This window comes from Cynocephalus volans, chromosome 1 (assembly GCF_027409185.1).
Source record: "Cynocephalus volans isolate mCynVol1 chromosome 1, mCynVol1.pri, whole genome shotgun sequence".
Classification (NCBI taxonomy): Eukaryota; Metazoa; Chordata; class Mammalia; order Dermoptera; family Cynocephalidae; genus Cynocephalus; species Cynocephalus volans.
This window is the reverse complement of record NC_084460.1, coordinates 233,696,704-233,840,882: the sequence shown is the minus strand read 5'-3', so window position 1 is coordinate 233,840,882 and position 144,179 is coordinate 233,696,704. Positions and strand designations below refer to the sequence as shown.

Sequence of the window (144,179 nt, the reverse complement as noted above, 5' to 3'; positions counted from 1 at the left end):
CTTTCTCTCTGCCTGACTTGTCTTTCAGCTGGGACTTTGATCTTCTCCTGCCCTTGGATCAGACTCGAACTGGAACTTCCACTGTTGGCTGTCATGCTTCTCAAGCCTGCAGACTCAGACTGAAACTATCCCAGTGGCTCTCTCAAGTCTCCAGCTTGCTGACTTGGAACTCCTCAGCCTCCGTAATTCTGTGAACCAGTTCCTTATAATAAATCTGTCTATCTATCTGTCTGTCTGTCTGTCTGTCTGTCTATCTATCTATCTATCTATCTGTCTATTTATCTATCTCTATCTCTCTTTCTCTATCTCTCCCATTGTTTCTGTTTCTCTGGAGGCTCTAACAGAAGCTCTTTCCCTGTCCTGAAACAGAGATGTTGATTTCAAATACATATTGAAAATTTCCTTTAATAACTTTTTAAAGCAACAGGACTTGACAGAGTAGCTTAGAAAGATTGAGCAAATTGACATTAATTTGTAAAAATCTGAGGAAAATGTTCAACAGTTAAAAAGCCTGTGTGGGTCTACAATTATTTCAAAATAAAGAGTGTAATTAAAAAAGAAACTCATGGGATTTTGGTAGTTGGACTGCCCAGCAACCATTCTCACTTTTAGTAAAAGCCCCCCCCACCCCCCAGTTTTTAGCAGGTAACTATCTTTCACTTGCTCTCTGTCCACTTGAGTTCAATGACATGACTCTATTCCCTTCTCTAAAGATGAACATGTGACCCAGGTTTGGCCATTGAACTTCACGTTGTCCTGGTCCTGGTGATTAGTTAAGCATCTGACCCAACCAGAGGCCATCAGAGTTTTTCCTGGCATTTTTGCTGGAGTATTTGGCAGCAAAGTGTATTCATTCTCACTATTCTTGAATCTTGTTGGATGTAAGCCAGGACTTGCAGGAGTGTACCTTGTGCAGACAGCTTGTCTAAAAAGGAAGGAAACACTGAAGAAAACAGAGCCAATAATGGAGATAAATGGATTTCAGATGCCATCATTTGAGGACTTAGACCTAGATGTACCCAAAACACCTACAACTCCTACAATGTTTAGTTCCACGAGGTTTTTATTGCCCGTGTGTCTTGAGTCCTTTTGAATTGGGGTTCTGTCACTTACAATCCAGAGCTCTAAAATTCACATGGTGTCAATAAAGCCTTATGGTTTTCTTTGAAATAGTTTTTTAGAAGCACCCATTTAATACACTTCACAAAAATCGTTCTGAGTAAGCTTGTTGACTTCGGGACATTTAAATTTTTTAAAGTCTGCTATCCCATTCTTTCTTTCTTTCAATTCTATATGAAAAGAAGAAATGATTTTGCTCTGAAGAGCAGTCCCAGTCACCTGTCCTGCAGCACCTATGCACACCTACTTCTTCAGACATGCATCCCTGTTGAAACTGCTGTGTTGCCTCAGTTGTCAGTCTCCTTCCCTAAATTGTGAGCTCCTTGAGATCAGGGCCTATATTTCACTCTTACTTGTGTACCACCAACCAGCAGAATGAGTGGATGTTGGGAGAATAGAATAATTTGGTCAGGGCCCTCACCTTGGGTCCATTTGGGTGTGGTTCAGCATCCTTTGTAATCAAATTGTGTGTGTGTGTGTGGTTAGTGTGCATGCACGCCAATGTATTTTTTTTTAAGTTTTGTTGCTATTCTTGCATTCTTCAGAGAGAGATGAAGAGAGAGAGAGAGAGAGAGAGAGAGAGAGAGAGAAGTTTTAGTGAAGCAGGTGGGGGGGCTTTGGCCTTGGGCATCTGCCCCGCACAGCCATGCTTTCCATCCTGTGGCTCCAAGGACCTGTTTGCCGGTTGCCTAGCTCATAGACCTGCGTGAAGGGGTCTGGTGACCCAGCCTGGTGTGTGAAGGGTTTGTGACCCAGTCTGTGAACAGGCTTGAGGGATCTGGGAGCTCCAGACCCAGCCTTAGCTCAACAATCAGCCCAGTCGGTACAGGATTATCGGCAGGTAAAAGAGCCTGACAACTGGCGTGGTCGTGCAGCTCAACAATTGGTGTCATGAACAGGATAAGTAGGTCTGCAATGGGTGATGTCGACAGAATTGCAGACATTAGCCTTAGCCTGACAGTGGAGCACCTTACTCTTTTAAAAAATATTTGTTGAGTAAATGAATAACTCGAGCTTTATTTGTAAAACATCAAAATTACTGTCACAAATTATTCCTTGAAGTTTAAAGGTGAGGTTCTTTGTCTCAATATATCTTTTTACAATGATTTTTATGTTTTCTTTACACAAAACATATTAAGCATGTCTCTTTGATCTGTCATAATAATCAAATAGCACAGATGAGTGACACAATTTTTACCTTGAAACTTTCACCCTAAGAATTAGAGTAAATCAGGCCGTAGACTTTATTTGTGTTTACAGATCTATGCAGATCAAGTGACCCGCAATCTTCCTTTAACAATGGCTGCTACTTCCTCTGCTGTGTTCTTAAAACTGAATAAATAAATAAGGGGCTAGATGTAGTAAATTAGTAGACTCTACCTGAAGGCTGGGAAACTGACACTCTTAAACCAGTGAGAATAAATCAACAACTAATATTTATCCAAGTGCTTACAATTGTCCAGCCAGTGCAGAGCACCTGCTTTGGTGTTAACCAGCATTTAACTACTGTGTAAGTGGCATGCCGGGCCCTACTTAATGCCAGGAATTGTTTTTGAATCTGATATCTGTGTTTGCATTATCTGCCTATCTTTTGGCTCCCTCCAGAGCTACCCATAGCCCATGCCCACCCACCCACTCAGCAAGGCTGCCTGGTGCAGAAGCCAACCCCTGTGTTAACTCCATTTACTTCCTGCACAACAGCCCACCCTCACTCACCTGCTCCACTTGAGGCTGAACAATTGTGTCCAGGTGTGCAGTGACACAGAGCAATGGGGACCAAAGCCAGGGCCACCTTTCTTGCTGGGTGGCAGAATGAAAGATCTTTCCAGAAGACTACACATTGCCAGTTGGGGGTGAATTATGTCTCTAGCTGGAGGAACATTTGGAGGGAAGTAAAGATTTGTTTTCCAGATGGATATTAAAACAAAACAAACAAACAAAGAAAACTTGTGTTGAGATACCCTATTTCAAAAAAATAAATAAATATGCAGTTGTCCTCCAAAAGATTTTAGAAGATACTTAGTATTAGTTATCAGGAGAGAGATAAGAATTGTGTGACTCTATCCATACAATTGAGTAGATCCATGGCACACTGTTTTTCTCCACAGAACCAAACTTTGTATGCTTGATGTTATCTCTAAGACTTTCTGCTCTCCAGGCTTTAAACACCATAACACAATTAATATATTCCTAGAACATTTCTACAGTTGTGCCTGAACAATTGTGCCATTGCTACCCTTTCAGTTGGGTAGATTTTGAGAGTCCTTATCCATAAACTCTGTATTCTCTTTCTTTATTATTATTATTTGTCTCCATACCTAGCAATTAAAATTTTCTGGTATGAGCACTCCTGCTGACAGGAGCTCTTAATTTTACTCCCCCCTACACTTTTTTTCAGTTGCTTAATTAGGCCTCAGGTTAGAAATGCTGTGACATTACAAAATGCATAAATTCTTTTGTTACCGAAGAAATAATTATTTCTCTCAGAGATATTTGATTGTAATTTATTTTATGGTTTGCCCCATTCATTTCCATAATTATTTATCACATAAGCTACTTTGTACAAGAGACCACAATAGAAAATTTAGAGATTACAAGGATAAGTAAGACATTTAAGCTTCCTTAAAATTTACAATGCACTAGGTGATCTAAGACATTTAACAATTATAATACATGGCTACACATAATAAATGCTAAGAGAGCAATAAGAGAATGTGAGTTTAGAGTAGGGGAAACAGCCCTAGGAATATGGAAAACAGGTGTCATATTCAATGGATTATTTATTATCTTTTATTACTTGTTGCATTATGAAAGAATTAAAACATACTCAGAAGCAGAGAGAATAGCATATGAATTTATCAACATATGCAACCATTATCAAAATTTTACCTAACTTGATTCATCCTTCCTTTTTTTATCTGAATTATTTTATAACAAATCCAGATTTTTATGAAATTGTATTCCTGTGTTATTCAGGATGCATTTTTAAAAATATTTATTTATTTATTTATTTATTTATTATTATTTTACATTCTAAGTTGTTGTTGCAGAGCACTGGGGGGAGGGGGAGGGGAGAGTGGAACGGTGGTTGGGGAGGTGGCTGTGGCACCTGGCCCACAGCTGGCTCCTTCACCGGCCTGGTTATGAAGGGTGTGGGGGCATGGCTGAGGCCCCCAGGCCAACCCCCACTCAGGCTCAGGAGCCTGGGGGGTTTCTGCAGAGGCTTGTTGTTGCTGGGCTGGATGCTGATGTAGTGAGGGTGTGGCTGAGGCCCTCAGCCTCTCACCCCTGCTCAGGAGCTGGAGGGACTTCCAGCAGCAGCCTGGTTGTGGCTGGGCTGGATGAGGACATGGGGTGAAGTGTCTGAGTCCCTTGCCCCACCCCCCATCCCAGCTCAAGAGCCTGAGGGCTTCTGGTCCTTCTAGGTTTTATAGGTGTTCTTTGGTGGTGTTAGACCTTTACTGGTTAATATCAGAACTTTATCTCTGACCTGTGGGTTTTTTGTGTTTTCTTTCAATTCTATGTTGGATTATTTGCCGATATTACTTAAACTCTTTGTCCTTTGCTTACCTATAAAATGGGGGAACTTCCTGTGGGGACCAGCACTTGAGTACTGTAGTTGAGCTAAATTGCTGCTTTGCTGCTGATTCTCTGGGGAAGGCTTTCTGTGCAGTTTAGGTTTTAATTGTTGATCTTGTATGTACTTCCAGGTCTCATGAGATCAGGTACACCTGGGTTGTGAGGATACTCCAGTCTGGGCCAGAGTCTTTTCAGCAAACTGCACCCCCTGCAATTCTATATTCTTGGCCAGTCTCCACTGAGTGGTCCTGTGCTGACTGGGGGACAGATCAGCTGTCCATGCTGAGTCCCAGTATTCCCCTGGTGGGCCCATCTCCCCAATCCCCCACACTCCAAATACTTCCCATGGGGTGGGCCATATGCCGGTCCCTTGTGATAACTCATTGGCCTCTGAGTGGCTCCTTTTTTCAGTTGTCTGTGGCCTCTTGTTCCTATGTGGGTCCACGGGAACCCTGTCAGTGGTCTTGCTAGAGTGGGGGCCACCAAGGCCCTCCTCTCCCTTGCCATCTCCAAGCAACTTCACACAAAGGACACAGTTAGGGCTGTTGCCAGCTCTTGCTCCATGTGCTCACCAGGGCCAGCCTGGAAATGGCCTGGGCTTGAAATGGTAGGAGCAGTCCCTTCCCTCTCTCATCATGGCTTCTCTCATCTTATGAACTTCGTAGGTCTCTCCTCCTCTTCTCCTGAGCTCTAGAAGCCCCAGCTTGGCAGTCTTTGCTTTTTAATAGTTGTAAATTGGTCAGTTGTGGGAGAGAATGATGCTGGGGACTGTCTATTCTGCCATCATGATTCTCTGTCTCCAGGATGCATTTTTAAAGTATGCATTCATGTTTCCATATACCCAATGCCATTATTACTCATAGCAAAATAAAAATAATTTCTTGCTTTTATTTAATAACCAGTCCATATTCAAAATTCCCCTTGCCTCAAACATGTCCTTTTGCTGTTGGTTTGTTAGAATTAGGTAGTGAACACTTGGTGGAAGTCATGAATTCTAGGTTCACAGTTTTTGACTTTATTGACTAAAGCAGGAGATTGGAGTTTCTTAAAGGTTTTGTTTAGGAAAATGGAGTATTGAAAATGATGCTCTAGGAAGCATGTTTGGGAACAGCAGGGATCATCTTGGTGATCAGTCAAAAAATGATTGTAGTATCTCTAGTGAGAAGTCATGAGGACTTCATTGTGGTGGTAGGAGTACTGTGCTGCTGATTAGCGAATTAGTGTGATTGCTTATTGATCGGTTATGCCGTGTGAGAAAGGAGGAGGAGATAAAGATGACTCCCAGCCTTTCCACTGCTGTATAATTATACTGTTACAGTTAAAATAAAATATATAACCATAAAAATGTAATGACTAATATTTATTTGGCACAGTGACTGACACTGTGTTAAGTGTTCCATGTGGATTACTTTCATTTAATCCCGACAATTTGATGAGGTAATTGGTGTTGTCTTCATTTTAAGGATGTAGAAATTAAGGTTTCCAAAGGTCAAATAATGTGGCCAAAATCACACAGCTGGCGAATTTAGGATAGAAATGTTAGTGCTTACCAAGGTCTTATTCTTAGAGTAAGGAATTTGGAAAAATTGGCTTGGTGGAAAAATGGTGAGTTCGTCTATTTCACAGTATCAAGCCTCTAGTGAGTATAAAATTCCTGTTAAACCCTGTCAACTTAAAACAGGCAAACAACAGGGTCCTGCTTGATGGGAAAATTCCAGGGCACTTGTTAAGGTAAGACTCAAAACATAAAAGGGTAGATAACAAATCAACAAAGGTGTTTCATGTTAAGTTCATGGTGAAAAAGTTCTGTTGGCCCTCAGAGATGTTATTGATCAGAAATCATTGGTCCTTGAGGGTTAATGAAGGATGTCAAAGTTGATCTTCTCCTTGAACAAAGATAGAGTCCAAGCTGGGCAAAGGCAGTAGTATAAGTACAGGCACAGAGGCAGAAATGGGCAATGGATGATTGTGGTCCAGTGAGTAAACCAATGCAGTGGGTGGAAGTGAATTAAACTATGTTTGAGCAATTGGAATAAATTTAATCTTTATTAGGAATAGACAGGGTTGGGATGTGTTTTCATCGACTGTCAAGCATAATGATCAGTTCAGTTTTAGACATGATAGCCAGATAGATGCTTACTATTTGAAGGCCCATTAGTGATAATCAGAAGATAAAATGCGATTTTGGAAGCTGCAAAAAGATTTTGGAGTCATATATTCAAAGTCATCACTGAAGACACAAGACTAAACAGAGTGCTGCTGGAGCGACTGTTAAGGCTGGAAAAAGCTTTCTTTCCTCTCTCCTGTCCTTTCTTTCCTGCCTCACCCCCTTCCTCTCTTCCTCCCTCCTTCCTTCTTTTTCTTGTTTTCTTTTTTATATTGGGATTTGTTTATAGTCAGAGGCATTTGTGCCATAATTGAATTAGTAAGTGAAGAAATAATGTTGGAAGAAGGTACAATAGTAGAGCAGGTTTTGAGCAGGAACTGAAGGGAACAGAATCCAGAAAGATGGTGGGGAGGCCAGGAACGAATAAGTGATTTCATCTTCTCTGATTCAAGTTCTTCTTTTAGGATCTCCTTTTGCAACTACAAATTAATCTAAATGTCACTGGACTTTTCTATTTGGATACCCCACAAGCCCTTCAAACACATAAAGTCTTAAACTAAATGCCTCATCTTCACACGAACCTGGTCCACCTAATGGTTTATTCATCATCATGAGAGGCATCAAGAGCCGTTATTCTCCCCAAGTCAAAAACCTGAAGCTTGTCTTTATTCCTCCTTCACTCTCATTCTCCATCCACTCTCAAAATCATTTTGTTTATTTTTACCTCAATATTGAGATAGAATTTGAATTTTCACTCTTTTAGTATGAAAATCTACTTAATTTGAAAACAACTATTTTTTTCTAATCTTTGGTGTATTAGCAGAATGGAAGACAAATAATTTCCCCAATCTCTTATGAGGGTTTGAAGGTAAAGCTACCCATGCTCACAATGAAAGGAATGTAATTTTTTCATTGCTGTAGATTTTAATCATGAGTTTAATGAACTCTCAAAGTCTATTTTGAAAAGATGGGTTTGGAGGGAAGAAGCTGTGTGCCCTGGAGAAGTGGTAGAAGGCAGGTGGGGATACCCCAATTCAGAAAATTATTACAAAAAATGGGAAAGGGAATAGGCTTGTGGGTCCCTGAGTAGCTGGAAGGTCTATGTTCCCTGTTCCCTGGAAGATCTATGGAGAGATAATATTATCTCACAAAGGGATGACTTTCTGATGTACATAAGTAGATGGGATCCTAGCCACCAGTTTCTAACTTCATAGGAAATTGTAGTGTATCATACATTGAAGTATCAGAGAGGTAAAAGGACAAGGTAGACAAATCAGTGAAAAATGAGAAGTGTATTGTTTGGATAGAAGACTGATGCCATTAGTAAGACTTCAGAAACTCCAGTTCTGGTGGTGGAGGAGAGGGGGCCATAAGTCCTGAAAATACCATGGTACTTCAAAAAATTTGTGGAAAGATAGAATTAGATGAAGATAATATTAATCTTCCCATGAACTTTTTGAAGATCCCTCGTAATAGTTTAGATTTCCTGCCACTTCACTGGGATGGGCATCAAACTCTAAATAAAGCATGTTTGTAGAGTATAAGGAAATGTGGTATTTCCTGCACACCTAAGTTGTAGACTCTAAATTAGGCTTACTACATGTGGTCAAATTTGATGCCATGGAGAGTTAACTCCCTACGTTTCTGGGTGGCATCGTTTAGCCACTCAGCAGTCATTCTGGAAAGCAGATCCCTATCTTGAATTGTGGTGTTTGTTTCAAGTCTAAAGGAGAGAAGCCTAGTCCAGGTGGGACATCAACCAAGAGAAAGACGATGGGAAAAGGATTCTGAGAAAATGTACAGAGTTTGCAGCAAACATACCCCAAAACTTGTCCCAGCCACTGTGGCTGGAAAACTAGGTAGAGAATAGTACTTTAGAAAAGGATACTGTGACAGAACAGAAAGGAGAGTAGGGTTTGAAGGAATAAAGAGAAACAAAGAGGGAGAGATTTCTGCAGAGACCTCTTGAACTAAAACATAGATTGAGAACATTGGATATTTGAGCAACTGGAATTGGACCCTCTTCTCTGTTAGCAGCCTGCAGAGGGACCAAGAACAAGAAGAATGGCTAAATTTGACATCCAAAAGAGGTGATCCAGGCACCAAAATTCCCAGACTCATAGGAGATACTTAAAGATTTTGACAAAATTTTCCAAAGATGTGAGTCATTACTCAAATGTTATCATATTAATAAGGACTTTCATACGATCAGCCAATTTAAAATTGCAATCCATCACCCCATCAAACATTCTAATCTCTTTAACCATGTTCTAATTTTTACTTCTTTATTTAGCACTAATCACCATCTAACATATTATAATCATTTCCTAATTTATTATTATCATTTATTGTCTAAATTTTCTGCACCCCAAAACATATGCTTCAGGGATCTTTGTTTTGTTTACTGGTATGTTCCAAACACAAAGAACAGTTGCTGGCAACAGTAGTTGTGCAATAATATTTGTTGAATAAATGAATCCTTATAACCCATGCAGACACATGATCAAAGATTGATCCCCTCACCTTCACCTTCACCTTCATGCCTGTGTTTTACACAAGACTGTGGAAATTTGATATGATGGGTGGAAGTGCCCTAGTATTTACTGAAGTTGAAATTACTGTCAATCTGTTATTTTTTACATACATAGATTTAAGTTATATTTCATATCTATAATATCTTTCAAGCCCATATACATTTATCCATCTCCACTTCCATCAACTTATGCATAACATCTTTTTTTCCTAGGTTTACAACAGTAACTGCTGTGGATTGATGGAATTGTGTCCCCCAAAGTCCATAAATTAAAGCTTAATCTCCACTGTAACTCTGTAACTATTGAGGGTGAAAAATCCTATTATGGTAATTGTAAGGTGGAGCCTTGATAGGTGATTAAATTGTTGGATCATGCCATAGTGAATGGATTGATAATGGTGGACATGGGCGCAGTTCTGAGGGTTTTAAAAGGAGAGCATATGAGAATCTCTCTGTGCTCTGCCATTCTCTGCCATGTGAGACTTCTGCATTGCTGTAAAGCCAACACCAAGAAGACCCTCACCAGATGTATTCCCTGGAATTTGGGCTTCCCAGCCTGTGAAACTGTAAGCAATAAATTTTGTTTTTTAATAAATCACCCAGTTGCAGATATTTTGGGATAAGCAACAGAAATGGACTAATACAGTAACATTCCATCTTTCCCCGTGTCTTTCTTCTTGGTCTCTTTCCAGTAAATGGAGTTCCTTAGTAATGCATCTTTTGTTCCTTCCAGCTTTTCTTTATTTTCCCAGTTCCCTTCATCCCCCCATCTTTATGCTTTTCTCAGCAAACCCTCTCTCTGCTCACAGCACACTGAAAAGTTGCACTAACCAATTTACCTTAGTAAACTTAGAGTAGTTATTTTCCGAAATGTGAACACATAATAATTTCAGTTATGAATAATCTAATTAAAAAGAATTAATTTAATTATTTTCTCCACTAATAAAGTGAACTTACAAACTATGAGGGATTTTTTGGTTAAATTTATCCTTCAAAATTGATAAACTAAATAAAAATGCATCTTTCATAAAATAGAGCTTTTCAAAATGTTACTCCCTCTAGATTTAGAAGAAATGTGGTTTAAGCATGGTTTTCCTATTTTACTGTTTTAATGTTAAAAAAGTGCTAAACAAACAGTAAAAATTATAATGCACATTGAAAATATGATGCAAGTAAATATTTTCCAGAAAATAAAAGAGTATATTACATTAAATTTTTATTTTTCTCATATGATCTAATCATGTATACATTTGGATACAGTCAGTTAACTTGCATGCATCAAAATTTAGGAGACGGGTGAGAGACCGTATAAATGAATTGCCTTATGTGCTTGCTTATAATTAGCAATAGATGCTGAGAACTCACGAAAAAACAGCACTGTATTTTTTTCTTTAGCTTAGATGATCTGACAGTCTGACAGTGTCACACTAGCAAAGTTTGTGTAGGAAAAAAAAGGCCTGTTGCTTAGTCACAAAGCCCTGGAGTGGAGAGTATGTGTGCATATGGGTAAACAGATTATCCAGTGACCATTCCTGAGAGAAGCAGAGAAGTTCATCTCCCAGGACCCGCCCTTATCTGCTTTACACCTGTCTTTTCCTAATGAAACCCCATGATAAATAATGGGTATTTACAAGCACCTAAGAATATTTAGTCATTTGAATGGATGGATCATTTTCACCTCCAACAATTTGTACAGCTCTATGAAAGGTGGCACAGTTAAGTTGATACTTTACACTAATGTACAGGTTACCACGGGTCGTTACACTATTGATGAGATGGAATAAATTGCCTACCTTTTAAAAATACAGTAGAATCTTGTTCTAACTCTGCTGTTAGATGACAAGTCTTCCCTGTTACTGGCTTTTTAAATGGGAGAGATAAATAACACAGTAAAATATACATGTTGACACAATACTATTCTACTCATTACAGATATATATTGAGTCATTAGTACATGCTAGACATTGTGTCAAGTAATGAAGAAAAGGAAATGAAAGTATATATTATTTGCTCTCAAGGAACCCATAGTCTTGTGTAGAGGCATGTTGAAGAGGATAGTTGGAAACAAATAAGCCAACATTTACAATGTATTCTGAAAAATTCTACCACTATAATGTTTGGGGAATGCAGAAGAGGGTATCTAAGTCATTTATGGGAAGGGCATGACAGGATATCAAGTTCGTTACCCTCACCAAGTCTTAAAGAATAAATAGCAGTTGTCTGGGTGTTGGAGGAAAATGAAAATGAGAATAGCAATAAGGGAAAGTAATTTCAAACCAAGGGAACAACAACTAAAAACGCATGGTGGCCCAAGATACTGTCACCAAATTGCAATACATAGCTGCATAGCTACAGCACAGAAGGTAATCTATATTGGAAGCCATTTGGAAATTGAGTATGTTTACTGTATTTTTTAATAATAAAGGCTAGAATATATTTTAATATTACTGAATTCAAACACACCTAATAAATAATATTTTGACAGTTATTATTTCTGGGATATTTGAATCCTTGATATAAAACCATATTATCTAGTGAGTAAATTTTAAACTGACAATTATCCTGCTTTTTTTTTTTTTTTTTACCAATTTTTACCACCATGTAATTTTTGCTTTTCTGTACTGATTTTTCCCACTTAAAAAATGTAAAAAGATATCTACAATTCTCAACCTTTAGAGATGTTGTAAAGGAAAGAGATGAATAGATATGAAAGTATTTTATTATCTTTTATCAGAAGAAGGCCATTTATTCCTTTTTTAAATTTATAGCACCTTATACATTAGGCACTGGGAAAAATGGAGAGACTCAGTGTTTACCATCAGGAGATTTCAATTTAAAATGGACGATAGAGGTGTAAAGGTACAGACAGCATAATGTAAATTAATTTATGTTTATTTAACATAAATGCAAGCACAGTGGTAGGTAACTTTGTTATCAAGGTGACTGAAGACAGAGGCAGGAAGACAGAAGCATTCCGTGCTCAAATGAAGCCTTCTATGAGAAGAGGGAATCCAGAATAGACTTAACTTAAAAATGTAACAACTGAGAGATAAGTATAAATGGTATGAAGGTGTAGCTTTAATGTATTTTTAATATTTTAAATATATTTTTTAATTACATTAGTAATGCTCTAATGTGTGTGTACAAGGTTCAAACAGAAATATGCAGAGAACTCTTGAGTATTTTATACATTTCATCCTTCGTTCTCTTTCACTCTCCAGAAGCGACAACAGTCAAACCATTGATGTTTCTTTTTTAAACTTAAAACATGTTCACATACAAAAAAGCGCACTAAACATCAATTTGGCTTGCTGAATCATCATGAAGTAAATTCCTGTGTAATTAATACCCAGGTCAAGAAACAGGATTGCACCAGCTCCCAGAACAGCCCCAATTTCAACCAATCCTTGCCAAAAACTCTCTTATCTCAAGAGAAACCATTCTTCTTACTTCTAATAGTAGAGTTCCTTTTCCCTGTTTCTAAATTTAATAATGAGAATCATAATGCTTTGTTTCTGTGTGTCTACCTCCTTCCTACTCAGCCTTGTGTTTGTGAAACCCATTATGTTTCAGTGGGTAGCAGCAGTTCCTTCATTTTCGTGATATTATAGATCAAGAATATACCATCATTCCCTCAGTCATCCGCCTGTTGATGGATATTTGGGTTCTTTCTCATTTGAGCTGTTTCCAATAATACTGCTATGGACATTCTTGTACACATACACACATTTCTGTCAGATGTATGCCTAAGAGTAACACTCACAGCTCAGAGGGCACACTTGTGTTCAGCTTTAGCTGATAATGCCAAACTGTTTTTCAAAGTGGTTGTACTACATTCTGGTTTCTCTTCAGATCGTATAAATCTTTCGCCTTTTCAAAGTGGTTGTACTAATTTACTTTCTACCAGCAGTTTATGAGAGTTTCTGTAGCTTTCGGATTCTCACATTTAGTATTACCAACCTTTTAAATTTTAGCTATTCTGGTGGGTGTATAGTGGTACCTCATTAGTCCAGCAGGATAGCAGTGTTTCTCCAAACACTGTTTAGAAAATAATAGTCTAGGAAATAGGAAAATGGGGTCTAAGTCTGGAAATTTTTTCATGAGAATCAATAGATGTTATGAATAAGTTTTATTTGGCTATGAATTTATAAAATCAACAAAGTTTCTGAAAACCTTGAGGAACTAAAAGTTGAAGGTATGAAGAGATTGACAGAAAAGTTTTAACTGGAGACTATTAGCACCACTCTGTTCTGAATTTCTGTGATTTTTACAGGATATGTTTACAAACTACCGTCGATACCACTAAGGATCTAAAAGCCTTATGTTTGTAATCAATGGCTATTTCATCTAAATCTCAGGATCCACTTACTGAAGACCTGAAAATCTCCTGTCATTCCATCTACAGAGGAAAAGTGCAAAAGCCACAATCAAGATAGAATCATAGCAAATGATATCACCACTCTGGTCACTCTTCCTTTTTCTATTTTTCTGTTTAGAATGATAAATACTGCCCACATCAAATGAATTTCTTTAGCAACAAAGAATAAAAGTCTCTTTGTTGGCACTGATTTATTTTTATTGTTAGCTATGAGTTATCTTGCTGCAATAATTATCATTTGCTTTTCTTGTTTTATTCAAACCAGTTCTCATTAAAATGTGGCCTAGTATCACCTAAAAAAAAAATTAGCCCCCAAAAAGGCACTACCAGAAAACTATTTTGGGTATCTGGATATCAAAAAGTATGCACTAGAATGAATATTCTACTAAATAGTGAAATTAGTGCAAAGCACTGGGAACTGACAGAGTTAATTAATATTTAATTAAATGGTAGTGAGCAGGGACAATTTGTCTGTGACTAGAGAAGAAAAAGTTAAAAGTCCCTAGAAAATAGAAATCTATCACAACAGAAAACTTATACAATGAAACAATAAAATGTCATGAATTTTCACAAAATGTGTAATGAGCAGTGGTCTAAATGAGTCGAAGTTTATTTCTTTTATTCTCCTCTAGCACCTGGTAAATATTCGTATCATAGGAGTGATATTACTCTACCACAATTGCTTGTGTGTTGGGATGATATGTGGAAGTATTAACTGATACAGTACTAACTGTTTTTGCTTACTTCCATATTTTAATGCTTTTTCATCTATAAAATATATATACTAACACCTCATAAGGGCAAAGGTTAAATGAATATAAGTAAAACACTTAGAACAGCGTCTGGCACATAGTACCAATCAGTGTTAGTTCTGCTATTGCTCTTACCATTATCAAATTTCTTCACTGTTACCTGAGGCTCTTCCCAAGCCCATCCCTCCTCCAAATTCTGGCCCAATACCAAGGCTATTTATTGCCTCAGTGGAATTGTCCTTGGAAACAGAAAAAGAATCGGACTCTTGTGCTTTAAATTTAAAAGGTTTCAATTTAGACGTTGGGGGTTGAATTGTGCTCCTGCCTCCCCCGAAAAATATGTGTTGAAGTCCTAACCCCCAATAACTCAGAATATGTTCTTATTTGGAAATAGGGTCTTTACGGAGTTAATCAAGTTAAAATGAGGTCATTAGGATGGATGGGCCCTAATCCAAAATGACTGGTGTCCTTATAAAAAGGAGAGATTTGGACACAAAGACAGACATGCACAGGAGGGTGATGTGAGACATGCCAGAAGAACACCATGTAAAGATGGAGGCAGAGACTAGAATTATGCTGCCAGCAGCCAGAGAATGTCTGAGGCTACCAGAAGCTGGAAGAGGTAAGGAAGGATTCTTCCCCTACAGATTTCAGAGGGAGCATGATCCTGCTGACAACTTGACTTTGGTCTTCTAGCCCCCAGAACCATGAGAAATAAATTTCTGTTGGTCAAAGCCACTTAGTACGGTACTTTGTAACTCAAACCAAGTTTGCCTGTCCAGGATTAGTTAAAAAGGTGGAAAGATGAGAAGTTGGAATATTCCAGTGTAGCAGAAATTGTGCCTCACTTCCCTAAAGCCCACAGGGTGTTCTTATCCCATGCATTGGAAACAGTAGAACAGAGATGGCTGCATAGAGTTCCCAGGGCAGGGAGGAGGCTTAAGTCAGCCGGTCACAGCCCAGAGTGACCCTGGAAAGTGCTACTTGTTTTTTTTCCCTCCTCCCACACAGACAGGAACAAAAGTCACCTGAGAGGAAGAGCTCACAAAGCTGAGGTAAGTAAGGTCATGAAGAGGGGATCCTGCCATGTGGAGCTGGATGGATGGCACTCCTGGGGCCGATGGGAACAGGGGCACATAATGCCCACGGATCAACAAGATTCTACATCTCAGTAGATGCCCACATAGAAAAATGGAAGCCTGGGACCATACTCTGCTTTCTCCATATATGTAAATATTCCTGAACTCAGAGCTGTCTCTGTGAGAAGGAGAGATGGAAAAGGAAGGTCATGCACGGGTTTAGCATAAACCTGGAATCACTGGGAAAAAGCCTCAAGTGACTCAGTTTACCTGGAACTGACTATATTTATTTTTCCGCCATCAGGCAAAGTGGGGGCTATAATTAAAAATGAAGTAAATAACATTTCTCAAGCTCATGGCTTGAAACTATGGTATCAGTTGTATTTGTCTCTCTTCATTATGTATAAGCTCCTTAATGGCAGGTACCGTCTCCATCTTTGTCTTCAAAGCTAATATAATACTTCACATAGTTGTTGTCCATCCATATAGTTGTTCCATCAATATTAATGTGTTTAAGTAATTCATGATAAATTCTAATAAAATTCTAGTTGTTTGCTCTAAAGTAAATATGAAAAGCCAAATGAAAAAATAGCACTTTGATTAAGTGAGAAGTCTCTTAATAACTGATAAAAGCCATTTTGTTTATTGTGTGCTTCGATACCCTTATAAAATGTTTTCTTAAGTATTTTAAAGACTTACAGATATTACATACAGCCATTAATTTGAATTATCTCCTGTAAGATGAATTGCAGCTGTTCCTGGTGTCATGCACTTACACCCAAATAATCCCAAAATCAAAATTAGCTAGACTTCACTGAAGTATAGGATATTTTTCCACATTGAGATATTCCTTGCAAATGTTTTACCAGAAGACAACATAAAAAGACTATCAGTGAATATGTATGACACTGTTCTCTAAGGAGCCGGGTTAATCCCTTCAAAAATAATTCATCCCATGAAGAAGAAAAGTTTTCAGAAGACAAGAGCAGGCCACAAGAGATTTTACAAAACTCTACATGTAAGGTGTAAGGTAATCTAAAAACCTAATTTTCCAACAGAAGTTTATAGATTTTTTTTAAATTTAGTAGTTTATGGTTGAAACAACTTCTCAAATTTATAAAATTTAGAAAAAAAAATATTAGTGAGGTGCAAATAACTGAGAATGCAAAAGGTCTCTTTGTACGTACTCATATGTAAAAGATAAGTTACATTTTTTGAGTGTCCTGAGAAATTTTATACCGCATCACCTCGCTGTTGACATCCTGGAGCACTTTCATGATTAGTGATGTTTTCACACAGGTTTACCTTTCTCCCTATAATAGAGGATAATGGAAATGTTTTTTCTTTTGTACAGTTTTGTGTGTCTGCCAGTAGATGGCGGTACCACGTTGAGAGCTGTCAGCCTTCCCCCCCCACCCCCCCAAAGCTGTTTTCTGATATATGTTGGGTACCATAGAGTGAATCTCAGAACAGGAAGCGGAGGCATAAGCGGAGAGGATTCTGGAAAGGTCTCTTTGTTTTCTTGTCCACAGAAAAGGCAAGAAAAAATTGTAATTAATATTTAAACCTCTGTGGCCAAAAATCTGAATAACTGCAGGGAAGGCACGTTATACTCTAACCATCTTGGATGCTGGGCTTTGTTATGCTGTGATTCGTAAGGCTCTGTTTTATCAGGTAAGCTGACAAAACATTTCATTATCTGCACCAAAGAATCTAGCCACCAGGTCATTTTTCTCATTTTAAAATGATCTTCATGCTATTTTTAACCTAATGTTGTTTAAATGTAAATTACAGGAACCAAAGGCATCATTTGATGTGTAAACTGCTTACTATTCCTTTATCTTTCAAAGGAAATAGAGTCTCTGTCTAGAAATGGTGACTTATGCTACAGACTAGGCATTAATGATCTTGTGTTTTCGAAACATGTAGATACTTATGATTCATTGTGCTCAGAGAAAATATTTTTTATTACACTTAGAGCCAACCTAATGGATTTCATGGCTAAACATCATCTATTTAAATGTCCAGTGTGTCCAGTATTAAACATAAATGTATAGTGAAATTGGAACACAATAATTTTTGTGCTTTAGTCTTTTATTTAACAGCTTTGGAGAGGCCATGCATATAGAGAGTGATAACAATATAGAGGTGTTTGGGTTTTTGAAACATTTTATTATTTTTCTCTAAAATCTGTTTTCATAAAGGGAAAAAGAACATCAATATTAACCATTAAAAAATCTAATTAACTAATAATAAACTGATCCCTATATGCTCCATAATGTGCTATTTCTTTATCTTTTAATATATTAATTTTATATTAAATATTTATTTTAATTTATTGATTTAAAGAGAATTATATCTTCCTGATGAATTATCCCATAAGCTTGACAGATTTCTGGGGTTTTTTATTAGTTATTGAATGTACAGATTTAATAACTGGCTATTATTTCTATTACTATTATTATTCACTATTATTATTATTAATTACCAGGAAGAGACACTTGAGCCAAAAAAACCAATAATCTACTTCATCTATGATTGTATTTTCTGTAGCTGTCTTTAAAATATTTTATAGCATAGCATAAATGTTTCATTCTCTTAGCAATCACATACTTAGAACAGGACATTATTGACAGAAAATCTATAGGTATTCTTTGAAATACAAGTTTTAAAAATCACAAAGTTTTATATATATATATATATATATATATATAAAACAGGTAGTGTAATGTAGCTTATGAGGACAAAGATAAAGGCAGAAGTGTTTGTAGAAATTTGCATGGAAATGTTTCATCACATTCATTCCAAATAGTGTATACCCTATATGAAATAAAGACTTCTAATTTCAGCCCAGGTTTCCAATCTGTACTGGCTGAAAGGGCTTCACAAACAGAGCTTGAGGCCTTTGGGTTGTAATTTCTAACAATGTTAAAAATCATGATATCTCACTTAATATTTTACATTGAGTAGCAATAATATTCCCCCTAAAAATATTTCAAAATAGTGGTTACTTCAGAGGAAAGCTCTAGGTCTTGTATATCTCAGAAGAACTCCTACAATAGGATATTAAGGAAACAGTTTCTTTTGAAAAGATCCCCAGAAATGGCTGTTAATTGCCTTGAGTGTATTGTACACACCATGCTTCTCTACAGGTGACTGAATGTGAGTAACTTGGTTCTTTGGAAACACCAGAGCTGGTCTTGATTGAACTGGCTTACATTTATGAATGGATGCTTGTATTTTGGCCCCAAATGTTAGCTTTGTGTGTGTGTGTGTGTGTATTTGCAACCATCTCTTAGTTGTTCATCTACACATGTAGTCACAATGTGAAAAGCAAACTGACAGAGTTCTTCAGTTCACAAAACGTGGTCTTTGAAAATTTTTAGAAATCAAACCTGTTTTGATGCAATGATGTATCAAATAAGTTTGAGAATCTCATTCTTTAAAATAATCTAATGGTGATTTCATTTGTAAAGTCAAGAATAATACTGTAATTTACTTGTGTTGTGGAAATAGAGTAGGTTGATCTCTGAGCTGGAAGTCTTGGGGTCTGGTTCAAGTTCTGGTACTAATGAGCTCTGATGCCTCACAGAAGACACCAAGTATCACTAAAGAGCATTTTCCTTGCCTGTGAAAGACGGGAATTAGAATCAAAGATCTAGATGGACACTCTTCATTTTGAAAATTCTATGATTCTAATTTATCTGGATTTTCTCCAGTTGGTTTCTCCACTTAACTATAATCTGATACGTCTTTAACTGACTCTCAATGAGTTGTATATTACAATTAATGGTGTGCTAAACATGAGGATCAATAAATAGAGGAATAGGGATGTTTTAAAGGTCTTTGGCTAGTTCCAGTTGTGTTGGAAACAAGCAGGGAACAATATGGAGAAGTGGTTAAGAGCAGGAGCTTGGCAGGCTGAATCCTAGCTCTGCTGGTACTTGACTGTTTAAACTGCCTGAGCCTCTACTACATCATTCAAAAGATAGGAATAATAATGCCTATGTTACAGGATTGTGGAAACAAAATAATGTCTGTTCAATGCTTAGTACAGATCCTGAACACGACTACGTGCCCCTTTCCTCCCTCCCTGATCCCCCCCAACCCCCCACCTAAAGGTATTATTGTTATTAGCAGTGCTGGTGATACAATATCTCCCACCACAACAGGAAGGATAGAATGAAACTGCCAAGAAATTCTGTAGCTGAAAAGTGAATAATCCTCATCCGGAAGAGGTCTTTTGCTGAAACAACAACAACAAATGTGTCACCTATAACGATATCAATTAGTGCTCATATCCTGGGCATTCCCTGGAGAGTTTATAGAACTCTTGTAATACTTTCTAGAAGATGGTTCTTTCTGCCCAGTGATATGTTATCATTAACTCCACTTCAAAGGCTTTCTTCTTTTTAACAAAATAGAGGCAAGGGGCTTTTTTTCACCTTGCCTGAATAAGATATACCTATTAGAAAAAAGGCCGCTGTGAAGATTAACAAGGGCAATCCAGGTTTCACCAAGAACAACATTTAAATGCCAAATAATTTCTACTACAGCCACCACATTACTTAGCCTAAATCCCAGGAATGTCTTGGCTCTGTGATCGACTCAGAAACTCTTTACTACTTAGATCCTATTGATGGTACAATAAAAGGTGGACAGGCAAATTGTGCCTGATGAAATTGTTGACATACCGCAAAATCCTTTCTTCCCTCCAAAGGTTTTCTCTAAGTGCAGCTTTGTGCTCCTGACAGCTGTGTGCTACTGGGATCTTTGGGAGCTAGAGCTGGGATGACCTTTCAGCACCCCAGGCCTCCTAATCCTTCCCTTCAACCACCTTGGGCCTCTTTAAACTGACTCAAGTAACTGTGCTGTCAGTTTCATCTTCATGGCAGCCAAGATGACTTAATGGACTCGTGATTAGACAGATCTGAGATGGCTAAGAGCTGGGATGCTTAGATATGAGGGTAAGGTGTCACAATTAGACAAGTGTTGTGCTTGGGATTTGTTGTCAGCCTATCTCCCTTGGCTCTAGGTCACTCCCAGCTCTTGTGAGTCCTTATTTTTATGGTTGAAGTTAACTGAAAGTATCTATAAGTATAAACATTAAAAAAAAATTTGTTTTCACTGAAGAATGAACGTGTGACTAGATAGTGACTATGATGGGTGGTTACGCAGATTACTCTTTTCTCATTATCATTCACATGCAGAAACATTATGAACTCACTGAAGGTTGGGAATTAATGTTTAATTTGTCATCTAAAAAATTATTCATTCCCACCTTAATATTGATGGTTGTTATATCAGTTTTCCAAAACTATGAAGATTAATTACCCACCTACCCCGGAAATATAATTGATTATCAGTCCATGTCTGTACTTAAGGTTCTATTTTTTTTAAAATTTTGATTAATTTTAATTCTAAATTATCTTTACTTCCACTTGAATTCTACCCCATAAACAACTTTTGTGGCAAATCATTATAGACCCTGACATCTGAACTACTACTGGTTCTTGAGGTAGATTGTTCTTTGAGGTAATTATAGAATTTGGGAAGGAAAAAAGCCAATCATATTGTTGCTTTGTGTTGCAAGTTCACATATTTATCTTTGGATTAGGAGGCTACTTTTTTAGTTCTGCTTTGCCTTTTTCACTCTGGGGTAAATTTAACACATTCTTCGGTTACATTTTAATGGGATACAACAAGTATAGACACTAATTTCAGAGCAGAATAGTGTTAATTTTCATTTACTTAATAATACAGCAATAGCAAAATATTGCTCTCTTGCTAAGCAAAGACATGCTGTGTTTTATGAAGTGCCTGACAGGCACCAGGTCTTTGAGTATCTAAAATTTGAATCTTTATCCAGATACATAATTAGTCACAGTAGAAAAATTCCTTAAAATTTATGTGAATACCTACTGAACTAGACCACAAGTTTTAATGTACTAAGTATTTATTGATTGATTTTTTAAAAACCCCACCGCCTCTTTCCTCTCAGGATTTAAAGTAATAAAAAAACATTATGAAAAGGATTTTAAAGAAATTTTTGCCCAGGATATATGAATAAAAACAACTGCAAAGTGACTTACAAGCAGGTTTACAATGTTAAAACACAGTACATATGAACCTGTGCTGGGGGTGGTTATATAAAGGAATTTTCAGGGGTTGCTTTAGTTCAGAGAAACCTTTTTCAAGTCTGGAGTTATTTCTGTCATAACTGAATTAGGTTTTCATCCTTTTGAAGACTGTATATAGGGAGCCCTTCATGTGATTGGCTTTGTGCTGAAGCAAAGTGAGAGAAATGACGGTCCCTAAATTATTAAAGAGTAGTTTAATATTGTTTTATTCACTGGGTGAATTCAAAGATGGGAAGTCACTCTTTAAATAACTTTGGCCATTTTCTGCCAAGAAGTTCCCTTTTGGGAATTTTAATCTCCTGATATTCAGATATACTTTATTCTTACTTGGGTTGTACAGAACATTCTGTTCTTTTCCTTTCCCAAGAGATAGTTCACTAAATCTCAATTATTATTGCTAAGAAGTGACATGGTGCTTCTGGACTAGAACCCAATGTATTCTTGCTTATGGTTTAATAGGAAAAATTTAGTGGGTTTAAGCCTCTATTTGAGAACTGGTCACATGTTAGTTTCTCATCCTCCTTGGTGTTTCTGCTAACATTTATTTTTCTTTTTATAAGTTATTTTTGTTCTACCTGACCAAAGAAGTTCCCAAGTATTCTGAGCATTCAGTACTCTTTTAATGGAACTTGTATCATGGTTGGAAATGAGCTTGAAGAGCAAGTTCTAGAGGAAACAAACTCAAATTCCTACATGAGCAAAGCGGGTAGGAAATGAGTGAAACCATTCAGGTTGGGACTGAGGAACTAGAAAGCCCATGTGTGCCTTTTCTAAAAAGAGGAAGCGCCTTCTCAGGTTAGGAGATTATTGAAAGAAATAATTTCTTCGAAGAAGCTGAAAAATCGAGACTTTTAGTAGAAATGTCCCTCTAGTTAAATGTCATTTATTTCAAATTATTTACAAAACTGGATAGATCCAACAAAACACGTCAACAGGCAGAATCTGGCCAAGGAATGGTCACTTTTTCTCTTTTTGCTAATTCAACCAGTATTTCTGCCAGTGAAGGAAAATAAACCTCATGGAGGGGAAATTGCTCGACCATATGTAGAGGAACAGCCACATTGGTACTCAGATTTCTTATCTACTACTCTAGGCTCAACCTACTGCCCACCATTTCTCCATCTCTTTCACTTCAAAGACTTTAATGGTCCGTGCATCACCTCCCCGATTTCAGTTTTTCCTGCTGTTAGTTACACATCACCACGGCACTTGAATTAGCATCATAGATCCTTTTTTTCTTTTTGTTTTTTTCTGTAGCTATTAATGCTTCCCTTGCTATTGACGTTCTGTTCTTTGTGTGCTAATTGGTATGGTAAGTAATATTCCCACTTCTGCTCTGTTCTGAAACTATTGAAATTCATCTTTAAAGCTTAAGATTTAGGGCAAAAATGTGTCCTTTAACTGTAAAATGGAAAAATATTATTGATGGGATATTTACATGTCCTTGAGTCCTCTATGGTCCCAAAGTTCTAAAATTTCTTATTATCTTTAATCATAGCCAATAGTGATTACTGTTAAAGTAAACCCTTTCTTAATATTTTAGTTTTCAACAATTGCGTTAGGTTTTACTATTCATCTTTATATACGTACACCAAAAATTAATGTATACTATTAAATTAGCATTGAACAAACAGGTAAAAGTATAATTCACATGCATAGTGTGTTTTCTTTCATTGACATAAAACCTAGGTAGGACGGGAGAAGAATACAAATCAATGTACCTGCAGTGGGAACTTCTTGGTCAGGAAATGGATAATCACAAACAAAAAGCAAAATAAGAAATGAAACAAAAAATAGATTTGTAAAACCTCAGTAATAAAAAAGGGGAAAAAACAGCTGAAGGGAAAGAGATACGCAAACATGCCAAGAGAAAACAGAAAGAGGTAGAACAGGATGAGCTTGTTTGCAGAGTGGCCCAAGCTCAGGATGCACACTAAAATCATCTGGGAAGTTTAGAGAAGAGCGATGCATGGCTCCACCTTCAACCAATCAATTAGATTCTCTGGGGTTGAGCCTGGGTATCAGTGTTTGTTTAAAAGCTCTGCAAGTATAGTTCAAACATGCAGCCAGGTTTGAGCACCAATTAACAGGAGAAAGGCAGACAAAAATAAGAGAAGCTAAAGAAAACTTGGCCAGAGAAGTGAAAGAAAGCTGACAAATGACTTTCAAAACAATTTCAAAATGCTAATGAGTAGGTATGTGTTAAGTAAAGGCACTATACAAATGCTTAAGAAAATAACAAAAAATTACACTCATGTCCATTTCTTCCTTGGATTAACAAGTTGGCATTTATTCTACATTTAAGCAATTTTACTTTTCAAATTGTTAATTCATGCCCTTAACTCTGTTTGAAATTTGATTCAGCTGCTGGTTATGGCATATTTTGCAAGCTAACCACACAAACAATTGTGCACACTTGGAAGTAAGAATTGTAAACATTCATTTGTATAACCAGTGATTCACCCTGCTTTTATTCTGTACCTTAAAAATTGCTGTGTTGAGAATTAAGTTATAAATAATCAATATGGGTGGGCCTATTGAAAGATACTCTTTGAATGTCCAGGTCATTTGTTTCCAGTTGGGAACAACACAATGATTTTCAATTTTTTGAAATTGTAATTTTGCCAGGTTTAGAGAAAAGGCAGGTTCTGTAAACCAACAAATTTTTAAAAGCCAAATGCATTTAAAAATGTATTCTCTGAAAGTGGTATGTCTGAGAAAGAAGTGTATTAACCTAATAGCTTGATGAAATTAATAATTAATTGCATTTCTTAAAAGGGATTCTATTCCTAAGGTGAGTCAGCCTTTTCAGCTCTTTAGGGAGACATTTCCCAGGTTAACACCCCAGCTGCTTGTCCATGTTGGTTTCCCACAGTTCTTTCCACAGCTGGGGAGGAGACTGTGATAGCATTTAATAAAACAATCCTCTCTGCCCTTCAGAGCAGATTATATCCTAAAGTCTTTCCTCTAGAGGATCATAATTTAATTACTATTTAACTATTCTTTCTTTACAACTTCTACCATTCTGTTAACCTGGTCAGTAAAAATATCACTATATCTGTTAAGTCTTAGGATGAGACTATCCAGATTTTAAAGTTGGTGGCTGGTGCTTCTGTGGTAAACAGAAGAAATACAATATCATGATCAAGGCCAGGCTTATGATGAATGTCTGTGACACCGTTCTTGGGTTCTCATGCTGGGATTAGATCATTTACTTTAAAAAAAATTACATCCTACCTTTATACACAAAGAATTTGGGCAGTCTACAATGAAAGTGTAAATAATAAACCAGTAAGATGTTAATAAGAATGAAAACCTGAACCAAGAAAGGAATGTTTCTTAAAGAAGGACCATCTTAAATTACTCAATCAGTGAACAATTTATTGCTGATATGACAATCCACTTCTACCAACATGGTGACAACTGTAAGAACTAACGTGATTCTTTTGGAGAAAGCATTACAACTTCTTATTCAAAACAGCCCGTGGCTCACTTGGGAGAGCGTGGTGCTGACAACACCAAGTCAAGGGTTAAGATCCCCTTACCGGTTATCTTAAAAAAAAAAAAAAAAAAATTTAGTACATTTTGAAAAGGAAAGAGTAATGCTTAGGAGTAAACAAGAGTGGCAAAGGACATCCAAATCAGGATGCAGGGCAGATTTCTATGCAAATTAACACAAAAGAGTTAAGATACACCACCAAAACAGTAGTGAGTTATGTTGTATGCATTCGTGAGATATGTTTTTCTTCTTGATACCTTAAAATTATCCTGAGTCATTGTAAATATCCCATTAAATGCACTATAGTGTGCCAGGTTTCAGACAACACTCTATGAGATGAATTCAATCAGAATATAATACACATTTTTTCCAACAATCCATATCTTTCAGGAAAGCTAAATTTGGGGAGTTTTATGCATCACAAAATATATTCTATTTATTCTGTCAATTTTTTTCTGAATAAAAATTTTGAGGACAATATTTAAGACAGAAAAATGGGCACACTTGGTGTGGAAACCCTCTATACTTTCCAATCAAGTTTTTGGTGAACCTAACGTTTCTCTAAAAAAATAAAGTCTATTAATTTTTTTTAAAAGGGGGGACACTTGAAGAATGAGTGAATTCAATGTCCAGTTTTGCACAGGCAATTTTATCAGGATCCTGAATCATGCACGTCCTTGAGGAGGCATTTCAGATGGTACGCCTGGCACATGGTAGCACATCTATCCTTCCTGGCATCGTCTCCCTTCAGCTCTCCTCAGGACTGCTGTCCTCTCCAGCCAGTTTCTTACTTACTAGATCCTCTGTCCTCAGAAGGGTAAAGACAGACAGGCCATGCCAGTCTTCTTGGTTCTCGTCTGCAGTTGGCTTGCTGCAATCTCTGTCTAAAATAAAATTTTACAGCACATGTAATTGTCTCTTACCTGTGGCATTCTGGCTCTCCTTTAGGTTCAAAAGAATGGAGCACTGAGCAGCATCCCTACTGCCTTCACAGAGGTACACAGACCTTCCACTCTGTATTCCCTGCTGCAGAGAGTGGCGTCATCCCCACCTAAATCAGGGCAGTGCATGCGGTCCCTTGCTCCATTGTGGTTCTGCTGATGTGCTCAGCAGCTGAAGGAAAAACATAGACTCGATGGGTCCTGAATTCAGATCCTAGGAAAGACATTTTCACTGACACTTTATTTGAAAAGGCTCTATTTGGGGGGCATTTAACCAAGTGACTGGTCATATTTCACTGAAAATCAGACTTAAAGTTGTCATAGTTTTTTTTTTTTTCTTTCTTAAAGTGCAATTTGTATAGAATTTCTCAGATGGGAAGATGTTTGACCATTTCATGAAGAAATCATTATGCAGAATTGATTATCTAGATTTAGAAAGGATTCAAGGGATAGTTGTTTTCATCAACCAACCTTCAAGCTAGGCTCTACTCAAGGAATTCATATTATTTATTCACCAAAAAACAGTTTAAATCTGAGCTGGAGAGGACCTATGTAAGCACGTAGTTTACTAAAGTCATCTAAAAATGAAGATATCTTCTAATAGATATAGCACTCCTACCACAATCGTGTAGTTAGTATAGGATTTAACAAACCTAGTTCAGAGTATAGGGGAGAGTATAAGGGTATTTTTATACCTTCAGAGCATTTTCTCTCAGAAGAGTTGAACATTTGGAGTATACGGAGCACAGAATTCCAAAGTCTGGACACTGAACTAGAGTTTCAGAGATTAAGTAGTCAATTTCCCATCTCTCCCTTTAATTTTGCAGATCTGGACACTAAACCCCTGAGACTTTGAGTGTTCAATATATAACAGCAGGTGATGACAGAGACAAGTCTAGAATACAGGTTGCCTGAATTCTCTCCTGTCTTCCTCTCTCTTTCTTACATATCTTCTCATTAAAGGTTTTTAGAAACCTTTTTTGTTTCTAAAAAAGGTGAGACAGGGGCATGTTTTTCTATTATGTTGCACCATCTTCGGTGGCACCATCTCAGGGTGATCCGACTCTATAACATTATAACCATCTATCCACAGCCACGCTTAGTAGAGAAGGCCTTCCTTATGTGGTTGATTTTTGGCTAATGAAGAATCACACAACAGCTGAACTTCAGACCCACCTAAATCATCCTGTGCTCCAGTGGAGTCTGCCACTTGTACTGACCTGAAGGCAGTGATTAAAAACCCCTCAGCTCCAGGCTACATAAATACCAATTCTCTGTATTTTAAACCTCAGAGGAGTGCAGATGACATGTGGACTAGTCAATACCACCATCTTGAAGTAATGTAAGTTACACCTCAGGATCCCAGTTCTAAATTTCCCTCAGGTTGCCAAGTTAAAAAGGCAATCGACTCTCAATACTCGGTTGTGGAAACAGTGTGCTGTCATTTTGATTACAGTCAGTAAACAGTCTGTGTTTGCCTGGAAAGAAACTGCCTAAAGCACATGGTACCAGCAAGCAGTAGGAGAAATGTGGCTGAGGGCAGCTCACAGGGCTCTCTGTTATGGCTGATGTTAATGTAGGACTGTGAATCAAGGACTGGCTGTTGGTTTGAAATGCTGTTTGCTTTCTATTTGCCGTTTTTGCTCATTTACTTCAAAATAGGAAGCTTCCTGTAAACGATTATATTCAGATTTAAATTTGGTTACTGTTTCACTGCACATACACACAAAATGTTTGCTTAGGGACAAAGTAGCTTTTTCACTATAGTATTTCTTGGTCCAAAATCCTATGACTTAAGGACAAAAGCAACAATCTGACTAAAATAAAGAACTACCTATCCAAAGAGAGCTGTCCCATTTTAGAACATCTCAGAATAGGGGATTACCCCCTTTCTCAACTCACACATTTGGTCTTGGGTTGGATCACTTGGAGGAGGGTGATGGAATAGGGGAAAGGTATACACAAGGGAAACACTATCCAATAGAATATCCAGAGAGCCACATGTGTGCTTTTAAATTTTTTAGATTTTAACATCAGAAAAAGGAAAAAGAAAAAAATGACATTAAGTTTATTAATCATATATTTTATTGAAGCCAATATTTCCAAAATACTACCATTTCAACATTTGACACCTACCCACATTTCAAGTGCTCAGTTCCTACATGTGTTCAATGACTACCACACTGGACAGGAACATTTGTTTTAGGTAATTTTATTCAACAGATATCTGATAATTTTCTGCTTACTGTGGCAGGCAGTCAATAAGTCCTCATCCTCAAGGAATTTAATAGTAAATGTAGAAGCAATAAGGCACATCCTTGATAACAACAGAAAACAGAATATTATAATTATTATACAAATTTAAAGAAAATATGTGCATGCTATGAAAGTTCAGAGGAAGGAAAAATCACTTATGACTCAGAATTGGGGTATGGTGAGCCTTGGAGTATAGGTAGGATTTTAACAAGCAACAATTGGTAGTGAATAATATTTCAGGCAGAGGGAACATTTTTGAATGCCAGAGGCCAGAGGCTGGAGACTTTCAGGGAATAGCAAATAGATCAGTGTGACTAGAGAAGAGGATACATGCAGAGTGTGTAAGATGAAGTGGAGAACTAGATTGGTAAAATATTTTAGAGAGACTGATTACTTTTTCCAAAGAAATGTCATTGGATCTGGAGGCAGCATTTACTAGCTATGTGGCTTTGAACAAGCCACTTATCCTCTTTGAACATTATAGTTTCCTTATCTGCAAAATGAACCCACCAATCGTATTTAACTCATGTGATTGTTGTGAATAATAAACGAACTAATCAGTGCCTGTCACGTAGCAAGTGCTTAATCAGTGTTCTCTATTATCATCATTATTACTTCTCTCAGATATTTTGGAGTGGAAAATACTTTGAGTAAACCATTCATTCCTCAATTTTCTTTGTGTTAAAGAGAGTCTAATAAACTTAGCATAGTTATACAACTATCTTTGAGGTAAACAGGATTTTAATGTATGTATTTTGATCTAGATTAAGTAGGACATAGAGAACTTGGCTTTTGTTGTTCCTACATTGAGTCCTTTTGTGCTTTATCATTCCAAAGGCTGTATAATCCCAAACTAAGTTGCCTCATTTACCTAACCAATCCTCTGTTAGTGGACATTTCAGTTTTTCTAGACATTTGCTACTATAAAACAATGTTGCCAATATTAGAATATATTACTTTCTAAAGAGTGGGACGAATTTCCAAATAGTAAATCTAAGTGAAAATAATTCAATTCCTTGAGAAACCAAATTTAAATAATTCATTGATTCAAAAAAATATTTGTTTAAGGAATGGAAATCATCATATTGAAGAGATACCTGCACTCTTGTTTATTGCAGCTCTATTTACAATAGTCAAGAGCTGGAACCAACCTAAATGTCCATCAACAGATGACTGAATAAGGAAAATGTGGTATATATGCACAATGGAATACTACTCTTCCATAAAAAAGAATGAAATTCTGCCATTAACAGCAACATGGATGAGTTTGGAGAAAATTATGTTAAGTGAAATAAGCCAGGCACAGAAAGAGAAATATTGCTTGTCCTCACTCATAAATAGGAGCTAAAAACAAAGAAAGAAAGAAAGACCATAATAAAATGTTGACCTTTCAGAGGGAGAGAACACACCTATAGTTACTAGAGTTAGTAATTGTGTAAGGGACACAAAAAATAATTTTGATATGTAATGATGAGCATGCTAATAATATTGATTTGATCATCACATATTGTACAAAAATACTGACAGTCAACTTTGTACCCCATAAATATGTGTAAATAAAAATGAAAAAAAAAATTTTGTTGAGTACCCGCTATGTGCCATGCACTGTTCTAGGCACATGAGATTCATTGGTAAGCAATAAACATTTTAAGTTATATAACACATGATAAGGTGATAAATGCTTTGGAAACAATAGAGCAGAGTAAGGGACTGGAGGGGAAGCATGAACAGGTCACTTGGAAAAGGTAAACTTTTGAGCAAGACCTGAAGGAGAGTTTTAGTCATTCAGCTTACTAGAGGAAGAGTGTTCCAGAGAGAGAAGCATGTGTGTGCTTGCAGATACAGAGGACAGCCAGGAGTCAGTTTGGCCAAAGAGGAGTGAGGGAGGAAGGGAGTAGAAGGAGAGTTCCTCTAGGTAGGCTGAGTTCAATGAGGTAACTGCAAGGCCAAATCATAAGGCCTTGCAGGCAATTGCAAGGATTTTGGCCTTTTTTCTGGGTAGCACCTAGGGACTTCTAAGCAGAAAAATGACATGATTTGATTTCTGTTTTCCCAAGATGGCTCTGACTGCTGGACTGAAAATAAGCTATGTGAGAGTCAGGCTGGAAGCAAGGAGACAGCTATTTCAGGCTTCTGTAAAATACTGCCATAAATCATCTCAAGGTTCCCGATTCAGAAGAATTACACCACAGGACATTAAATGAATGAATAAATGAGACTGAAGAAGCTATGATTATCATATTTGAGAAATCATTAAAATGTTTCTGACTCCAAAAAACCATAAAATTCTGGATGTAAAACTGGGCCCTGCTCATATTTACTGAGCCAGCAATTCTGGGGTGGGGCCCAGAAAGCTGTGTGTGAACAAGAAGCTCTCCAGGTGATTCTAATGCTACATTTTAAGGACTACTGCTATAAACTAGATTAGTGAAACTAGATGGCCTAAAAGATCCTTTCCAATTTTAGGATACTGTGCTTCCAGGCTCATTTTTAGTATATATTTTCATTATAAAATTGAGTATAGTTCTTGAGAAAAATGTTTTATTTATAATAATAGAATCATGCTTAAGAATGAGTAAATCTTTCAAATCACATGCTTAGAGGGATTTGATGTTTATTTACTATATCTCACCTTAAAATAGTTATCTAAAGTGGTATACTATTTTTAAAAAATCCTTGTGTAATAGGAAGTTCAGTACAAGGAAAATGGAGAAAGTATGATGCACCTGTTAAAGATTCTGGGCTAATGAAGTTACTCTTTTAGAATGTACGTTTGGGCTCAACAGTTTTAGAGTAAAGGCAGAAATGAATTCTATACAACACAAGGTAACATGGACCACATTGAAGGTGGTCAAATTGGCTACAAGGAGAATCTCTGAAGCAGCCCAAGGAGTGGATATACGGTTTGCTTCCTAGACAACATTCCAGTATTTCACTTCATGATATCTTGGTGATTTGGCCATTTGAAGCTACCTCCTTGATAAGAATTTCAAGTCTTAAAACTAAAAGACTTGAAATAGGTAGGTCTGTTGTTACCCCATTACAGAGGTTGAAGGGCCAACCAGGATTCCCACCCAGACAGAAGGTTGCCCCTTCCTCATGGGGAAACACTGCCAGGGACCTGCTAGCAAAGCCTGAGGTCCTCACTGAGTGGCTTTGGATCTGCTTCAGCCCTCACACAAGTGCTGAGTAGCCAGAGTTTCACAGGAGCCTGATGCATGACAGAAATGGTTTTGACCCGGAAAATTCTGAAGCAGGTGTACCATATTGTCAGATTAAAGGAAGATAAAATGGACTGAAAGAAAAGAAAATAGTATAAATGGCCAAAAATAGTTCAAGGATATACTAAAGAGACAAAATGATGCTAAAAGCAATCGGAAAAAGAAAAAAATTTTTTCTTTGAATTTTTTTTTATTGGTTATGAATATTTATGGCGTACAAAGCAAATTGTCACCACTTGTGCCTAAGATGTGATGGCGAGATCCTTACTGGTAGCATGCGCATTACCACAAATTGTGAATATACCCCATGTCCCCCACCCAATTATTCCCTCAATTATCCCTGACCTCCTTCCCCGTACCCCTTTCCCACTCCACTTTGTTTCCCTAAGTATGCTCTCTTCCTCTGCAAGTCCAACACACCACTGTGGTCTTTCTTTCCTTAGATCTTTCTCTCTTAGCTCCGACTTAGGAGTGAGTACATATGGTATTTATCCCTCTGTGCTTTGCTAATTTCACTCAACATAAGTTTCTCCAAGCTCATCCATGTTGTTGCAAATGGGAGAATTTCATTCTTTTTTATGGCAGAGTAGCAGTCCATGGTGTATATATATCACGTTTTCCTTATCTAATTGTCCGTCGATGGACATTTAGGTTAGTTCCATATCTTGGCTATGTGAACAGAGCTGCAATGAACATGGAAGTGCAGGTATCTCTTTGACATGTTGATTTCCATTCCTTTGGGTATATACCCAAAAGTGAGATTGCTGGATCATATGGAAGATCTATCTGTAATTTAAGAAACCTCCATACTGTTTTCCATAGTGGTCGTACTAATTTACAGTCCCACCAACAGTGTAGGAGCATTCCTTTCTCTTCACATCCTTGCCAGCATTTGTTATTCTCTGTGTTTTTTATTATAGCCAATCTAACTGAGGTGAGATGATATTCAATGTGGTTTTAATTTGCATTTCCCTGATGATTAGCAATGTTGAGCATTTTTTCATGTTCCTGTTGGCCATTTGTATGACTTCCTTTGAAAAATGTCCATTCATTTCCTTTGCCCATTTTTTAATTGGGTTATTTGTTTTTTTACTGTGTAATTTCTTGAGTTCCTTGTATATTATGGATATTAATTCCTTGTCAGATGCACAGTTAGCAAAACTTTTCTCCCACTCTGTAGGTTGTCATTTCACTCTGTTGATTGTTTCTTTTGCTGTGCAGAAGCTTTTTAGTGTGATATAGTCCCATTTGTTTATTTTTTCTTTCATTGCTTGTGCTTTCGGGCTCATGTTCATAAAGTCTGTGCCCAGACCTAGTTCCTAAAGTGTTTCACCTATATTTTCCCTTAGTAATTTTACAGTTTCAGGTATTATGTTTAAGTCTTTAATCCATTTTGAGTTGATTTTAGTATATGGTGAGAGGTGCTTATCTAGTTTTGTTCTTCTGCATATGGATATCCAATTTTCCCAGCACACTTATTGAAGAGGCAGTCTTTTCCCCAATGTATGTTTGTGTTGCCTTTGTCAAATATAAGATGTCTATAAGCCTGAGAGGTGATTTCTAGGTTCTCTATTTTGCTTCTCTTGTCTGAGTGTCTATTTTTATGCCAGTACCATGCTGTTTGGGTTACAATAGCTTTGTAGTATAATTTGAAGACTGGTAGTGTTATGCCTCCTGCTTTATTTATTTACTTATTTATTTGCTCAGGATTGCTTTGGCTATTTGGGGTCTTTTGTTGAGATTGTTTTAGGAAAAAGAAATTAAAACCCACTGGGAACTGGAAGACCTTAAAGGATAAATAAATTGTCAGAATAAACTAAAATAACACAAAAGGGAATATAAAAAATTAATTCTAGAAAATCCAATTGTTGATATTAGTGTTACCATTAATAACATTAATAGTAAAAATAGAATTTAAAATATAAAAATAAATAAATAAAATTAAAGCAACTTTGTCCAAGTTTTAGCTAGTGACACGTACCTTTTTCAGAGTAAAGTGTCTATCATGCTCTTTGAGCTACCACTTTTCCATTTGTGGAATGAAGAATTCCCCCTAATTTGTAAAATACTGAAATCATATTAAGATAATTTCAAAGTCAGACTAACCATTTTGGGGGGAATCATCTGAAAGCAAAGTTTCTGAACCATCTTAACTCATTACCTGCTAAATGGAATTCATTGAGTTTAACTATTTTTTAGCAGTCACTAGAGAGCTTATTTGATTAAGCCCTGTATGGGTCTTTGCAAAATTTTGAGATGTCTGCTGAGCATGTTACCCAGTTTTCCTTATGCTATATCCTAAGCAAACTTTCTTTCCTTTTAGTTCTTGGAGAAAGTTTGTCTTATACACAAATTTTAAAAAGTGTTCTGTTTTGTTTTTTCTCTAAAATAGAATAAAATCCATGTGGTCCAACAAGCTTCCATTTTTTTCCCAGCTAATTGGAAATGTTAGAACTACATTCCAGCCATGATTGTAGAAAGCACTCATAACATAATCCTAATAATCTCTACTCCTTTCCTTTAGAACATTCTTTCTCAAATTGCAGTCCATGTACCACCTTCACCAAATTCACTTGGGGGGCTTGTTAAAAAATGCAGATCCATGGGCCTTGCCCCAGGCCTACTTTTTTCAGAATCTCTAGAGATTGAATCCAGAAATCTGCATCTTTAGTAGCCCAAGTGATTCTTAGGCTCCCTGAAGTTCAGAACTGCTTTCAAAAGTCCAGTTTTATATAATGGTTAATCTGTAAGCCATCACCACTTTTAAAGGTGAGAGAGATAGAAATCTTATTAAGGTACAACACAGCCTGGAGTATGAGTCCTAAGTTGGAGTATGAGGCCACATGCTGAAATCACTGCTATTAACCTTGGGTATTTGGTATTGAAAAAAATCTCTCCCATTTGAAGCCCAAGCCATAAAACAGATTTTCTCCAATCCATAAATCAATGATTTTCACAAGGATAGGAAGAAGAGAGAGAACTCAAGCAAATCAGAAACTTTCGGGATGCTTTCTCAAACTACACTCTCCCGCTCCTCTCAACTTATTTCCTCTTTCATATCCAACCCTCCCTACCTATCCCCGTCCATACCTTCAACAAAAAGCCCTCAGATATTGTAGAAATATATCTAAGTTCATGTTTTGGTTATTTTATATCATGCTCTTTAACATCATGTCAGGCTGGAAGCTGAAGTATTTAAAACCTAGTTACCTGTGTACTGTGAAGACAAGCAAGGTAACATTTATTAAGCCTGTGGCCGTGAAGTAGAAAGAACTATTATTTACTGAAGGACATAAATTTATTTAGCAATCTGATGCTCAATCTCTAATGCATGGATCTGTCTGATGGATACTAATGTTAGTATTATTGTCATTTTACAAAAAAAACCTACAATACTAGTATAACTACTACTAATACTACTAAAACCTTCAGCTTTTATTGGAAACTTACTTTATACCAGCTATTGCATGAGTAACTCTACATATATGTATGAATGTATGTATGTGTATATATATCTACATAGTAGTTTTATATGTATGTGTGTGTACATACATATATACATATAAAATCTCATTTAATTCTAACAATCCTATTTCACTGGGTATAGTCCCCATTAACAGATGGAAAACTAAAAATTGGATTGGTTAAGTAACATGTGCAATGTCACATAGCTAGTGAATGGCAGAGCCACATCCTTGTTACCACGAAGTGAGAGGTAACAGAGGAGTGGCAGATGCCAGATCATGAAGGCATTTGCAAACTTTGCAAAAGTGATTCTAAGTCACAGACAGCCACTGACAGGGTAGGTATATGTGTTTTGGAGAGATCACTCTGGTGACAGAATAGAGAAAGGATTGGTGGCTTACGAGAGGGTTCATGTGGAAACCCAGATTTTAATAGAAAATTTAAAAAGTAAAAATTTTAAAATTAAAATTTAATTTTTTGACATAGTAAATGGTAAAGGGAGATCTACTGATGAGAATCTGTGACCAGTTTGGCTTATGAGCATTGTATAAGCGCATTGAAGTAAATATTGTTTTAAATATCAATTGCTGATTTTAGAATTATATATATTGTCCTTTGAAATAATCATTATAGGTTTAACTGTGCTAAGTAAGCCATTGCTAATGCTTATAGCTGAAAGCAGTATGACATCTGATTATTATATTTAGGTTAATATTATGGCTTGGTTTAGCATGCTGGCTTTTCACCTCAGCTTGTCTAAAATTTACTCTTAGAAGTTATCAAATAAGGTTTATTTGTCTTATCTTAGTAAGTCAATCAAGCTGGGTTTTAGGTGGAGAGGAAAAGGAGCTAGAAAAGGAAGAGGAATAAAGACTCACAACTCCAGCACGGACTACATTCCCCACTAGTCTACCTCTTCAGTCTCTGAGGTATTTGAGGAAAAAAAAAGCAAAGAGGAAGAAGTAAAGACGCACAGCACCTGCATGGACCCCATGCTCCAGTAGTCTAGCTCTTTGGTCTTTGAGGTATTTGAGGAAAAAAAGCAGAAGGGGAAGAAGTAAAGGGGAAAGAGGACAGAAGGGAATAGAAGGTGAAGAACAGAAAGATGCTCTGGAGTGCCAGCATGTCTTCAGAAAGAGTAAATGAATCAAAGCTGCCAAGAAGGAAGGAGGGCCTTCATCTCCGCCCCAGGATGCTGGCAGTGGTCCCTGGTCCCGCCCTTCCTGGAGAATGCCAAGGCATGCTTCTTCTTAGGGTCAAATATCCTGCTTTGCATCAACCCTGTTTTCTTGATCTAGGGCTATAGGTAAACAAAGTACTAAACTCTGGACCCAGAGCCAGAGCACCCATTTCATTCCAAATGCCAACGATGCAGGGCTAACTTTACCTGTGTTCTCTTTCTGTACAGATCATGGAGCAAGAGAGCTGAAGCCAAGCCACCACAGAGTTTGTCAGAAGTGAGATATCTGTCAAAAATTTGTGGCAGGGTAGCTGGAAAAAAAACACAGAATCTCTTCTAGAGGTTTGTAAGAACAAATGGGATAATTCCCAGAAGGGGCCTGGAGCATTTCCGGAAAAAGGTGCTGTGACTATCTAAGGTACCTAAGCTATTAGTGGGTATAAATTTGTGTTTGTGGAAAGCAAACTAAAACCTCTATTAGCTAATAAGGACAGCTGTATCAGGACAAAAAGAAAGCAGAAGAGTGATTTTGTCCCTCCTTGCCAGTTTGTTCCTCCAAAGAGACAAACACATAGATGGAGACTTGGCAGAGATGACCTCAGGGAATGGAATGATGCCAAAGACTATTGATGTAAGAAAGAGAGATTAACTCAGCTTTTTATTTCTTTTTCTTTTAAGAGAGACATTCATCCTGTGTATTTACTTTGGATTACCCATGATTGTATTTATTTTGAATTTTATTACATTTATTTGGTGATTGGATCCATAGCTCACCTGATTGTATGGGGTAAAGGACATCCAAACATGTGATTAGTCTTTGGTTGTGAGCTGGCTTCTGGACTGGCCAAGTTTTTGAACCCATCAAAGAGTACTTATTTATTTGGTATATCAACTACAACTAACTAAAACAACGGTCTAAAATTGTCTTAGTCAAGAACTATGTTTATTGAACATAACAAGCAGTGCAGAGGTTGTTTGGATCCAAGAGCTAAGTGATCCTTCCAGGGTAAATATGTCTCTGTGATCTTCCACCCTCAGGGTGTCAGCTTTGCCCTCAGAATGGCATCCGTTCTGGTTTTAAGTGGGCTGAACTAGTGCCAAGTATCATACCTCAATGCAAAAAGGCCCAGAGGACAGTGAATGCTGTTTCCTCTTCAGTCTCTTTCTTAGGAGTGAAGGAACCTTCTGCAGACATCCACTTGACAGACTTCCTCTCACCCTTCATTGGCCAGGATTGGATCATGTGCCTATTCCTTAACCAATGATTGGCAAAGGGCTTGGAGTGGAATGGGATATTGGAGAGTCAAACACACAATTTTCTTCAGTTTGCAAACATATTGTAGAAAAACTCAAGAGCTAATAAACCCAGTGATGCTGATTTGTCTATTCAAATGTTGGCTTAATTGTTGTTATTACCTAGCAGTTATCTCTTCAAGCTTGTAACTATCCAGTAAGGATAAAGTCATAGAAAACATCAATCCCTAAAAGCTCAGTATTATTTCCAAGATAATTGTCCTGAAGACAGAGATGAGTTTGTGCTTTTACATTAGGCCTTTTTTTTTTTCCCCCAGAGGTACGACACTGAGTCCATGTAGAGAAGGGCAGAAATATATCCTCTTGTGAAACAGCAAATAAATATACACAGTCATGCGTCACTTAACAATGGAGATATATTCTGAGAAATGTATCATTAAACCATTTTGTCATTGTGTGAACACCAGAGTGTACTTACACAAACCTAGATGATATAGCCACTTATACTATATTGTATATTCTATGGATCCAGCCACTGTAGTGTATGTAGTCCACACTGACCAAAACATTGTTATGTGGTGCATGAATGTAATATCCATGTTTTGGCAAGCATGTGTTTAGCTAAAAGGACGGAAACAATAGGAAAGTCTAGATTTCATTTGTATTTGGCTATAATATAGTGACATCCTTGCTATAGAGTTACATTCTCGATAGGTTTACTCAGATTCATAGTAATGCTGAATTCTTTGACAACACAGAGAGCAAGAAGTACACAACATGGAAGAAGCTAGCCTAGACTTTTCATTTACCTTTAAATAACTCCAAAGTGTTTACTTAACATACATGTGAACATATATCTATTAAATGCACATTTTATGTTTGTTATTAATTTATTCCTGTTTGCTCTATCTTCTACATTAAAATAAAATACATTTCTTAGGTTACACCACTCCATTCATGACACAGGGCTCTGTATACGGTAACCTCCCAGTAAAGTAGCTGACATCCTATTCCATTTCAGCAAACATGAACTAAGAATCTTCTCATTTTGCAGGCTTAGGGACCCAGGCATTTTCTGAACTATACAGGTTTAAATCTTGGCTCCTCAGCTTATTACTTTTGTAACTTGGACAAGTTATCTAACTTACCTACACCTACATTTCTTGATCTGTTAAATGATCAAAATAATAGTACAAACCTCATAAGATTATAATGGCAATGTATGCATATTAAATGAGCTAATATGCATAAATTACATGACAGTGTCTGGGACATAGTAATCATTCCACAGGATTTTATTTATTATTGTTATTTAATTCTCAAAGCCACTTGGTTAGGAAGGCACACCAACCACGTATTATTTCAAAACTCTTTAAATATGAAAAATAGTATTTAATTCTGCATTGAAGTGTGTCCAGTGATTATCATTATAATATGCTGAATGCTCTATGTATGCCTTTGATAAAATATTATGCTGTTGGTCACACATGCTACCTGAGCATACATGGTAAATACCAGACAATCATTAGCCCTAAATTAGAATTCCGTAGAAAAAAACAAATAATTTTCTTCAACAGGAAGATAGTTAATTGGTGCAGCTTGTCTTTTAGATTACTCCCTTTCTGTAATAGTCTCTCTTATTGATACCAAGAAAACACAGCATCCTTTTGTCAGTAAAAGACCTAGTTTTTCCCAACAATTCACTCTCCCATAATCAAGGACATGAAAACACATTATGGATTTTTCTGATATCTCAAGTTGCATGACATATAGCAACTTTCCATCCTTGAAGATAGAAAATTTCGAGCCTTTTGACTAATATTATTTCATGGGAATATCCAGAACTAATTGATTTTATCAGCAACATAATCATAAAAATCCCACAGAGAGTGACTACCGATTCTAATAGGTTATATAGACCCATACAATTTGCCAAACTGTCTGCTATTTTGGAAAATCAGGCAAGATGAGAACACACAGGCTATGTGACTAATGAAAAAAAAAGTTTGCCTTGGTAATGCCACAGCATATTCCAAAAGTTTACTATGCCATTTTTCTCAGATTCTGATTCATTAATAAATATTATTTTTGATCTCATTTCATTGGCTGGGGGCTTCATATATTTTCTTAAGCTTATATTATAAGTATATCATAGCTCACTGATATGTGAGCCTGGAAAACTGAATTGGACTATACAAATCAATTTTTCTGTAGTTATGTATATACAGCTTTTATATCTTTAAAATCAAATCATACAATAGTAAAGTTCAAAACACATATGTCAACTATAATAGGCAAAGTTAGTGAAGAACAGAATGTGTGGAAACTGTTTAGCCTCAAAGCAACAGTTTGTATTTGTCAGCAGACATTTCAATGCAGATTACGTAGCTTCTTTGGGCCTGTTCCTCATTTATTTTAAAGGCAGAGTGCTGGGCCCATTGTCAAATTCAGTGTACACCTTTTAATTAGCATCTTGGAAATTCCTCTTTTGGCATCTAGGTAATCGCTCTGACTTCATTGTCAATACCCTGTATGTGTCCTCTACACAAAAATTGGACATCGGTGAGTCCAATTTCCACTTTCTTCCCCTAGGCAACGTCATGCATTAGCTTCAACCAGTGACTCCTTAATCAACATTTCCCCAGCCCAGACAGCTTTCCTGAGTCTCAGGCGCACATTTTAATTACATACCCAGATGTCCCACAGCCATATCTTACTAAACAGGCCTCAAACACAATTTATTATCATGCCTTACAAACCTTCTCCACTTTTCTATAGGGTCAATGTCAACTTGTGGCTAAAGCCGGAAACCTGGGGATGAGCTTAACTCCGTAATTCCTCTTCACTCCTCATATCAAGTCACTCACAAAATTTCATTGATTTTCTTTCAGCTATAATTGTGCCTTGAATACACCCTTCTGGCCATGGTTTTTCTCTCTAACTTATTGATGGCTTACTATCTTCCTGGCGCTGTGCTCACCCTTTAGGGCATTTTCTCATTTAAATGCCACATGAACTCTATGAAGAATGCATTATCATTGCTATGATTATCTTTATTACACAGCTAGGAAACCTGAAGATTATAAAGGTTAAGAAAAAACTGCTAGAACAAGAACTGTAGAATGGGACAGAGCCAGGGCTTGAATCCAGGTCTGATTGCCAAATCCATGCCTTTTACTACTAGAGCCATAGTCAGGTCTTCTTCTCTCCTTTAGACTACTGAAGTGATATCTATTGCTTTCTTCTAGGGCAGCTGTCCTCAAAGTGTGGATTTCAGACAACTGGGGGTTCCTGGGACTCTGGGGGCGGGGGGTCAAAGGCTGTGAGATCTAAACTGTTTTCATAATAATACCAAATGCCATTGCCTTTTCTCACTGTTTTGGCATTTGCACTGATTGTGCAAAAGTCACGGGGGTAAAACTGTTAATGTCTTAGCAGGAATCAAGGCAGTGGCCTCAAACTGCAGGAGTAGTTCTTGTTACTTCACTGCCACAGACTCTCAGTAAGAAAAAAAATGCCAGTTCACATGAGAAATCTCTGATAAAGCAATAAATATTAATTTCATTAAATCTCAACCCTGAAGAACACATATTTTTAATATTCTATATTATGAAATGAGGATACATAATATATTTCTGCTGCATACTGAAACACGATGGTTGTCTTTAGGAGAAGCACTTGTGTGATTATTTGAGTCGGGAGCTGAATAAGCCTCCCATTTTTTTTTTTTTTTCGTGGAACACCATTTTCACTTGAAAGAATAACTGACAAACTATGGTTATTCAGACTGGGGTATTTGGCACACATTTTCTCAAAAACGAAGCAAGGAAAAGTCATTTCAGGAAAAGCAAATGACAGCATTTGTTGTCAGTGTTAGCACTGGAGCTTTCAAGTGGAAATTGGAATTTTAAGACTTTCACCTGCACTGGGAGCCTGACAGCCTCCCAATACATTACAACTTTTCACATGATATCAGTGGTGATATTGAAAAAAGTGGTTTTGGATGTTATATAATGAAATTTGTCAAAATTTGGAACATATTCATAACAATGTGCTGATATTTTCAAAATGATCCATGCATGATGGTACAAAATCATGCATAATTAGTTAAAGATCCCTTCAAAGGTCAAGATAGATCAAAAGTTCATTGATATAGTTCGAATTCCACACTAAAACTTATTTAATAAACTCCACTTATAGAATTTTAGTGCAGTATCAAAGAAGAATTTCACAATTACCTGGAAAGGCAACTAAAATACTCCCTTTTCCAGCTACATATATATGTGAGAGCTATCTTCATATACTTCAATTAAAACTACATATCACATCAGATTGAACATAGAAACAGATGTGAGAATCTAGCTCTATCCTGTTAAGTCAGACAGTAAAGGGATTTGCCTAATGTAATACAAATTCATTCTTCTCACTAAAATCCTTTTTGTTTGGGATAATATTAGTTATTTTCATTAAAAATCTGTTGTTTAGGTAAACATGCAAGTGCTTACTAAGGTACTTCAAAAAGTTCATGGAAAGATTTGTATTGTCTTTTCATTCTATTTTTTCACAAACTTTTTGAAGTACCCTTGTACTATAGAGTTAATTAATAAAAACTTTTATATTTTCTATTTTAATTTTTAATATGGTAAGTATGGATAGATAAGGCCCCCCCACCAACTAAAACTCTTTGGATTTATCAATAAATTGTAAGAGTATAAAGAGATTGTGACACCAAAACATTTGAAAACTATTGTTCTAGGGTCACTTCCTGCCTGTTCACCCTTCATATTGCCACCATCTCACTAATCTTAAAATTGATCATGTCACTCCTCATTCATGGCTTACCTTAGTGCGTGTACAAGCTTCTTCGTGATCTATCCTGCCTAACTTACCAGTCCTATCTCATTCCACTCTCATTTGAGCAGGTTGGTGTCCACCCATAATGAACTCCTTATAGTTCCTACCAAATGCTCTATGGCCTTTCTTGTCTCTGTGTCCACACACATACTGTCCCCCTGCTTATTGTGTCTCTACTGATAGGTCTTTCTACCATCACTTCCCCAACTACCACCACCACTAGCCCCTGTCAAGTTGCAACTAGTGTACAAAACTTACTCCAGTATCACTTTCTCAGGGAAACTTTCTTGAGGCATACTCCTCCCCCTGCACTGAACAGAATCAATTGATCCCTTTTATGAACTTCCAACAATAACCGAATGTATACAATTGTATTTTAATTATTTGTATAAACATCAGTCTCTCTCATTAGACTGTCAGCTCCTCATGGGAAGGGACCATGGGTGCCTGGTCCAAGCAGAGCATTGGTACATAGTAGTCCCTCAATAAATATTTTCTGAGTAAATGAACTTGAGGTCCATTCCAGTTTTGAAGTTCTGTGGCCCATTCCTCTAACAGAATATATTGAACCACAATATTTTATTGATTAACAGAGGGGTACACTTGTCTTGCTCATACATGATCATGCACACAGGTTCTTTGGTTTTAATCAAAGAGATCCTCAGTTTTTTTGTTTTTTTTTTTAATCTTTTTTGTCCTGGTAAAGATAGTTCTGGAGAAATTTTGGTATATTAAATTTGATATATTTTAATAAATCATAATGCATATATATTCATTAATAATATATATTCCACACCAAGGAATCAGTAAGAATTAATTTTTCAAAATCTGCTCTAATATGAATATAAAATTATGTAAGAGCTCTGTATAATAAGCTCACAAAGAACATGAAAGAAAAGGAAAAAAATTTAAAAGGGAACTGCCAAAGAATCACGAGAGGTTTCTAAACAGCAAGGCTGTAGGTGAAGCCGCAAGAAACTCTTGCTTACTAAACTCTCTAATGTCTCAGCCTGTCCTTATATGGGGCAAAGCCTAATACCCATTGTAGGAGGAAAACTGAGAGTCTGCAAGTAGTTTGTCTTCTCAGGTTTTGGAGATAACACTATGAGACTTTCAAAACGACATTTTTACTTCCATTGAACAAGATTCAAATTCTTTATTCTAGCCCTTGATAAGTAAACAGGAAGGAAAAGGGTTATGTCTCTGTAAATAAATATTCATGATTTTGTGATGGTACCTTGTTCCATGTCATCTCAGAGAAATCAGAATAATCTATGAAGACTACTGAGAGATCTCCACACTAGATATTTTAAATCTAATTTTATTTTAAAAATTTAGGAACCAGGAGACTCCAATTAAGTGCAATATAAGTATAATTAGTTATTTCTCTATAGCAAGGTGTTGCCACCTATACAATGAGTTACTTTGATGATGCTGAGGTTGAGGAAGTTTAAATGAAAGACGTAAAGTGTTAGTGGCAGACTCTATACTAACCCAGATCTCCCATTTCAATTGTGGAATGTTTTTCATTTCATTGTCAATAAAAAAAAACCAAAATCAGTTTAACTAAATGCTGTAATATATGAAAGCAACCTTTTTTCTCTCCTAAGAAAGCAACCATGTTTCACAGAATTTCCTTAAGATGTGTTTGTCATGCTGTTTCATTTTCATTTAGCACTTGGGAAGAACCACAGCCATTTAGTTCATGACAAGTGATGTGAGGCAGGTGGATTACGCATCTCTGGGTCTTTCAGGCTTGCAGAAAAGGCTCAAACTCGTTCTGCAGTCAGAAAGTACAAAAGATGGGATTATTCCACACAGCCTAGAACTGGACTGACTATGTGGTCTTTAAAATTGACATAAGGTGTCTGAAAATATTAGTTATATTTTGTGCTGCCTGCTGTAAATTTAGAAGGCACAATATAAGTAATTGATTGATTTTTGAGTAAAACAGAACTGTCCTCAAACCTTCTGATTCATGTACCCTTTCATGCAGAAAAAATGCCTTGCCCCACTACAAAATAGAAATTCATTTTCAGAACTAGTCGGAAAAATGGTGTAACTTTTTGGTAGGCCTGATATTTTATTTTATAACTTATTTAGAATATACTTTTATAGTAGCAACAATACAATGACAATGATATACACACACACACACAATGACAATGATATATACAATGACAATGATATGACAATGTCATATCATAAATACTAATTAAAAGAAAAGACACATCTAATATTAAAAACACTTTTGTCACTGAAACAGAGCAGGGAACCAGTAATTTAGATATAAACTCAAAAAGCACATAGTAACCTAATATTGTTTTTCTTACATTACTAAAAGATCCAGAGTTTCTCATTGTCTGTAAGCTCAAGCATATCCGCCAAGATGTAAACCTGGCTGTAGTGAACCACCAAGAATTAAATGCCATTTAGAGATAAACTGGAGACTAGAATATATGCAGAAGTAGGGGGGATGGGGAAAACATCACAGATAACTCTGATGATTATTTTGATGCTGTAGATGTAGACTCTCCTACAAGATGACTGATGTTCTCATTGTAATTTGTTGTTTTCATTGTTTCTGTTTTCTATCTTCGTTTTTAAAATGTGGTTTTTGGCATGATGCAAAATAAAATAGCTGTTACAAATATTTAAAAATTTAGGTAGCTGATGTCCTGTATTTGTGACAGTTCTAGCACCTTTTCTGCAGACAGCATTTTCTTCCTTTCCCTGGGAAAGTGAGCAGAGCCACTCCACCTCTTTGCCTTCTCTCCTTTGCTCTCCCAGCCAGGCGATAGGCATGTGTGAATGTGCCCTTGTACTCTGCACTTCTCAGTGCATTTCCACAGCTCCATGGTCAGTTGTGGTGCCAGCACATCGAGAACTTGTTTAAAGTAGAGTGGCTTGAATTGTGAGGATGCTTGAAACCATGCAGAGGCTGGAGGAACTGAAGATAATTCAATTACGATAGTTGATACTATTCCAGACACTTAACATAAATTAACTCATCTATTCCTTACAACATCCAGGAGGTCAGTTCTCCTATTGTCCCCATTTTATAAGAGACTGAAACAATGAGGGGTTACATTTTCTGAGATCATACAGCTCATACTGAGCCAGGGCTTAGAACAGAGTGAGTCTAGCTTCACAGTCAATGCTTTTAACCACTACACCAAATGGAAGATTCAGGAAGAATATTAAAATTGTCTTGGAGTAGTTGAAGGGCAGCAGATAGGAAGAGGAAATAAACACATTCTCCATTGCCTTGGAAGATGCCTCAGAAAGATCCAAGGTGAAAAGCTAAAAGAAAACAGAGCTTGGCTTAACAAAAGAAAGGAAATACTTACCAAATATGGACAGAATTTCCTGGAGGCAGGGGCTTCCCTGTCACTCCTGGTGATCGGATTTTTTTCTGGAACAGCTGTTGATGATGCTGACAACCAGCACAGTGGTTGGGTTAGGCAAAACTTCCTTTCCTCTCCTGAGATTTTATGAGTCAGGGATGTATCACAATAATTGCCTTGTTACCGGTACTTCTTTATTTGGGGCATTAGTAAGTTGTGAAAAAGCGGGGCTGGGGGTGTGGATAATGGATCCTTAACCAATTTTATTGACAAGCATTACTAGCATTACTCTTTTACCAAAAGTATACTATAATATATATTTGGCTCAAAGGTCTTAGAACAGATTTTTGATAGTTTTATAAAGTTGGCTCATTGAAAATTAGATTGAATGATGATGTTTCCAAGTTAAAATTTGTAGTGCAGCACTAAAAGCATGACTTAGTGTTTATAGCTTTAAAAAATCACTAAAATAACATTAAATGGCATTTTGTTTGATTTTCTTATTTCCTCTCTATCGCTTGCTTTCCAAATTCTTATGCATTTTTTGTCTGTTCTTGTAGGCAATTCTTATGCAAGAAGCTAAACGTAATTAAATGTGCAGGATGAAAAGATGGCGCAGACACTGCTGGTACCCCCAGGACCTGAAAGCTTCCGCCTTTTTACTAGAGAATCTCTTGCTGCTATCGAAAAACGTGCTGCAGAAGAGAAAGCCAAGAAGTCCAAAAGAGAACAAGACAATGATGAGGAGAACAAACCAAAGCCAAACAGTGACTTGGAAGCTGGAAAGAACCTTCCATTTATTTATGGAGACATTCCTCCAGAGATGGTGTCAGAGCCCCTGGAGGACCTGGACCAGTTCTACATCAATAAGAAAGTGAGTGTTGATTTCACACTTCCAATACGTTAAACCCTTAACTATAATATACTTTTCTGGGGCTTATTTACATACTGTACCATAATTTTTCTTCTGTTAGAGATTTTATGATGCTCTTTATTGTCACTTACTTTTAAGCACAGCATAAGAAACAAAAAATTTTTATAAGAAATGAAGTCAAAAGTTGGCCACAATGAGTAGATATGAATAGATGAATAATTTCTACAATTTCACAGAAATTGAAATAGATAGAATTAAAATTGACTTTTACAAAGTGAAATATCTGTTATTGCTGACATATCTAAGCATACAATAGACAACAGAATAATAGCTTTGCAAAAGAAGAATTACAGACAGTTATTGTCCTTATTTGTCAGTTTTTGGTTTGTAGTTTCTCCAAAGTAATTGGTATTCTAGAGGACTGTAAATAGTTTTCTACTTTAGAATCCTTCAATAGGCAGATAATACATGGAGAAGCACTAACCTGGAATATGATTAGTATCTTCTCCTAACCTTACTTAGTCTGTGACAGGCTAGATTCTGGAACATCCACAAATTGTTAAAGTATCACCCTGAGGGGAAAAAAAGTCAAGATTAGAAGACCAAAAAGAAACACAAGTTTTCTCCATCTATACATCATTTAAATCAACAGTTATGACTGTGTCTTCCTAATGCTAAAATAACTACATAATTCTGTCAGAATTAGCTAGCTTCTGTAGTTAAACCCACTGGGGTGGTATAAAAAACGGATGATAAACTCTACACTTTATAATTAGGTATTTTGGCATCTTATAACCACAATTTTTATTTAACATTCACAAGTATAAAAACAGTTCCATGTAGAAACTAAAGATAAATTAATATCACCATTCGTTGATGACTTATGGATTAAGGAAGATATTGAACACTTTTATTAGTCAAAGCAGACTCTTTTAAAAGCAGTGGCTGAAGAAATTGCATCCTTTAAGCAGTACACAATTTAATTTTATAAGATCACTGATAACTAAAGGAAATGGGAGTTAACCATTCAGACATGGAATTAGCCCTGTTCTAAAGGAGTACTTCTCAAACTCGCATATACATACTCATCACCTGAGGATCTTATTAAAATGAAGATTATGATTCCATAGATTTGGGGTGGGGCCAAAGATCCCGCATTTCTTACAAGCCATCAGGTGATACTCATCCTGTTAGTACATGGGCCACACTTTGAGTAACAACAACAACAAAATTTTATTTAAAGTCATGAAAACAAATTGAAATAGTTAAACAGGTTCTTTTTTCCCTCTTTTACTAGTTTCATGAAAGGTAGCATTTAGTATATATTCATATACTATACTTCTAAAAATAATTTCAGTACTTTATTATAGAACCAATAAAGAAAATTTTGAAATTTAGTTACTGTATCCTTACAATAATGTCAATGAGACATCCCTCAAGAAAGTGGTGGTGGTGAGGGGAATTCTTTGAGAACTACTGATCCAAAGTGTCTGTTTGCAAAGATATTTTCAAGAGACAGAGGCATAATTTACTGTGACATGATTTAAAGTATCCTTAAAAAAAGGGAATTGATCAGCCTCGTATGATTAAGAAGGAAAAAAAGAGAATAATAGAGACAGACATTAGTATTTTCCAATGGGAGACGGAACTTTAGTAGTAGCACTGAAAGCATTTTCCTCCCAATGGCAAGTCCAGCCCATTGTGGAGGGGGTACACTGGGCTACCTAGCAGATGTCATTACATATTCTACATCATTTGATTAAGCCACCTGGTTTGGACTCCATGTTCAGCAGGGAGCCATCTGATTGCAATTTGTTTTCCCATAGTTCTGCTTAAAGGGAAGAATGTGCTGGTTATGCCATTGCAATTTTGCAGTTCATGTGAAAGTAACATATCTCACTATAAATAAATAGATTGGCGTTCTGGTTTTATGCCAGCCTTTCAAGTTTGGTTAATGTGAGTCTGCCACTAGGAAACAGAATGGTTCTCTGTGTGCAAAGTCAGTTTTTATTGCCTGCATGGCTGAGAGCCAGACTAGGACTCTGATTTATTCATACTGATCATGAACCATCTTCGGAGACACTTAGCCAGTCTCTTTACTGTTGGCTGCACTGCTTTCCTTTATGAAGTATCTGTAAAGATGAAGATTGAGGTGCTATTAAAGGAAAAGGTAGTTTGTAATTCTTAGGATAGAAGGAGCTAATGGAAGAAGTTCTGGAATTTAAAAATATTATATAAAGCTATGTTAATTATATGAAATAATGCAGGTAAAAGGCATTTTAAAACTGTATACCATTACGTAATTTTTTGCTGCCATTAATCAGCGATATATTTTAAAGACCTAATTTAATCAGATGAGTAACATCACAATGTATTTTAATGGCATTTAAGTTGACAAGGGTAATAGTTTAAGAATTGTTACAGCGACAATAAGAGCTAACACTTGTTGTGCTCATGCTGTGTCAGACATTGCCCGAGTGCTTTAACTCAATATTCAATGAACCCGTGAGGCAGGTACTATTGTTAGCCTCAGTTTACAGATGGAACAGTGAAGCCAAGGGAGGTTGAGTAACTTACGCAAGGTCACACTACTTAAGCGGTGAATCCAGGATCTGAATCCAGGCAGGCAGGCTCCAGAGCCAGAGCCCTTACCTGCTAAGAGAAACTATAAACGGTATTTATTAATATGATAAAAGAGAGTGTTAAAATAAATGGTTGTATCATTTTTTGAATTCTTTGGTTGATGTGGTCCTACTCACTGAGATGTAAAGCTTATTCTTGCTGCAAAGAAGTAAAGATTTTAGTGAACTTATAAGATGTGCATTTACCTGGAAAAAGAAGCTAGTAGCATTGCGCAGTAGAAAATAACTGGCTTAATATACTTCCAGCTGTATCATTCATAATGCTAGTAGCAATATGTAGTACTATTTTTTTTTAAATCACATTATTACTTATTACTTGGAAACCTGACTTTAGGATTGGTTCTATTTATCTTTCTTGCAATCATCTGTCATTCTCTCAAGTAATTTTCAGTTTAGGTACATCTTCAGTAACATCAGAGCTCCAAATATCAAGCTTCTTTCTTCTAATTCTTTCACTATACACAATATTAGTATTTTATTCCTCAGTTTCTCAGAACTCAAGGTTTTCTTTGCATCAGGTGTTGTTCTCCAGAAATAAACTGAGATTGTGTCCTTGAGGCCTGCTTTGTTCCAGAACCTATAAATTCAATGAAGAAGTTCTTGGCATGTCAGCTTTAATTCCACTAGCACAAAAAAGGCTAATCTTGCAGGAGGAGCAAAGGGTTTTATGTTTAAAGGGACAGTTCATTTCCATTCACTGTTTTAGGAGATATTTCAAAATAAAGTCCTCTCCTATTGTTGCAAGCGGAAATTGCTTCTTCAGGGAAATTGTTCCAAAAAAGCATGAGTAAATGCACCTTAAATTATGGTGAACTTTTTACATGTTACTGATGTCCTTGAATGCCTAAATGGATTTTGATAGTTTGACTGTAATATTAAATAATCTAATCCTGTGAATGAATTCGAGACAATCCTTTAATGCTTCTGTGCTTCACGGGCAGTCTTCCCAAGGGCCACCGTCCCTTGCAGGTAATGCTACTGCGAGTAAAAAATAGTTTACTTGCCCTCTTCACAGAATTGCTCAGATTTATAGAGTGCATTTCATGGAGAATAGTTGGTCAAGTAATGGTTGGCTCCACAGTCTTAAATACAAAAGGGCAATGAACAGAGAAATGTTTTTTCCTGCCCTTTATACTCACAATATAAATATGTCTGTCTACCTATTCAAACAGAGCCTGTTGTCTGAACATGAATGTATGGGATACAGCCCTTAGTTAAAAGGAAAAACATACTATTAAGTAAATGGATATATAGAATAGGTCTTTTAAAGGTAAATGGCATCATAAAAGTAAACCCACATTTAATTAAAACAAGTATTTATTTGCAAACCATGCTATTAAATGCTGTAAAAAAAAATGGAGAAAAAGTAGATTACAGGCTCTTTATACTCAATGGTTTATAACAACTTCTAACCTATTCCTCACAGGAATGAATGCTAACGTAAATTGCTACTTGACTATAATTATGAGCAACATATGAAAGAGTGAAAATTAATATACTAAGGCTTACTGGTAAAGGGAAACAATTAAGGAGTGATCAGAAGGCAGTGTGATTTATTTGGAAAGACATGATAGAGGAGGAGACTTTGATAGCTGAGAACATTCCCAGAGAGCCGCATTGTCAACCTACTGCATATTAGAATTGACTGAGGAAATTTTAAAAATACACAAGTTAGTGCTCATCCCTCAGAAATTCTGATTCAATTAGGGTTCGGACCTAAATATTGGTGATTTAAAAATCTCCCCAGGGCATTCTAATAATAGTGCGTCCTTGTAGGTGGGAACTTATTGATAGTTCTGTTCTGGAGACACGTCCCTGAAATAGGAGGGAGTTTGCATTAGATGACCTCTTAGGGCTCTCCTCCCTTTAGGATTCTGATACTTATTTTCAGAGTCAAAGGGAGAGTCTGACAGGTTGTGAGTGGAATTAACAAGATGATTGAATTGGCTGAAACAGAGATGACTAGTAGGAAAAAATAATAAAAGAAGATCCTAGAGGGACGTGGTAGGTACTGGGTAGCATAGCTTAAATGCTAAGTTGGTGATTGTAAGTTTTAGATCACAGAATTTTAGCTGCCCAATGCCCTTTGAAATGATGAATTTCAGACTGACTTTCAATGCAGTTGTCCTTTCTCAGTATTAGCTGTGAAGCTGATTCCTTTCCAGCAGATTTATAGAATCAGCAATAGCAGGTTATTAAACCTGTTTGAACGTTTTAATCAGAAGAACTACGATAGGGACAATAGAGAACCACCATAATAAACTTTGGAGTTAAAAGACCTGATGTAATTAAAATATTTATGAGAGATTACTTTAATAGCAATGTGTACAGAATAATTTGAAAAGTTACCAAAGTTGGAGACAGATGGTAAATTTTAAATAGAATTGGATTCTACTACTTTGTAATAGTTTCCTAATATTTATAGTAAGATTTTAATAAATGGTTAATGTAGTTCTTTTTATTCTCATTTTAAAAAGCTTTTGGAGGTATAACTGACATAATTAAGTGAAGATAAAGTGTACAATTTGATATGTTTTTATAGGTGCATACCATCACCTTGAAACCATCACTCCACATAATGTAATAAACATAGCCAACACCCCCACTCCCCCCAAAATAATTGGAATCTGGAACTACCTTACAGTTTGGTAAAAAATTTTGTGTGGGATTATCAGTTTGTATCAGCAAGTTGAAGCCTTAGAGACATATTAGATAATAATAAGTCTTATCTTTATTTGTAATTACAGTATATGTTAATTAGGGGAGAAACAACATGTTTATAGTTAGGATATACCAATTGGTTTAAAAAAACAAGGTTGTCCCCATACCAGCTACCGCCAAAAACAAAAAAGAAAAGAAAATAAGCAAAGAAGTTTAAGTGAACAAATCATGTAAAAAAGAGTTTTTCATATGTATAAGTTCCTCAAATAAGCCACATGTCTAATTTAGTAATTTCTTTCTCATATTTTCTTTTCCAGACTTTTATAGTGTTGAATAAAGGGAAGGCAATTTTTCGATTCAGTGCCACCTCTGCCTTGTATATTTTAACTCCACTAAACCCTGTTAGGAAAATTGCTATTAAGATTTTGGTACATTCATATCCTTTTTATGTGAATTGTCTACATGCTATGTCTAATGGTTGATTTTAAAGAAAATGTTATTCTTATTTTTAAATATTTATAAAATGTCTTTGAGATTAATGGTAACATTGCTAGTTTAATTTGTCTGTCTATGTTGGTTTTTCCACTATTTATTACAAGATTGTTATAAATGACTATTCTGATTCTAGAAGTAAATATGCAACCATGATAGTGAATGAGTATAGTAGGAACAAGAGCAAATTTTCCTCACACTTTTATCAACCTCAATTACATCATTTGTAACTATTGTTAAAGAAACATAGTCTATTCTGGTTACTGTTATTATCTGTATTACCAAATGTTCAAAATTTTGTGCCTTAATTGGTTCTGCATCTTCATTCAGCACCTGCGTCTATCCTTCCTTCTGTCCTTCCTTCCTTCATCCTTTCCTCCTTTACACTTCCTTTCTTCCTCCTTTCTTCCTTCAGTAAATATTTATTAAATTCTTACTATGTGGCTATGTACCTGGTTGATAAATAGTTATCAAAAAGCCCCTGCACTTAAAACTACTTACAATGATAGTCGAAAAGTACATGTAAAAAGATAGAATAGGTATAGATTTCAAAAAATTTCTTTCAAGTACTGATAAAATAGAAAGGTGATTTTCTGAGGCAGTGTTCAAAAATGGACATTTTATATAAGCAGATTCAAAAAAGGCATATATATTAACTAAAAGACCGATTAACCTAGAGACAGGATAAATGGGACTGATAACTTTTGGGGTGAATTCTTTCATTCTATGGCTTGAAGTTGGAAAGTATTTATATTTTAAAATAAAAGATTTGTGTCAAAATAATCATAAACTTCCTTACAATGAAGTCTGGACTAAGATCCCAAAAGAAATTATCACAGCTAATTCTCAGGAGAGTTTCAGAATCTTGCTTATCTGTTTATGTATGATGTGGACTAGATACAGCAGAATAGCTAGATGGCCTGTTGGATTACCTCACAGTCTAAAGTAAAAAATAGAAGGTTAGAAAATAATATTACCTTATCAGCACAAAATCGTTCCTTTCTGTATTATGTTGTAAACTGTAAAGGAACAAGTTACATCACTACAAGGCTACTAATGTATTTACAGTAGAATTCTTAATCAAGATAATCTTTGAATATACGGGGCTATACATTCTCAACCTTTTTTATATTGTGTTCATTAACCTTTTGTAAATCAGTGGAGATTTTAAATTATATCGGAAGTATGACTTTTACGCTTATGTCATACTGTAAGCTTACTAAAGGATGGAGCATTCCCCTTGCAGTACAATTTCACATAACCAATTGCAATGAAAAATAATTCCCATTTGCTTCAACAGAGATCTCTTTCTGTTAAATTCAGTTTTGAAAGTATATGATGTAAACGAAAAAAGAGTGGACGAGGTCTAGGAAGGCTCTGAACTTTCTTATTGCTTTTACCATCATTTGAAAAACAAATAAGTGAAATTAATTTCATAGTTAACTTGTGTTTTTTTTTTTTTTTTTGCATTGGGTCATTTGTAAATGGCTGTGATAACATACTAACGTTTATTCCTTAACTATAATGCACTTTATTCAGCATGCTTATCATGTGCACTATTTTGACCAACTGTGTATTTATGACCTTGAGTAACCCTCCAGAATGGACAAAGAATGTAGAGTAAGTAAGAATAACTTCTTGGAACAAGAAATGCACACACAAATTCTCTAGCAATCTCCTTGTGGTTATGGTCTGACTTAACAGTTTCTACTTTTTGAAGTCAGGCTAAACACTTCTAAGAAAATGTTATTTCCATAGTATGAAAGAAGATCAGGGAAGTTCTTTGGGGGAGTTTTTCTTCTGTAAGGTAAGTATTTTTTCCAATAAGTTCATGATAGTGCGATTACACTGTTTCTATATAAGAGACATTATAAATTAGTATACACTTGCTTGCTGGTAAACTAAACCAATCATTTAGCCTAAAAGTTAAGACTCAATCATAATTAAGCATTTTTGACAAAATACAATGATCATTTGAGTAATTTGATGAATAAAATTATTTTGTACTAGTATATTTCTATTATTATTATATTCTTGTAAAATAGATTTAGCTATTTACCTCTATATGACTGTATTAGGTATTTTGGTTATATATTATATTATTATATTTAGGAAAAATACATTTTGGTATTTAAGTTAAGTAACTTAGACATTTTAGATATGTAGACACATGTGTGCTAAAACATCACAAGTGTGTTCCATGAGAGAAATAAAACATCTTCTGCAAAATGGTGCTCAAAAAATAAAGGGCTTAAGGGGAAACATGGCTAAGAAAAGATCATTCAACACTTATCAAACTTTGTAACCAGAACACTAATAAAAACAATAACAATTCTACTAAAATGATGCTTGTCCAGTTAGGTCTCTTCCAATATTTGCACCTAAAATTACCTCAGATCCTGGCCTAGATCTTTCTCCCTAGACATGCAGACCTGGGGGCATTTGTATGATATCATCAGTATAAAATGTTTGATTCAGAATTTTAATACAGAGGAAGGATCTAAGCACAGTAGTTCTTAAGGATGCTAAACCAGCCCCTAGTTGTATTAAAAGAAGACACTTCTGTGGATCTTCTGCATTAGTAATAAGGTCTTTTTTTTTACTGCAAGAGATTTTTTATTTAAATGTGAGGAAAAAATGCCCCTCATTATTTCAAAATATCAGTACACTGGTGAAAATTGTGCATGAACTAATGCGATTTCTGCATCATGACATTACTCCTTTGCCAGCCATTTATAAGGTTATTTGTGTCAAAGAAACATGCTTTTTAGTTAAACAGAGGTGTTTGGGTTAGGTTAGCCTTTTTATGTATAGTATAATACAATGATCAGGGGTTTGGTTAAGTGAAAAAAAAATTAATATGCTCTTTTTATTATCATATATTTAAAAGTAATGTCCAATAGGAAATAAGATATTAAAACAAATACTGCCACTTTTTATTTATAACTGTTTTTATAGACTTCTGTCAGGATTTACTGCACCATTCTAAGCCATTACTTGTCAGTGATTAAACATGTTGGTTAAAGATTTTTTTTTTAAGTAGTAGCTTGAGAATGGTTCCTAGAAATCATTGTAGTAGGAAAATCCAGTTCTTATATTGAGGCAGGTCATTTATCAGAACTCTCAGTTACCGTATTTGATTTTGGAGTTAAAATGGAAATACCTATATAAAGCTAGTCTGTGTGTGCTTTTCCCAGAAGAAATTATCAAAGCATTTAAATATGTATACATTTTATTTATTTGTATAACATTATTAAAAGATAGGTAAAAGGAGACAATTGAATATGTAGATCTCTCTTTTTAAAGAAACAGTATTAACTTAAAAATTATTACACCCATTATGAAAATAGTCTTAGCTTTACAAAAGTTTTTGACTTGCATCTTTCAGTTAGAAAACTGTGCACGAGTTTTCTGATCAATTATCTCTAGTAACTTGACAGCAAGACAGTAGAAAAACAAGCAAAATAGTAGTAATGACTGCCGGAAAAAAAAGAAAAAAACAAAACAGAATCCAATAAAAAGAGAAGATAACTCAGTTTTGAGATGAATACAGAAGTCGCTGATATGAAAAGCAGTCCTGTACAAAGATGTGGCATGTTGTATAGTGAGGGAAATATTGTGTAAGGCAAGGCGTTTCTATAGACATCATAATTACGGGCAAAAAAACTCTGTGACAAGACAGAATCAAGAGTGTAATTAGAAGCCTAGGGGGGGCAGAGCTGAGAAATATTAAGGTCTCCTGATTCCCGCTTACCTGTCCAATCAAGTTCACTAATAAGCACTTTTGAATACGTGTTCTGTGCAGAGCTCTGTCCAGGATGTTAAGCTCTAGGACTCTCTTCCTTGGACAGCTATCAATACTTACCATACACTCTAAATGTCCCCACACATTCTCTTACTTTTTCAAAAACAAGAATAGAATTAGGGATTTTAATCTTACTCCTAGTAACTCTATAGATAATTGCCTAAGCATAGACCATAGGGCACTAACCACTAATATGATAAACAGAACATACATGGAAGGTCTCTCTAGGCCTTTTAAAAGGCCAGCTCTCTCTCCAAACAGAAATACTGATATCATGGTGACCACATGTATTACACAAAGATCCAAACTAAAACACAAGGACACATAAGCTTGAAACTGTGAAATATCTCTCTTCCTAATAAGCAACTACTTCATAATAACTAAATGTAGCACTTACACTTATTCCTCATGAAATTAATTGAATTGTTAGGGGAAAAAGGAGCAGGATGTACTTAGGAAAACTAGATGTGAAGATTTCTGCATACATTTTTCCCTGATTTCTTTGTTCTCTCATATGAGAGAAATTTCCATAGAAAACATTTCAAAAATAACTATCCCAATATTTTTCACATATAAAATACTGGTAGGCTAGGAAAAATAATGAATTTTAATGAGTAAATCAAATCTTTGTGGCTTGGGTGAAGTACTCTGAAAAATAAACTTAAATTGTACTTTTAAAGAGCACAATTTTGAAAAACAAGTACTCTCAACTATTTTTGGAAGAAACAGAAACAGAAATAACTTACATTGTCAAAGCTCAAAGGGAAGAGGGCTAGAAATGCACTACATCAAACAGCAAGTAGAAAAGTCATCCACCATTTTGGAGGATCAAATTTGAATTTGAGCAAGGTCTAAATAATTTGGCCCAAAGAGATTGGCTGATGCAAGATTAGATTCAAGAATTTTGTTTATCCCTAAATTTTGGTAATCATGTAAACACACACACATGTAATAGTAGTGAACTGAAACATTTCTTGTGACTATACACACATATATTCATACAGAAACAGAGAGAAGACAGTTTTATAACTCTAAGCCTGACTCTTAAGAATTGAAAAAAATGAAATACACTTTCTATGTTAAACATGTAAAATAGCCCTAAAAATGAGATAAGTCTAATCATTAAAATAAAATTTGAGTGAAATATTTTATTATATTTAAATGAATCCAAGCTATGTTGCCTCTGCAGTTGCAGTGTCTAGTGAAGGAGCCATTAGTCAGTCATATATGGCTATTGAAACTTTAAATCTGGCTAGTCTTAATTGCTGAAATGATAATATTTTGTATATATTAGTTAAAATATAATATGAAAATTAAGTTCAATTCTTTCTTAACTTTTTAATTTGCTACTAGAAATTTAAATATTACATTTGTGGTTTGCATTCTGTTTCTGTAAGACACTGCTGCTCTAGAGGTTCAAATTTGATGATTATACATAAAATACATGAAACTATTATTCTAAAACCTAAATAAACAGGATCAGATTTTTGGAGAATACATTTTCTCTTCAGTTTAACCCTTCACTCAGGCTTGTAACATTAGTTAAACTAATAGATTCTTTGGTAAGTACAGATAAGGAACAAGGTTTCAGTGAATTAAAAAGCCACAAAAGGATAGGATTTGCTATGCTTGAAAACATCTATTTTAACAGTTCAAATGAAATTGTTAATTTTGGCTTGAATACTTTTCCCAGGTACACATTCACTGGGATCTATACCTTTGAGTCACTTATAAAAATCTTGGCAAGAGGATTTTGCTTAGAAGATTTCACATTCCTTCGTGATCCATGGAACTGGCTGGATTTCAGTGTCATTGTGATGGCGTGAGTAATTCTGAAAATTTGATAAGCTCAGAGGAATGAAAATAGTTGTAGCATAAACTAGGCTGTTGTGACTTATTTTAAATGTAGAGCTTTCTTGTTAGTCAAATTAATTGTATGTCTCATTTATTTTGAGAATACATATTAGAATACACATTGCAAGGTAAATATATTTGGAAAATGAACAATGAATGGAATTTCATGTCATATAGTTTTTCTTCTCATCCAAATGAAGTTACTCATTGACTACAGTTTAAACAGCAACAACTGTACTTTGTTTAGTTTTGCAAACATGTTCATATTAGTGAAAATTACACTGAAATAAAATAACAAAATTTTATTCTTTAAAAGCAACTTTCAGTATATGACACCCAGAGGTCTATAGCAATTCCTTTTGTTAAACTCAAGGGGCTCTATATGCCAAACCCAACATTAATTCCTTATTTAGTATAAACTTTGCCAAAACTATCAGTAACTCTGATTTAATTCTACAGGTATGTAACAGAATTTGTAAGCCTAGGCAATGTTTCAGCCCTTCGAACTTTCAGAGTTTTGCGAGCTCTGAAAACTATTTCTGTAATTCCAGGTAAGAAGAAACTGTTGTCAAGTGGTAGGCCCCTTAAATCTCCAACTTTTCTTGTGTGTTATTGTGTTTGTATGTGAACTCCCTATTATAGATATGTGACAGAGTTTGTGGACCTGGGCAATGTCTCAGCGTTGAGAACATTCAGAGTTCTCCGAGCACTGAAAACAATTTCAGTCATTCCAGGTGAGAGCTAGGTTAAACACCGAGGCTGACTTTAAATATACTGTAATAATATTAAGGATGAAATCAATTTATAGTCATGTATAGCATTCATCTTGTGCTTATTATTCTTTCTTGTCACATTCAAGGATGCCAATTGATGTTTCAATGTCAGTTCAGTTCCAAAATTTTAGAAATTACATATATTTATAGTCAGCCTTTGAGTTTAACAGAAAATTGCATGTGACAACTATAAAAAACACTAGTTTTGTTCTTTTGCTTTTTTTTTTTTTGCCTTTATAATGTAATAATTTTCTCTTTTGCATTCTGATAAAACTTTGCTACCATGGCTTTACTAACTGATGTGGAGTTTACCAATTACTGCAGATTTATTTCAAAAATGGATCTCCTTTTATAAAGGAAAAAAGATTATTATTGAACAGCATGCATATGACATGGGATTTTTAATATCTTAAAATTTGTTCCCCTCTAAATCACTGCTACTTGGAGGCTAGTGTAAAGAATGGGATGGTGGAAAACAGCCTCATGTAACACAAAATCTGAAAAATAACTGCAAGTTTGTGTTTACATGTTTGTGGCACACAAACAAAACTTCCTGCTTGGATATTTAAACTTTCATATTGAACCTCCAGAAAGCAGACTGTTCACATATAAAATCTGCTCTTCATCTATTTTCCAAACTATCAGGCCATCCATAAAGCTTTGGTGTCTAAAGCCAAGCCGTTGTTTGTGAGAGAAAGAGAATGTGTGTGACTATGAAGAAGAAATTGTGATTTGTGGTACTCTTCCTCAGTTGACCTACAGTTCTCTCTCCTCAGGTTTAAAGACCATCGTGGGGGCTCTGATCCAGTCAGTAAAGAAGCTTTCTGATGTCATGATCCTGACTGTGTTCTGTCTGAGCGTGTTTGCTCTAATTGGGCTGCAGCTGTTTATGGGCAACCTGAGGAATAAATGTTTGCAGTGGCCCCCAAGTGATTCTGCTTTTGAAACCAACACCACTTCCTACTTTAATGGCACAATGGATTCAAATGGGACATTTGTTAATGTAACAATGAGCACATTTAACTGGAAGGATTACATTGGAGATGACAGTAAGAAGTATTGCTACATTATGTTAACCCTTAGTGGTGCTGAATGAATTTTTAACTATAAGTAGTTAAGAGTGTGAATGTGATGCCACCTTTGTAAATATACTTTGTTGGTGTTCACTCTGGTAATAACTGAGATATCCAAACTCTGATTTATTCTCCTTGTAAAAAGAATTAATATGAAATAAAATAGTTTGTTCTTTTTATTAACAGGTCATTTTTATGTTCTGGATGGACAAAAAGACCCTTTACTTTGTGGAAATGGCTCAGATGCAGGGTAAGGAACACAATTTATTTTTTCAAAGATATAGAACTCTTTGCAAAAGAAGTTGGAAAGAAAAACATACAAGGGTAGCCTTACATGTATATAATAAAGGAAATGCCTTGTCTGACTTACTAGATTGCCATTAGTCCTAAACTCACAGACACTAAAAATCATCCCTTCGGGTAAAGGTCTTTCCCCAAGAACTTCACAGTTAAGATGTACCTAAATTATTGCTCCAATGTGTGAAAGCACATTGTCTTTTCTGTAAACTCATCAGAGCTATTTAGGGAATACAGGGATAGAACACAAGATGGGCACATTTTTATGGGTGTGGTTAACCTATGGGATGAGTTTTGATGTGGGTGGAAAAGATCCAGAGTATAATATGGTCTTCAGGGTGCAAGCCCAGTTGGGGAACTGATCTGAGAGATTTAGGTATTCTTCAAATAGCACGAATCCCTGTGTATGAAGAGGCCAAGGGGCAGATATCTGCCAAAAGCATGTCCAAGTCTGAATCTGCACACCTAATAGTTCTTTTAGTCACATTCTACAATAATAGATGCTGTAGTACCTTAGTTACCCTGCTAGTCTCTCATACTTAATGTATTTTCCCAAGAGTATCATAAATTAGTTTAAAATCCAGGTAGAGAATTTTTAAAAGCCAAGGGATAGCAATAGTGACTCAGGCTATAGATCTTACACATATTTTGAGTCATCCTAGAAAGTGGGAAATTGGTGTGGCCATGAAAATCTGAAAGTGTTAATGAAAATGTATACTACTCATATAGATAGAGTTTCGGGGAAAAATTTTTTGCTGATGGTTTTCCCAGCCTTTGTTATGCGAGTATAGTGGGTTAAAAGCATAGGTTCTGGAGTTCACGTACACCTGGGTTCAAATCCTACCTCCACCAATTGCAGACACTTTGGCTTTGGAAAAGTGTCCTAAGTTCTCTGTAACTCAGCTTACTCATCTCTAAAATGGGGAGAGTATACTATGTTGCCTCTTTCTTAGAATTGTTGTGATGATTATTTAATGAACATAAAGCAGTTGTACTAACACATGGTCTATCACAAGAATGTATTTCATATTAGCTGTTTTTTTATTATTATGTTTAACATAAAAACCCAGCTAAATTTTGGATAAGGTTGGTTAATGCATACTTTATTCCTGTTAAACCATAATAATCACTTCCCTTTAATGAGCACGTACTATGGGTTATGTAATTTTCATAGTGAAATTGATAGCCATTCTATCGTTAAATGTCAAGTAAAATTCTAAAGAAATCTACCCAACTTCAAGACTTCATACAAGGCTGCAATAATTAAGACAGCATGATATTGGTGAAAGCACTAGTATATAGATCAATGAAAAAGAATGGAGAGAGCTCAGCAATAGACTCACAAATATAGTCAACTAATTTTTGACAAAGAAGTAAATGCAATTCAGTGGAGAAAGGAAATTTTCAACAAACAGTGCTGGAACAACTGGAAATCCATATGCAAAGAAATAAACCTAGACACAAATCTTACACCTTACATAAAAATTAACTCAAAATAGGTTATACACATAAATGTAACATACAAAATTTGTTTAGAAAAACATAGGATAAAACCTACATAACTTTGGGTTCAATGATGAAGTTTTAAATACAAAATCAATAGCACATTTCATGGAAAAAAATGTTAAGTTGGATTTGTTAATATTAAAAACTTCTATCTACAAAGACATTCTTAAGACAATGAAAAGACAAGCCATAGACTGAGAGAAAATATTTGCAAAACACATATCTGATAAAGAACCTGTATCCAAAATATACAAAGAATTATTAAAACTTAACAATAAGAAGGCTTAGTCCATAGACAGCACGGGGTTGTCACGGCAGAGCTGCAGCAGCTCCAGGTGCAGATGGTGGTGGTCTCCATGGTGAAGAGACTGGAGAGACAGAACATCCAGAAGATGCAGGGCCTCGTGTTCTGGTGCACCAGCTATTGCGAGGAAAGCCAGGCATCGAGCACTGCCATGTGCCTCTGGCTCAAGCCTAGACCTTGGTGACCAATGAATTGGGGAAGTTCCAGGACCACCTGGCCTAGTGTACCATGCATTGCAACAACAAAACCAAAGATTCTGTAGATGTGGGGGTTAAGGAGCTTCAGGTGAAGCAGCAGTTAGATAGTTGTGTGACCAAGTGTTTGGATGACCACATGCACCTCATCCCAACTATGACCAAGAAAATGAAGGAGTCCCTCGCATCCACTGGGAAATAAAAGTCTTTGCCAGTGGCCATCAGGGCTGAGGGCAAGAATCTATTTAAACAGAGGAATGGGAATTTTAGAGTTTTAAGTGAAGTTGATGAATGAAGAAATTAAGGATAGCAGCAAGTTTAAAGCATATGTCATTTGCCTCCGGACACTGATTCTTTTATGTTTCAATCCTAGAAAGTGAAATGGAAAAAACTGGTGCTAAAATTTGGTCCAAAATAGTGTTTTAGAGCCTAAATTTCATGTGACATGTGTTTGTCCTGGCAGTAGGAATCTCCCTTGTACCAAGCCAGAGTGCTCAAAGTTACCAGATTCTTCTTACTACACAAGCACAGGTACCAATAGGCTGGCAGTTGCCTATGATCTGGTGGAGTTTGCAGAGAGATGTTTCTGTTTGTTGCCAACCTGCTGTTTACCAGAAGTGTCACCACACCATTTTGCATAAGCTATAAAACGAAATCCAGGAGGTCACTAATTTAGAAGGGGAAAAAGGGATTCTAGGGCTTCACTTTGCTTGATTTTGTTTTATATGCAAGGGCATGAAGTTAATTTAAGATGTGGAGTTGGAAAGGAGAGTAGTTTGGTTCCTCTTCCGGATATAAAGATGTGGATGTGCATTTCTTGAAATTCTTACACACTGAATTTTTCAGCCTGGAGACCATGCTAAAAAAAAAAAAAAAAGAAAGAAAGAAAAAAAGCCACGAGAGACGATGTCACACTGAGTATAGGGAGCAGAGCAGAGCTTCCCTCTCATTGCCCAGTGGGCTCTGAGGCTGTCTGCAGAAGAGTGACAGTTGTGGTAACACTTTCCCCTTGAAAGGAAAGGGGGTTTTGATTGTGACATATGGCAGTATCCGGGAATGAACAGTAAAGAGGAACTGTTGGCTACTTAAGAGAGTTGTGAAGTACTGGATTTGGAAAAATCTGACTTTCATAGAACAGAGTGGAATGTAAGAGGTCCAAACCCAGCATTGCTTGCTTAGTCCCTGAATTAACAGATCCCTGTTGAGACAATCCCCTAGCAACAGGAAGGTCAAGGGATCAAAAGCAAGAAACTTAAGTTAGGACAAGCTGTGACTCCCTTAGAGCAGGGGAGGGAAGCTCCCATTATCAGATACCATTTTTGCCTGGGGCCTTTTCAACATGCAGTGTTTTTGCCCTGGTATGGCACCTTATCGTTTCGGTAAGGACCTTGTTGTCCCTTTACCAACTTATTACTTGATAATATAGCCTCTCTGCTGTTTCAAGGCTGTGAAATATTTTCCTAATGATTTTGATTTTTAAAAAATAAATAATGTTTAACTCCCCCCCCCAAAAAACCCTCAACAGTAGGAAAACAAATTGCCCGATTTAAAGATAGCAAAAGATCTGAGCAGATACCTCACAATAGTATATATACAGATGGCTAATAAGGGTATAAAAAGATGGGCAACATCATCTGTTATTAGGGAATTGCAAATTAAAACAACAATGAGTTACCACTGTACAACTATTAGAAGGGGTAAAACAAACAACAACAACAACAAAATCTAGCAATACCAACTTTTGGTGAGGATGCAGAACAACAAGAACTCTCATTCATTTTTGGTGGGAATGCAAAATGGTGCAGCTACTTTGGAAAACAGTTTGGCAGTTTCTTATTTCTTACAAAACAAATATAGTTTTACAATATGATCCAACAATGGCACTACTAGGTATTCTGCCAACCAGTTTGAAAACCTGCATGTGAATATTTATAGCAGCTGTGTTCATAACCAACAAAAACTGGAAGCAATCAAGATGTCCTTCAATAGCAAATGGATAAGCTGAGGTATACCCATACAATGAACTATTAGTCAGTGATAAAAAGAAATGAGCTATTGAGGCACAAAAAGACATTGATGAATTAAATGCAAATTTCTAAGTGAAAAAAGCCAACTTCAAAAAGCTGCATATGGGCCGAGCCCATGGCGCACTCGGTAGAGTGCTGCGCTGGGAGCGCGGCGACGCTCCCGCCGCGGGTTCGGATCCTATATAGGAATGACTGGTGCGCTCACTGGCTGAGTGCCGGTCAAGAAAAAACGACAAAAAAAAAAAAAAAAAAAAGCTGCATACTGTATGATTCCGATGACATGACATTCTGAAGAAGACAAAACAACAGCAATAAGATCAGGAGTTCAGAGTGGGGGGTTGACTAGGTGCAGAAGCACAGAGTGAAGAAATTATTCTCTACGATTCTGTAATAGTAAATACAAAACATTAAGCATTTATCAAAACTCATGGAACTTTATAGCAAAAAGAGTGAATTTTAATGTATGCAAATATTTGAAAATCTTTTGTGAAGTTGGAGGATATAGATTATAACAAAAATATCTAAATACATTAAAAATGTATTTGGAGGTCAGTTAATAATGCGCTAATCAAATTAACTTTGGAAATGAGTGGAATCTGTAAGACTAAAGGCAAAAGGAGTGGTACTCTAATGAATAAATAATATCTCAAATTGTTCTAAAATATAAATTTTATTTTAGAAAATTCTACAAATCTGGCTAATGAAATAGCTCATTAAGTGGTTCCTTACCCTTTGGCTGTTTTCTGTCTTTTAATTTTTAATTATTTATTCTTACCTATTTGTAAAGAGTAGAATAATGATGGTGTCAGAGCCAAAAATATGTGCTTGCTACATTTCTGCCATTCTAAATGTCTACATAAATCTTCTACTGGTTTTTAAAATAAATTTAATCTGATTACTTTCACAATGAGCAATCACCTAAAGTGTTCTGGAAATGAAGGCAAGAAAATTTATCACAGATAGCAACTCTGAGTTTTGAAAATTCCTATAAATCAAAATTGATTGAAATTGCTATAATTTTATGCTGACCCTACCTCCATTTCTCTCTCTTACAGCCAATGTCCAGAAGGATACATTTGTGTGAAGGCTGGTCGAAACCCCAACTATGGCTACACAAGCTTTGATACCTTTAGCTGGGCTTTCCTGTCTCTATTTCGACTTATGACTCAGGACTACTGGGAGAATCTTTACCAGTTGGTAAGATCCAAACTAACATGTATAAGTTTTATTTTTATAAACATATATGAAATAACAGGTGTGGATACTTGCTTATAAAACTCTGGAATACAGAGGAGGATCCACTATAAAGCAAGTGTGCCTAGAATCCTAATTGCTCATTCATTGAGTAAATATATGCACTGTATGTGTACTGAGAGCTTCTTATACAATAGCGTTCTGCTAGGAAGATGTAAAAAATTTTCATGACTTTGAGGAATTTATAATCTAGTTGTGGAGATAAAAACAACCCGTGAAAAGATTTAAAAAATCAATTACATAAAAATTTCTAATTAAAGCTATAGCTTATTGAGGCTAGAAGAGGAGGGAAGAAAGATGTCATCTCTAGATGGTGTGGAAAGTAGGCTGCTAGGGAAATAGAATCCCTATGAAAGGAATTAAAAATATAATCCTCTCACTTGTAATATTGCCCTGCATTATGAACCCCAACAAAAGCATTTTAGTGGAACTTAAATATATATCCAATATATACAAATTTGAAACATATTTATATCAAATGACAGTACAATCAAATCTCAGATGATATGATTATTATCTGTGTGTGTGTCCTTGCTCATTTTAACACCAAAATCTTGGTCAAAATAAATTGAAAACTAAAAAGCATTAGTCTCCTGACTATCTAACTATGACAAGCAGATCTTTATTTGGGGACATTATACTAAAACACTGATGAAATTATTCCTTTTTCCCCCTAGACATTACGTGCTGCTGGGAAGACATACATGATATTTTTTGTCCTGGTAATTTTCTTGGGCTCTTTTTATTTGGTGAATCTGATCCTGGCTGTGGTGGCCATGGCCTATGAGGAACAGAATCAGGCCACTTTGGAAGAGGCAGAACAGAAGGAGGCTGAATTTCAGCAGATGCTTGAACAGCTTAAAAAGCAACAGGAAGAAGCTCAGGTACGAAGTGATAATATGCAAAGCTTTATTATTATTGTTTTTAATTTCTAAGTAGGAATATTGTTATAGCATATAGGTCAAATTGGAACTGGCTTTTCATTTTGTATACAGGCATTGTCATTAGAAGAGATAAAGTTACTTAAACCTAAAATTGTTTCTAAAGTTGGAGTCAAAGGAATTTTTAGATATTATATATATAGAAATTAGCTAGTAGGTAGAGAATACATTAGGGAAAAGGTTTATTATGCGGTTGCTCATGAAACCTGAGGGGGGAATTTAACTTTTAGATTAATTTGGAAAAGAATATAACTGATATTTACTAGTGTTTCACTCTAATTGTAACATTTAAGATTTTATTCTGAGGTTAGTTAATCTCAAATGTTAACAAGAAAACTTTATGCATACCTATGCTTAACCATTCTTTGGGATTTCTGTAACACAAATGGTGTTTGCTAGGCCATATGAGGATATCAGGAAGTCATCTAAAGTTGGATGCCAACTTTATGCCAGTACTAAAGGCTGTTTGGGTTCAAGGGTATAGTGAATGGAGCATTCATGTCATGAGTAGAAAAGAAGCACAGAACTGGTTAAAAAAGAGAAAAAAAACACATATATTGAAGGTGAAGATCACGTGGAAACATAGTAAAAGCCTGAATCGTGTCAATACAATTCTTCTGCAACTTTGCCAACATTTGGTTTGGTCAGGCTTTTTAAGTTTAGCCATTCTAATAAGTATCACACTGTTGTTTAATTTCTATTTTCTTGATGACTACTGCTGTTGAGCACTTTTTCCTGTCCTTATTTTCCATCTGTATAGCTTCTTTTATGAAGTGGCTGTTCAAATCTTTTGCCATTTTATTATTTTTGCTGGGCTGTTTGTTTTCTTATTCTTGAGTTTTGAGTATTCCTTATATATTCTGGGAACAAGTCCTTTGTCATACATGCCTTGCAAGTATTATCTCCCAGTCTGAAACTAGTGCTTCTATTCTCCTAACAGCTTTAAGAGCAAAAGTTTTAAATTTTGATGACGTATGGTTCATCAGGTTTATTTTTCTTTTTGGCTTTTTATGAAAATAATGTTTTTGGTGTTGCATCTAAGAAATTTTTGCCAAGCCAGCACCACAAAGATTTCCTCTCAATTTTCTTCTAAAGTTACATTGTTTTATGTTTTACATTTGAGTCAATGACCTCTTTAAGTTAATTTTTGTGTAAGGTGTGAGTTGTGTGTTGAGATTTTTTTTTTTCTTTTTTTTGTACATAGATATCTAATTATTACAACACCATTTGTTGAACAAAATATCATTTCTCCACTAACCTGCCCTCAAACCTTTGTTAAAAATCAGTTGTCCATAAGTGAGTCTATTTCTGGACTCTATTCTGTTCAGTTGACTTATTTGTCTCTCTTTACACCAATACCACACTCTTTTAATTGCTGTAGTTTAAAAGTCTTAAAATCAGATAGTGGTAGCTCTCCAACTTTGTTTTATGGTTTGTTTGTTTGTCTGTTTTTTTTTCCCCCCAAAGCCATTTTGGCTATTCTAGGTCCTTTATAGTTCTATGAGTTTTAGAATCAGCTTGTTAATTTCAGTGTGGATAGTTTCTACTGCTTTGTCTTTGAGTTTATCACCTTTTCTTCAGCAGCATCTAATCTGACGTTAATCACATCCAGTGTACAGGATTATTCATCTGACATTGTAGTTTTCAACTCCAAAAGTTTAATCTGCATCTTGTTAATATTTCCTATGTCTCTAACATTTTGAACATTCACAATACAGTTATAACAACTGTTTAAAGTCCGTATCTGCTAATTCTAACATCTGTGTCAGTTCTTGGTCAGTTTTGATTAATGTTTCTTTTCGTTATTGGTCATATATTTATTCCTGCTTTTTAACATTTATGACAATCTTCAACTGAATTCCAGACACTGTCAGTTTTACTTTTTTGGGTTCTGGATATTTTTATTTTCCTACAAAAAGTCTTGATTTTTATTTAGGAAATAGTTATGTCGTTTGCAAAAAGTTTAATCCTTTTGTATCATCAAACTTTTGAACTTTTGTTAGGGAGAATCAGAGCAGCATTTATTCTAAGACTAATCATTCCCCACTACTGAGTGAAAACTTTTTCTGAATACTCTACCCAATGTTCCATTTAAAATGAAATGTTTACCTGTGTAGCTGGTCGGCACAAACACTGTTCTGGCACAGTGTGAGTGCTGGTGGTGTTCCCTCTAATCCTCAGCCTCAGGTAGTTTCCTAACACACATGCATTGGTGGATATTCTCAGTAATCAAGGGGGACCTCAGAAGATCTCTAGAGTTCTCTCTCTGTTCAGCTTTCTCCTCTGTGGGACTCTGTCCTGTGAATATAGCCACCTTGTTTTTCCTGGGACTTTTATCTACATCTCCTCCACTTATGGAGTCTGCAAAGACATTCCCTTTCTATTCCACAGTCTGGAAGTTCAAAGCCATAAACTAAGAAAATCATGCAGCTCGCTTTCTTTCTTTACCATTTCCCAATATCTCAGAACATCCTGACCAGATGTTCCGTGTCTTCCAAACCATTGTTACATGCATTTTGTTTGTTTCATTGGTTGTTTTGGGAGAAAGAACAAATCTGGTCCCTAATACTCTATCTTGGCAAGAAGCAGAAGTCCAAATAATTTTTTTTACATTCTGACTTTTTGGGGACTTTTTTTTTTTTTTTTTTTTTCCAGATGACTGGTTGCAGATATTTGAAGTATAATTTGAATGACAATATACACTTGGAATTTGTAGGTTCAAAATTTAAGTTCTTCACAATTCCGAGTTACTTTGAAGATGCGCAATATATAGCATTTGGTCCTTTCTTAGAGACTATTTTGGTGAAACAAAGATATAGCAATGAGTTGCTTAGCTAGTTACTGAGCTCAACCATACACTCAGTATTTGCTGAACATGGTGGCTCTGCTATTTTCATCTTATCATTGGGTACAGAGTAGTAATCCTGTTATATTTTATTGGTTTTAAAAGGGAAACTAAAAACAAATTTGGCAATACTTGGAAATGTTATAAAATACCCCTCACGCTTGCCAGAAAGTTTTACTATGTTTCAATTGTTTAAGAGTTTTATTTCATGTCACCAAAAATAAAACACATTTGTAAGAAAATAAGATGCATATTTACAGGACAAGAACTTTCTTTATTTTAAAGTTTTAAATAAATGTTATAGAAAATAATATTTATATATTGCATATAATTACACTTTAAAGCACTGAGTTATTCGATTATCATTTATAAAAACAAAGTAATGTGCTTGAAAATGCTACACATATAACACAATACAAGAATAAGTTTATTCTGAAATGCAGCCACTTCAGGGTAAAATATGGCATCAATTAAAAGAGCAAAATCTTTTTAAATTTAGAAGTAAAAGTGCACAATGACTAATAGAAGTTTGAAGAATCTAATTATCTACATTATGATTAGGTCAGCTGAAAATGTCAGTTCTATTAACTTAGCCAGTTACTGAATTCCAGTGACCAAATCATCATGATTTTGCTCAGCTTTAGCCTTCATACATACAAAATTTAAATTGATCCCAGATAAAGTGTTTTAATATTAATTGGGATAGCACAGTACCAAATCAGTTTTAGTTCCTTATTGACAGCACAGGGAATGATGACTAATAAATATCCAGCATTGAGGTAGAGGAGGAAACAGAGGCAGAGAGAGAGATAGAGAACCTATAACAACTTTTGTGCTGCTGTATAACTTGTCTTGCTAACCACCTGTGACTCCTCAAGAATTAATATCTAGCCAGTGACTTCATGAGGCCTAGCATCACTTCCATTTTTATTTAATATCTGATGAGGGGACTCCTATTTCTAATCACTGTGTAGACATGAAAAATGACATATTCAGCTCAGTAGACTCACAAATCAAGTGTGACTTTAAAAGATGAAGAAAGACAAACTCTACAAAGAAATAAATGTTTCGTCTGAGATTGGCATGCGTAATTGTGTTTCGCATTAAGTTTATGATCTTTAAATGTCTGATAGTGCCCAGTTTAGCAAATCCCATAGGAGTCTATATCGGCCTGGTAGGAAAAAATTTAGTAGTAAGCTTTAGGACAAAATTGGAAATAGTGGCATTTAAGAGATCTAATATAATTAGTGGTAAAATTGAAATGAGTGTAGTTAACGTCTTGTAGCTCTGAATAGGATTTTAACTGGATTTTAAGTTTAAAATGAATGAAGTATTAATCATGTTGCTATATTTTTAAGGACACATAGATACAGTGAGCTATAGAGCCTATTTTGAATCACACAGAAATGTTATAAGAACATGTTATCCCCTGTTTAAATATTAAGCGTAAATGTGTTGTTGTTACAAAAGGATTCAGCAAATCAGTTGTGAAAGTAACACTATTTAAGTAAGCAGGACTTTGGCAGTGTCACAGAGCTGGGTACAAACAGGTACACAGACATGAGAGATGACAGGAAACATCTGCCTTTGAGGGAATCGGCAAATCCCTGGACATGGAACAAGTGACAGATTTGAGTTGATGAGTGACACAGAAAATGTGTTGTGTCGGAGGATACCTTTGTTGCATGAGAAATCTGTTTTGGTTTTGAGTTATTTGAACTGTTACCCAGAATAGGTAGGGAAACCGTGTCTTACACAAAACAAATTCCGGAAGTGATTTAAATGAACATGAGTTTCAATATTATGGCAAGGGAATATTACGACCATTTCCTTTGTTTACAAGCACAAACAAGTCAATAAAAGAATAGCATGGTGTGTTTTGTTTGTGTCTATGCAAAATAGAAAGAATTAAAGATTTTATTTGGATAAAAAAGAATACATGTATTTTCATTCTTTCAACAAATGGGGTATATCACCTTATGTATCAAGCACTATGTAACTATATCTAACTTGCTCCAACTAAGTGCTACATTTATTTGCTTTATTTTACATGCACAGTCTTTTACAAAGATCCTTAATATTTCTCATCTCTCAATGTGAATAATATTAGAAGTGATACTGATGATCAAGAATTCAATAAAAAATCTGGCTATCTGACTGTAATTTTATAAATATTTAAATTTTGAATTAGTGTTTCATTTAAATGTTGGGCATTGTCTTATATCAAGTCTTAGATCTGGGTTTCCATAATGAATATAGCGCTCAATATAAACAAATATCTGTGCTACATTTTATGTGTTGCTTAGTCTAACACATACATTTAACACTATATTTAGTATGATGGTTTCCTCCCTGTGGCCATTTTAATCCTAGAGAATTTGTAGCATAGTACCTTTAGTTTTAAAGCCTTCTTTTTTAAAAAAAATTTTGGTTGAGATGAAATTCAAAAATGGAAAATACTTAGGAAACATAAGGCACAAAGTGTTGTCAAAGCATTATAAATGGTTTTATCTATCTTCATTCCTTCCTAAAATATGTTGCTGTTATATAGACCATTCTGACACATAGTCTTTTATGAGATCTTGAAAAGTCAAGGCTAAGTGTGTATTGTTCTCCCCCCACCCCCATCTCAGTCTATGAAACAATTGAAAGTAAAATATCTTTTAAAATCTTTATTCATCAAACATTTATTGAGCCTTTTTTCTTATGTCAGGTGACATCAGAGGCCCTGTGAATACAAATAATGATAAAATTTCTATCTAGATTACAGTCTGTGGAGAAGGTAAACAAAACAGTAAATTAGAGTTGTTTGTATTTAGTGATGACATATGTAAAAAGTTGAACCAATATTCTCATAATTTAATTATTTCCACTTCTGTGGTTATGTTTAAAAACAGAAATATACTTAATGAGAACTTGGCTTTGATATGTGCCATATTATTGTTTCATATCCTCTCTATGTCATGACTAGATCATTTCCAGTCTAAAAATACTATTTATATAAATGAAAATACAAAACATTTGCCATGTTCCACCTCAAAGGTAGCTGGGTTTCATTAGCAGATACGGAAATTAAAAATGCTTAAGAGAATACTTAATGCTGAAATGTAGAAAGAAAATATTCGAATATGTACTCATAATTCCTTGAATGATTATTTCAGGTATTTATTGATATGTTAACCATTTGTTATTATTGATAACAATAGTAAAAACTTTATAAATATTTAAAAATTTAAAACTAAAAGTGCTATGTAATAAATTCTCTGGGATTAACATGACGCCAGAAATGTGAACTATAGTCCTAAATGTAATTCAAATGAAAGATGAAAATAAACTAGCCAATACATTCCCACAACTTCCATCTACAGGTAAAATTATAGACAATTTAAATGTTTTGAGTTCATAAAAAAGAAAAGAAAGTTTTTTGTCCTGAATTTAGAGGGAAAAAATACCACTTTGTTGTTCATAATTGTACATGGTAAAAATAATTCTATGCATGGAATTGGAATAGTAATCTGATGAGCAACCACCACTAAGAGAACATTTGCTACACTATTAAGAGAGGAACTGTCTCCTGAACTGAAGTTAATCTAAAAGTGTTAAAAAAAAAAAAAAAAAAAAAGATGATTTAGGAGATGTGCAAAACTAGACTTCTCCTGCCTTAATGCATAGACCACCATATTGTTTTATGCTATTAAAAACATAAAGATTATTATTAAGTAAAGTCATATTTTTACTTAATAATGAAACCAGAAGACATAATTTTCACATATAGTTAACAGTCTTACATGGCAACATTTTTACCATAGTCAACAGTTTTCAAAGTTATATGTTCTAAGCAGTGCCTGGCTTTGTCTTACAACAGGCAGTCGCAGCAGCATCAGCTGCTTCAAGAGATTTCAGTGGAATAGGTGGATTAGGAGAGCTCTTGGAAAGTTCTTCAGAAGCATCAAAGCTAAGCTCCAAAAGTGCTAAGGAGTGGAGGAACCGAAGGAAGAAAAGAAGACAGAGGGAGCATCTCGAAGGAAACAGCAAAGGAGAGGGAGACAGGTTTCCCAAATCTGAATCTGAAGACAGTGTCAAAAGAAGAAGCTTCCTTTTTTCCATGGAAGGAAACCGACTGACTGGTGACAAGAAATTCTGCTCCCCTCATCAGGTATGATTTTCTACTAAGTGCTCTGGTTGTCATTGCTACTTACTGCTTTGTAATTGCTGTGTTTTGTTTTGCTATGTTTTTGTAATATCCAATTTAAGTGAGGCACAGGGAACTAATATTTAATATAGTTATTCAGATTTTTATCATAAATTGTCTTTAAAAGGGATTTTATTAAACCATTAATAACTTTTAATTTAAAGTAATTAGCTTTAACCATTTCAGTATTTTGAGACCACATTTCTTAATCTGCTGTCTTTCTTTTTTTGGTGCAACCTACCTATCAGGCTTTTCTCTTCAGTGAGACAGTTCTTGTTTCCCTTTTCTGTTTTTGAGACCTCAGATAAACTTATATTCTGTGGGAATGGGTTTCTGCCTTTATCATCTGAGGTTGTTATTGTAACACATGTATGAATTTTGAAAAGAAATGTCTCTTTGGATTTTGCATTTACCCTTTGATATGAGAACTGTATTGTGACGAGTCTCCATTATGTTGGCTTGAGGTCACGCCATGATACATTAGGATGAAATTTAGACCTAAATGCTTTAAAGAGAACAACATTGAAGGCAGTCTGTTTTTGCTCTGATTTAATGCCATCTACCCATTTCTTCAGCATATTTCCAAGTCACAGAGGAAAAAATATTTCAGCTCTTTGTTGTTAGTGAGTTTTATAGATTGTATAATGTAAAGAGTAAATAGTTATGAAATCTGTGAAAAGTATAGTTATGGCTTTAAACATTCTATTTGTTTCCACTAGAATTTCATGTGCTATGAATTATAAATCCTTCTCATCAAATTAATCTGAGTCAGAATTATACCCTAATGTTTTGAGGGACACAGTACATAATTAATTTAAATCAAAAAATGGTAAATCAACCAAGGGGTATGATATCCTTTTAACAAAGAACAAAAACCTAAAAAAAAAATTTTTTTTTTAAATTTTTAAGAAGTAGGAGTAATAAACACAAAATTCAGTAAAGTGTTTAGCTTTTGGTTGGGAGGAAAGGGGATACACAAGTTATTTGTGAGTGTTTATTTTATAATTTATATTAAGTATGTAAATAAAAATGTTTAAAAGAAAAATAAGCTATATTAATAGCTTAAAACTTGTATTCTCATATTAGGGCAAAATAGACATGAATACAAAGAGTTAAGAGATAAAAATCATTTTACTACAAATAATATTAAGTCAAGAAATCCCACTACTACCATCTTGCATAATACAAATATAAATATAGAATTAAATCAGTATAACGCATTTAGGATTAACTTGAAGCTCTGTAGGATAACTCATTTTCTCAGACAAGATTTTTCCCTAGATAGTCACTCTCTATATTTTGGCATTCTTAAAACTATTAGGAATCATTAGGATTGCGAGTATTTGGCACTATAGCATAATCATTGATGTTATAAAAACCTGTGTTCATATCTCAATTCCAAACTAGTTCTGTGAGCTTGGTCAAGTCACTTATACTTTGTAAGGTTTCTGTAAAATGAAGTAGTAATACCCACTTTAGAGAGCTGTGGGAGATTAAGCAATATATAGAAAATCTATATGACAAAGAATAAGTCTCATTAAGTTAAAATGGGTTAATGAATTCCAAATGAGGGAAAATAAAAACCTTTGAGTAGTTTCAATTACTCACAAATATACATGCAGAGTGGCAATGTTTACATGGACATATTAATGTTTTTTTGTAAACAGTATTTTTCCCTTACTGATTCATCATTGTGCTCAAATAAAAACTTGTGTATTAGTTCATTTAGTCAATCCACAATTATTTATTGATCACCTACTATTGGCAGAAATAGTTCTCCATACAGAAAATACTTCAATGAACAAAAGAGATTCAATTCACCTATGAAACTTTATTCTAAAAGAGGAGAGAGACAACAAAAATAAATAAGTTATAGACTATGTTAGTAAGTGCTATGGGAAAAAAAATAAACTAAAGCAGGAAAATGGGAACAGAAGCCACAATTGAAGAAAACATTTTGGCAAAGATTTAGAGGAAGCAAGGGAAGAGGCTACCTCACGGAACAGCATTGCTGGCTGATGGAAGAGAAGGTGCGAGGCCCTGACAAGGCAGTATGACTGGAATGCTCAAGGAGCAACTCAGCAGCGTGGGTTGCTGGAGCTGAGTGAACCACAGAAAGGCAACAGCAGAGGGAAGTTAGCTGACAGCCAGAGTTTTAATAGTAAAAACAGAACCAGTATATACACATGTTATATGTAGTTTATTTTATATTTTTAGATAGATAGATTTCAAAAGTAAAAGAAATAAACCACTAAGCATTAAGTTTACATATCCCAGCAAAGACAGAGAGCATTAACACAGCTCACAAGCAGAAATATTTCAGAAGCAGTTTACAATTTCTGGTTTTGTAAACAGAAAAGGACTTTTTCTGGTAGGAAAGAGAATCAGTGAAGGTGATGGGGACAGGAACCATAAGATGAACAGGGCATGCATTTCAAAACAAATACACATTTTGAGTATGTCACAGCAGAAAGGCCATAAATTTTATGGGTATCCTGCCTTCTGCTAACATAAATATTAAATGTTATTTTACATTATTACATCATTTTATTTTTAAATAGATAATACATACTCATAGTATCAAATGAAAAAGTATTTAAAGATGTTTAATGGAAACTGAATCACCCCAAAGATTTTGTCTATGTTGTTTGGACACACAGACACTTTAAACCAGAGCCTTTGTAGCTATAACCAAGTGTAGGTGTGAAGACATTGATAAGGTACGTATGTTTAACTTGAAATGCTATCTAAGTGAGTATTTCTAACAAGTATTCGCTTTACATGTTTCCACTAGAACCTTGAAATTCCCTGCATCATCCTTCATTTTGACTTTTCCCAGCCCATTTTGAGTCCAAACACTACAGGAGGATTGTGTCTTACAAACCTAATTTCTTCTGCTTTCCTTTCTGTTACTGAAAATTAAGAAAAGGAATCCACATTTATCTTCTTTCCACAAGGTGTAAAGAAAAACAAAAAAAATACCTGGGATATATGTTTTGGCATGCCAGAAGCAAAGAAAGATGGCCTTTCAGTCTTTAGTATGAAAGTTTGCTTTCCCTAGAGAAAGTGCTGCCACAGCTGCGGGTATTCCCTCCATTCTGCTGCATCTTCTAGTGTGTTATTTTTGATTTATTTTCTCTGGATACTATTTTTATTCTCTTCTTTTTTAGTCTCTTTTGCCTTGAAAGCTGCACTCACACCCATTATTATGCTTTCCAAAGAGTGAATAGAAATTTCAAATAAACTTGAAGTTCTGGATTGCCTTTGAAAATACCCCAACATAAAAACATGCAAATTAAATTAATGTACCAAATATGTTACAGTTGTATACACCTACCACATACTCCCCACCAAGACTGTGTAGATAGATTTTCAGTTTCCAGAGACAATATCAGGACATAAATATATTAAGATGATTACATTGTACCGTCCTAGGGATTAACATAAGACCAAGTTAGTATTTCTCTGAGTGTAGGAGATCCATGTGCTTTTGAATCACCTGGAATGTGTGTTGAAAATTCAGATTCCAGAGTCCTATCCCTTATTTGCTGAATTCCAATTCCAAAAAACTGGGATCTAAAAATATGTATTTTTAACACAACTTGATTCACATAACACACTAAACTTTCAAAACACTAATTCTGAATATAATCAATATTATATTAATAAGTTGAGTCTGAGGAAAGTAAAAACATTAGCATTCTTTACAAATGGGAGAGTGAGTTAATGTCTTCATATGGTCTGATCTCATGATCACTTTGCTGGGAAATCAGTCTAACTGCTGTCTGGCATTGGGTAGACAAACCTGCTGGAGGAATTGAGTGTCAAATAGACACAGCCTCAGGTTGGACAAGCTGGACAGCCAACAGTTCCTGTGCAGAATATAAACAATTTATTTATTATGCATTTATTAATGAATAATATATTTCCAGAATATCACTAAGACAGACGGCAACAAAGATTATTCTGGTAATTTGCATTCTGGGAAAAGCTATAAAAATAAAGCTAAAAATGAGGCCTAAAAAAATCACCATGACCTAATTAGGCAGAGGGACCAAAAATAAACTTGATAGAGTCTGCCTTCCTATTTTTTTCCCACTAATTTTTTTTTTTTTTTAATTTGGCTTTATACGAAAGCTTAGAGGAAGTAAAGGAAGGTCCAGGCATGCTCGTTACTGGCATGTGTGTATGTATGCAAATGTATATACATGTATGTATATTACTCTGGGTATAAAGACGGATAGGAAAGGAAGTGAGACACCAAGCAAAGGGAGCAAGGAATAATGTCATTGTTAATAATGAGGGAAGTAAACAAATATTATGCAGACTGAATATAAATATTTTTGAAAACCATCAGCAAGGCTAGAATAAACACAGAATTATTTGCTTCTGCTAGATTAAAATACATTCAAAAAGTGAAAGATGGAGTTTCAAGCTAAATCCCCATTTTCTGGTACTAGAAAACTGTTTACTTGATTTGTGAATATATTTAATAAAATGGTTTTTGAACTATTTAGTTCTTTTTAATATAATTAAAGTGAAATCAGAATAATAAGCTGTCTTCTGCATCACTCTCTTTGGTGAAGTCATGTTATATGTCTTGCTTTTTAAAGCTAGTATTAAATTTTAGATAAGAACAGTAATTTATGTAGCAGTTTAGGAATTCCTCTCTGTTGGGTTTGCTGCGACAGACAGCTGTCACATACAGTAAATCATTGGTTGCCATTTGGGTAACTCTTGGCACATTTGGAAAACAGCATCAAAGGTAAGTTTTGTGACTTTTATTTCCATGTGGATAGAGACAAACAGGTCCAGAGAGAGAGTAAACTAATTTCTTTTTAGAATCCAAAGAACAGAATGGAAAGAAAATTAAAAAAAAAAAAAAAAGAAAGAAAGAAAGAAAAAAAGAACAAATTATCCAGAAGTAAAATATTTGGTACAAACATTTCAAGTTTGAGCCAACAGTCTCACTTAAACCAAAATTTATTCTCCAAGTCTCAAGCCCTTCAGATAATAACCTTAAGTTGGAGCTACCTACTAGTTATTTAATCACCACTCCCACCAAAAAGAATCACTTATCCTCTGCAGCATCTGGTCCCTCACCTATAGCATTATGATAACACAATCCACCTCACAATAAGTAAAGTGAAGATTAAATTACGTGGTTGTGCACTTAGTAAATGAAAAATTAGGTTTCTTAGTTAAAAAAACCACTCTTTACACTCAAATTTTCTTATCGTCTTTAATAAAGATATCAAAAGATATGTGTTCTCTGTAAACTTGATTACCCAAGTTTGGAGCAAGTAAATAGATTCTGCAATATTAAAGTTTTTATTAAATAATCGTGAGCTAGGCATCTATAATTAACATTAATCTACTTGGCGTTATCAAATGGCTAGAAGAGAAGAGATTGAATGTCCTCAACACAAAGAAATGATTACATTTTGTTATGATGAATATGCTAATTATCCTGATTTGATCATCACACATTGTACACAGGTATTGATATTCAACTCTGTACCCCACAAATATGTATAATCAATTACGTTTCAATAAAAAAATGTTTTGAATCATGTTTTCCCCCCATTCCTTTCTTCCTTGCTTTCTCCTCAGTCTCTGTTGAGTATCCGTGGCTCCCTGTTTTCCCCAAGACGCAACAGCAAAACAAGCATTTTCAGCTTCAGAGGTCGGACAAAGGATGTTGGATCTGAAAATGACTTTGCTGATGATGAGCACAGCACATTTGAAGACAGCGAGAGCAGGAGAGACTCACTGTTTGTGCCGCACAGACATGGAGAGCGTCGCAACAGTAACGTTAGTCAGGCCAGTATGTCATCCAGGATGGTGCCAGGGCTTCCAGCAAATGGGAAGATGCACAGCAGTGTGGATTGCAATGGTGTGGTTTCCTTGGTGGGTGGACCATCAGCACTAACGTCACCTACTGGACAACTTCAGCCAGAGGTGATAATAGATAAGCTAGCTACTACTGACATTATACACCAATTTGAAATAACCAAGGCCTGGCAGTTTAGCCTGCTATACAGTCCTGCTTCCCCAAAGTGAAAGTCTTTTTAAAAAATACATGATTAATAGAATGGAAAACAATAGAATCTTGAGAACCAATTGAATTGTATGGGACTGTGAGCTTTCAAATGCTTTCGGTTAAAAGGGCCCAATGTTTAGAGTCTGGGATGAAACAAATATTTGCAAATTCAGCAGACCTACCAACACAGAATAAAGGGCACTTTGACAATCAAATCTTTATTATAGATGTATGTTCACCCAGAATTTTATAATTATCTATTAATATTCTAGAAATTCACATTATTAAAATTAAATATTGTAATGGCCAATATATAATATATATATATATAGTATATAATAACGGGAAGTTTTCATACAACTGTCGGTATTGCAGTGCTATTTTAAAATGACTCTAAAATAAAATGTGTTGATTTCATATAGGATTGCATGTAGGAATAATTAAAGAAATCTCAGGAAAGCACACACATTTCATTGTACATCTGTGTTTGTGCATTGAAAAAAAATTGGCCCATATATGTCAATACTGTCCATATAGCCTCAAAGAAAGTAATTCAGCCTTGAGACTATATAATCATAGTATTTACTTGGGGGGAAGATTGATCTTATTATTAATCACTCATATAAACTAAAAAATATTTTGTATTTGAATGAGAAAATAATAAATGATTTTAGCATACTTATGAAAAATTTCCCTGAAAATTCTCACAGATTAATTAAATATTTCTGTAACATGATTGCCTTATACAATTGCATCCAACCAGTGAATTCCTGTTTAAGGGTATCACCTTTGGTAACTTTTTAAAAAAGTGTTTATAGCTTAATGATAAATTTAATTATTATTACCTGAAAATTGTTACCTGGAAAAATTGCATGTAGCATGATTCTCTAAAGAAATGCTACTGCAGTGTATTACTCATTGAAAAGGGTGGTTTGAGCCATCAGTATTTGGTTTGCAGGGCACCACCACTGAAACGGAAGTCAGAAAGAGAAGACTAAGTTCTTATCAAATTTCAATGGAGATGCTGGAGGACTCCTCTGGAAGGCAAAGAGCCATGAGCATAGCCAGCATTCTGACCAACACAATGGAGGGTAAGAAGCAGTCCGTGGGATAGTCAGCTTTCTATGATTATGTGTTTGTGGAACTATTCCTTTTTCTTGTAGAATTACTTAAGTCTCTTACCCAAGATCAGAACTGTATAACAGACCTAAGTATGTGATATATAAAGTATATTATTATCACATTGATTATAAAAACTAATATTGGCCTCATTTCTTTTCAACTTGGCCCCATATCTTGTCTGCAGAGTGATAGTTCACCACTTGATATTATATCAGTGAGGATTTATTATGTTACATTACCCTTAAGCAAATAGAATAAACACTTTCCTTTTTAAGTCTTGGTATATAGAGGCACAAGGAAATATTTCTGTCATGCTTTAGTCTATTCTCCAGGCATGGAGGTTGGGGGAGGGATGTGAATGAGTTGAACAAATCAAAACCTGTGCTCCACTCCAACAAATACTCTAAACAACGGTCTCCTCTCCATCTTCTACCTACACAGCAACTATTACATTCCTCCAAAGGACAGCTGAGACAAATGCCTGTTGATTTTAACACACAGGAGGGGGCAGCAACTATTCTCCCTTGCTCATACATTAAACATTCCCAACTACTTGAAGTTTGGAGGGATATTATATTAGTAATATAATTTTTTGAGTCAATTATGTAAGCCATGGCTAACATATGTTCTTTAGAAAACATCAATTATGTTTTGTATCATGCCCTCTTGATGTATTAGACATCCAGTCACATAATTATTTTATAATAGGCTTCACCCATTAAAATTTCTAGTGATTTTTTATATGTGAGAATAAAATTTTAAAAGATATGAATAAATCACACAAGTAGATTTGTTCTGAATCTATACTAAAAAGAAGGACATACCACATTCTCACTGTGTGCGAGATCAATGCTGATGTGAAAACAATCAGAGAAGTGAAAGAGTCACACATATTAATGAGAATCAAAGCTTTAACCAGTGTTCTAAAAAAAGGTACTTTCAAAAGAAACAATTATTTGATTCATTTAATAGTTCTGTAAAGCTTATTTAAAAATTCTGTTTTGATAAAGAGAATATAGTAATTTAAACAATAATTTACCTAGTTATTTTGAAGCAAAATATTAAATTCAAAGTGTTTATTTTCTCTATTCACAAAAGAAAGAAAGTTGATCTACATGACATTTTTAATGAGCATTTTCTGAAAATATTTAATGGAATTGTCTTCTCAAGTTTGTTAAGCTAAGTAACATGAACTTCCATTCCCAAGTATAAGTGTCAATTTTATCAAATAATGTATAATATACTAGCAACAACAATTCATTTTTATTATTTACTAATCTTCTTTATTATTCCCCAGAACTTGAAGAATCTAGACAGAAATGTCCACCGTGTTGGTATAGATTTGCCAATGTGTTCTTGATCTGGGACTGCTGTGGTGCATGGTTAAAAGTAAAGCATTTTGTGAATTTAATTGTTATGGACCCATTCGTTGACTTGGCCATCACTATCTGCATTGTCTTAAATACCCTCTTTATGGCCATGGAGCACTACCCCATGACGGAGCAGTTCAGTAGTGTGTTGACTGTAGGAAATTTGGTAAGTTCATCTGAAGCTCACTTATTTTCTTAGGCAGGGGTGGGGAAGATAGACCATACGAAAAAAATCAATTTATGGTGCACTGAACCCCCAAATTTTATTCTCTTTCTTCATAGGAAGAAATATCTAAAGGAATAATACAGAGAATCTCAGAAATATGGTCTAAAATTCAAATGTAATGAATATTGATTGTTAAGGCTAATGTCCATCCTTATTCATCATGGTGTCTTATCAATTCTAAACTCCTCAAAATCTTTACAGTTGTTCTTGCTAGCAATTTAAGTCCAGAGAAATCTTGATATCTAATTCTGGCTCCCCAAACATGCAGTTTTAACCCACACAGCTTCTAGAGAAATCATGTCCATTGAAGGGTTGACCCAAGGATTGAGTTATGTTTTAAAAAGGGCATAGTTGTTTCTAATTGAATTACCTAATAAAGTACTTCAATGATATTTATACAAGAGAAGAAATAGTAAAAATGCATTTGTAATTTAGCCATACTTTTGTTTCAAATTACTTGAGTGTGCATCTGTGTCTATGTGTGCTGATGTACACTTCCTCCTAAATCTATAGGAAAATATTGAAATGGATGAACAAGTAGGAAAAGGGTTTGCATAGATTATTTACAAAGACCTTTCTTTTTACTAACTCAAACAAACTTGGAATGGTGAGGAGGGTGACTGACACGTGGAATGAAAGGAAAAGGTAGACTACCAAACCATGTAAAGGGCAGTATTGTGATTGGGCTTCGGGAACAGCTTTAACCAAGGTTTTGGATATAGCCCAAACATTCAATGTGTCTTTTGTCTCTAGGTCAGGAAACATTCAGTCATAGCTCACTGGTTTTATATCTTAAAACCTTTGCACTGGAAAAACACTGGATCTCTTTTTGAGTTCCAGTTCAAAGACTTTCAGGATAGGACTCTGTTTGGGTCATATGCTCACCTCTGGTTTAATCTGCCTTGGCAGGGTGGGAGCATGTGAAAACATGGTAGTCCTGATGACTCATGCAGGTGGAGAAGCAATTCCCAACAGAAAGGCAGAAGGGGATACTGGATGAACAACTGAATAAAATGACCTTAATGTCTCTGCATTACTTGACTCATTAGAACTCCTGTCATGTTCTTGGGATTTTCTTTGTCTCTGGCACTTGTGATACTGATTTTTTTTCCTTATAGTGTCCATGATCTTTTTTGGACTTCTCTTCTTATACCTATTAAGGCTATGTTTATCATTCAATGTTTTCATATACTTAACAATTCTAGGAAGTATCTACTTTATTAGTATAAGCTGTTCCAGTCCTATATTTCCAGCTGTTATACATCATTGTCCAATGATTACTTTAAACACAGCTAAGAGATCACCTTTCCCAAAGTTTATTAAAAGTACTATCAATTTCATTTGAGTCATATGTTACCTTTAGTAGTGGTCTTCCAGCCTCAGAAAAATATTATAGCCATTTTGCCTTACTTTGCCTTTATTTCTTCTATACAACTTGACACATAAAACCATTATTTCTTCTTTCAAGGCATCTCTTTTTTTATCCCATGACTACTATTGAAATATTTCTAGAGCTCTGCACTCAGTATGCTTTCATCTTACTAAAATATTTATTGTCTATATTTGTGGCTCAACACTCTTTTACCAGGCTTTTAAGAATCCTTATCTGATCCCATCTTTCCTATACCAACTTACTGTCCACTGTTTCCTAATCAGACACCATCAGTCCTGTTAGAAAAGCCTTGTCACTGTACACACAAATCCCACTCAAATGTTTATATATTTACATACAGTAAAATATTTCTGTTCACTGCTTCTGTATTCACATTTAGAGTATTCTGATTCAACTAAGCTCATCTCAGTTTTTTGTATCTTTAAGGTTCAATCCAGCCCCATCTTCTCTAACATGACACTCAGCCCATATGTAACACCTTTCTTAATTCCTAATGCATTTGTGAACAAAGCATGGCTGAATATTAAATATTTTCTTTTTGTGTGATTCCTGGTTTTCAAATCCATTATGAATTACTCAATAGCAGAGGTCCTGTCCTATTTTTCTGTTGTATAGTCCATAGTATTTACATGGTAGTCACTCAATAAATAACCCACTTGTTTCCTACCCAAAAAAGGCTCCTTCAGGTAGCATGTTTTTGTGAAAGAACCTGGGCTTTGGAGTCAGACAGAACTGCATTTCGAATTCAGTTGCCAATGCTTATTAATAATATGACTTCTGGACAAGTATGATAAACAATCTGAGTCTTTGTTTTCTGTTATTGAAATGGGTGAATAATACCCATCTCCCAAAGTTGTGAAGGTCAAATGAGGTAATGTGAAAACACCTAGCACTATGCCTGGTGTCTAGCTTGTGCTCAATAAACAGTTTCCTTCCTCTAATTATATACACTGTTAACCTCTTGGACTTTTCTTTGAAATATTAATGGAAAATATTTCAATTCTAGCTCTTGTATTTTTCCCAGGATATTGGATAATTAGGGAAGTTGAACAGGTAAAGGAAGATTTTGGAAATTTGCCAAAGTGAAGCAGAAAATTGTGGTTTTATAGATTTCTAATGTTGAAGCAATTGAGTATGGAAGCACAGGATAAGAAATTTTGCATTACAGGATGACTAAGTGGAAAAACACCAGACTAAAGCACCAAATCTGGGTCCTAGTCCAAGTAGTTCATACTAAATAACTGTGCAGTCCTGAAAAAGTCACTTAGATCCTTGGGTCTGTTTCCTCAACACACATAATAAACAATGAGTGTGTCAGACTAGATGACTTTTTATGTCCCTCCCTAGTTCTGGAATTTTATGACTTTACAGACAGTGACTGAAATAATGAGGTAGAGAAGAGGGATGGGAGACTGATGCCTGATAGATTGTTTGTTACAGACCCATCAGTAAGTTCAGGTTAATGTTGGGGAAACAAGGCTCATCAAGATAGGGAGCATAAATGACAGGAAACATACTTGATTTATCTATTTCTAACCACAAGAATAGGAGAATATGTAAACTGATAGTTTCTATTGGCTAAAACCTCCTTATTATAATTAATAAAAGCAACTTATATCAATAAAGCACTGCATAGTTTACAGGGTAATTTCTCATATAACCTTATTTGATACTCTTATTTGATATTTTAAATATTTATACATATGAAAAAATATATATTTAATATAGATGCAGAGAGAGAGAGAGAGAGAGAATTCCTTATATCACAGGTATTTATCTGACTTTGGACTGTGTTATACACCACAGATGGTTGCATGGTATATTTTGTGGGGAGCTGATCATTTGCTCATTAAAACAGTTTAGAATTTCTAGTTTATTACTCTCTAATGATTACATACTGCCTTACAGGTTATTACTCTCTAATGATTGCATACTGCCTTACTGAAGTTTGGGTTGAATTGATAACAAAACAATGTAAAAGAGTTATGGAACTTTCAGTCTTGACTTAGGTCAATGTGTTTTTGTATCTTGTTTCTGCAGTACAGAAAAACTACATCACTTCCCTGTTGATTGGATTGATCAAATTTGAGTATGAAGAGGTCTCAAATCTTTATTGAGTTTCTCAAAGATGCTCTTTGTTCTTATGAGAGACTATGGGTTTTTTTTTTTCTTTTTTAACCATTATAAAATCCATGCACCCACCTTACAGATTCTATAGCAAAAATAGCCCATCGGTCATAGTAGGTTAGGCACCTCTTCATCATAACAAACGTTTCCAACTTGACCATGGCAAACCTACACTAAAATCTACCAAAAACAATCCCAATTGGGCCAAAATTTAAAACATTTAAAGAGATGTAATTGTGATTTTTAATATCAAATTGTAATTAAAATGTTATTTTTAAAGTGGGATTATATTTTGGATGAAGTTTAGGGTATAGGTTTTTAAATGCTGGAGATCTAGGCATTTTAGAAGAGCTGAAAATATCACCTTATGATATTCTGTAGGAAGAGATATTTGTAGATCATTTACCTGGATAGTTTCTAACTCACTTTAGCTAATATGTTTCTATCAATAGAGTGCATATTTCAAATAATAGCTGCTTCTGAAAGTTTTATATAAGAAATCAAATTTGTGTAAATTAGAACTTACTTTACATTCACCTAGGAAACTCACTATTTAAAAAAAAAAAAAAAATCCCATGATGAGTTGTTCTATAAAATGGGAAAATCATTTTTTAATGTTCATTCCACCATATATTTCCATATATCTGGATTTTCATGTGCTAGGCTTGCTTAAAATGCATTTTATTTCTACTTGAGTGAATGAATGACTAACTGCCATTAAGCTGTTTTTTCTGTGATGGGTATTTCCCTTAGGCTTTTTGTGATTGGAAAAATGAGGCATTAGCTGTATTTATACATTTATAATAGTAGATCAAGATTTCTTTTAATTAATGTTTTAGGAAACCAAATAATTTTAATACTGCTATCTTGACAGAATTTCTCCAAGATAAAGGCTGATTTACCTTGATTAATGGTAAGCTTACCATTACAGTCATAAAATGCAGCTTTTACCTAGAGTAAATTAAAAGAATTTCTTTAAAAGATTTTTTGCAAGAGTGATTTCATGACTCTCCATGTCTTTGTGTTTCTTAGCCTGTGGTTTTGAGTTAAAAAACAAATGTTGAGTTTGTTTTGTTGTTTTTCTTTCTGTTGTCAAATACACATTTATGTAGCCACTCAAATAATTTATTAATCTTAATTATGGTTATATGCATACTGAGAATGTTCTCCTGCTGGTTTCAATTAAATCTGCAGTTCCCTACTCAATTAATGCATTAACCTTAATTCTGAGACAAGCATCCAGAGATAATTATCATAAAACATTTGTGGCAAACCCACTCTTGTTTCAGAAATGTTTATAAAATTATAGAAGTAAGATGGTGTCCCTGTAAAAAAAAAAAAAAAACCACAAAATCAAGAACAAAATATGTGTTTTACTAACTTTAAAGTAATTTTTTAATAACTTCCAATAATATGTGAATTTGTTCCTGATGCAGTAATGCCCCAAAAACAAATTTGGTTGTGATTACGGTAGAAGCATAGTATACCAAAAAGGGCAATAATTTAGTAGCTATTATTTAGTATCAGATTTCAAATGCAGACAATAAAATGTTTTAAAATCAGTGTTTTTCCTGGAAATCCAGCAGATTCTCTAAATAAGACAAATCCACTTAACAAAATAGTCCCCAGTGGAAAGGGGGGGGGAGAGAATGCTAAACTTGAATTGATTTGTCCCATTTTCTCCCTTTAAATTTTACTTATTTATTTATTTATTATTTATTTTTGGTGGCTGGACAGTAAGGGAATCTGAACCTTGACTTTGGTATTATAACACCCTGCTCTAACCAATAGAGCTAAACAGCCAGCCCTCTCACTTTAAATTTTAGGTATTTTTACTCACGATTATTTACTGTTTTTCTTTATAAATTTTTACAGCATTGAAGTTTTTCAGTACTTTTGAAGTACTGATCTCTATTTTACTTTAGGTCTTCACTGGGATCTTCACAGCAGAAATGGTTCTCAAGATCATTGCCATGGATCCCTATTATTACTTCCAAGAGGGCTGGAATATCTTTGATGGAATTATTGTCAGCCTCAGTTTAATGGAGCTTGGTCTGTCAAATGTGGAGGGATTGTCTGTGCTGCGATCATTCAGACTGGTATCTGCAAAGACCATGTTTATATCCTCTCTCTCACTTGCACAGCATTTATTTTGAAATTAAGTCAATGTGTATTTACTCTTAATGATATTTCAAATTTATATCAACATGATATTCTAAGAAAAATATGTAAATATTCTTTTTAAAGCTAAATATAAACTGTTTTCTAAGAATGATAAAAATGGTTGAAATACTTCACAATGATTAGATAAGTAATGCATATTTAAAAAATGCATGTACCTGCTAAAATTATGTTTTAAATTCATAAATTTTTCTTGGCCTTACAGTCTGTAAAGATATGCAAATAATGAAAACCTTAGGCTCAAATAAATCTTAGCTTTTTATCAACCCTACTTATATTAATGTACTTTAAAGCTGTACTTTAAAGCAATATGGGCAAGTATTTGGGGCTACCAGCATTTTAAGTGATTGTATAACAAACTTTTTGATCTACAAACAGCAAAAGTTTTTATTGAAAATACGTGAAATTGTAATTGGATATTAAGCATAATGTGTACTTTCTCAAATTGAAGAGAAGCCTTTCTATATGTTTTTAATCAAATTAGTTTATTTCACTTTTATTTTATAATTGCCTGTTAAAAATATATACTCGTACTTTAAATATTTCTTTTTATTCTCTGAAATAAAGTCTGAAGGTGACATTAGTTTGCTAAATTAAAAATGTCCTAGGCAAAATATTAGTTTTCATGGGTATATATTTTGATGAATCAAATATATTTTATTACTTCTGAAATGTTTTATCCTTTTTATTTTTGCACTTAAATGATATTATGATCTAATTAACAATTCCGATATTATTAACACTATTTTTTCTGGATTTGAAATTAATTTAGTTTAGTATGCTTTGAGTTTTTACATCCCTGTGGGTCTACAATATGGCATACTAATAAAATGATGTTTAACTTCCAAAATTATATTGTGATTACTACTAAGAGTATCTTTTCACTTGATTACAGCTCCGAGTCTTCAAGTTGGCAAAGTCCTGGCCCACACTAAATATGCTAATAAAGATCATTGGCAATTCCGTGGGGGCTCTGGGTAACCTCACCTTGGTGTTGGCCATCATCGTCTTCATTTTTGCTGTGGTCGGCATGCAGCTCTTTGGTAAGAGCTACAAAGAATGTGTCTGCAAGATCTCCAGTGACTGTCAACTTCCACGCTGGCACATGAATGACTTCTTCCACTCCTTCCTGATTGTGTTCCGCGTGCTGTGTGGGGAGTGGATAGAGACCATGTGGGACTGTATGGAGGTCGCTGGCCAAACCATGTGCCTTATTGTTTTCATGTTGGTCATGGTGATTGGAAACCTAGTGGTATGTATGTATTACAAATGCTCATAAATAAGAATGAGATCAGACAGTAGTTAGGAAGGTGGTCTGATACGGTAAACATATCTCTGTGGTTTCCTAGTAAATGGCCTAGACTCAAATCCCCCTCCTAGCATTCTGAGCACAAGCAAGTCACTTAATTTCTCTGAGGCTCAGCTTCCCCATCTATGACAGTATAATAACAAAACTAAAATCATATGGTTGATGTGAGGATTAAATGAGATGTATCTATGAAAGCTTAGGGGGCATAAATATTCATTTTTCTTTTTTTCTTCTTCAAAGAAAATACATTTTTATCATTATGACTGATTTTATCCTAATATTATTTTCATAAGGTAATAATCTTTACTAAATCTAAAAATACAACTATCTATTCTCTATTGGAATTGCTCTTTACATGTTCATAGTTCATATTGTTTGCTTACTTAGAGGCACATGTTGCACACTACCAAATTTTGAAAACAAATTTTAATGAAATAGACCATTATGTTTTAGTTATGTATTGTAATTATCCAAGTAACTTAACTATTTTCTTCCCTGAATTTGCTTTACTAAAAACTAAGTTATTACAGTTTAAATTATTCATATGTAAAAACACTATCCAGATTAAAAGGATGTACTTTTAGCTGTGACTTAAAAGTACTACTGTAAAAACACAGTTTCTGTATTTATGCATTTTAATGCTTTAATTCCTCAATTATGCATGGACAAAGAATTTCTTTATGCCATCATATTGGGCCTTCCTTTGAGAGACATATTTCAAATGAAATTGCTCGAAAGAATGGTAGCAGGATACCTGTGAGCATGCATTTTTTTTTTTTCAGAGTATTAAATTAGGAAGCTCTGGATTCTGAATAAAATCTGATGTAGAAATAAGGAAACCAACTGGGATTTTTGCTCTGTATGTCTCTTCCTAACATGTAACATATTCTGAAATTCAATAACTATATTTCCTACTAAAAATGTCCCCACTAATAAATTTCCTTTTATATCAGAAATAATGAAATCCTGCATTACTCATAATTTGTCAGTTAATTGGGTAATTTTTTCTGTGTATCCCAGTGATACTCTGAGATTTAAGATTTCCTCGTGTTTTCTCCACAAAAAAAAAAAAAAAAAAAAGTAATTTATATTATATGGGTCTAGCCTAAACCCTAGAATAATTTTAGATTTTTCTCCATCTGTTGAGTTACTTGAAAGCATAAATTTCAAAGTGTATTTGATGGGAAACATGTTAAACCTTATATAATTTGCATTTAGAAATTTCTGCTGTTATAACAGTCTGTGGCCATCGGACCAAAGGAATTTGTGTTTCAAGTATATTGTTTTCATACATATCAGCAGGCCATTAAATAAATAAATAAATTCATTATTTACACACATGAAGCTAGACATTCCCTAGACAAACCGGTAAGATGAAGTAAAATGATTAGAATGAAAATATCCCTTTTTTTCTCATTGGCAAAAACTATAAGGATGGAATTTTGTCAAGCCTGAATAGACACAATTTAAATATCAGAAGCTCTGCTTTCCTGTTATTGTTCTCAGCAGGAAAGAAAAGGTGATTGTTTTACCATTATGTTGTTAGAGCAGGTGGAAGATATCAGGTCCTTTAAATAGTATCTGAAATATGGTAAGCATTCAAGAAGCATTTGTTGAAATAATTTTAGCAAAGATCTGAGTTCCCTGTTTAGGCTGTTATTTTTATACATACTTCAATATTAATACAGAATTTTTTTCTTTTAGGTTCTGAACCTCTTTCTGGCCTTACTGTTGAGTTCATTTAGCTCAGACAACCTTGCTGCTACAGATGATGATAATGAAATGAACAATCTCCAGATAGCAGTAGGAAGGATGCAAAAGGGAATTGATTATGTGAAAAATAAAATACGGGAGTGTTTCCATAAAGCTTTTTTTAGAAAGCGAAAAGCTATAGAAATCCATGAAGGCAACAAAATAGACAGCTGCATGTCCAATAATACTGGAATTGAAATAAGCAAAGAGCTTAATTATCTTAAAGATGGGAATGGAACCACCAGTGGTGTAGGTACCGGAAGCAGTGTCGAAAAATATGTGATTGATGAAAATGATTACATGTCATTCATAAACAACCCCAGCCTTACTGTAACAGTGCCAATTGCTGTTGGAGAGTCTGACTTTGAAAACTTAAATACTGAAGAATTCAGCAGTGAGTCAGAACTAGAAGAAAGCAAAGAGGTAAGAATGCTTTTAAAGTTTTTGTTACATTTCCTGTAACAACTATGCACTGTGGTTACTTAGTGTTTTTTATTGTGTTTATATGCATTATTAAAAAGTAATATTGAAAGTCATATAAATGGTAATGTTGGAAAATCATGAGAGGCTCTTTATTGAGAAATCTATATATAGAAATTCCAACTTTCCACAGGAAATCATCATTCTGAACAATTAGTATATTCATTTTCTTAATAGTTTGAAATTCCAGTTAAAAATATGGCCTTCCAAAAAAAGGAATGTTATTTAAGTAATTTTGTTTTATACTATATTATGCTCTTTAGAAAAATCAATGAATTGTATTTTACTGATCATTGTGAAAGTGTCATCTCCTTACTCTATATGTTAGATTTTGCTATTTTTTTAATATGAAAGTTTTGTGTAGTTTTTGTTCACCTCTGAAAGTTTTATATACCCTGATAGAGCGTTTTATGTATGAAAGTATTATACATATAAGGAAAATGCAAGTAGGTCTGACTATATTTTGCCTAGTCGAAATATAATAGTCAAATCTATAAAGTCTTCCACATTAAATTTAAAGTACTAAGAACTACTTAGAAAAGCTCTGCTTGAGGATTACAGCTAAACTGTAGACAGAAAACCTACTCTTACTGTCATATTACCATATTACTAGTTATTTAAAAGAAGAAAAAAAGAAGCAAGAAAGTTATTCCTACTGCATGATTAGTATTCATAAGCTTCTGTGATAGTAGCTTAATGGCATTAATTCTTCAATTCTGTATTGTGGAGAACAGGATTAAAAATTGTTATTATTATTTATTTATGGACTTCTCATATACCAGTAGGAAGTAAGTCTAGCACAGATGGAATTATAAAAGATATGTTTCAGCTTGAGGGTATAATATTGACACCATGGGAATCAGACCAATGATGTCTGATTTTGTGAGCATATTTTGGAACTTTCTTTTTTTAGTAAGTGTATCAACAGAATTTGATCTGAAATCTTATAATAAGTAGCTGACAATGTTATAACTCATAGCTTCCTGATCTTTTCAGGCATTCAGAGCTGCTGAGGAGTATTATTACAGTAAATTTGAAAATATTTTGAAAAAGGTAAAAAAATACATTTTAAATGAGGTGGTAATGTTCACAGAATTCCACTCGAAGTCTGCTTAGTGCTTTCAGTTCTTATTAATGTTGGTCATTCTGGTATACAGAATTCAATTCTATTTTCCATCACCCGACATAGATTTATTCAAAAAGAAACATCAAGTAATTAGCAAGCATTGATTGAGCACTTTTTGTGAATTTGGCACTCCTTATACCAGCTGGATGCTAGGTGTAAGGAACAATTGAAGGAGAGCTCTATAACATAATTCCTCTTCAGGGAAGTCTCTTCATTTTTGAGTAACTAACACTAACCCACAAAATCATTGAAGACCTGTTCAAAAGCTCAAGCTTGCCGAACTACATATAAGATTATAGGTGCTGAGAACAGCAAGAGTAGTTACTAAATGCAAGAGATAAAGTTGAAATAGGCCTCAAAGTTTGGGTGAGATATAGGTCAACAGAAAGCAAAAAAAAAAAAAAAACCCTGAAACCTACTAAAAAAAAGCCGGAGTTGAGAGTGAGCTTAGTATTAAGGTGAGACAGTGACACAATCAGCATGAGTAAATACTGGCTGAGAAGATCGTGGAAACTAAGTTTGGGTGTGTAAGGTATTTTCAGACTGTAAAGTTTTGAAATAAGTCAAAGAGTTTGAAATTGTATGTTCTGAAGCAGGGAAAGGCAATAGAAAAGTGATGTTTTAGGAACATTTATTTGGCATCAAAGAGTAAAACAGTTTAGAGTGAGGTAAGGGAGATTATCTTGGGGAATGTGGTAATAATCATTTGGTAGCAATGAGGTAATGAAATTCTGGTCAATGGGAATAAGTAATGGGAACGGAGACTAACTGGCAATTTAACAAGCCTACTGAAGAATCTGGGAAATTAGAAAACTGGTAATGCCACTGTCCGAAATGGCCTTTTATAAAAGGTTACTTGGTTTATGTGGGACGAGGACTTTAATTGGGATATGCTGAATTAAGAGAGTGTTGGTACCCAGAGCCTGGGTGAGAGGTCAGGGTTTAAAAATAGATTTGACAATGCAGGTTTCACAATTATCTAATTCCCTGAAAATAGAGGAGCTCACCAAAGAATTAAATAGAAAGTGAAAATAAGAGATAGATTAATCAGATATAGATTAATTCTATAGTTTTTATCACATCAGATCTATGGAAAGTAAATATCTTAATTTCCTTCTACCAAACAGTTGATTTCCAAAATACTTCCAAAACTTGGTAATGTCCACAGATATTTCAAACGACTGCTTAGAAGAATATTACCTCATTGTCACGTTTTTTAAGGGTGAACAACAGAAATTTGAAATAATTAGGTATGAGACACAATCTCTCCCTCATTATCAAGTCCTGGAAAACATTTTATTACCTGAACAAAACTTCCTAATTCCGACTTTTTTCTAATAACCATTCTATCCTCTTTCAAGCTACATGGAATCCAATTACAGAATGTAATGAAATTGTTTAAAATGCACAGATACACTAGAGAGAAAAATCATCAAAGTAAATATAAAAATTATATATTTTTATAAAGCTAGGATAAAATTTCTAATTATTTTGCACAGTAATACTAAATTCAACAATAAATTCTATGTGGATAATTTTGTCAAATTAGTACCTCCCCAAAGAGAACCCAAACAGTAATAAGGCAATTCTCATATATGCTCACACACAAGGTAAAAAGTAGACATTTAAAAAAAAAAAAAAAAAGCAAAAATCAACATATTCTAACATTATAGAGCAGATTTAGATAAATTCTAGCAAAATGCTGTTTTGATCTGAAATTTCCCAAAACTGCTGACATTGAACACTGGTCATATTTCTGGTGTAAACTTATATTAGCTGGGTTATTCTTTTTTAGTAGCTATCACACACATATACACACAGATTAAAAATAACATATCCATAAAGCAACATTTTGATTCATGCTTCTTAGTTTTCTGACCACAAATAGCAAAAGAACATTGAGCCCTGCTAAGGAGAGAATAGAATATCCTTTCTAGTTGCTGACAAAGTGAGTACTCACATAAGCTAAGCCCACCAGAGTTACATATTTCTCACTTTAAAAAAAATTGTACCAAATTTCTGCTTTAAGAGTTAAGAGGTGGCACTAGATTAATGATTAATTTAGATGGTGTTTGAAAACTCTAGCTACTCTATTCCTTCCATTCATTTTCATAATAAAGTATACCTGACTAGTGCAGCTAGAGAGAAATGATCCCTAGACATTTTAGACATAAAAATATGAATTGTTATTTTATATATTATATAGTATATGAGTATATTATATATGTATGTGTGTGTCATAAGAGTATATATGAATAGCACTGACTTAAACAGGCTGGTATGGAAACAAATATAAGCCTTTGAATAAAAAAATGTAAGAGAATTGAAGGCATAGATTTTCAAATAGTGATTTTTTTGGAAAAACTTGGAATTAAACGAATCTTGTGACAGCTCTTAATGTACAATTTTATTTGTTTTTATATTTTTAAAGTTCACATAATCATGATTTCTTGAGATTTTTATATAATTATGAACTTTTACAAGTAAGTTCTTAAAAGATTATTGGTTTGTCTTCCTAAGTGAAGGATATAGAATAATGCTTTTAACAATCATATTTGAAGTTAAATTCCAAACACAATCTAGTGATATCATATTGTGACCTTCGCTGCTTACCATTCTTACTTCTCACAGGGGTAAATTCAAGCTGGAGCCATCAAGAATGCAGCTCTGGTGTTTTTTAACCAGCCAGATGCTCGTGCCACCACTTTTACCCAGGTTACCCAAGCAAGTTGTACATGTACAATCACTTTCTAAATGAATTTTGACTGGCCTGCATGCTACTCAGCTATGCTCCTTCTCCTGCCACGGCAAGGAAGTGCTAGACTTGCCCAGCTGCTCTCTGTTGAATCGTGTGGCACATCACAGCATGGTCAGGCGAGACGGGCAGTCTCAACCTCACATTTAATTCTGCTAATGAGTTTTCTACTTTAGTCTTTTAGACTTTTAAAATCAATAATTGCATGCTCTGTAGAATTTATAATATCTATTTTAAAACATGATAGAAATGTTTAGGGTTCAATATAGTCAAGGACTTAAAAGAGCATGCATTTTTTTTTCTTTTATTTCTCTGCTTTTATTTCATTAAAATAAGACCACAACTTTTTGTTGTTGATTCAGCCCTTATAAGTAAATCGTATTACCAAAATGAGCCACACAGGATTTTTTCTGATTGTACTGCCATTTTCAGGTCATTCTGTTCAGATCCATGAATATAATTTTCAACTTACCCAATTCATGTGCTCCAGATGGAAATGTTTGCTTTTGTGTTTTTTGAGACAGGCTCTAAAAAAAGAGAAGGGTGATCATGAGTTTTTGGAGACAAAAGGCCATGGTCTGTATACATTTCGGCACCACATATCTTGGATTTTCATGTGGTTTAGGAAAGTTAAGTCATGTGTTTGCAAAACCATAATGATCATTTTAAAGTAATTAAAAGGAACGCATCATGATAGGTGGTAGGAAAAGTTCAATGCATGTTAATCATTAATTGGTCTAGTATATCCACTTTGGGTTCAAAATTTCCCTGGTATACATTAATTTCTCCCTAACTGGTCTACCCAAAACTGAGCAGGCAATAAAGACAGAAAATTTACTATTTTTGGTTATTAACTATTAATTATAGTTTCATGGGGAGTAAAGGGCATCACCCAAGATTATCGTAGGTTTGTGGATTAACTAAGCCTTTAGCTTATTCTCTTAACTCAACTTCCTCCTGTTGATATCATTGCTTACAGGAATCTTGGCCAGAGTGTGGGTTCTGGGGGGGGGAATTATGAAGCAAAAGTGAGAAGTTAATAAGTACTGGCAGTTTTCAAGGCTTTCTGTGACAAAGAATATCTAGTAAGAGTCTGGGGTTGTCCCTAGGTTTATTTTACACATACTCTCTCTTCTTCCTTAGGGATGATTGAGAATTAGTTGTAGAATGCAACAAATTCAGATATAAAATTATTAATAAAAAATGGAAAAAATACAGTCTCTGTTGATTTATGCAATTTTTACTTAGCACTGACTTTTTAGTTCAAAGAGTAAAACATTATTAGTCACTAAAGAAAATCTGATTTATTTTTTCTTCACAAGCAGAATTGAATTAAATGGTACTGGCAAATTATCTTTTATACCATGTTTATGACAAGATTCCCTATTTTTCAAAGACTTTATGGAAACTTTGAAAGTAGATGTTTGACTAAGGTCCCGAGAACATGACCTTCTGAAAAAGGCACTGTGCTCTGTTTTCAGAATCTGGAGAGCAATGGGAGAATGACTCTAGCTTTCCATTTATCTGTTTGGCTGCTAGTGTCTTCCAAATGAAAGCAAGGCAGCTCTTCAAGAGGTACAGATAGGTGTGTGAATAGCCATTTTAGACTCATCTTGACCTTTTGAGAGCTGTCTTGGTGCTTTTGTGTATTTCTGCTAAAATAAAACCCAATTAAGGCTAATTCAGATGGAAAATTTTATACTTCTTCTCAAAATAAATGGCCTCTTTTGCCTTCTTGATGCCCTTTCACCCAACTCTTAGCTACCACATAATTATTTTCAGCTTCACATATTGTGTTCTTATTAAGGCTGTTTTGAAATAAGAGGAGCACCAGGGGTGTTACACATTTAACAAATGTCGAGGCAAAACCAGATGGTGGTGGTGTATATTTTTAACCATTTGATAAGTGGTCAGAAAAAAAGAGTTATTGATTTTAGTCTTGTTATTTCTGCCTTGGACAAGCACCAAATGGCCTCACTGTGTGGATGCCTGTTCTTCAGGTGAAGTGTCATGTCAAGATCTGGATATACATATGCAAAAGATCAGACTAAGGCCCTGATAGTATTGTGACCAAAAGATTTTCCTCTTCTACTAGCAACACAAAATTCAGAATTCCTGAGAGAAATGGCTAGATTTTAAAGGCAATCTGTAATGGCTGAATCTTTTATTTTGGCTCTTGAATCATATAGCAGTTTGTGAGAGTCAAACATTGATAGCTGACTGAAAATAAACGAAATGTGAGCGCATTTCAGTGGAAGTAGGCCAGTTGCTAACATTCTCTTCTACCTCTGAAAGTTAAATTTCATTATGTAATTGGATAAAAAAATCAAGAGCAATATTCATCATAAGGGGAAATTTCTATATATGTGTGTGTATATATATATATATATATATATATAAGGTCATGTTATTAGGGGGGTAAATGATATCATGGCCATTTGACTACTAATTCTGTCATTTCTTATGTTGAAATAACCCATTCCTCTGAGTGGTATTTATAGTTAACCTTCTTGAAAACTTCATATTCAGGTACCATGTCTTTGAGAACATGGTTCTTGGAATAGTGTGCGGCTTCCACAGCATTGCGCCGGGCTTCTGCTACAGCCAGGCATGTCTTCTGTGGCTGAATTAGGCCTGGAGAATGTTGCATCTTAAAACCTGCTTTCCAGCGTGCATTTGTAGAGCATAAGCCATCATCCCTCTGTAGACTCTATAGTTTCTACAAGGGATGGAAGAATCTGACCTCTAAGTGCCACAAAATATTAGAGGGGTAGGGAGAAAATAGTACAAGAAAATAACTTTGAACTTGTACTATTGTAGTTTTATATGGAAGCTTTCTATTCTTATGCCTATATTCCCAATTATATTTTTCTAACTACTTCAGAACAAGTATTAATTTTAGTTATTTAGTATAGTCATTGAGTTCCTCAATATGGTCAATTTCATTTCAGCTCTCTTTGCTTTTTTTACATATATCATTGTAGTACCACAGGTATGGCAATATAAAGAAAGTAAGTTATGCTTTGTATTTATCATCAGTCATTTGCTTTTAAATCAGTTATATGCTTTTAAATAAATTTAGAAGTCATTTTGGCATGGCCGTTATAAGATGTATCACAAACTACCCTCTACTAAAGTATGAATGCCAAAGTGCTCAACTTAATTAGAACATGTTTAGATTACTTAGCTTTTGTCAGTGTATAGAATTTTAAATGCTTAAATATTTCCAGGGTGTAAATTAGTGATTTAAAATACAACAGTAAACTTCTTTATGTATCAGTAACTAAAACATATCAGGGAGTATATCATAATTGGTAAGTTGATGTATTAATAAGAATGCAATTCAAGCTTTAATTTATAAATATAGGTAAACTCACAACTTTAAGCTTTTCATATAGTTGATATAAAATTTCTATACTGTTATAAAATATTACATTAGTACTTTCCTATCATAAAAACGTGGCCTGTGAGATTGAAAAGCAATGTAGTACCATTTCTAACAAATAAGATTAAAACATGACTAAGCCTGATTTTCCGACTTGGGAGACGTGACTCCCATAAAACACTTTTTAGTGAAATGAACGCTAGCCTACCATCTTCTAAGCTTTGGTTCATAAAGGTCATGGGGGCTTGCAAACACTTTGGCTACAAGTCCCGCCCTGAACATTCCTTGAGGAGTTTTCCAGAGCCCAAGTTTAAAAAGCTTATACTTATAATCAGAAAAAAAACTCCTGAATAACAGTGAAGCTATTGTCCATGTAAATGGGCTCTACTTCTTGGAAAACCACGGAATGGGGCAGGGCTTTTTTCTTGTCTGTTTTCAAAACACAAGTTATGCCTCATAATGCTAAGGCAGATAGAGGAACTAACCGAACACTCTCCCTTTCCACTTTAAGATGTATAAATACATAACCCCCACAGCTATCTAGAATTTTGAGATTATTTGTATGCAAACATGTTAAACACAGTCACAAATGTTGATAATCTAAAGACAAAACCAATAACAAAATATGCCCAGAGGGCCATACTTGGTAAACAATAGATTCAACTGTCATTCAGGTTAGTGACTTTTATTACTTGTGTTGTGAAGGATTGTTTTAAATGTGTTTGTATTTAAATATAAGACACCTGTAGACTATATGGCAGACAACTATAATGGGAAAATTAAACATCTCACAATTACATTAACAGTGGTAAAATGAGAAGTAAAAGGTGAGTATATCTTCTAAAGTTATCAAATGGAAAGCATGTGTGTATGTGTGTGTATCCATATACATATACTTATTACTTTTTTCCCTCATAATTCCTCAGTGAACGTCTGCCAACATTTTAGAGAAACATTTTGGAAATATACCTTTTTATCATTAAAATATTATCAACTAAATAATTTCTACTCAATAAGAAAATGCATTTTCTAATACAATTAGATAGACTTCTGTCAAGGCCATGATTGAGTTATACAGGGTACTTCAAAAAGTTCATGGAAAAATTTGTATTATCTTTTAATTCTATTTTTCCATGAACATTTTAAAGCACCCTCATATATCGAAGTAGAGAGAAGAAATTACTTAAACACTATAATTCTCTTTATATGAGTAATATAAAAATGTATTTGATCATTTATTCACTCTTCATGAACTCAACTATTTAGTGTCTATTCTATACTTGATAATATACTGGATCTTTTACTGTATATATGTGTGTGTGTATACTTGGTATATGTGTGTGTGTATATGTATATGTACATAAATATGTATATGGAAATATTTGGTCAAAGGAAACAAATATAATGAACTAAATATTCTATAAAATTTAGGATGTAGAAATCATACAAGAAAGAAAGGCTTTGTGGAGGAGGTGAACCATGACCAGGCTCAGAAGAAATTACTGAGTTTGGATTAGCCAAGAGGAGGAAGAAGAAACAGAAGTTCTATAACTAACTTCAAAATAATTTGGTTTCTTATGGGTGTTATTTCTGCAGTAAATATTATTGCTGTCACTCATCAAAAGCTATAGCATCCAACCCATAAACCACCAGTAAAATGGGACAGGAAGAGTTAGTTACTGATACCAAACAATTATCCAATATTTTCTTGGTTATACCAGAAGCTGCTACAATTCTACCCAGCAGTAGCTTTCCCAGGTCTTTCTTGAAAGAGTAAAGATATGCTGGCTGTGAGAAGCAGAAAAATCCAAGGAGAAGAAAATATGTCTTGGTTTTCCCACTTCTTTAAATAGTAAAGGAATTTAATGGTAAAAATTCTTGTACTATACTATAATGACCCTAAGAACCATCAACTGAAAATGATGGCCTAGCTTCTCACTTTAGCATGTTCCAGAGTAGGAAGTACTATATTATAAAATTATATTTTGACTTAAAGTAATTTTCACAATATATTTAGTTGGACATGGTTAATGGCTTCTTCAAAGTAACACCACAGAAAGTATCATCTGGATAATACTTTTCAATTAGTTCACATTATAAAATATTAAACTACATTTGCATTATGATTTCAATAAATTAGAAATTTTGAGCCATGTTTCTCCCAATATGACTTTGTTTAGGGAGTCATTCAGGCCTTTTCTTAATAACACATTAACTCTTTAAGAAGACTGGGGCAGAGTGGCCCTAACACTTAGCTACTAAAGTTAATAAGAGCTTTGAAACCATCAACATGTCCATGCACTGTTCTTTCATCCTAAAAGCTTTACATTCTCAGGTTGTGCTGTATGCCATGTCTTCGCACCAGTTTTCATAAACATTGTGCATTCATAATGTCTTCCCACATGATCTCAGAATATTTATTCTTGTAATATTAAAGTGGCTCTTCTAGCCATGTGGCATATCACAATGATTTCTTTAAAGGAAAAATTCAGAGCCTGATCACATGTTGAAATCAGAATGCTCTCCTAATGAAAGTCTATACAGATTCTGGACAATGCCATTTCTGAAGAAATTTCCATTTCATTTAGAATTCTTTGGCAAGTATTAAATTCATTTATGCAGTTCAAAAGAGAGAGAGAGACAGAGAGAGAGAGATCCATCATTTTTCTGCTAGTAAAATAAGAAGAAAATTATGTAAGCCAGAGAAAAATATAGCTCACAGTTGAAATATAATGACTGTGACTAATGTTAATGGGCTGCTCTTCCTTTCTAAAATTACAGAAACATGGACAGTTCTTCGAAACAATTGGTAATGTTCTTTGCCCTCTGAAAATTTCCATCTGATAAGGTGGAAATTATAATTTGATGCATTTGAATTAATATAATCATGAGTAGATGTCATCATACCAAACTTTTATCAAACTTTTTTTTTTTTTTTTTTGGTGGCTGGCCAGTACAGGGATCCAAACCCTTGATCTTGGTGTTATAACACCATGCTCTAACCAACTGAGTTAACCAGCCAGCTCAAACTATTTTGAATTTGGCCTCAGTATTAATATATTAGGTTGTTTTCATATGGCATTCATAGACAAGTGGAGATCATAAAGCAAGTTAATCAGTATAATCCATCCTTTGCAAATCACTCACATTGAATGCTGTCTAAACTTTTTGTCTAAGTGAGGTCAGTAGTCACATTATTTTGAATAGTAGGACTTTAATGATGTTAAATTATTAGTACATAATTATCAGTAACATTAATAGAGTCAAATGCTACCACTACCACTTTTTCACACTATGACAGAGCATTTCCCAATTAGTTAAATATAAGGGGAGAAAAAAAAAAAATCCTTAAAATGGGATTTTGTTTCCAGAAATTAAATGCAACCAGCTCATCTGAAGGAAGCACAGTTGATGTTGCTCCACCCCGAGAAGGTGAACAAGCTGAAACTGAACCTGAGGAAGACCTTAAACCAGAAGCTTGTTTTACTGAAGGTAAACACTCACTAATGTAATTAAATGCAATATACCCTCATTACTTACAGAGACTGAATATATATACTTATTTAAAGAAAATATTTGAAAGAAATGGTAAAGACATGTTTATCTCTGTTTTCCTCTTTTTTTCCAAAAAGTTAATATATCTATGCTTCCAGATTAAACTATAGCAGTGACTGTGCCTAGACAATCGAGATGATGTTATATGTCTTTTTTTTTTTTCTTATCCTCCATAATGTGAGGAATCTGACCCTATGAGATAAATGGCATTCTGCAATGTCATGTCATTGATGTTGCAATCCCTTTGGAAGTTATGGGCAATGGTGTGATTTGATTTCTAGATGCTGCAATAATTACATCCCATCCCTTACAGTTTCAAGTGTGGTTAATGTGTGCTGTGGCCAGAGCTGTTTTGGGATTTAGCTGTGTTGGAAAGCCTTGGCAGGGAGAGCATTAATTGTTTTCACAGTGACCAGCACAGTGTCTTGCAGCATGCAAATCAATACAGATTTATTGATTCAATGTGATTGATTTGATCTGATAGGTAGTAGCTCGGAGAGTTAGAGCAGAAAAGTGGATGGAAGTTAGAAATAATATGAAAGCTAAGGGGGAGGACAAAGGAATAAGAGATACTGACTGACAAGATGAGTCATAGGTGTGACTAAGGAAAGCACTGACGCTGAAAATAAATTAGCTTGGGAAAACTGACAGTGGCTGGTACCTGAGAAGAGAGTAGGATTTTCTGTGCATAGAAGAAGGAAGTAAAAATCCAGGATCGCATCAAAATATGAATAAACAACTTGAACATGTAATTTTGCCCTAACCTGAGAGATGTACCTGGACCCTATTTCTATCAATGGCCTTAAGGTAAAGACATCTTGGTGGTGTTGAAGAATGAAACCATTTTTATTCAAGCAAATCTGGGTAAAGTAGTTCCTTGAATTCTAAGTAGCTGGCTGAGTATATAAGTCTGAGAATGATTCATTATACTGGAAGGATGCTGAAGATAACAAGGGAATGAAGTAGCCACTTACCCTATAAAATGACAAAGTGGCACTGGGTGGGAAGGGAGCAAGAAAGTTTATTTTTTCCTATTTAAAATTAAAATATATGTGCTGGTTGGTTAGCTCAGTTGGTTAGAGCATGATGTTATAACATCAAGGTCCAGGGTTTGATCCCTGTATTGGCCAGCAAAAAAAAAAAAAAAAAAAAATTAATATGAAAAAATATTTTTCTAATTTATTATATTTAATGTTGCCTTTTAGGATGTATTAAAAAGTTTCCATTCTGTCAAGTAAGTACAGAAGAAGGAAAAGGAAAGATCTGGTGGAATCTTCGGAAAACCTGCTATAGCATTGTTGAGCACAACTGGTTTGAGACTTTCATCGTCTTCATGATCCTTCTCAGTAGTGGTGCTTTGGTAAGTGAAATGCATATTGGCCAGAATCAAGCTCTAGTGAAATAGCTTATTCTCCAAAGGTACCAGAAGCTTACGAGGGGTCTTCAAAAAGTTCATGGAAAATGTGTATTATGAAAAAGCTGTACACGGATTTCAAAATGTTTTGCACCAAAACAAACTCATATTAACTTTTTATAACATGTCTGAATAGAATCTAGCTTGAGGCACTAAGAAGGACAAGACAACGGTCTGAAAAAAGTCCCTAACAGAGCAACATGAATTCTGCTAAAATTGAAACAGAACAAACATCAAATTGATGGTGAAACTTGGGTGAAAGAATGGTGAAATCATTCATGCTTTACAAAAAGTTCATGGGGACAGTGTCTCAAAGAAATCAGCAGTTTACAAGTGGATAACTCATTTTAACAAGGGAAGAGGGGCTGGCCAATTAGGTCAGTTGTTTAGGACATGGTGTTGTAACACCAAGGTCAAATGTTCAGATCCCTATACCAGCCAAATGCCAAAAAAAAAAAAAAAAAGAGTGGGGGAGGAAGCAACGATTTTGAAGATGAAGCCCATAGCAGCAAACCATCCACATCAATTCGTGAGGAAAAATTAATCTTGCTCATGCTCTCATTAAAGAGGACTGACAATAGCAGAAACAATAACTAACACCAGAGATATTTCAGTTGGTTCAGCTTACACAATTCAGACTGAAAAATTACAGTTGAGCAAACTTTCCACTTGATGGATGCCAAAACTGTTGTGCCTACATCAGCTGCAGACAAGAGCGGAGCTTTCAGTGGAAAATTTAAACAAATGGGATCAAGATCCTGAAGCGTTTCTTCAAAGAATTACAGAGATGAAACCTGGCTTTACCAGTATGATCCTGAAGACAAATCACACTCGAAGCGATGGGTACCAAGAAAGCAGACCGGTCAAGAGCAAAGGCCATGGCAACAGTTTTTTGAGATGCTGATGGCATTTTGCTTGTTGACTTTCTGGAGAGCCAAAGAATGTTAACATCTGTTTATTATGAGAGTATTTAAAGAAAGTTAGCCAAAGCTTTACCAGAAAAACACCCAGGAAAGCTTCACCAGCGAGTCCTTCCTCACCACAGCAATGCTCCTGCTCATTCCTCTCACCAAACTCAGGCAATTTTGCAAGAGTTTCCATGGGAAATTATTATGCATCCAACTTACAGTCCTGATTTGGCTCCTATTGACTTCTTTTTGTTTCCTCATCTTAAAAAATATTTAAAGGGTACCCATTTTTCTTCAGTTAATGTAAAAAATACTGCATTAACATGGTTAAATTCCTTGGACACTTAGTTCTTTAGGGATGGATTAAATGGCTGATATCATTGATTACAAAAGTGTCTTGAACTTGATGGAGTTTATGTTAAGAAATAAAGTTTATATTTTTTATTTTTATCTTTTAATTCCATTTTTCCACAAACTTTTTGAAGTCTCCTCATACACTGAGTTTAAAAATCATAAGAGGAGGTATATCTCTGCCTTGCAGAGCTTGGCACCTAGGGTTTAACTATGCAACTATTCAGTTCACAACAAAACTGAACCATGAAACAGCCACATGGAATTTCTCATCTCGTGTTTATCTGACAGATGTTTTCCTCATCAAGAATCATTTGCAGAGGCATTCTGTAACTATATTTCCTTCCCCATCAAATGCCATCCAGTTTTCCCTAATAATCATATTAACATTTGTAGACTAAAATATTTTGTTTTCTTTATGTGTAATCAACTTATTCTTTCAAAATAAGTTAGGTCATTCAGGGAATCATAGAAAGTAATGTTGGAATAGGCCAATTTTCTCTCTCATTAACAGAAGTTCTAGTTATTTTCTGAGTTCATATTGCTTCACTAAAAGCATGTCTTTGTAACAGTAATTGAGCTAGAGACTCTGGGTAAGAAATAGGGAAGCAAACACATAGTAAATCAATAAATACTTTGACATTTCCCTGCCAACCTTTCCTAGTTAATTTTAGCCTTTAGATTTTGTCTAATAATGTTTGTGTGACATTGCCCAATATTTATCAAATTATTGCTTTTTCCTTAATATTATTCTAAGCAATTATTTTCAAGTATTTAGGGGAGGCAAGCCATTGAAGTAAAATAAAGTATTCTTGATTCACAGGCTTTTGAAGATATATACATTGAACAGCGGAAGACTATCAAAACCATGCTGGAATATGCTGACAAAGTCTTCACTTATATATTCATTCTGGAGATGCTTCTCAAATGGGTAGCTTATGGATTTCAAACATATTTCACTAATGCCTGGTGCTGGCTAGATTTTTTGATTGTCGATGTAAGTATCTGAATTGTTTTAAAAAAATTTTTTTAAAGAGGCAAATTGACTATTCCTTATATTAGTATGATTAAAACCTTGACTTTAAGAACCTAGTTTCACTAATGCTGACACAATTAATCAGTTATTTAGAAAAAAAAAAAAAACTACAATAAATGCAGCACTGAATAATGTCTCACAGAAAAAATATAGAGGAGGTCCTAACGTGTGGATGCGGTAAGAGAAAACACAGAGAGAGTTGTTATATACCACAAGCAGACAGTTCTTCTTTTTCTCAGAGTTAAGGACTTCATGGTAGGAATAGCTAAACAATTTTTTAATTGACAGATCTAAGCACTTACCTTATTAACAGTTCAATGAAGAAAACATCTCCAGGAGTCAAAATCAAGACAGACTGGGGCCAGGAATTGTGAAAATTGCACTTTAATTCTTTACTAGAGTACATGTGACTAAATCATGCTAAATTAACCCATTTACTGTATTCATTCAGCCACATACCCACAGAGACAATAAAATGTATTTCCATTTTTAAATCAGTAGTTGATATCCCAGTAGCTAATCAGATATTTACCATGCAAAGAATTAGGTGTAGATCTGCTCTGAATCTGATTATTTTGGGGTCAGTAGTCATAGGGATGTTGCCAATTATGGAATCTATCTGACTTATAGCCTATTTTTTTTATTCCAAACCATGGAAAGGCACTGGAGCAAAATGACAGTCATCTGGTGCTTTGAAGTCTGTGATATTCCATTGCAAAAAGCTTCACAGCTTCCCAGCAAAACAAGGTGCTTCAAGCACTATCTCTAGCTGTTTCCTAGCAATCATAAAGCACTTTATTTTTAGTTCTAACACCTGCCAATATAAATCAATGATTGCTGTATGTGTGCATTCATTCTTTTTATCATTTTTGACAAGTCTGGGTCTATACAAATTCTACCCCCCTACCACACATACATACTCATAATTCTATAACTAAAATTTGTTTAACCCTTTAAGTTGATACTACCAAGTCACTTTTAACAGACCAGAAATTACTTCCATGGCTAGCTTTTCATGAATAGTAGAGACCAATCTCAATATTGTCCTGAAAAGCCACCTACAAAGGGAAGTTTAATATTCTCATATTCTGCAGTTGGAATGGCCCTTAAAGAATGTCTAGCCTTTATTCTAGATATTAGGAAACAGAAGCCTCAGTTTAAGTATTTTTCTTGAGATAGCACGACTACTTAATTCAAAAATACTTTTGACAAAGCTGATACTAGTGTCCAAATTTCCTAATTCTCAATTCAGCATCTCTTCTACCCCATAGTATACTGTCTAACTGATGGAGTATAAATGTGTTGGTCATATTAGGCATGTGTGTGTGTGAGAGAGAGAGAGAGAGACTGGCTTTGGAATTGAGCATTTTTCACCTTCTTCCTAAAATGTCAGAACAGTGAAAAATTCAATAATCCTTTCTGATTCAAAAATATTTTTGTCATGGATGAAGATCACTTAAAAATGTAGTAGAATTTCTCCAGTAAATTCTGACTTACAGAAATGAAATACTACCTTGTACTTTAAGTATTTCTATGTATTTCCCCCATATAGAAAATATGATTATGATGTAAAATCTCTCAAGATTAGAGGTCTTACATTGTGTTTGTATCTTAGACACATAATTTAGATACTTAGGTATCTATTGAATAATGTTTAAATGAATAAGTGAATGACAAAAGAATGGTGTCAAAAAATTACTTCCTCTTTAGTGAGTCAAAGCTAGCAGATTGGATCTGGTTACTTAAAGCCACCTACCTTTGGGCAAGTTATTTTTTCTTAAATGGATCAATTTTTTTTCTTTTCTCCCAAAGCAGGGGCTGAAATACATGAATTAATGTAACCTTAGATAACAACTTGTTCTTAGACCACTGAATCCACTAAGCTAAAGTAAGCATAAAGTTAAAACAGTTTTTGGAAGTACAAGTAAAATATACTTAATAGGCTTCATAATCCATAGGGTATATTGCTGTAACAAAACTAAACAACCACAGAAACCTAAAAACAAAAATAAAAACTTTTCTTTCAAATGTATCTTTCAGAAAAGACATTCATATACTTGAGAAAAGTATCTATGCAAAAAATGTAACATCTTCAATTCCATACCTAAAAGTAAAACTAGATTACAGTGGACTACCTTTCTAACCTCCTAAAATTCGTTCATTCATTCAGTTAATATTTTGAGTACCTAATAAGGGCCATACGCTATTCTAGACAAAGGAGATATGAACAAGACAGACCATGCCCTTCTTAGAGGTTTTACTCCAGAGGTCGGAGGGAGGTGACAGTAAATATGTAAACAAATAAAATTTAAAAATAGATTAAAGCAGATTGCGATTACTGCTATGAAATACAACAGAGTAAGAGGATAGAAAATGACTTCAGGGTGAGGAGGAGGAGGAGGAAAGTATTAGCTAGTGTCCAGGAAGGTGCCTCTGAGGAGGTAAATAGGGAGAAGAGGACAGTAATTCAAAGACCTAAGCAAAGAAAGAACAATCTGGAGGCCCTGCAGTGGGAATGAGCCAAGGAGATTCAAGAGTCAGAAAGAAAATTGGTGTGCTTGTGAGTGATGAAATATGAGTGAGAGGGGGAGAAACAATCCAGGTATATAGAGGCCATGGCAAGTTCATATCTTATTGTAATTTATAAAATATATATTGTGTAATTTATTATATGTTAATTATTATTACAATGGGAAGCTCTTGGGGCAGAAAAAGCAGGGATTTGATCTACTGTTTTAAAATGACCACATCTGGCTATGAAGAAAGAAAGGCAAAGAGTAGAAGTAGGGGATCGATTAGAAAGTTGTTTTAATAATCCAGGAAAAAGATTTTGTCTAAGACTAAAGTGATGAGACTTACTGATGGACTTGATGTGTGAAGAAAAGAGGATTCAACAAATAGATTTTCTTTCACTCTGAACTAATAGGTAGAGGGCAGAACCATTAACTGGAATAGGGAATATCAGAAAAATAACAGGTTTGAAAGAGTAGGAAGATGTGTGGTGGGAGAGGGAGATCTATTAAGTTTAAGATGCTTATTAGACATTCAAGAGGAGATGCTGAATTTTATACAAGTCTAAAGCTCAGGAGAGAGCCAGAGCTTGATTTATGAATTTAGGGGTCTTCAGGATATAGATGGTGTATTAGTCCATTTCTGTTGCTTATAACAAAATACACAGAACTGAGTAATTTGTAAGAAATGAAATGTAATGCTCACAGTTTCATAGACTGAGAAATTCAAAGTCCAGGAAACACATCTGGCAAGGGTCTCTGCTATGGAATGATTGAATTGTGTCCCCCAAAGCTTATGTATTAGAAGCTTAATACCTACTATAACTGTTGAGTGTGGGAAATCTTATTATGGTAATTGAAAGGTGGGGCCTTGAATAAGTGGTTAGATTGCAGGACCATGCTGTAGTGAATGGGTTAATAATGGTGGTCAGGGGCATGGTTCTGAGGGCTTTAAACAGAGAGTGCATGCGAGTCTCTCTCTGTCCCACCATTTTCTGCCATGTGAGACCCCTGCATTGCTATCAAAAAGACCCTCACTAGATGTGTTCCTTTGGACTTCCCAGCCTCTGAAACAGGAAGCAGTAAATTTCATTTTCTTTACAAATTACCCAGATCCAAGTATTTTTTTATTAGCAACAGAGACAGACTAATACAGTCTTCTTTGGCAGTAACACAGGGATCTCAAATGGCAGAAAATGGCAGAGCAGAGAAAGAGAAAGAAGCTCTTAGTGCTCTCCTTTTAAAGCCCTCAGAACCACACCCATGACCACCATTATTAATCCATTCATTAGGCATGGCCCTCACCTAATCACCTCTTCAATGCTCCACCTTTCTATGACCGTAATAGAATTTCCCACCCTCCTAACAGTCACAGTAGGGATCAAGCTATTAATACTTAAAACTTGGGGGACACAAACCATATCAGATGGCATTTGAAGCTATGAACCTGTTTTAGCTCACCTAGGCACAGAATGCAAATTAACAAGGGCCCAGAACCAAACTCTGGAGACACTTTAATATTTAGAAGTTGGGCAAAGGAGGAGTCAGTCAGTTAGACTGAGAAGTAGTAGTTAAAAGGAAAACAGAACATGCATGGTGCCACAGAAGCCCAGAGAAGATAGTTTTTCCAAAGGAGGGATGATCAATTTTGTCAAAGCCTGCAAGGAGGTCAAGTAAGATAAGTATAGAAAATTGACACTTGGATTTGAAACATGGTCATCATTGGTGCTGTGGATTAGAGATATCTCATGGAAGTGATGGGGATAAATTACTGATTAGAAAGATTGAGTAGAGACTGGAGATGAAGAAATAGAGACTGCAAGTGTGATAACTTAGGTTGGAATCAACGACAGCTTAACTGATGCCTCTGTCTGCCAGAATACTGCACTAGATGGACCACTTTTTCTGATTCTGTACAATTCTTTTATTCTTATCCAATGGTCAGAAAGATACTGCCTTCATATAAAACCCAAAATATACTATACTATTCTATAACCATACAAACTATACTATAGATGCAGCTGTTGGCCACACAATGAACTAAATACATAATTTAATCAATATTTATTTAAAGTTTATTGAAAAAAATCATATTTCCTGTGACCCTTATGGATTTTTGCATTAATATCATCCCTGAGAAAATTCATCTGAGCATCTACCAGAACTTTAAGTTTGGTTCTAACCTATCCTAAGGAGCTGATGTATCCAAAATAAGCTCCAATAAAAGATTCGACCACTGTGAAATATTTATTGTCCACAGGTGATTTCCACTTTACAAACAGCACAGGTTGCCAATAAGGCTGAATGGAGATACTTGATATTTGCAATTGTGGAACTCTTCCTGCTTGCTCAAGGGTTGCTTAGAGTCTCCATCAGCTGCTCTGTTGAGGTGATCAAAAGCAGAACAGGGGCACTTTCTGTTCCTAATGTGTGTTTCCAGTTGCCAGCATCCTCTAGAATCCAGTGGTTCCTCCCTTAGTTCTTGACATTTATTCTTGGCATATTGGCATTTTCACTAATGAAGCTAGATTAGTAGTAGTAGTAGTAGTAGTAGTAGCAGCAGCAGCAGCAGTGGTAGTAGTAGTAGTAGTAGCACACTATGATGCCTAGCACTTTTTAAGCACTTATTGTGGGAATGGCACTAATTAAGAGCCTTACATAGTAATAATGAAAATTGCTAACCCTGATTTAATGCTTACTATGTATGGGTGCTACTTAAAGCACTTTGCATATGCTAATTCATCTAATACTTAAAAAAGTATGAGTTAAAAACAATAATTATTCTCACTTTTCAGATGGGGAAGCAAAAGTAAAGAAAGGTTGAGTTACTTGCCCAAGTTAAAATAGCTAATAAGTGGCTAAGCTGTATTTTATACCCAGGTAGTGTGGCTCTAATGACTATGCTCTTTATCCCTACTTTACAAACCTCATTATAAATGTCCCTTTTAATTATACAGTATTTATGGATCCATTTAACAGTCCTATGAGTCTTATTATCTTTATTTTGCTACAGGTTTTATTTCTATTTTGCAGGTTTAGAAATGTCATACTGTTGGTAGGTGGCAGAGCCACCTCTATCCAGCACTGTGATCTTTGCTCCATATTTTGTAATAGGGCACAGATCTATTTGATAGATTGTGTTGAACTTGTCAGAGTTCCCACATGACACTGAAAGGTACTTGCTTATAAGTGGTGGTGGATGAAAACAATGAGAAGGTGCCTTGCCAATATGTATACACCTGCCTTGAATTTCAGCTGGAGTTCCTGTAGCAAGAATTAGGTTAAATTTTTTTTAAAACTTTGGAATAAAGAAACAATAACTATAAATTATTGCCATATCCCAGCAATTTCTGATCTGTCTCCAGACATATTTCCATGTAAACAATCTAGGATGTGGTTTGACTTGTCTTATAAATGTCTCTTACTAGGAATGATTCACTTTGTCTATTTTTTAAAGGATTTAAATCTTTTTTGGCATTATTAATTTATAAATAAAAAAAATTTCTCACAGGCTAGGTTTAAAAAGACAATCCTATTAATTTAACTGTAAATTTCTATAACCCATTCTTTGGAAGATTATAACCTGTAGCACATATTTTAGTCTCTAATTCTGGTCTTCCCTGAAATTCCAAACCACATTTCTAATTGCCTCCTCCACAATACCTGTCAATGCTCCTATCTGTGTACGTTCATTACTTTTCCCCATCCAATCATGCATTTCTTCCTGAATTCCCTATTTAATCTGGTGCTAGTATATCTATGAAGCCAAGCCAGATCTGGTCATCTTCAGCCTGTCTCTCTTTCATGTCTCACAGTCAATCAATCATCAAGTTCTCCTCCATGTTACCAATTAACAAGTGAATTGGGGGTCTGGCCCCTCCCTTTCAATGCCACGTCACCACCACTATGACTGACTGGACCAAGCAATGGCTTACTAAATGTTCTCCCCGCCTCCAGTCACCACCTCATCAAATATATCCTTTACAAGATCCAAATGGCCCTTGCTCTTCCTAAAGTCCTTCCCATAGGATATTACTCATCAGCCAGGATTCTAAATGGTGATGGTAAAGGCAGAAAAGGTTCTCATCTGTGATATTTTTAAAATTTGTAACACTGTAATGTTAATAACAGATAACCTTTTTTGAGCCATAAATTGTTTTATGTCTTTAATGTCTTTTTATTCATCTAATCTTCACAACAACGTATGAGGCATCTACTATTAACATCACAATTTTTCAGATGAGGTAATTGAGGCACAGAGCAGTTACTTAGCTGTTAGGTGACTATGTAACATACATTAATTATCTAAAATGTCAGAAAACAATTTGTATTTTTTCAAAAAAAAAATAACTAAACCTGTGGATAGATTCATAATTACATACTCCATAAACAGCAGTAATAATGCTCACTATCACTCAAACCAGCACTTCAAATATTTTCCAGTGGGGTGCTTGATTAAAGATGATGCATTCATTGACAAAGATACTGTGATTTGTCTTTTCAGCATAAATAAGATAGTGTTATTTTGATTTAATCATCTCAAAATTACTGAATTAAGAAACCCTGACAAGAAAATAAACTCAGAGAGTGATTCAAAATCCTTGTTTTAAAGCCAAAAAAACTGGTATTCAAAATGTTTAAGTGAAGTTCCTGTGGAACCTATGGCTTCCGTGTGCCACATAGCAGTCCCCAATGATGGACCCTCCAGATTTTATTTATCCTTTCCCCAGGGATAAATGCTTAGATCTCCTGCTTCCCACTACCACAATACCACCACAATGACCAGGATGTTTGCTTTTATATAGCTTGTGAGCATGGTGAATTTCGAATCATGTACAAAGTTAAAGATCAATAAATAAACTAAAAGCCTAAGATAGAAGTAGAAAAGATATCAAAGGCAAAAAGGCAGTTCCTGAGTTACAAACTTTCCTTACACAAAAATAAACTCCCATTTCTGACTGACACTGCACAGGAGCTGCTCTTTGCTCTCACAGCTACTGGAAACTGTCACTCCATTCCTGCTATCTGTCACCTCACCCACCCCAGCTGACCAAATCCTTCCATCACCAGCATTCCCACCTCCCATCTTCACCAGAAGTCCTTTACCACCAGTCCTGTGGAAGCTTCGTACCAGTCCCTCACCACTCACTACCTGAGGCCCTTTGTGCAAGGAGGGGTTTAAAGTATAATGCCCTCCAAACTGAGAAGGTACTTTGAGATTGAAGAAGCAAGCAAATCCAGAAGTACAAAGATATTTATTATGGGAGTGATTTACACACAGGAAAGCTGCACACAGCAAAGAATCAGATATCTACAGAAGATAATAGTTCTAGCTCTCCGCATTGAGGCAAAGTTCTTTTCTTTATAGCAAAAGCTTGGTTACTAAAAATAACTTTAAGGAAACAGGTTAGGAAAAAATAAGTTGATAACATCATTCACCAAGTGCTTTGTGATCCATGAGGCAGAGGGTCTTGTGATGTTGGTGCTCAGATGACTGACACCACTTGCTGTAATAAATTATTCACTTTCTGAAATCTGTGTTCTTTTACGGCTTGCCCTAAGGTTGATGTATAACTGGTCAGTGAAACAGAGAAATGAGGTTAAGCAGGAGTCGACAAGGCAGACAGGGCACAGAATGGCGTTGGTTTTGTCCACCCTCTAACACCCTTTCTGAGAGCTGCCTAGCAGATAGGAAATAGGGCTGCTCTGAGGTGTAAGCAGGGAGGTGTATACCTAGCAATCTGATGTTCCAGGTGCTCTTTCCCTAAGAATTATTGAGTAATCCACATGCCATTTAAACCCTTGGATACTATTAATGGTAAAACCTCAACTGCATGATACACTAAAAAAGGATTTTGTGGTCTGATGGGGAAACCCAATCACACTATGGATTACTATTTCTAAGTTCTGACTTCTGTAGTAATTACAGATTTTACTCTGTAAGCTGTGAAGATGTATTTCATTCCACTCTCTTGCAGGTTTGGAGTGGGGTGGTTGAAGGGACTCAAGGGTGTCCAGCTGTTCTGTACACACTTTCAATACATTCTGTTTTCAGCTCTATCCATCATCCCCCTGTTTTTGAGGAACCTGATGCCTTTAGAGCCTTTAGAGCAGTCATTGAAACAACGTGATTTGCTCCTTCAGGCACCTGGGTTTCTGCTGCTTTTTCTCTGATGAGAAAGTAATTATTCCTGTGCTTTCCATAGTCCAGAATTTTTGTAAACTCTTCTTGTTGTCTCTTATCCCATTCTCTTTGTCTGTATTCCCTTGCTTTCCTTCTAGTTGAATTTCAATAGGGAAAATAAATAAATTTGTTGTTCAAACATATTAAACTGAAAACCTAGAGAATCTGTGTTTTACTATTTGGTTAATGACCTTTTATGTACTGATTTGTAGGAGCTCTTTTTTTATTTTTTATTGAAATATACTGATTGTACATACTTATAGGGTACAGAGTTGTATCTCAATACACGTATACAATGTGTGTTGTTCTATTCAGGGTAATTAACCTATCCATCATAGCAAAACTTAATCATTTCTTTGTATGTGCACATTTGAGCTCCTCTCTTCTAGACATTTGTTTACATTCAGGAAAACATTGACTGTAGAATTCTGGGTCAACTGTACACCAATAGGGCTTATTTATATTATAGAAATTTAATACTATGTAGCATGTGGTATGAATAGTTTTTCTATTTGGGCTTTTCTCCCTTGACTTTTTTTGTCATATGGAAATTTTTTATATTGATTTGGTCAAATTTTTAGTCTTTTTTTTTTTTCCTTTTTGGTTTTCTCGTGCTTATGAAGACTCTCCCACTTCAACATTATTAAAAATATTCTTTTTTAAAAAAAAGTTTTGTAATTTGAGGAGTTTTGCTTATTCCTTTGCCCATTAATTTTTATGTTTTAATTTTTGATCAATCTAAAATTTAATTTGGTGTAAGATGTGAGCTGGGACTGCAATATTATTTTCCTTCAAATGGTTTCTCATTTAATGAATAATCAGTTGTTTCTTCCTCCTCTCACTGAAAATCATACCCTTATCCACCTGCTAAATCCCAGTATGCGTTGGGTCTAATTTGAACTTTATTTTGTTTTATTCACTTCTTTGTCTACTAATATGACAGTTTTAATTGCTGTCAATTTATAATTGATTTTAGTATCTGGGGAATTTGTCCTCTCCGATTGCTTTTCTTCTTAAACAACAACATTTTAAATAATATTATTCTCACTCTTTTATTTTTTATATTAATTTTTTTAAAGTTTGTAACAGTTCAAAAAGTACCTATACAAACTTTTTAAAAAGTTAATATGAAAGATACATTAGTTAACTACCTAAAATGATTATACTATTGCTTATAAGAATTTTTCAGTTGATTTTCTTGTTCTTTTGAGGTTCTCAATAATATATTTGCAAATAATGACTTCTCCCACTTTTCCAATTCTTATAACTCTTATTTCTTTTACTATAAAGTGCTAAATAATAATGTTAGTGATAGGCATATTATTTTCTTCTGGTTTTAATGTGAATGCTTCTAGATTTCACCATCAAAAATTATACAACCTTTAGATTGAAATATATTATCAGGATATATGGAGATGACAGATGTTTTTTATCTTTTAACTGTTCATGTTGAACTTAAACAATTATCTTTAGCCATTTTTAAGGGGAATAAATTTCTATTGCTTGGTTCATTAATCAATCACTGGACTTTCAGGCTCTTCTTCAGAACCATCAACTCCCTCCTGCATTATTCTTTTCTTTCTCAGTTGCAGCTGCCATAGGAATGTGGAAAGGTGTGGATGACAACCAAACCACCCCCTGAAACCTCTAGCACAGACATTTTTACGTATTTATTCTGTAATGTGGTATGGTACCTAGATTCAAGTAAATTTATACTAAAAATTCACTTTGGGGAAGTGGGCTTCTGTTACACACTTTAGCACACTTTAGCAAGAGTGCCTTTTGTTTTTAGCACAAAAGAGATGACATTTAAAACACGTGTACCAAAAGGTTGGAGAAAAATTTGATGAGGTGAAAAACACACTGGACGTGAAAACAGAAGACCTAAATTCTTACAGAAGACCTTAAATTCTTCTATATGTGTACCTATTCTTGCCTTTTCTTGGATTAGTCATTTGACCATGTTCAGACACAAGAGATAGTGAGTGAAAGAGGTCAATGTAAATTGTAAAGCATTCTACCAGTACAGGCCATTATCTTCAAGGTTTAAGTATATTGGAAATCTTTAAAATTCATGCAAAGAGTTATCTCTGCTGGTAGTAGAGATTTAAAGCTCTTATTTCAAAATCATCTTAAAGAATGTTAAGTTTTTCACAACATTAGTTAACCCAATAAAATTAGTTTTTCCCCTATACAATATGACATTATGGCTTAAGTCAAATGCAAACTAGAAAAAGATGTGATTGATCAGATTGTGGTAAGCTTATTAGAGTGACTTGCATGGAAAAAAATAATTATTTTAAATTACTTGATTAAACCAATCTGCAGTGAATATTCTCAAAGTCCTAAAAAATCTCTTAAATTCCCTCTATTTTACCAAATAAATAAAATATACTGTAGATCCCAGTACAGGTTTGTCAGGAAATCCAATGTCAGGCAGTTTTTGATGCTCTCTCCTTTGGAATTTTTAGAAACTCTGGGACATATGCAGCTTAAAAAATTGAAAGTTCCTCTGATGCTCACTATATAAGGGCTGCAACTCTGGCATTTTGTCCTCTGGGCCAGGATGTCCATTAAAAGAAGTGCAGTTTCATTAATGCCCAATAACACAAAGTTCCATCCCAGTGTAGGGTGGTTATATGCAAGTGGCAGCTCTCAGTCTTTGAAGCCACAACTTCCTATCCTTCCAGCACACACTGGTTTGGAACATTATCTTTATTTTTCTTTCAAAGTATGAGCTTCTTACTTCAGAGTCTTGAGAAATTTTCAGCCACTTCCCTTTAAAAGCTCAGGTCTCAAATAAAGGACTTGGTTGGAAGGATGAGGGACGTCTTCAGATAGTAACTCCAGAAACATAAAGCTGTTAACACCTGAGGCAAAGGAGCCCACAACACAAAAGCCTGTGTGTTCTCTAATAACTTTTCTGATCTTTCCAGGCTTCTGTAGCAATGAACGGAAGACAGAAATTAGCCTGCAACTAATCAGATTTAACATCTAAGTCGATTACTATTCTGTTCAATTCTGTAAGGTTTATGCTAAGTTAAACAATCAGGGGACAGTGACTCCATTTGCCTTTTAAGCCTAGGTTCTGGTTTTGGTGTCACCCTTTATACCATGTGTTCTTAAGCAGATCACTGATTTCATCCTGCCTCACTAGATTGTTGGGAGAATTTACTTAGATGCATTTTCAACAGCCTTTTTTTTCACAGAAAATTAAGTCCTAATGCCCATAAGGCATCCAGTGGATGTAATGAATTAACTTTTCTCTTATGCATCAAAGAAAGCACTAGTTGTCCTTGCAAAAATTGAGAAGATAGTCATTCAAGTTATTTTCTGTGTTCTGTGGTTCAGATGAAGAAGGATTGTTCTTAATGGTTGTAAAAGGTCAATACGATGCTTTTGAAGTTAGATCATTTGGGTTCATGCCCCCAACTCCACCTCTGACTAGTGATGGGGTGGTGCTCAACTTCCTCACCAATTAAAAGGTGATAGTAGGGCCGAGCCCGTGGCGCACTCGGGAGAGTGCAGCGCTGGGAGCGCGGTAGTGACGCTCCTGCCGCGGGTTCAGATCCTATATAGGAATGGTCGGTGCACTCACTGGCTGAGTGCCAGTCACAAAAAAGACAAAAAAAAAAAAAAAGGTGATAGTAATTGTACCTACTTCTTGGGATTTATGAGTAGGCATATGATTCTATTAAAAGAAAATCAAAGCAAATAAAGTCCACCTCCTGAAAAGAACATGTCTTTTTTAATCTTTCATATAGTTAAGTAAAATTTAGCTAAAGTCCACCTCCTGAAAAGAACATGTCTTTTTTAATCTTTCATATAGTTAAGTAAAATTTAGCATATGTATAAATATCAGAAAGATATATTATCACTCTGAATGAAAGGTTCTGTATTCCAGGTAAAAATTTCCCCTTATTAATTTATCCAGCACATATCGACTAAAGTATATTCAACCAGACAGTGTCAGGCATATTAAGTGTCACCCCAGCCAATGAAAAGCTTATGTGACCTGGAAGGGGAGATAAGATATCTAACCAACTGATTCTTTTACACAGTAAATGCCTCCAGAATGCATAACCAAGATGCTACATAAACTCAGGAGAGAAACATGATTTCTAATCTATAATATTAAGCACAGATACACGGAGGATGGCTTTTTTAACAAACTCCCAAATTATCAATGGTACATGCACAGGTTAAAAAGGGGTGCATAGTGTGAAATATCTAGCTGGAGGGTTTATAAATGTTTATTAAAATGAGCAAGTATTCTGGTTTCACTGGTAAGAAAAGCAATAGCATGAGATAATGCTGGAAATGTAAGATGACCCCACTACATGGAAGATAAAGGTTGTCAAGGTATGTCCAAACTTTTATTTGGTTGGCACTAAATATACACCTCGTCCTATGCTTTTAGTCGACAGTTTATTTCTTCGTGGACTAATTCATATTTGTTTCCTTTTGTAGGTTTCTTTGGTTAGCTTGGTAGCCAATGCTCTTGGTTACTCAGAACTTGGTGCCATCAAATCCCTACGGACACTAAGAGCTTTAAGACCTTTAAGAGCCTTATCCCGGTTTGAAGGCATGAGGGTAAGAATAGCAGCTCTCTAATGATTTATGTCAAAATTACATGCAGGTAATGATTTAGATACAGAGCAGTGCCATATGCTTCTGATGTTTATTTCATAAAATTATAGAAGTTCAGAGCAGGAATATTAGAGATCACAAAACCTAGTCTTCTGAAACTGAAGTATATTTAAACAGGCGCTTAGAAATTGTGCCAGAACTAGGACTAGAACCCACGTCTTCTGATCACAGTTCAAGGAGGTTTCTACAACATCCCAAAACTAGGTGCTGCCAGTTATTCTTTTGATTGCTTACACACTCTGAAATGACTACTGACATTCATGCTAAGAGCGGATTTTTCTTCCTCAATAGATAGTTTGATTCCTCAGAAACTACTGATAATGACTGAAAGGCAGCAAAACGGTTTTGTGGGTTTTACTTCTTGAATTAATATCAGTAATAATTGTTGTTGTACAAGAAAATGTCATTAAATTGTAGTCTCTAACAAAATCTATACATTCTAAGCCACTAAAGCAGGGGGTTCGGATAATTAAGTATTTCAGGCAACCCCCAAGGGTTTCTTTTAAAGATCTCCCTTTCATGTGAGCATTATGAAAGAGGTTCACTTTTTCCATAGTACTTGTATTTTCCTCTCCAGCTCTCTTCCTTAGTATATGTCTTATGCGTCTAAACATAAGATACACACTTTCATAGATACACACCCACTTGCCACGCCCCTCTCAATACAATTTAGCAAAGCCCCGCTTTGTTTAATCTAGCTTGCAGATGCACACAGTTGCACACGGATATTGAATTTCTTCTAGGTCATAGGGCTTTTGTGTTAGGAGGTGGTTTGTTTGGGGCAATAAAAACATTTCAGCCTTGACTTCAAAATTCATGCATGAAACCACTCTCTAGACTTTCCAGAAGCATTGTAAGCAAAGAAATTCTTGGTTTTTACATTGCAATTTTATTTTATTGCTACTGCTAAGTAAAGTTCTAAGACAAGGTAAAATTCATAAAAATTATTATATTTCAAGTTCTTTTCAATCCAATCTTTTGCCATTACTAATATTACTTAAGCCATCACCTGGCTTCATGGTTTCATATTAATAGTTCATTTTTGAGAAGAAATAGCAATTAAACAAAATTAAAAACTTACAAATTTGCTCTAATCTGAAAAATATTCTAAGTTTAGCATTTTTAATTCAGTCATATGGCAGAATTAACATTCCAGCTATAAAATATGATAGCTGTATCATGCATTTATTTGAAGATAAGATAATTTTTTGAGGTATGGAGGTCATTTTACACAAACTTTAGTAGGAAAAAACCCTGATGATTATAATACATACAGCTTAGTTTCTAAAATAAATAAAATTCAAATAGCATAGGAAATTTTTACTATTTTGGATTTCAGGTTTTGATGTTAATGTTTAAAATAATGTTTATAGTATTTAAAATAAAACAATAGTTCCATTTAATATAAATGCTTAACAAAATAGTCCATTATGAGCTAGATTAAATTAGATAAGAAAAAATACTGTCAATCTCCCTAGAGATTTTAAAATACATCTTAATCTCTTCTGAAATTAACAAAAGGAAAGGTGACTGAATTCCCCCATTATGAAATAGGTCAGCCTGGTTTGGTGAAGTGGCATGTGCCCCAAAGTGAATATTTAAGAGATTGTGGAATAATAATAATGGGAACATATTCAATACTTTTATATCCAAAAATAAATTCTACATCTTTTCCTAATTCAATATACTTTATTTTTATTCAAACTTACCAATAAGAAAAAAAAGGACCTTGTAAATTTCTAACCCTATTCTTCACAGTCATCAAAAGTTAACCTGATCTGAAGATACAGATTTAACGCTGTCTGATTCTTTGTTAATTTGTAAAGGGTTGGTTTGCTCATTTTTTCAAGTCATTATTCACTCATTATCACTCTTGGAAATTAAAATGTACTGCTGAAAAATGATTATTTCTTCTGTTGGCATTTAATGCATCTCTTTTTTTTCTTTTTTCCCCAGCATACAAACATTCCGACTCCATCTTACTATCTCAGGTTTTTGTTTATTTCTTTTCACACTTTGGCATCTTTTGCTTTTCCTAAATCCTTAGCTTGTTAGTTTTGTCACTGTTTGTTTTCCCTTACCAAATACGTACTAGAAAATATTAGAAGAAACAACTCGTCCACCTAGATTTTTAACTTTTTTCAAACACATTTTAGTACTAAATAAATCAATGGGAAAAAAAAAAAAAAAGGTTTCTCTTTTAACAAGTGGTAAGCTGCCTTCTCCTTGCTTCCTCTTCTAGGTGGTTGTGAATGCTCTTGTTGGAGCAATTCCCTCCATCATGAATGTGTTGTTGGTTTGTCTCATCTTCTGGCTGATCTTTAGCATCATGGGTGTGAATTTGTTTGCTGGCAAGTTCTACCACTGTGTTAACATGACAACAGGTAACATGTTTGAAGTTAGTGAAGTAAACAATTTGAGCGATTGTCAGGCTCTTGGCAAGCAAGCTCGGTGGAAAAACGTGAAAGTAAATTTTGATAATGTTGGTGCTGGCTATCTCGCATTGCTTCAAGTGGTAAGTAGCTACTGTACGAGTTTCAAAAACATTTTCAAAATATTTCAAGTAGGATTATTTCTCTGATGTTCTTTGAATGATTAATATTTGACAGTAGAAAAGTAATTTATGATAACACTTATAGTATCAGCTTAACTTGACTGTAAAGAAGATGTTGCAATTGTTTTATAATGTATTTTCCCCAGTGTTCAGCTTTTGGTATGTTTTAATGTGATTTGGTTTTTCTTGTTATATTATTGAGCACTATGACCATTTTTAGTTTTCTGTAGCAATCACTGCCAAGGTGCAATTTTATATATTAAAACAACGATATATATATTGAAGTGATGAATTAAATGTATGAATTATTAGTCAGATAATTTATTGTCCTAATGTCTAAGGAGTATGATTCTACTATGTGAGGAAATGCAAATCTTATGGGGTGAATTTCAAACTGTGTAATGTCCAATATTTTTTACTTAATTGACAGTATAGTAACTAATCAATAATTAATTAATGGAAATAATTGAGTTGTGTTTAAATGCAACCATAGGTTTGAATCATAGAGCTTACCTTTTGGTGTGAAAGGGATTTGAGACTGAGATGGGAGTTTCATGAATCAAGTCTCTAGTTAAATTTTATTGTAGAAAAAAATAGAATGTCTTCCAAGAAAGAGAAAGAAAGAAAACAAGTTCTAGACTCTAAATACAAATCTTTTTCTATTTTAATTTTATTTCTTCAATCAATTCATTTCAAGCTCTTCAAAGAAAATTTTGTAATTTTGTACAAAAAGCTATTTGTAATAACACTGTCAAATTTACATCTGGTAAAATGTTATATGGTTGGATGAGGTTTTTATGTAAAATTCAAATATATATTGTTTACAGGCTACTTTTAAAGGCTGGATGGATATTATGTATGCAGCTGTTGATTCACGAGATGTAAGTAACTTTCAAATACTATTTATAGCTACTAGATTTTTCCATGGTGAACACTAGTGATAATTTAACTGAAACACCCAGAATTTTATATTAGATGAAATCAGAACATTTACCATTGCATATAGAAAAAATCTTTTTAATAAACATGCTTCAAGATAGATGATATTTTGGTGAATACATGTCTAATACATAATATATATCTAAGATGAAAGGATATCTAGCTGCATGGATCATGAGACATTGGATTGGTCCAGTAAATGAGATTATTCAGAGTGGGAAAGTTGCTTAGTGGAGAAGTAACTTGTCTGTCTCTCTTCCTGGAGAGTATGATAAACCAGAGTCTGTGAAGCAGCTTCCAAGAATATCCTGATACAAAAAGCAAGCAAGTTTCAGGGAAACTTAATTTTGAAAATATAAATAAAAATAATTCCTCAGAACATATCTGTTTATGCTGAATTTTCCTCTTAGAATTTGATATTCTGCTATTAACGAGAGCCAGCATTTCCAAAACCAAACTGAAAACATTGCAAAAATATTATAGTAAGACAAATAATAGGCTCAAAATGTTCTCCCTCTGTATATCACTGTTAATTTACATTAAAGAATATGTTACAGGTAAGGCACAGTGGGCAAATAGATTTAAGAACAATCATAACACTTGTAAACATTCATTATACTAGATCATGCTAATTTAAAAAAAGAATTGTTGTGCAAAACAATACCTGAGGACAAGGCACAAGTAGCATTACATTAAGAACAGCACTCACCACGTTATTAAGTATTCATTGTGTGTTTTTAATATTATTTAATATTTTCAATATTCTTTAGGTTAAACTTCAGCCTGTATATGAAGAAAATCTATATATGTATTTATACTTTGTCATCTTCATCATCTTTGGGTCATTCTTCACTCTGAACCTATTCATTGGTGTCATCATAGATAACTTCAACCAGCAGAAAAAGAAGATAAGTATTCCTCAGCTTTCACCTTTCTCCATCCTGAGGCTCTGTCTGTTATTGAACCAAATAACCTGGATACTCATAGTCATGACAGACTTCGATGGTGTTTATATTATTTTCAGTTTACTACATGGTCAGTTCAGCGATGGGGGATTCCAGCCTCTCGTCAGTGGCTCTTCTCCAGGTTCATCCGCTGCAGAGCTGCTGTGATTACTGTCTTTCTGACCCAAAAATGTGACCACTGCTTCAGAACATCCTATAAGTCTCCAGTGTTAGCCTGGCTTACATAGCCTTTCAGGAATTACCTGCACCCAGTTTTCCAGCTTCATCTTCTCGACACCACATTCTCTATATCCACTCCCCTACTGCTAGATCACCACCCATCCATCTGTTATCACCACTCTCACTTGCTACATGCAGAGCTACATGAGTTTTCTACCCTTTTCTGAACAAGCCATGCTCTTGTACCTCCATGACTTTACATGATGTTTTCTCTTCCTGGAATGCTTTGTCAAGAAAACCCTTAATCATCCATTAAGGCCTAGCTTAAGTGTATCCTCCTATGTAAAGCCTGTCCCTAAGTCTCTGAATTTATTGTTGCCCCTCCAGTGCATTTTCTTTTTCAGCATATCACTATGTGCTCTCCACTCATGTTTTCAGTTTCCTGCCCCATATAGGAGCAAAACAATGTCTTATATATATCTATGTAATTCTGATACCCAGCACATTGTCTAGCACACAGAAAATATTCAAAAATTGTCAATTAAAGAAGTAAATGTATCAACAGTAAAATGGACTGAGAAAATATTTTTTGTTTTACAAAAATATATTTGAGATCCTTGCACCTCCTTCCAAACATAGTATTAGCAAATTAGGATCCTGAACTAACCAGACTTCTATGTGTTTATGGATTTTGCATAATATTAAAGTATTCAGAATTTCATATAAATAAGAAAAGCAGAATAAATCTCTGTGAAGCAGGATAACAGCCATTTAGAAACTGAGAAAAGATTAAAGGAAAGACTGAAATATTTTTGTAAAAGTGCTGTGTAGTGTATGTTGGGATTGTAACCAGTTTTATACTATGTCTTTACTTTGGAGGTCAAGACATCTTTATGACAGAGGAACAGAAAAAATATTACAATGCAATGAAGAAACTTGGATCCAAAAAACCTCAAAAACCCATACCTCGGCCAGCAGTAAGAATTACTCATCTTCCTCAGTATTCCAAAGCCATATTTCCATATAATCAAATTGGGCAATGCTCTGGATCAGAACATATTGGGTGATATCACCAATATATATAAAATTCATATTGTGTAGCACAATTCACAACTGCTACGTTCAATAAGAATAATCTAGTTCCTTAAAAGGTGCTAATGTTCTTTACACTTTTGAATTGAAAACTTCCAACTCTGGTTTCCCAAAAATTACTTCCAAAAGAAGGTTCATCCTCCTGCTGCCAGCAACACACCTGGTTCCTGTTCCTCTGATCTTATTATATGACACTCCCTTGCCCTATTAAGCAGATGGAGATTTCCAGCCTTCTCATCCCACTCCCCCATGGCCTCCCTCTATGTTCCTTGTTGGCTTCATTCTTAAGACCAGACAATATTCCTAACTTGTTTAGAAAGGAAAACAGTCTCATCAAAATTGTCTATTGATTCACCAAATGCACCAAAAAGAAAAAAAGGCATATTCAAAATGCGTACTCTGTAGAGCTTCATGATGATGGAATGGCATAATAAAGATGGATTATGTTCACAGTGCTCTATACTCTAACTCATCTATCCTCTGAGATAGGTAAGGAATAAGGAAACTGAGGCCCAAAGAAGATAAATTTTGCATCCCAGATCACAAAGCCTATAACTTCCAGAACTAGGACTTGACAAGAATCCTATTAGTGACTTCACTTTACCCTATTTTTAAGAGTAACTGGAGCTGATAAGTGGACGGCAGGACAAGAGAAGTAGGGAACGGTACAAAGAAGAGTGTGAACCTGCTTTACTGAAGGTCATTTAAATATGACGATATGGTCAGTTCGTGACCTTTGGTTTTTAGTAAGCTGTGAAATTTTATTTTATGTTTTTATTTTAAATGATTAAAATTTTATTTCTCTGATAAAATTATATTTAACAGCCATATTAATATAGAAATCTTTGGAAGCATGTGGTTCCTGAGATGGTTATTAATAAGACAAAGACAAAATTTCTTAAAAGCCATGCATTTGTTGAAGCAGAGAGAGAGAAGGAAAGATGAAGAGTGAGATAGATAAATTAACAAGCAAACACATAGACACACAGAGTTAGAAGAGGTAGAATCAAATAGAAAAGTGACTGACATATTTTGAGGGAGGAAAATAAAATATAACCTAAAATTCCTAAAATATTGACAAATGAATTGGGGCATTCATCTATTTAAAAGTCTGTCTATATCAACCTGCTTGGTAAATCTTCATTACTAGTTGTCATTTTTTATAAAAATTATCATAGTTAATAAAATCAAGCAAAGCATATGCATATTATCAGTCAACTGCCACCAATCTGTGTCTTGTTCAGCTTTGTCTTTTCATGAAAACTAAATAAACCAACTATGCTTTGTTTTCGTCTTATTATTTTTTTTTCATTTTTTTTAACATGAAGAGAAATGGAGCACAAAAAATTGTTTGGAGTAATGTGAGGAGGGTGCACATCTCATGGCCATATGTGGAAGGACATTATCTGCAATTACATTGGATCATTATTTATGAAATATACATATTAACCTTCTCCCTCCTCTCTCTCTTTCTAGAACAAAATCCAAGGAATGGTCTTTGATTTTGTAACCAGACAAGTCTTTGATATCAGCATTATGATCCTCATCTGCCTCAATATGGTCACTATGATGGTGGAAACTGATGACCAGGGCAAATATATGACACTAGTTTTATCCCGGATCAACCTCGTGTTCATTATCCTGTTCACTGGAGAATTTGTGCTGAAGCTCGTCTCCCTTAGACACTACTACTTCACTATAGGCTGGAACATCTTTGATTTTGTGGTTGTGATTCTCTCCATTGTAGGTAAGGATGGTTTAATTGCCAAGTGGTGCAGTCTTAGGGAAACAGTTCCCCCAAGGCCTGCAAGAAGTTAGGTCTGAGAATAATAATGTGTGTAGATCTAAAGTTGAACACTAATATATTTGAATTAAAATCCTGAAAGCTGGGTTTATTGACAAAGCTAACTATTTAGAAACTATGTTTGGAGAATGGGTAAAGAGGATAGGAAAGAAACATCATCAGACACACTTGTACTGCTAACCAAAGTCACAGGCTAGGGGAGGAGACAGATAGCTTAAAAATTTTTCACCATGAAATAAGGTTAGTACAAGACTATAAGAAGCAATGAAGAGGAGTTGACCAGCTCTTCTTGAAGGAGTTAACACAAACTTCCAGAGACAACAGTGACGACATCTGAGATAGGTCTTGAAAGAAGAGTTGAGATTTAATGGGAGAAAAGGAGAGATGGGGAATTATAGAACTCCAAATTTAGAAAATTCAGCTTTGACTTCATGTCAAAATTGTCCATTTGCCTCTAACTGAAGAATGTCATTATTCAAAAATAGAAAACAATATATTCAGAGATTTCAGAAATAATCTGTATTGCCACATTCTCTGTGTGAGGATATCCATAGTAATTGGCTGTACATAATCTTAAATTGCCATGCTACTTACTATTTGAGATTATTTTGGATTTTGCAAAAATCCATATTGGTTTATAACATTATAAAATCATTGAATAAAACTCTATAATCTTTAATTGCTAATATTAAAAAGTGATATAAATATTTGGTGAAGGTTTGTATTCGTAACAAATATGTTGTTTTCATAGACCTTGCAAAGGTAAAACATCCATTTAAGTGCAAGATATTCACTGTTGTGCTGTGTTCTATATTTTTCCACAGGTATGTTTCTTGCTGAGCTGATAGAAAAGTATTTTGTGTCCCCTACCCTGTTCCGTGTGATCCGTCTTGCCAGGATCGGCCGAATCCTACGTCTGATCAAAGGAGCAAAGGGCATCCGCACGCTGCTCTTTGCTTTGATGATGTCCCTCCCTGCCTTGTTCAACATCGGCCTCCTGCTCTTCCTGGTCATGTTCATCTACGCCATCTTTGGGATGTCCAACTTTGCCTATGTTAAAAAGGAAGCTGGAATTGATGACATGTTCAACTTTGAGACCTTTGGCAACAGCATGATCTGCCTGTTCCAAATTACCACCTCTGCTGGCTGGGATGGGTTGCTAGCACCTATTCTCAATAGTGCACCTCCTGACTGTGACCCTGACACAATTCACCCTGGAAGCTCAGTTAAGGGAGACTGTGGGAACCCATCTGTTGGGATTTTCTTTTTTGTCAGTTACATCATCATATCCTTCCTGGTTGTGGTGAACATGTACATCGCAGTCATCCTAGAGAACTTCAGTGTTGCTACTGAAGAGAGTGCAGAGCCCCTGAGTGAGGATGACTTTGAGATGTTCTATGAAGTTTGGGAGAAGTTTGATCCCGATGCAACTCAGTTCATAGAGTTCTCCAAGCTCTCAGATTTTGCAGCTGCCCTGGATCCTCCTCTTCTCATAGCAAAACCAAACAAAGTCCAGCTCATTGCCATGGATCTGCCCATGGTCAGTGGTGACCGGATCCATTGTCTTGACATCCTATTTGCCTTTACAAAGCGTGTTTTGGGTGAGAGTGGAGAGATGGATGCCCTTCGAATACAGATGGAAGACCGGTTTATGGCATCGAACCCCTCCAAAGTCTCTTATGAACCCATTACAACCACTTTGAAACGTAAACAAGAGGAGGTGTCTGCTGCTATCATTCAGCGTAATTTCAGATGTTATCTTTTAAAGCAAAGGTTAAAAAAGATGTCAAGTAACTATAACAAAGAGGCAATCAAAGGAAGGATTGACTTACCTATAAAAGATGACATAATTATTGACAAATTAAACGGGAACTCTACCCCAGAAAAAACAGATGGAAGTTCCTCTACCACCTCTCCTCCTTCCTATGATAGTGTAACAAAACCAGACAAAGAAAAGTTTGAGAAAGATAAACAAGAAAAAGAAAGCAAAGGGAAAGAAGTCAGAGAAAATCAAAAGTAAAAAGAAACAAAGAATTTTCTTTGTGATCAATTGTTTACAGCCTACGAAGGTAAAGTATATGTGTCAACTGGACACCCAGAGGAGGTCCATGCCAAACTGACTATTTTAACAAATACTCATGGTCAGTGCCTATACAAGACAGTGACCTCTCTGTCACTGCAACTCTGTGAGACAGGGTATCAACATTGACAAGAGATTGCTGTTTTCATTACCAGCTGACACTGCTGAGGAGAAACTCAATGGCTACCCAGACTATAGGGATAGTTGTGCAAAGTGATTGTTGTAACTACACCAAACACCTTTAGTACAGTACTTGCATCCACTCAATTTTTAACTTCCATATCTGCCATATTTTTACAAAATTTGTTTTAGTGGATTTCCCTGGTCCCTAATTTGTAGTTTATTCATAACACCATGTCACTATTTTTGTAAAGGAGGTTTTACGTTGAGGAAAAAGTATATAAGAACCCTGTGTTCCTACTCCACAAATCTTTCAAATAATCAGACAAATGTGTTTTGTCTGAGAGTTGAAATTCTTGGTCAAAACCACACACCCCCCAAAATTCTATTGTCAACAGTTTCAAGTACTTTCATTTTCTAGATGGCTTTAATTTTGAAAGTGTTTTAGTCTGTTATGTTTGTTTATATCTGAACTGTTATGTGCCTGTAAAGTCTCCTCTAATATTTAAAGGATTATTTTTATGCAAAGTATTCTGTTTCAGCAAGTGCAAATTTTATTCTAAGTTCCAGAGCTCTATATTTAACTTTGGTTAAATGCTTTCCAAAAAAGTAATCTAATAAATCTGTTCTAGAAAAGTATATCTAAAGTATCACTCTAGAGTAGTTATTCCACTTTCTGCTGCAGTATTGCTTTGCCATCTTTTGCTCTCAGCAAAGCTGACAGTTTATGTCAATTAAATACCCTCTGTTATGTAAATAGTTATTTTATCCTGTGGTGCATGTTTGGGCAAATATATATATATATATAGCCTGATAAACAACTTCTATTAAATCAAATATGTACCACAGTGTATGTGTCTTTTGCAAGCTTCCAACAGGGATGTATCCTGTATCATTCATTAAACATAAATAGTTTGAAGTCTATCACTAATGCATGTTAATATTGCCTATGCTGCTCTATTTTACTCAATCCATTATTCACAGATCTTGGTTAGAAGAAGTCACATGTTGGTAGTAGAATGAATTCAACCAGCTCTCTATTATGTCAATCAGAGTAGTTGGAAGTTATCTAAAAACACCTTTACTTTTGTATTTTTAATTCAATTTGAGTATCACATATTATCTCACTGGATTTCAAGGATACACACTACGTACTGCCTATTGTTAAAACCTACACTTCATATTTTGCTAAAGATATGTCCAAAACTTGTTTAAATATAAATAATGTAAAAATATGATCAGTTTTATTTGTCAGCATTTTGTACATAAGAAAATTATTTTCAGGTTGATGACATGGCAATTTATTTTACTTTATGCTTTGGCTTTTTATTTTTAATCACAATTCTAAACTTTTGAATCCATAAGACTTTTCAATGGATAATTTCCTAAAATAAAAGTTAGACAATGGGTTTTGTGGATTTCTTTGTTATAAGATATTTTCTACCATCCCAATAGGAGATATAATAGATACACTGGTCAAAAACTCAAACCTAGATCATTTTCTACCAACTATGGTTGCCTCAGTATAACCCTTCATTCATGAAAGTTTGGTTTTTAACTCAACTTTTGTAGCATTTATGTATGCAGACTAATCTTATTTTTTTAATTCTTGCTGTGCTAAAGCTATTACATATAACATGGGCTCTATCTTTTTTAGCCATAAACAAAGTGGCAAAGTTGTGCAATTACCTAACATGATATAAATTTTGTTTTTTGCACAAACCAAAAGTTTAATGTTAATTCCTTTTACAAAAATATTTACTGTAGTGTATTGATGAATTGCATGCAGGGAATTGCTATTACTAAAAAGAATGGTGAGCTACGTCATTATTGAGCCAAAAGAATAAATATTTCATTTTTTATTTTATTTCACTTATTGGCCTCTGGGTTGTATTTTTTATTGTTGGTAGCTTAAAATATATATAGTTAATGAAACCTGTACTTGATCAGACATTTGTACAGATAAAAGTTCACATAAGTTTCATAATGATTTAGTGCATGATCCAACAAGTAGAACTAGAGCATAAAGGCTAATTAAAAGCAGTTTTCATGAACTTTTGTGTGTACAAAGGATCAAGGCCACATGTTCCAACTTTCAGGTTCAATAATAAAAGTTATCTAAAATGGCTGTCAATTCCAATTAATTCCTTTGGAGATAAGCATTCTAATCTTAACTCCTCTCAATTTACTTGGTGCCATCTCCTAATTTCTTGGTGGCAAATAAATGTTACATTCTTTGTTACTTAAATGCATCCTATTAATTCCTATTTTTACATAAAGCATTAATAATACAGTAATTGAGAATTTATATTAAGGGTTTTTTCAGGATCCCCTGAATTTATTTCAGGCCAAAACCAAACTTTTATTTTCAGTGGAAAACTCCAGTTGTAATGCATATTTTTAAAACAACTTGAATCTAAATATGTATTTCATAATTTCCTCATAATAAATTATATAAGGTGACTGACTAAATTCATTGGCTTCTTTCTGCTCAGGTTAATTTGAAGATCTCACCAACACCACAGAGAACCCTTATTTTGCTTTGCAACATCCTTAGCTTTTTTATGCGTGCTGTTATATAAACATTAACCAAGCAGTCTATAAGCAATCTATTAATTGGTATGCATTATGTCTAAATGATCATCTTCCAAAATAGAATAGTCAGCTAAAAAGAGAGAATACTTTAAAAATTTACCTATCTAGCTACAAGTTATTCTAAAAATACTTTTCAGAGTATAGAGTTACTAATATAATTTGATAGATTTTTGAAATAACTATTTCCATCAGGAAAATTATTCTATTATTAAACTCCCTTATAGAATTCTGTTTGAGAAAAAAAAAAAGGTAGAATCAATCAAGTTGACTATAGAAATAACAACACTATGAAGTTAAAGAAATTTAAATTCACCAATAAGTGATTTTAAATGGCTGCTCTTTAGTAAAGAAAAGCCACTTGTATGGAGAGAAAAATGGGTATTCTGCTTATCGGATATTCTTGACAAAAGATAATGACTATATAAACATGTGTCTTACTAATTTTCAAATAACTAGGATACTATGACAATCATAAAATAACATGACAACAATTTTTGTGTGTTTCAAATCACTTAGTAGTAACCATAAAGTCTATATTGACCATTTTTGTAGGAATTGAAAATGTAAAAAGAGAGGGATCAATAGTCCTGACACTTGGCTTTTAGTTACAGTTCTGACATCAATTTAGCTGTGTAATTCAGGCAAATCAAATCCTAGCCCCTTAGATTCCTCCTCCATTAAATGGGGATGTTGATTTGGGGATGTTGTCTCTGGTATGACTTTAATTCTAAAATTTTATGTCCAAAATTGAATTGCCTATTCAGAATGAGTAATTTTGCATAATTACCTCCTTGTACATTTATTTCTTCTAATAAATGGTAGTAAATCCAGAGTATGAGACACATCTCACTAATTTTCTCACCCCTCTTTCCTTTATCAGCAATGACAAGTAGAGTATGTGACTGTCAGTATTCAGTTGCATTGCTAGTAGAATTGACTCTTGCAGGAACACACAAAAATATTTAAGCATCAAATAAAAATACCAGTAAATTTTTTCAGTTCTTAGTAAGGATAAGTCAACTTTATTAGCATTTATTCATTCAATTTTATTAGCATTTATATTCAGATTACCCACCTGTACAATCAGTTGAAAGATATACAAATACCTTGGAAATACTGTATACCTTGTAACTGTGGTTTACAAGCAATGTCTATTACCTAACAGAAACTACTGCAACAAAAAACTTCATTTTATTAATTCTATCAATGAAAGAATAGCTTTATTTAGTTTTCCTCAGTTAGAAATATGTTGCATAGATAAAAGCATAGTCAGGTTTTATTTCACTACCTTAATCACGTAGTTATTCTTCAATTTAATAATTCACAGCTACACTGATAATGCACTGGTAACTTTAAGATTTTGCTTGGTGAGTATATATTTCCAGCATATAATGGAACAACTATCCTAAAATCTTCCTATATAAAATATCTAAAAACAGAGAAGAAAATATTTTTAAAAGACCATTTTAGTGCATGGTTGGACTCACAAGAAAGCGACAGAATTTTTCTGGGGCTGATGGAGAAAGGTAATAGAAGGCAAAAAATTGAATCTGCATATTGTTTCCAGATCCGGTATAAACTCAGAAGCCACAAGAGGCTACACTCTTAATGAAAGCATTTTTAAAAATCAACCTTACAAAGTCAAATAGAAAACTTGGCAACACACTTGTCTGGCTTGTCTTAGTTCTAGGTTTATGGAAAAAGTCCCTCTTGAGATTCATAACCATAGGACCAGTACTAACCTGAATTTATGGTCTAAATTTGTACTGCCAGTCTAGTACAAAATAGTGCAAGTCAAAATTTTAATTTAAAGTAGAACCAAGTTGCTAGAGACCCCAGGATCTTGGTAGAAACAAACTGAAATCCTTTCTGAGAGGCCACACATCAAGCCAGGCCTCAAAGATTTTCCACAAAGTCCAAGAAACATGAACTTACAATGAGAAAAATAACAAAACTGAGAAAACAAAGCAGAATTTGCAATAAAGAGGGTGAATATATACATATGCACAAAGTCCTCAGATATAGAATAGAAGAATGTTTAATGGTATTAAAGAAATAAAAGAGGGATTAAAATATGAAGAATGAGTGAGAGATAAAAAAATGATGAGGCATGTTTGAAGAGGAATATTATACCATTCCTAGAAATAAAGAACATAATTAAAATTAAAACAAAATGAAGGACTTAAATAGCTGGTTAAAAAGAACTCAAGAGAAAAATAGTGAACTGAAAGATCTGAAAAAATCACAAACAAAGCAGTGTAGGCAAAGATATGAAATATAAAATAAAACGTTGAGAAATAAAGTAAATACGAGATGATATAACAAAATTGGAGTACCAAAAGGAGAATTAAAATATGAGGGGAATTCAATATATGAGTACACAATGGCTAAGAATTTTCCATTATTGATAACAGACAGAAATCCTAGCATTCAGGAATCGTAAAAAATCCTAATCAAGATAAATAAAAGAAAGCCACACCCAGGTACATCTTAATAAAATTTCAGACCAACAAAAACCAAGAGAAAAATCTTAAATGTAAATAGAAAAGAAAGACAAACAAAAGAACAATTAAACTGCAACAGCAATAACAAAAACAATGGGCATCACTGTGGGAAAAGTGAAATCTTACCCCCAGTTCTGTTGCAGTGGTATAGGGGGTCCGCCCAGGGAAGAGAGCAGGCCATAAGGATAAAGAGCTCCACAACAGTTCTTGAGGAGTCGCACTTTATTTGGAACAGAAAATGTACAACTCCATGCCTAAGGATGTTTTCAAAAACAAAAGAGATCTTGATGGACATTAAGAGGAGGCTAGTAGCTCCATAATATGAGCAAAACAGCAGAGCAGCCAAAAGTTTAACAGAGTGAACCAGGGAAAGAGACAACTAAAAAGAGCCCTCCTGAAGTCACAGCCAACTTTGTGGGTCAGGAGGGCTATATACCTGCAATAGGCTGAACCATTTAGTAGAAACCAGAATAAGACATGGGGCAAGTATGAAAACAGTCCCTGAGCTGCATACAAACCCATCAGCATAAGATGGAAAGCTTATTTGCATAAGGGGCTTAAACACAACCTCTGACTAAAACCTGACTGAACAATAAACTATTCTGACCTGGGGTGACTCCTAGGAGGCCAAGGTTAAAAATAAATTCAGACCTATCCCTAGTGTGTATGTCCAAGGTTGTGCTACCTCTGGAGCTATCAGGGAGGTAAACTTCAAGGGACTATTCCCTGGCCAAACCTAGGGCCAAAAACCCAACCTCCCTGAACTAGGACAGTGGTTTCCAAATGACACACATATACAATGTTAAAGGATAAAAATCTAATTGACTAAGAGGCTATGCATAATATTTGACCAATAAGTCTAAGAGAAACACCAAGGTATGAAGACTAAGAGATAAAAACAAGGGAAAACAATCTGAGCAGGAACATTAGAGGCTATACACAGTAGAGAAAATACACTTTTCTGAATTAGTTCAGCCAAATCACTACACAAACAAACAAACAAACAAACGAAAACCCCCAACAAATAATAACAACCTCCTTGGAGGAAGAAGGATCAGAAATTCTGGAGCACAAAGCACAATAACTGAAGTAAAAAATTTACTTCAAGGATTCAAATTTGAGATAGCAGACATAAGAATTAGCAAACTTAAGGATAGATAATGGAGAGTACTCAATCTGAAGAACAGAGAGAAAAAAATCTATAACAGAACACCAAAAAAACCCCCAAAAAAACAAAAAACCAGAGGCTCAGAGAAACATGAGACACCATTAAGCACATCAACATAAGTGTAATGGGAGTGCCAGAGGAGAGGAGAGAAAGAAAGAGAAAGAAAAAAGATTTGAAGAAATACTGACTGAAAACTACTGACTGAAACTTCCAAAATTTGATGAAAAACATTAATCTACACATCCAAGAAGATCAATGAATTCAAAGTAAGATAAATACAAAGAGATGTAAGCCCAGACATATCATAATAAAAATATAGAAAGTCAAAAATCCAAGAGAAATCTTGAATGCAGCAAGAGGAAAAATCATCTCATTACATACAGCAGAACCCAGATAAGACTAACAGATGGTTTCTTCTCTAAAACAATGGAGGCCAGAAGGCAGTGGGCAACATATTCAAAGAACTGAAAGTAAAAAATTGTTAAAACAATAATCATTCCAGCAAAATTATCAAAAATGGAGACAAAATAAGACAATCTCAAATACACAAAAACTGAGAATTTTTTGCAAGTAGATCTGCTATACAAGAAATACCAGGGTACTTCAAAAAGTCTATGGAAAAATAGAATTAAAAGATAATACAAAACTTTCCATAAACTTTTTTAGTACCCTTGTGCTAAAGGAAGTTCCTCAGACTGAAAGCAAGTGTGTTCATCCATTTTCTGTTGCTTACAACAGAATATCTGAAACTAGGTAATTTAAAAGAAAATGAAATTTATTTCTTATAGTTTTGGAGGCTGGAAGTCCAAGGTCCAGGGGATGCATCTGGTGAGGATCTTCCTCTTGGCAGGGAGTCTCTACAGATATCTGTACTGACCCAGGTATGACCTAGTAAGGAACAGAAAGAGTGCTTCATTTGCTCTCCCTATAAAGCCACCAGTCTACACCCATGATAATCCATTAACCATTAACCCATTACTCCTTGAATGGATTAATCTATTCATGAGGACATAATCCTCATGTGGAAAGGCCCTAATTTTTAACAATGCCACACTGGGAATCAAGCTCCCAACATGAGTTTTGGAGGTGAGAAATATTCAGCCCATAGCAGTAAGTTATACCAGACAATAATTCAAATTATTTATTTCAGTTATTAGTTCAATTATTTATTTATTTTTGAGTTTATGGGAATAGGTACTAATTTGTTTTAATTGACAAATAAAATTGTATATATTTATCTTGTGCAACATAATATTAAAAATATATTTAAATTACAAAATGGCTAAACTAAGCTAATTAACATATGTATCACTGCACATAATTTTTATTTTTATGGCAAGAACACCTAAAATATACTCTTATAGCATTTTTTTAATTTTTAATTTTATATATAATGTATTTAATTTTCATTTTAATATACTTTTCAATATTTTCACAAAAATATGTCTTTTTTTTTTACCAAGTGTTGTTAATTTATTCTTGTCTACTGATTTCTTTTTTTTTTAATTTAATTTTATTTTGTCAATATACAATGTGGTTGATTACTGTAGCCCATTACCGAAAACTTCCTCCCTCCTCCCTCTCTCCCCTCCCTCCCAACAATCTCCTTTCTGTTTGCTTCTCATATCAACTTCAAGGAATTGTAATTGTCATGTCTTCTTCCCTCCCCCCCACCCGGGTTGCTTGTGTATTTATTTATTTAATTTTAGCTCCCACAAATAAGTGAGAACATGTGATATTTCTCTTTCCGTGCCTGACTTGTTTCACTTAATATAATTCTCTCTAGGTCCATCCATGTTGTTGCAAATGGCATTATTTCATTCTTTTTTATAGCAGAGTGGTATTCCACTGTGTAGGTATACCACATTTTCGGTATCCACTCATCTGATGATGGACATCTGGGCTGGTTCTAACTCTTAGCTATTGTTAAGAGTGCTGCAATGAACATTGGAGAACAGGTATACTTTTGACTTGATGATTTCCATTCCTCTGGGTATATTCCCAGCAGTGGGATAGCTGAGTCATATAGCATATCTATCTGCAATTGTTTGAGGAAACTTCATACCATTTTTCATAGAGGCTGCACCATTTTGCAGTCCCATCAACAATGTATGAGAGTTCCTTTTTCTCTGCAACCTTGTCAGCATTTATCATTCACAGTCTTTTGGATATTAGCCATCCTAACTGGGGTGAGATGATATCACAGTGTGGTTTTGATTTGCATTTCCCAAATGCTAAGTGATGTTGAGCATTTTTTTATGTGTCTATTGGCCATTCGTATACCTTCCTATAAGGAATGTCTATTTAGCTCTTTGGGACATTTTTAATTGGGCTGCTTGTTTTTTTCTTGTAAAGTTGTTTCAGTTCCTTATATATTCTGGATATTAATCCTTTGTCAGATGTATATTTTGCAAACATTTTCTCCCACTCTGTTGGTTGTCTTTTAACTCTGTTAATTGTTTCTTTTGCTGTGCAGAAGCTTTTTAGTTTGATATAATCCCATTTGTTTATTTTTCCTTTGGTTGCCTTGGAGTCATATTCATGAAGTCTGTGCCCAGTCCTACTTCCTGAAGTGCTTCTACTATGTTTTCTTTGAGAAGTTTTATTGTTTCAGGGTGTATATTTAATTATTTAGTCCATTTTGAGTTGATTTTGGTACATGGTGAGAGGTATGGGTCTAGTTTCATTCTCCTGCATATGGATATCCAGTTATCCCAGCACCATTTGTTGAAGAGGCAGTCTCTTCCCCAGTGTATAGGCTTGGTGCCTTTGTCAAAGATCAGATGGCTGTAGGTGTGTGGGTTGATTTCTGTATTCTCTATTCTATTCCATTGAACAGTGTGTCTGTTTTTATGCCAGTACCATGCTGTTTGATTATTAAAGCTTTGTAGTATAGTTTAAAGTCAGGTAGTGTTATGCCTCCAGCTTTATATTTTTTGTTCAGAATTGCTTTGGCTATGCATGGTCTTTTGTTATTCCATATAAATGTCTGGATAGTTTTTTTATTTCTGAGAAAAATGTCATTGGAATTTTGATGGGGATTGCATTGAATTTGTATATCATTTGGGTAGTATAGACATTTTCTCAATGTTGATTCTTCCAAACCAAAAGCATGGGATATCTTTCCATCTTCTTGTGTCCTCTTTAATTTCTCTCAAAAGTGGTTTGCAGTTCTCATTTTTGAGATTTTTCACATCCTTGGTTAACTCAATTCCTAACTATTTTATTATTATTATTTTTTTTTTTTTTTGGTGGCTATTGTAAATGGGCAAGCTTTCTTGATTTCTCTTTCTCTGTGTTCACTATTGGAGAATAGAAATGCTACTGATTTTTGTGCGTTGATTTTGTATCCTGCTGCTTTGCTGAAATCATTTATCAGCTATAAGAGCTTTTCTGTACAGGCTTTAGGCTGTTCGATATATAGGATCGTGTCATCTGCAAAGAGAGACAGTTTGAATTCATCTTTTCCAATCTGGATGTCCTGTATTCCCTTCTCTTCTCTGATTGCTCTGGCTAGTACTTCCAAAACTATGTTGAATAGGAGTGGTAAGAGTGCGCATCCTTGTCTAGTTCCTGTTCTTAAAGGAAAAGCTTTCAGCTTTTCCCGTTTCAAGGTGATATTGGCAGTGGGTTTATCATATATGGCTTTAATTATGTTGAGATACTTTCCATCTACACCTAACTTATAGAGAGTCTTTATCATGAATGAGTGTTGAATTTTATCAAATGCTTTTTCAGCATCTATAGAGATGATCATATGGTCTTTGTGTTTGAGTTTATTGATATGGTGTATCACATTTATTGATATGCGTATGTTGAACCAACCTTGCATCCCTGGGATGAAACCCGCTTGATCATGGTGTATTATTTTGCATATGCATTGCTGTATTCTATTAGCTAGTATTTTATTAAGGATTTTTGCATCTGTATTCATCAAGGATACTGGTCTGTAGTTTTCTTTTTTAGTTGTATTTTTACCTGGTTTTGGTATCAGGGTTATGTTTGCTTCATAGAAAGAATTTGATAGAACCACCTCTGTTTCAATCTTTTGGAATAGTTTGTAGAGAATTGGTGTCAATTCCTCTTTGAATGTTTGGTAAAATTCTGCTGTGAATCCATCTGGTCCTGGGCCTTTTTTGTTGGGAGCCTTCTAATAACAGCTTCAATCTCCTTTATTGTTATTGGTCTGTTCAAATTTTCTACGTCTTCATGGTTCAGTTTTGGGAGCTTGTGTGTGTCCAGAAATTTATCCATTTCCTCCAAATTTTCAAATTTGTTGGCGTATAGTTGTTTATAGTAGTCTCAAATGATTCCTTGTATTTCAGATGAATCAGTTGTAATATCGCCTTTTTCATTTCTAATTTTTGTTATTTGAATCTTCTCTCTTCTTTTTTTTTTGTTAGCCATGCTAATGGTTTGTCAATTTTATTTATCTTTTCGAAAAACCAACTTTTTGATTCATTGATCTTCTGTATTGTTTTTTGGGTTTCAATTTCATTCAGTTCTGCTCTGATCTTAATGATTTCTTTCCATCTGCTAACTTTGGGATTGGATTGTTCTTGTTTTTCTAATTCTTTAAGGAGAAGTATTAGGTGTTCACCTGCCATCTTTCCATTCTACTTAAGTAAGCATTTAATTTCGGAAGGACAGCCTTGCAGGGTAGAGTATTCTTGGCTGGCAATCTTTGTCTTTTAGTATTTTGAATATATCATCCCTTTCCTTTCTAGCTTTTAGGGTTTGTGATGAAAAGTCTGATGTTAGCCTGATTGGGGCTCCCTTATAGGTGATTTGAAGCTTCTCTCTTGCAGCTTTTAAGATTCTCTCTTTGTCTCTGAGTTTTGCCAATTTGACTATGACATGTCTTGGAGAAGGCCTTTTTGTGTTGAATACATTTGGAGATCATTGAGCTTCCTGGATCTGAAGATCTGTGACTTTTCCTATACCTGGGAAGTTTTCTGCCACTATTTTGTTGAATATGTTTTCAATGGAATCTCCATTTTCCTCCCCTTCTGGAATACCCATGATACGGATATTTGAGCACTTAAGGTTGTTTGATATCTCTCTCAGATTTTCTTCAATGTCTTTGATTCTTTTTTCTTTCTTCTTGTCTGCTTGTGTTATTTCAAACAGCCCATCTTCAAGGTCAGAAATTCTCTCTTCTGCTTCTGCAAGCCTGCTGGTTAAACTCTCTATTTTGTTTTTTATTTCATTGAATGAATTCTTCAGCTCAGCAAGTCCTGCTACACTCTTTTTCAGGGCATTGATTTCCTTGTACATTCCTTCTTTCGGGTCCTGTCTACTTTTCCTTGTTTCATCATGTTGTCTAGCTGAGTTTTCTTATTTTTCATTTAGTTTCCTTAGAATTATCACTCAAAATTCCTTGTCAGACATTTCAAGGGCTTCTTGTTCTATAGGATCTAGAGCTTGAGAGTTATTACCATTTGATTTTTCATATTTCTGGTATCTTTCCTTTGATGTTTAGTCATTGTGGAAGGGGATTTCATGGTCCACGTGTTTGACACTATTGTTTGGCTAGGATGCTGCTGTGTCTGCCAATTTGGTATGGCTGCCTCAGTGTCTATTCGGTTGCCCACTAGTGCTTCGGGTGCATGGTCTCCTAAGGTCTTGGGCCTTTCCAGGGAGGCACCTCCCTGGTCAGCATGCACTCAGCCAGGCTGGGGATGGAGTCGGGCAGTGGTGACAAGGCCTACCTGCCGGGTCACACGCTGGCACTGCACGGCATGTGGTCTCATGGATGTTTGGCTTCTCTAGGGGGCACCTCTCTGATCGGCATGCACTTGGCCAGGCTGGGGATGTAGTCAGGCAGCGGCAGCAAGGCCTACCTGATGGGTCACATGCTGGCACCACAGGGCACATGGTCTCCACAGATCTTCGGCTTCTCTGGCTGGGCTCCTCTCTGATTGGTTCACACTTAGCCAGGTTGGGGATGGAGTTTGGCTGGGGCGGCGAGGCCTACCTGCCAGGTTGTGTGCTGGCACCGCAGGGCACATGGTCTCTACAGATCTCCTCTCGGAGCATTTTTCAAGAATACAATATATTATTATTAACTACAGTCACCATGTTGTATAATAGATCTTTTGAACTTATTCCTCCTATCTACCTGAAATTTTGTATATTTGAAATTTCGTACATAATATAAAAAATTACTTTTCTAAGTTGATTTGATAGAACTAATAAAGTTTATTTTATTAGACAATGCTAAAAGTACAAAAAAAAACCCAAAACGATGTTTACTTAACACACAATCTAAATTTTCATATCACAAAATTTTCATTACTTAAACTATCACTGTTAGAACAAAACTTGTGCTACAACCTTTTGAACCAAAAACATGGTTCCATTTAACAGCTTCTCAGTGATAAGGGAAATTATATGTCTGTATTGTTTCACTATAATTTTTACTGAAAAATACATAAGGAACAGTATCCAAATCTTTCTTTCCCAAGATATTTTAGAATAGTCATTTTATAAGTTTAGACATCTGTGCTTCTATTACAGTTTAAGAATGAGTCAAAGCAAAAATAAAGATTGAAACAGACCTGGGATTGAATTACCATCTCGTTACTAGTTTCTAGCTTCTAATCAGTAAAATAAGGATAATATTTAGTAGGATTTGTGGAAGGACTAAATTAGATCATGTGTTTTTTGGCCTAGGGTAGGTATCCTAAAAATGAAAACTAATTTTCTCATTAATGTTATAATTTATAAGGGGGAAAGAAAGAGCACATTCAGTATTTAACAATGTTTTAGAAGTTGGTGGCAAAAGCCTTTTGCTTTCAAAGTGTTCTCTTTTATAAAGTGGAGAAATCAAGTACCAGGCTGGAGCAAGTAAAAGTCATAAAGATCTCCTGGATAAAAACACCTTTTTCCCACCATCTCGGTAGATTACTGCATTCCTAGAATTCGAGAGACTTTGAATTAAGAAAATCGTTTAGGGGCTGAGTAGGGGGATGAATAATTTTGGTCACTGTGGAGGAGGCTGAACTTAGATGCCAATCCCTGGCAAAAAACCAACTGTCATTGCCTTGGGTTATTTATTTATGGTCATAGTAAGCAATATTAACAGTGAGAATAGTATATAGTATAGCTATGTTAACAGTGAGACACCATGACCTTTCTATAAATGTATGTCAGCCATTGTCTACTTCTAATTGACCAAATTGGGGTGGGAGGAGATTCTTCATATAAGATTTTTCTGTGGTAAATTTTGAGTTCTGTTTTCCCTTTCCACCATACTCACAACCATACCGCCTGCTGTCTCCCTTGCTGACTATCCAGTGTGTGCTAAGGAAACAAAAATACTACACTTCCCAAAATGCAATTACAAAAATAAATCTGCCTCAAGAGAAAGCACTCAAATGCAATAAATTTTGCATTTTGTGCTGTTTCTTTTTTCATCTTTCAGACCTTACTCCCTTGTAGTGGATTGAATTATGTCCCCCCAAAACTCACTGGAATTTGAATTGTGTCCCCCTAAGTTTTATGTATTAAAAACCTAACCCCCACTGTGACTGTTAAGAGGGTGGGAAATTCTATTATGGTAATTGAAAGGTGGCACCTTAAAGAGATGAACAGATTGTAAGACACTGAAGTAGAGAATGGATTAAAAATGGTGGTCAGGGGTGTGGTTCTCAGGAACTCTCTGCATCCACCATCTTGCATGGTGAGACCCCTGAGTTACTGTCACCACAACGAGATGGACTTTTGATTTCCCAGCCTCAGAAACTGTAAGCAATAAATTTCATTTTCTTACAAATTTCCCAGTTCCAAATATTACCGTTATAGCAACACAAAACAGACTAATAAATCCCTTCATACCATAAAAAAAATGTACTTCATTAAATTCACAACCTTCATTATAAGTTTCACTTTTGAAACTACTAAAAAGCAATAACCAATTACTTCCTAGTCTTACAACTAGTTGATGTAAGATTTATGAATTATATGTACCCCTTCTCATACTGGTTCACCAGCACACATGTTCAGTGGTCTTATCAAGCTTACTCAGTTATATCTGACTTATGAACATGATCAAACCAACTGAATACAGCAGCTTGATCTAAACTAACAAAGAAAACCAACATGTTGACAAAATCATGTGTTATTGTGGGATGTGGATGCATTTATATTTAAACAGAACATTTTTTGTAAACACTTCAGTTTTGGTTTTGAATAGTATCAGTCCTAATTTAGGCTCAAAACTGGAAGAACTCAGATATAGACTGTGTGATGGCCCTAAATTGCTTAGAATTGCCCAGAATTTGTTTACCCTTTTTTTGATAAGGGGAAAATCATCATCAGTTTATGTGGTTCAGTCACAATCACAACTTTCTGGAGCTTCATGAATGGGCTCAGTAATAAGGCCTGGCCTGTCAATATATCCTATTCACCTCACCACAGAGATTGGTTCAATATGAGCATATGGCCCATGGTCAAATTAGAATAAAACAGAAATATTGTCCAAACTATAAGGGGTGGGGGGGAGACAGTCAGACAGTCATCTTTGTTTGGTTTTTCTTGCTGAGTGTATTGTTTGTAGTTTTTGTTTTCTGTATATTATGATGTCTTGACATCTTAAAAACATTTCTGGCTGCAGGAAACTGCCCCCCCTGGGGCTAGCCTGTTCTTAAAGATAGGTAGGGCTCAGCCTGCAACCAATCAGGAGCCATACCTCCTTTATCTGGCCATACACCTAGGAGGCAATATTCCTCTGCTTTACTCATCCCAGGACCAAGTACCAGGCAGCTAGGGACCACCTCTATAGTTTAGAGCCTACTGAAACTAATCAAACTAGCCACTCCTAAACTGTTTACCCCGCCTGTTGTATTGTAGGAACTCCAACAAGGGCCATGGCCTAGTCTCT

At 35.0% G+C, this 144,179-nt stretch overlaps 1 protein-coding gene and 1 pseudogene across 16 annotated transcripts; both read left to right on the top strand.

Moving 5' to 3' along the window:
• Positions 1-46,314: 46,314 nt before the first annotated feature.
• LOC134385062 (sodium channel protein type 3 subunit alpha) lies at positions 46,315-128,848 on the top strand. 16 transcript variants are annotated; one of them, XM_063107042.1, is made up of 26 exons: positions 46,315-46,578; positions 52,199-52,317; positions 53,904-53,993; positions 57,872-58,000; positions 58,675-58,766; positions 59,582-59,854; positions 60,065-60,128; positions 65,262-65,403; positions 66,138-66,344; positions 73,112-73,402; positions 79,052-79,252; positions 80,440-80,572; positions 81,901-82,139; positions 87,645-87,818; positions 88,796-89,152; positions 90,914-91,384; positions 102,079-102,199; positions 103,468-103,622; positions 105,759-105,932; positions 119,136-119,258; positions 121,558-121,830; positions 122,697-122,750; positions 123,579-123,716; positions 124,805-124,909; positions 126,501-126,771; positions 127,653-128,848. In XM_063107042.1, exons 1-26 carry the CDS (start codon positions 46,315-46,317, stop codon positions 128,846-128,848), a joined length of 5,856 nt encoding a protein of 1,951 aa, XP_062963112.1. The 16 variants fall into 16 exon arrangements, with proteins under 16 accessions (XP_062963112.1, XP_062963096.1, XP_062963063.1 ...); XM_063107026.1 differs by having other exon boundaries at positions 79,052-79,261; XM_063106993.1 differs by having other exon boundaries at positions 79,052-79,348.
• On the top strand, positions 60,427-62,381 carry LOC134388289 (protein FAM136A-like; annotated as a pseudogene).
• Positions 128,849-144,179: the final 15,331 nt, after the last annotated feature.

Coding starts and splice junctions, on each gene's coding strand:
- LOC134385062 (XM_063106931.1), top strand. CDS start 46,315: ATGGCGCAGACACTGCTGGTACCCCCAGGACCTGAAAGCTTCCGCCTT. Junction 46,579..52,198: donor AGTTCTACATCAATAAGAAA/GTGAGTGTTGAT, acceptor TTTCTTTTCCAG/ACTTTTATAGTGTTGAATAA. Junction 87,819..88,795: donor TGCTGCGATCATTCAGACTG/GTATCTGCAAAG, acceptor ACTTGATTACAG/CTCCGAGTCTTCAAGTTGGC.